At 46.0% G+C, this 106,798-nt stretch overlaps 2 protein-coding genes across 2 annotated transcripts; one reads left to right on the forward strand and one right to left on the reverse strand.

The window, feature by feature from the left end:
* Positions 1–447: 447 nt before the first annotated feature.
* Dmbt1 (deleted in malignant brain tumors 1) lies at positions 448–67,029 on the reverse strand. The gene is given in 23 exon segments (XM_057778726.1): positions 448–614; positions 2,681–2,952; positions 5,254–5,642; positions 8,775–8,959; positions 9,367–9,575; positions 10,676–10,826; positions 11,804–11,833; positions 12,370–12,399; positions 13,208–13,531; positions 14,808–14,980; positions 16,582–16,821; positions 18,164–18,369; positions 19,594–19,703; positions 24,594–24,620; positions 27,563–27,886; positions 37,266–37,589; positions 45,044–45,437; positions 49,472–49,818; positions 55,352–55,678; positions 58,052–58,363; positions 58,473–58,484; positions 62,700–62,726; positions 66,969–67,029. Coding segments are annotated over 23 exon segments (4,641 nt in total).
* A 34,648-nt stretch (positions 67,030–101,677) lies between these two features.
* On the forward strand, positions 101,678–102,864 carry LOC130879901 (glyceraldehyde-3-phosphate dehydrogenase-like). The gene has a single exon (XM_057778727.1). It carries the CDS (start codon positions 101,678–101,680, stop codon positions 102,677–102,679), a length of 1,002 nt encoding a protein of 333 aa, XP_057634710.1. The 3' UTR covers positions 102,680–102,864.
* The last annotated feature ends 3,934 nt before the right edge of the window (positions 102,865–106,798 follow it).

Below are 106,798 nucleotides of genomic sequence, written 5' to 3' on the forward strand. Positions count from 1 at the left end.
CTAATATGAGGGAAGCCAGCACGTGGGTCAACATCAACAGACAATGACCAAGCAGACACTGCCTTGAAAAAGAGTCTTTATTTAGTTTGCCTCATTATGAGGACAGACTGAGAGTGATTGACCCTACATGTTGAGAAAGTTGGCTATAAAATGGGGAAGGGGAACTAGCTAGAGAAATCACTGCTGCTCCAGTGTTTGGCTCCTAGGTGTAGGGGGTTGTTGACAGTGGTCTCGTTCTGCTATGTCCTTCCCAGCCTTCAGCCTGTAGACCCTGGGGGAACATGGCCCCCACCTTTCTCCTCTGCCGTCTCAACATACTTTGCCATACATTCATGCTAAGGGAAAACCTAGCCGCAGCGTATCCGGGTGCAAAGCATCACAGGCTCATGCCTTCCGTCTTTTCTGGGAATCTGGGCATGTGGAATCAATGCCTGAGTGCGCTTTACTTCACATCTTAGTGCTTGGAGGTTGGCCACGGGCACCACGTGTCTTCCTTCCCAGCGTGAAGGCAGCCACAGCTAGGACCACAGCCAGGAAGATTCCGCCAAAGATGGCAGCAGTGGGATGGGCCGCCTGGGAGTTAACTGGCTTCTCCACATCCTTCACTGCCAAGTCTGCGGAAGAAAAGAAAATGTGGTGATGGAGAGGGATAGGGTGCAGACCAGAGATTGGCAGAGAAGACAAGGAACTGGATGGTTCTCATCAGAACTTTTCGGTCAAGATGGATAAGGAAATGAGAGAAGGGGAAACCGAGGCTAGCTTCCATGAAGCAGCTGAGTGTTGGGCTAGAGAGATTTACACACCGTTGTCTTGCCAGCGAGGGGAGTTAGGGAAGGGTCTTTGCAGGACTCAGACCTGGGCTTTGGGAGAACATTCTGGATTGGGTCTGTAGATGAGAGTTGTGGCATTTAAGCCAGGTGTGAAATGGTGACAAGAGCCGCAGGCGAAAGGAATGCAGGACCTGAGCTACTGTGGTGACTGCAGGCATATAGGGAAAACAGGCGTTGGGCACCACCCACCTCTTCACTTTGCCCACTGTCTTTTTCTACAAAGTCCCACCCCAATGGAAGCACCAGCTATGCACAAGGTCTGCTCTGACCACACCTGTTTTTTCATTTTTTTTGTTTGTTTGTTTGTTTTTGTTTTTGCCTCCTGCCATACCATAATAAGCCTTTGGTAAGTACTTAATGAATAAAGAAAGAGTCGACAGTCAGCTTGCTGTAGGGACCAACCTACTATGGGGCAGGAGGACAGGAAGCTATCACAGATGGTTCCCAGAGGGTGATGGTGTTGCCCTGATCTAGGGGTGGGTTTGTGATAAGATAATAAACCCATTTCTGCCACGGTCACCCTCCCTGATGCCAACCTGGGTCAGAAGCCCTAGGACTCCTACCATGGGCATCTCCTAGTCAATGCCCACAGCAAACAACATAGCAGAAATCACACCCTACCACGCGGTCTAGATGGGGAGTAAAATGTCCCACTCAGTGCCAGACCCGCCCCCCCCCACCAGAAGTCAAAATCAGTTCATGCTGCCTGTATTTCCATGCCCCACCCAGCTGGCGAATTCAAAACACCTGTTACCACCCTGATGCGTGAAGAGTCTAGGAATAGAATACAGAAATAAAGGGTCCAAGAATATAGAAATATAAAATTGTAAGCCCAAACACATTTTAGAGAAAAATAACCTTTAGCAAAAGGTTATAGCAAAAATAACAACAAAAGCCTGTTAACCTTTAGCAAACACTTTCTGCCTTCAGAGCAGCCATCCTGGCAGCCACTGTGCACAGAGGTAAACCTTTAACAATTGCCTCCACCTCCCAGCTTCCCAGTTAGGCAGGTCCTGCAGACAAAGGTTAGCTTCTAACGACTGTCTCTAAGGGCAATACTCTGCTTGTATTCCCCTGAGTTTCAAGTGTCCCCTATGTGACTCTATCCTCCGTCCTGCATTCTTTCAGGAACAGTGAAAAGCGGCTGTTTAGACCACAGACTTTCACAAACACTCTAAGTTAACATCCTATAACCAAAAGTTGTAAAACTTAAAATGTACTGTGACTTTAAGCCTGGCCTCAAGGCTGTAAAAGCTCTTTGACCCACACCTGATTGGTTTTACTATAAAAAAGAGGCCCAACACCAGCCCCTGTTGCCACAGTCTTGAAACCACCTGCATTCTGGTTATTGTCCCAGTGGCTGGTAAGCTTTTGAGCCCCGGGGTGATTTTTTTAACATTTTTTCTTTTTCTAAATAAAGTTTGCTTCTGGTTTAATAGACTACAGAGGTCTGTCCCCATTTTTTGTGCTCTTTCAGCGCCAACAATGAAGAATAATATTCCTGTTAATTATGTTAACAGCAAAAAACTGTAGTACATTCATCAAACACCCAGTGATTTACACCAGACAAGGACCAAGGTGATTTAAGGAGCATTGCTTTAGCAAGCCCTCTTAATAGTCTTAGAAGAGATTAGCCTTCTCACCTTATAGATAAGGATTCTGGGAGCTCCAGACCACAACTCTCTTGCCTAGGACCTGTGTAACCGTGAGCCTTGGGGAAAGGCCGCGACCAGGCCTAATTCACTGACTGGTGTGCAGTTTGAGTTGGCCGATAACACAGACAAAAATATCCCAAATCGACCAGAATCAAGGATCCCAGTGGAAGATTGGATCTGAGGGTAACCACTTACCCAGGCTCCTCTTATTTTTGTCAGGGGATTGCAACTGAATGGGTCCCAGGACAACGTCCACCTTTTCTTGGTAGGAGCCGACGTCTCTCTTGGACCTCACCACACAGCCTCTCTGGCACCGGGAAGAGAAATCATAGGCTCTGCACACCACCAGTTTACACTTCAGATACACGGAGGGGAAGCGGTTCAGGAAGTGGAAGGAACTGAATTTGAAGCGGGCGATGCGTGGCGACGGTGAGGAGTAGTGTTGGTAAGTTTCATCTCTCACGCATCTGGAAGTAAGGAAAGGAACCAGTTAGCCTGCTGAGGCTTGGTCTCCCCTTTATGCCCTTCTTCTCTGCAGTCATCCTGCGACCTGGGCTTCCCGCACCACCACACGCTCATTGTGAGGGACGCACATAAGTCCCAGCAGCCCAGCAGACCACCTGGCATGACAAGCTCAGTACACTCGAGTAACCAGGGAAGCTCAAGTATGGAATCCAAGAGCAAGCTAGAGAGGCAGGTCAGGAAAGGAGATGGTCCATTCTTCCCTTTTCTGGTCCCTGGGCTTTGAACAGTGACATTCAGATGTAGGCTGAACATTTTTCATGCTCCCTGACCCTTGTCTCCTAGGGCCCTAGGGCCCCTCTGCTGAGCTCTCTCTCTCCTCTCTCCTCTCTCTCTCTCTCTCTCTCTCTCTCTCTCTCTCTCTCTCTCTCTCTCTCTCACACACACACACACACACACACACACTAAGCCTGGCCTGCCCCTGGGCAACTGCACATCCATGTTGGCCGTTCTCTCTAGAACTGTAACTCCTGTATCCTGCACTTCCTCTTCCCTTGAGCACCTTGTCTCTGCTGGCAAGTGAAGGAATCTGTCAGCCAATCGACTTCAGGAATATCACTGAGAAGAAGATGAGGCTGTCTACAGGGAACAATCCATGTGCGTCTATAATAGCGAAACTTGAGTGATGGGCGAGAGAGAAGCAAGAAAAACTGGCCTGGCCTTTAGAATAGAATGCTTCTTAGGAGGACTGTCCCAGGGCAGCCTGGCTGTCCCGCAAGATTAGTTCCATGTCAATTTACCGTCTTCCTCCTTCCTCCCAGAGCTCCCTTCCTGTTTCTCCTTTCAACTCAATGGCCCTGAAATACCCAGAATCCTTTTCTGTACTGTAGCCCTATTAGCATTCCAAGTGAAAGGGTATTTGGAGGTTTGTGCAGAGGAGGAGCATTGGAAAGAATTGGGTGGGAGCAGGGATGGGAGCAGGGAAACACTGCATAGGCCAGAACTCAGTGGCCCAGGTCCACCAGTTTACTTTTAGGGGCCCCTACATGGATGATGTGGTTGAGGACCAGGGTGCAGCTAGTGAGTCGCTATGCTCCAGGCCCAGTTGTCATCACAAATGGCATTGTCACATATATGGCAGACTGTCACCATAGTAAGGACTACTTGAGTCTTTCATGTTAGTCACCCCACTCCACTCATACACTGCTTGGTTACTACGGAGAGCAAACGGGGTCTGGGTAAGTTTCTTCCTGCGTTTGCTGTGTTTCCAAGGGGACAGTTCCAACATGAACCCATTATACAGATTGTGCGAGTAGATGCCCAGTCTTTGCTTATTGAATTGATATTCATGTTCAAAGAATTCCTAGGATGTGAGGCTGTCTTTGGCATCTCTGGTTGGTGTGAGGTTTAAGACCACTGCCCAGCTACTTACTATCAGCCCTCCTTCCCTTGACACTATGACTTCCCATCAGAGGCAATGGCTCCTCAGGTGTCAAGGGCCATACTAATGACTTCTAAGCCAAGAGGTACCATGCCCACCAGCAGAGATTACACATTGGGGGCCGGACTTGCACACCCAACAAGTCAGACCTCCTCCAAGAGTGCAGAAGCATCACACCTCCCCAAAGAGCCTCATCCAGGGACGCTGGAGCAAAGGAGTCCAGTGCAACCAATCTGGTCTCCACTGAGTCAATCTCAACATGTCCTGATTATAATGGAGAAGTGGCAACATGTCCTGATCTATAATGGAGAAGTGGCATTCCTAGCAGACAGCGAGTGTGAGGGCCTTTGGTGCAGTGACCTTCTAGGTCACCCACTGGCTATGCGGTGCTCTCTGGGTCCATCATCCTTTCTCATTTAACCTTCCCAACATCTAATCCTTGCCACCATCTCCCACTGGCTTGCGATACAGAAACTGATGCAGAGATCTGTGTACTTTAGTTTGGGTCTCTGCTCTCAAATCAATGCGTTTCCCATGTCATGTTCACGTTTTAACCCTAAGGCTAAAGTTTATAAACTCCAGTTTATAGCCATCCAGTTGAGTGACCATTGGTGAGCCAGTCCTTTCTTCCCACATGTTAACAGGATATGGTGCCTAATAACCTGTCCTCTTAATCAAGAATGTGACCCGGGAAACAGCATGAGGGGTCCTCAAAAGGCAAAAAGCCACATGTAGAAAACTATCTAAGCTGGAACCCCTGGCAAGTTCAGCTAGCCAAAAATATGCAGTCCCTGAGTGGTTTTTGGCTACTTGTGTGTGAGTTATAAGGCAAAAATTTGCATCTGTCCCATCCACAAGTCCTTACCCACTCCGGATGAGATCATATGTCAAAGATGAGAAGTCATTAGGGTATGGTGAAGCCACACAGGTGTCCACAAACAAGGCCAAAGAGGAATCAGAATGGAGGATTTCAGCCTGAAGGTACAAGTTCTGGTCCAGATCCACGTAGTATGGGCTGCTGGTCACTGGATACAGGAAGGAGGAGGATGTATAAAAGGAGATGTTCACATCGAAATTGCCATACTGGACTTCTTGGATCTCGACGGTGTTGTTGGTGATGTAGACAGTGTTGACCCAGGTGTTCTGAAGCATCTTGCAGCTCACATGGACGTGGAGATCCTTCTTCCTCTTGATGATGCCATTTGAAACTGCCGCTTTGAGGAAGTTGGAGTAATTGATGGTCTCGTTGTCAGTCTAGTGGAGGGAAGCAGAGCAGCTCAGTCAGTCCCTGATGCTCTGGGTTAGAGCGAGAGAGAAAGGGCTCAGAGGGACTCTCGCAGAATCACACAGAGGTGGCACCTGTCTGCCTTGTGGCTGCCTATACCTAGGATGGATGTCAGCTTAACCAGCCAGACGTCCTCCACACCCTTCATTCTCTAGCACATGGTGGCTCAGGCCATGATAATCTGTACTTGTTGCTCTTCCTTGTGGCAAAATGGGGATGTCTGTGTGGCCCTTGACCTGCAGTGTCTCTGACCAAGCTCAGACTCCGTGGTTCGGGACTCACAGCAGGATGTTCTGAGTCTATTCTCGCTGTCACTGGGGTCTCGGCAATTGGTTTCACACTCATGAGAGGGGCCTGGTATTATCAGAGTAGAGTGCTTTCTATTTTGAGTGATTGGTGGCTTCTTCAGTGTGGTGATGGACACAGTGGACGCTGGGAGCCACGAAAACCATAGTTACAATTGAAGTAGGTCTTGACCCCTGAGGATGAGACTTCCCAGAACCTCAGGTGAGCAACTAAATGATGCCATTCCTGCTTCAACTCATTGTACTATAGAGCTATTTACCACTCAGTAAATAGCTGAGTGATTTTCACTGAGCAGTTACTCATAAGGAAGCCATTGGCTAGTGCCATGTAATGTGTCTACCGTCTCTGAGAGCTGCCATGCCAGGAACCTTACGCCTGGGGCCTGTGAGCATCTTAAGGAAAGGATGGTGCCTAAATGTGTCTCTCTCTGTTCTCTTGGTATAGCAACAGCAGCAATAGCATCTGAAAGGATCTATGAAGCAATTGAAAGGAATGAAGCCAGTGGCCCGGAAGTACTTTAATAGAGGGTGTGGCAAGAAGGCAAAGACCTAATGGCCAAGAGGAAACCCATGAACAATGATTCCTGGAAGCACCATGTTGGTGACTGTCTGGCTCCAAGTAAGGAAAGCACAGGGACACCTTCACCAGGCTGGGACTGCGAGCTCTTCGTAGCCTGGGTGCAGCCCTTCTCCCAGTCCCGTGCCAGGAGCCCTGCATGACATATGGACTGGAAAATTCTACCATGGTGACATGGACAGTGTCAGGAATTTAAAGCAACTGTGCTCTTAACAGTGGGAGAAAAGGCAGGGCGTGGCAGGCCAGAGTAGACATAGACAGACAGACAGACAGACAGACAGACAGACAGACAGAGAAAGCAAGCTTTCCACTATAGTCATGTGAACTGTAAAGGGTGAAACTCCATCCTAACTGATTGGGACCTGCAAGCGCCCCCTTGTGTTTCCAGCACTTCTACAGCTTAAATATGATTTTTTTTCAGCATAGAGAGCTTTCCCCTTCTTGTCTATTGTTGAGAACTCTACTTTGCATGTGTTCCTTCAGAAAACATTACCATGAGATAAGAGCTTTTGGAAAACCTCTTTGACCCTCTGCTCATCTTTTCTAATCTGGTCTCTCCCACCTCAGGCTGACCAGAGCCTAGGGCAGGACCAGTCTGTGTGACAGAGCACATCGGAGCCTGCTCTCCAGACCCAGGTCTGGGGAAGAACCTGCAGAAGGGACTCCATGCTCTTCATGACGTCAGTGGAAGCACATTGTATTTCTCCTCTAAATTCTCTAACCAGATGAAACATTTGTATTCTGGTACCAATGGTGTTATAAACCACAGGGGTCTTTCAAACTCTGTATAACATGAGTATAGCCACAAAGTCCATGTTCACCTCTATGATAGGGCTCCATTCGGAACCTGCCCTGAGCAACAAACACGGAGTGTGACCTTACTTCCTGCTCTGAAGGAGCCATGCTAACTCTAGATTAAAACTCTTGCTTAGGCCTCTGCCTGGGGGAAAGGCAACCAAAGTGACAGAAAGTCCTGGACGTGAGTCAACTACGCTCTCAGAGAGACCTGGGTTCTCGCTGTCCTCGAATGCCTTTTTCTGTGAGAAAGCTCATCTATTCCATGACGCCAGCCAACAGCAGGTGTGGCCAGCTGGCCAAGTCATGAACAGCTCCAGCTACAGAGCACACGGACTCCACAGCTCACGAGCAGGTAGCCTTGGGCATAGGGCTCAGCTTCTCTAAGCTTTTATCTCCTGTGAGTAAGTAGAGGATCACATCCTGGGACTTTTAAATCTCCAGTAGAAGTCTTAGTTCGGTGCCTGGCATACATTAATAGCTGTTGGCACTACTATAAAGTCTTGGGCTCTGTACCAGGACACCAAGGATGGCAAAGACTAATAAAACTATCTCTGCCTCTAAAGCACTCAGTTTGCCAGGTGATGCGACTGTTTCAAAAGAGGAGAAACCGGATTGCAGCACATGCTACCCAGGTTCACTCAAGTCAAAAGAGGCAGGGCTGGCAGTTGAGATGCCTGTAGCTGTCTACGAAGCGCCACCAGTGAGCTGCTGAGATAAACAATCCTCCAGGCTCCACATCTGGAAAAAGGATCAGTAGTCGCCTTGGGTGGGCTGACTCTCAAGCAGCAAGTTTACAGAGCAAAATACAAAATTGGGTCAAAGAAGCCACCGCCTTGGTCTGGTTGATACGCATTCCTCCCCCAAGGAGCTCGTCTCACTCATCAAATTTCTCTCAGAGGGAACTCCTGTGTGTAGTGTCTTACCAAGAGATCTGGGTGACCAGGCCCTCACACACAACCATAAGTGGCCAAGATCCACCAAAGGCCCCGTCTCCCTTCACATGAATCATGTTCTGATTATACCACAGCCATAACTTCTAGATCCCCAGGATTCTAGATGCACTACATATGACATTGTAATAAATCACGCTCAGGGCTGGTGGGATGGCTCAGTGGGTAACGGCACTTGTGGCCACGGCTAACAGGTTTAATTCTATTCCCAGGGTTCACATGGCAGTTGTCTTTTGACCTCCACATGCATGCAAAAGCATGCTAACACTCTCTCTTTCTCTCCTCTCTCTGTCTCTCTCTCTCTCTCTCTCTCTCTCTCTCTCTCTCTCTCTCTCTCTCTCTCTCTCTCTCTCTCTCTCTCTCTCTCTCTCTCTCTCTCTCTCTCTCTCTTACACACACACACACACAGAGAGAGAGTAAATTTTTGAAAAGAAAAAGCATGCTCAATGGAGTGGGTGGTGCTAGGCTTACCTGTTTGGTAGTGCCACAGCCCGTGTAGGGAATTGTGAATATGACCTGCCTCTGTGTTATCTGGGACCGACACTGGTAGCTTGAATTCCAACCAGGAATGACAAGCTCTCCGGCAGAATAGCCCATGGACTGAAGGTAGCTCCTGCTCACACTGGCTCGCATGTGATTTGACAAACAAAGGAGACCTGAAGGACAGAGCAGAGGGTGCCCTGAGTCAGGATTCCAAACCCCATGACCTTCATAAGGGTCTTTTCCAAGGGACACAGCTGGAGATGGCTGACGTACGGAATCTACACGTGAGACAGATGCTCACAACGGAGTCACTTGCTGTTGAGGACACCACCTTATACCTTCTTATTCTTTGCCACCACACTAAGTCCAGTATAGCTCTCAAGGGTGCTAGCCCTTGACCGTCTTCTGTATGTCCAGAGTCCCAAGACTCACTGCACACAGCCTCTCTCAATGGGCAATAGAGGCCACAGTAGGGGTGTTATAACTTTTCTATGTTATAATCCCAGGACAGTGCAGGAGCAGAAGGCTCTCAGGGATGTCCCCAGTCCCAACACACATGTGCTGTGACAAGGGAACTTACTGGTGATGTTATTGGCGAAGTCCGAGTAATACTCGGCCTGGAACCCTCTCCGGGTAATAATGTGGTCACTGATAAAGCGCACTGACATGAAGTTGGATGTGGACGTGAACGAGCCCAGGGCCCCATCACAAATGCGAGCGATGAGAGGAGAGCTGTGGTGGGGGCCGTCGAAGATCTCAATATAGTCGTAGCTGCAGCCCCCCTCAAGCCTGAAGAAACAAAACAAGCAGTTACGTCTCTACTGTCCAGACTTGGATGAGGACTCAGGCCTCACGGAAACACGGACCAAGGTCATTATTTGAAAGAACAGATGACTTCCTTAAACCTAGGGGCAATTCATCCCGCCAAGACCACCGTACCATGTCTTGTCTTCAAAATGCCATCTAAGGTCGCTTGTATGAGGTCTACAGTGCCTCTCCCTGAGAAAGGTCACCAGAGAACACCTTCATTTGTCCCTTCAAAGTGCTCTCAGGTCCCTTCCAGAATAAAACAACTACCAATGGATGCAGCGTGACAGAGATGACTGGTGAAAGAAGGAAACACGAGAGCCTTCCTAATGATCAGGTTTCTCATCTGCTAAGACGAACGCAGTGCACTATACATACTGAAGGGAGCGGGGATGAGGGCCAAATGGGTCTCCATGTAGGAAAAAATAATTGCTGAAAAATCCCAAGCAGTGGGCCCCATCGCTGGGGTGGTAGAGAATACAGGTCCCAGTTTTTTGGCCAGTTGAGCCCCTTGCCTCCCAGATGAAGTGTATGTTACTAGGCTTTTGGAGACTAGGCTCCTCCACTCAAGGACATTTTTGTTTGTCAGTATATGAGTGACGGGAACTTTACATATGTGTTGGTAAGGCGAGCACCCTGGCTCCTGAGGACTTGCAGAAAGGACGGGGTCGATGAGGAAAGGGCTGCCCTGAACAGGTGTGCTTGTATATTGTGCTCCCAAGACTAGCATTGCCCAAGCCGCAAATCTCCCTCCCACTGCAAACATTTCCCAGCATTCCCATGTTCGCCGGTGACCCCCTGATCAGCAAGATGAGCAAAGCAGGCATTCTAACCCTTCTTCTGGCTGAGGCTTAGGAGAATGGCATCCTGTGGCCATGCAGTAAATGCAAAACAGTCACACTGGGACTTTGAGTCAGAATGTTTTCAAATTCCTGTGCGCTTGCTCCCACTCCACCCTCCGTGGCCTACTCTCCATATCAAATTAGAGCCCTCATTTTAAATGTCACCTTCACTATCATTCCCCCGAATTTCAAAGCACCCTGAAGTTTTCTCCCTAACATCTGCTCTGCACCCACACTTACTGCACATCTCTGAAGACCAGAGTCACACGGTAGTTGTTCGGGACCTCAATGTTCCACACACATCTGGCATTGTTAGGATAGTTCGCGGGGTAGAATGGACTGGAAAAGTTCCCGAAGGGTTGGGTCAGGAAACCTCCACAGGTATAGTTGACTGGAAGAAAAGAGTGGAAATGCTGATGACCCCAGAACACAGCACATGGCAGACTGGCAGGAGAAGGAATGTTTGACACAGTATCCAAGGGAGAAACCCACTCATAGTCAGCCTAGCCCTGGCACATTCACTGAAGCCTAGGGGGCTGTTCGTGTGTGTGTGTGTGTGTGTGTGTGTGTGTGTGTGTGTGTGTGAGAGAGAGAGAGAGAGAGAGAGAGAGAGAGAGAGAGAGGTAATATTCATTGGTAGTTGGGTGAGTATACATAACTCAGAAGTGTGTTTTGAGGCAAGGTCTCGCATTGAACCTGGAGTCCACTGGTTAAGCTAGTAAACCCTTGCTTTCACTGATGACAGACAATGGTGGGGAATAGACCACTTGGACCTGTGCAGGTTCATGGACTCTGGATGCAAAGGGATTCTTAGCCCCCATCTCGGGGTTTTTTCCAAGGATGTTTGGATTTGCTGGTGAGGGTCTGGACCTCTCTGATGAATGGAGACATCTAGAGCAAGGATCATGGCTCTACAGCTATGTCTACCTATCCTGATCATGGAGTCCAGGGCTGCAACCTTCTTGCAGAGATAGCATTATGGTTTCGATGGGAAATGCCCACCAACAAGCTCATTACTGAAGACTTGGAGACCAACTCTTGAATTCAGTCCTGTGATTGGATGCTGAGTGCATTGAACAGATTTATAGATTAATCACTTGACCCAGTAATTGGGTCATGGGTCAGGTTGAATACAGCAGGTCACTGGGGTGTGCCCTAGAAAGACGACCTTAGCCCTAGTGTCTCTCCCTCTACATCATATTCTCTCTCTCTCTCTCTCTCTCTCTCTCTCTCTCTCTCTCTCTCTCTCTCATCTATCTTTGCTCCACCTCAGATTTCAAGCAAGGTCAAGAGTGTGCACCCCTCTCTCCAGCCTGTTGGTTAGAGCACTGGGGAGGCTAGTGCTTTAGCTTAATCTAAAATACGTACCATAGTAAGGAATTGTTGTGGTCCACCAAGCTAGAGAGGAAAACAAAACTGGATTAGAGTGAGGAAGTGGGCATCAAGGCTGAAACTCACTGTAGCTGGACATGGAGTGCAGGGACCAGGGAGTCACTGTGGCTGGGAGAAAAGAACACATAGAGAGCCAGGAATGCCCTCAACCACACTTGTGGGTGCCCATCACAGGGATAGCAAGCTGGCCAAGACCCCACTGACAGCTTTAAATCTCTCCTAAATGATGCTGTAAGAAGTCTCAGTCATCCCCAGCTCACAATTCATGGACAAGACAAAGCTCTGCCCGGGACAGATCCTAAGAGCACCAGGAAAGACTGCTTAGTGACACAGATGAAGTACCACAACTTTCTCACTCCACTGGCCAGACAGGAGGGAGGTGTGATCTCCTCAGAAACTTCCTTTCTACTTTACAGAGAACAGAAAGTTCTGGGGCAGCAATAGTGCGGTAGAATCCAACCCATTCTGGAGCTATGGCCTGGTATCTGCCAGCAAAGCAGAGGAAGAGGGACACACGAGACTTAAATGACAGCTGGACTCACCTGGACTGGGAGTGGTTGTTGGCTCAGAGGCTGTGAAAACAAGAAGAAGATGTTGAATGCCCTGATAAGAAGGTGACTCATCCGACCTGAGTGAATGGGCACTGGGCAGGATTTGCACTGGCCTGTGCTCATCCCCTGCCTCAGACTAGGGACTGGTAGCCATCTATAACTCCCAGGAAGATGATCCTTGTGAGGGTCACTTAGTATCCCACTATCTGGTCCTCCACAAGGTGAGAAATGTGTCTGGTAACAGGCTGAACTTTGCAATTCATAGCTGTCCAGTGATTCAGATGCTATGTGGCCTTGTCCAGGTCCAGTCTTTACACAGAACCAGCTAGGCCTGGGGGTTAGTGTTAGCAGGTGGTGGGTGTGGGGTCCAGAGAAATATAAGGAATTGTCATCATGTACACAGATACCCCTCTCTTATCCTAAAAATACCTGAGCATAAACAAACACTCATTCAGAAAGCCTTGTGAATGGGTGTGGACAGAGAACACTTTGAACTGGAGGATGCTCAATGACATAGGATCTTCCTCACTCTCTAGACAGCATCTCCTTCTCTCCCCACTGAACTCAACCATGAGAGAAGAAACAGTGAAGCCAGCGAGTTTCTCCTTGATTCTTCTACCCAGTGATGTGTTAAAATGACTGATGTCCCTTAGGTTTGGGTCACCAGTGACCATTTCCACAGCAAGCCTTATTTAAAGAGGTAAAAATGACTCCCAGTGAAGAATTAAGGCAGCTTCAACAAGTGGGAAAAGCCAATTCATTGAACAGTAAGACCCAAACATAAGGACTTTCCTCCAGGAAAAAGACAGCAGAGGTTCTCCCAACTCACATGAGCAGATGACTCCTGCATCTTCAGAATGTCCGCAGTTATGCACACGCCAACCAGGGTGAGGGCAGCGCCACAGGTGAGACTCATACCCTGAGCAGGACACATCATCTAGAAGTATAGACCCTGAGCCCTGACCAAACTGAGAGCTTCCTGGGGCAGACAGAGCCGGGCCACAGCCAAGCTGTCTGCATACCACAGTGGCATCATTGATGTCCCAGAAATCATCACACACGGTGCCCCAGGAGCCTTCATACAGGATCTCCACTCGGCCCTGACAGCGGTTCGCTCCGTTTACCAGTCTCAGCACCAGCGAAGACTCGTTTACTGAGAAACAAAAAAGGCATTAAGTAAGGAACATGGAAATAGCCTCAGACATTCCCTGTACTCATGGAGAAAGGTTCCCTTGAGCTTCTGATTTCACCACTGGCAGATGATGGTGGGTACCATATCCCTTGGACCAGTGGTGCAGAGTTTCTGCAGCCTGGACATAAAGAGATCTTCGGGCATAATTAATACCTATCCCAGGGTTTATTTGTGGAGCCTATGTGTTTGCTGGCATGGGCTTCCATCTCTCTGGAGAATAGAGAAATTCTAGAGGAAACACTGCTCCTATTTCTACCTGTGCTGGCTGACACAGTCTAGGGTCCGAATCTTCCTGCAGTCCTGTGGTGCTTTGAGTGGAAGAGGAAGTGTAAACTAATGGATACTTATTAAAGACCTGAGGTCCCGCTCATGGTCCAGCCCCATGATAAGATCCTGAGGGCTCTCGCCAAATCCCTTAACTGATTCTGAGATGGATTAGACAGGAGATGAACTTTGGGAACATAGTGGATCACTGGGGATGTCCCAGGAAAGATGTACCCTCTTCCTAATTATTTTCTTTCTCCTATCCTTCCTGAGCTGTGCTCCACCACAGACTTCAAGAAGATCCCAGAATTACTGCTTCTCTCCAACCTCTTGGCTGAAGAGCTTAAAGCTCTGCTTCGATCTCATCTCAGACTTACCGTAGGAAGGACTTGTTGTATCCCACCAATCTAGAGAGGAAAACAAAGCTGGATTAGAAGGAAGGCCTGTGCAACAAAGTTTGGCCAAGCAGAAAACATTACACACAGAAGTGCTGTGACAGAGAAAAGAGCTCTTTCCATGCCCTCATGTGTCCATCAAAAAGAGGGTGAGGTGGCCCTGGACCCACGGCAACTATAACTTTCTCCTGAATGACAACTGCTTCTTAAAGAATCAAGCCATTTATACCTGAGGCATATGATGGGGAGAGCCTCTGCTATCCCATGCCATTTGACACTTGCAAAATGTAGCACTTTCTAGACAAATAGCATAGGAAAAGAATTCCAAAGCAAATGACATTCTCAAAACAGGGAAGCCTAGCAAAGTGGATTAAGGGTTTAGGTATGTCACTAAGACAAGCGAGGGGTGTAGCTTTTAGCTCAACAAAGTCAGGGGTAAGGAGACAAGTCCAGTTCTTATAGTGGACCACTCGGGCTTCACAGGACAGCCCCACCCACACTAGACTCGAGGCACAGGCCTGGAGGGCTTTATATTCACAAACACAGACTCTATCCCTCTCTGAAGACCAGAGCCACACGGTAGTTGTTTGGGACCTCAGCGTTCCACACATATCTGGCATTGTTAAGGTTCCTGGGGTGGAATGGACTGGAAAAGTTCCCGAAGGGTTGGGTCAGGAAACCTTCACAGGTATAGTTGACTGGAAGGAAAGAGTGGAAATGCTGATGACCCCAGAACATAGCACACGGCTGTCTGGCAGGAGAAGAAATGTTTGACACAGTATCCAAGTGAGGAGCCCCAATCACAGTCAGCCTAGCCCTGGCACATGCACTGAAGCCTAGGGGCCTGTTCGTGTGTGTGTGTGTGTGTGTGCGTGTGTCTGTGTGTGTGTGATGTAATATTCATTGGTAGTTGGGTGTGTTTTGAGGCAAGGTCTCCCATTGAAACTGAAGTCCACTGGTTAAGCTAGTAAACCCTTGCTTTCCCTGACTGGCAGACAATGGTGGGGAATAGGCCACTTGGACCTGTGCCCAGGTTCATGGACTCTGGATGCAAAGGGGTTCTTAGCCCCCATCTCGGGGTTTTTTCCAAGGATGTTTGGATTTGCTGGTGAGGGTCTGGACCTCTCTGATGAATGGAGACATCTAGAGCAAGGATCATGGCTCTACAGCTATGTCTACCTATCCTGATCATGGAGTCCAGGGCTGCAACCTTCTTGCAGAGATAGCATTATGGTTTCGATGGGAAATGCCCACCAACAAGCTCATTACTGAAGACTTGGAGACCAACTCTTGAATTCAGTCCTGTGATTGGATGCTGAGTGCATTGAACAGATTTACAGATTAATCACTTGACCCAGTAATTGGGTAATGGGTCAGGTTGAATACAGCAGGTAACTGGAGGTGTGCCCTAGAAAGTCCTTAGCCCTAGTGTCTCTCCCTCTACATCATATTCTCTCTGTCTCTGTCTCTGTCTCTGTCTCTCTCTCCCTCTCTCTCTCTCTCTCTCTTATCTATCTTTGCTCCACCTCAGATTTCAAGCAAGGCCCAGAATGTTCACCCCTCTCTCCAGCCTGTTGGTTAGAGCACTGGGGAGGCTAGTGCTTTAGCTTAATCTAAAATACGTACCATAGTAAGGAGTTGTTGTGGTCCACCAAGCTAGAGAGGAAAACAAAACTGGATTAGAGTGAGGAAGTGGGCATCAAGGCTGAAACTCACTGTAGCTGGACATGGAGTGCAGGGACCAGGGAGTCACTGTGGCTGGGAGAAAAGAACACATAGAGAGCCAGGAATGCCCTCGACCACGCGTGTGGGTGCCCATCACAGGGATAGCAAGTTGGCCCAGACCCCACTAACAGCTTTAAATCTCTCCTAAATCAGTTGTCCCCAGCACACAATTCATGGACAAGACAAAGCTCTCTCCAGGATAGATCCTAAGAGCACCAGGAAAGACTGCTTAGTGACACAGATTAAGTTCTGTCCAACTTCATATGTCCCAGTCTATCCTTCTTCAGACAGAAGACAGATGTGCTAGGTTTCAAAACACGGGCAGTATCCCCCACTTGGTGAGGTTCACAAAGCTCCAAGCCTGCTGTCACCCCACTCCTGACACTCACTTTGAACTATCTGTTGAAAAATCGCCTAAGACCTTTCTATTTTCTTATGATGACACTGAAGCCAGCGTTCCTCCCATCAGCCAGTGCTGGCCGTCAACCATATTTCTGTCAGTCAGAGCCCCAAGACCCGCTGCACACAGTCCCTCTCCATAGGAAGCAAGCAGACGACCCAGGGAGGCCATGTTATTGCTTATGTCACAAACTCAGGAAAGCTGAGGACCAGAAGGCACCACCAAACCCAAATGGACATTCAATCTCACAAGGAAACTCACTGGTGGAAGGGACATAGACAGCGATGTAGTTAGCCTGGAACCCTGTCCTGGTGACACTGACATCAGTGATGAAGACTACAGACATGAAGTTCTGTGTGGAGGTGAAAGTTCCATGGGTTCCATCACAAACGCGAGCAATGAGAGAAGAATTATATTCAGGGCCATCAAAAAGCAGGATGTAGTCAAAGCTGCAGCCTCCTTCCAGCCTAAGAAGACAGAATAGATGGTTAGCTACTCTGTGTCTGGAATGTGATGTGGGGACTCACTGTGCTGAGAACAGTGACAAAATATATCATCTGAAAGAGTAGATGGTTTCCTGAAATCCTAAAGAGAATTCATCTATCTTCCCAAGACTGCCATGCCTGGTCTGCAATCTGCCTTTGGAGGTCAGAAGTAATCTATAATACGTCTTCATTAAAGTCTTTTATACAGACAAAGAATGGTCACCTGACAAAAATATAATTTGTTGCTTCAAGGTATAACCAATTATCTTCAGGATGACACAATCTCTGATAAATAGAAGAATTGGAAAAAATAGCAGGACCTGGATAAATAGCTCAGTGGTTGAATTCATTGTTAAGTTCTCTTGCAAAGGACCAGGGTTTGATTCCCAGCACATACAAAGGAGTTCATAATCACCTATCATTCCATATACAACGGACTAAACACCTTCCTCTGACATCTGTGGACACCAGGCAAGCATGCAGTTCACAGACATACATACAGATAAATCACTCAAACACAGAAAATCATAAATCATATAAAACAAAACACAAAAATCACAATATAAATCATTGGACCTCTCTAACTTTCAAGCTTCTCGTCTACAGTAAGGAACGCTGCATTCTGTGACCACTGAAAATGGGTTGTGGTGTCGCCAAGATGAAGCAGAGGATATTAAGGGTGCCTTTGTACGTAGGCCCTGGTGGGCTTCAGGGGCAGCCTTTATATTGGTCTAGCAGAGACACTGATACAATGCTTATATGATACCAGAGCAGAGACATCCAAGGCTACTACAGACAGCACCCAGAGAGGACCTGGAAACACAGCTCTCTCCGTAAGTATTGGGACCCACACACACACCTCATTGGAAGTGCACTTGCGCCTTCCCCCTGGGGCCTCATGAAACGAGAGAGAGAGCTGTGAGGACATCTTTGCACTCAACAGGTGGCCTCATTAGCAGCACTGTCCCGTTGTATCCCCAAGAATGGCATTACCTAATCCCCGAACTGGCCCTTCCAAAGAGTAACACTTCCAAGTATTTCTACATTCTTTGGTGACATGAGAAAAGTAGGTGTTCTAGTCCCTTCTTCGGACTGGGACTTAGAAGAGTGGCATCCCATGGCCATGCAGCAAATTAAGAACAACACTGGTACTTTAACCAGAGTAGCTTCAACTTCTTGTACTTTTACACCCGTTAAAGCCTCCATGGCTACTCTCATGCCAAGTCAAAAGTGAACCCCCCTTTTTAAAAGCCACCTTGACTATCACTCCCATGAATACACAGGCACCCCACACTCTCTCTGTCTGCTCTGTACCCACACTTACTGCACATCCATGAAGTTTAGAGACACGTAGTTGTTGGTTGGGACCAAAATGTTCCACACACATCTGGCATTATTAGGATAATTCCCAGGATAGAATGGACTAGAAATGGTACCATAGTGCCTGGTCAGGAAACCTCCACAGGTATAGTTTACTGTAAGGAAAGAGTGGAAATGCTGATGAACCCCCAAATCACAGCACACGGCTACCTGGCAAGAGGAGGAATGTTTAACACAATATCCAACAGAGGAACACAACAAGAGGTAACATAAATCTGGCCAACCCTGAAGATATGGAGGACACCCTCCTACGTGTCTTTCTTTGTGGAGGTAGGTGCAGGTTGGTCAGTGGATGGGGGACAGGAATGGTAGTCTTGGGGAAGCTCCATCAAAGCCACTGTGAGGTGTCTCCCTATACTTATATCTCTCTAGTGGGCAGATAATGGTCAGTATGAGATCTCTTGGACCAGTTGTGCAGAATTTCTGTACCCTGCACATAAAGAGATGACCATGAATAATTAACACCTATCCAGGGCTTATTTCAGATATGTACGTATTTGCTGATATGGGCTTCAATTTCTCTGGAGAACAGAGAAATCTGGAGGAAGCATGGTGGATTCTATACCTATTTCTACCTGTTCTGAATCACAGAGTCCAAGGCCCCAGTCTTCTTGCAATGCTAAGATGTTCTGAACGGAATAGGAATTGTCCACCAATGGGCACATGCTAAAGACCTGGAGACCTATTGATGAATCCGACCACATGAGTCCAACCCCAAGCCCCAGGAGGGCTCTTACTAAATCTGGTCATTGATTCAGCGATGGACTAAGTAGGAGATGGATTTGGGGGATAGAGTGGATCACTGGGGAGGCACACGGGAAAGATATGCCCTCTTCCTAATTCCCTTCTTTCTCCTGGGCTTCTGAGTTGTGCTCCACCACAGATGCCAGAATCCCTGTCTCTCTCCAACCTCTTGGTTGAAGGGTTTAAAGCTATTCTTTGGTCTCCCTGACACACACATACACACACACACACTTACACACACACATACACACACACACACACACTTACCATTGGGAGGAGTTTCAGTAAACCAATCTAGAGAGGAAAACAAAGCTGAATTAGAAGGAAGGGCTGAGCATCAAAGTTGGGTCAAGTCGAAAACATGGGACACAGAAGCACTGGGCTGAGAAACAGAAAGTCCTTTCCCTGAGAGCATGTAATGGCTTGGACATGTTCGCTTGTGTCCCTCCAACTGATGGTAGCAAATGATTTCCCCAGGATAATGGAGCTTAGCATAATGGAGTAAGTGCTATAACTTAGCTATGCCACTGGGACAATCAGAGGGTAGCTTTTGGCTCACCAGAAATTACCACGCTACTTTATGGAGAATGCTGGAGGATCTGGGGGAGACAGAATGCTGAGGAGTCCCACCCACACTGTAGCTGTTTCTGAAATGGTGAGCAGAACAGGGACAGTGGGAAACACAAGCACTGAGGGAGAGCGGGACTCACCAGCAATAGTCGAGTATGGCGGTGTCTCAGCTGTGAGAAAAAGAAGCCATGTCAGAGACCTTGAACAGAAGGTGCCTAGCCTGGCCCTGGGTTCATGACACAGAGCAGACCAGACACTGACATGTACTCATCTGCTGCCTCAGAGCGGTGAGAGCTAAGCGGTCAGGAAGAGGCTACCCATGGGGTCATAAGAGCCCACAGTCTGATCACACCAAAGGTGAGATATAGGTCAGGATGTGTTGACAGTGTCTGTCCAGTGAGTCAGGGGTAAGTGGCAGGTCCTGTTATTACACTGGACTCCTCAGGCCTCCCAGGACAGCCCGGCCCATGCTGGACTTGAAGCACAGGACTGCACTGCTTTTTACTCATGAACATAGACTAACCCAGGACCCGAAAGAACTGGGCACAGGCGCACACCATTACCAAAGCCCAATGGGGAACTTGAACTTGGGATGCTTTGATGGGGAGCCAGAGACAGGATTTAAACAAGTGAAACGGTTTGCAAATGATCGTTTTCCCATGAAGTAAAGCTACTCCATAGTCAAAGACCAGCAGTGTCATGACATAGAGACTTTAGCTAAGAACAAAGTACACGCCTCTGACCTACTCCATCGGCGACCTTGGACATAACACATGGCGAGGCTTCATCGTTAGAATAAAAGGACGACATTGTGTCTCAGATTGGCTTCATGACCTCTGATAGAATTTTCTGTCCATCTTCATACATCCTAATCTATCCTTCTTCAGATGGAAGAAAGATGTGCTAGGTCTCAGGACATGAACATGTACCCCACGGGGAAGGATCACAAAGCTGGGATCAAAAGACCCCTGGAGGAAGGAAGTGATTTTCCTTCCCAAAGCGCAGGCTGACAGACTCTAATCTGTTCTGATGTGCCACCAACATCTCTCACTGGAGGACGTCAGAGAGGAAAACAGCACCTGTGATGTCAAGGGTGGAGCATCAGGACTTCCCAGGGAGCTTCTTATGACCCAGAGGGAAGGATATGACAAGGGTGGAGGTTAAGATGACTTTGTCTTCCTCTCCAGGCACCAAGGCCAAACTCAGCTCCCTAGGCTGACCAAAGTAGGGTGTGGAATATGGGGGCCTAGGGCTCTAAGGATCATCAACAGACCCTAGAAACAAGAACACCTTGGAGCCCCTTGCAGATTCCCCTTCAAGAGGATCCCGACTGCAATTCAGGGACTTAATCCATGACATAAATGCTTTGTAAACTTGAAACCTGATTGAGAAATTTCCCCTGGGAGCTTAAGACCCACATCCCCTTCCTTCAGTCTATCTACTGGATCAGAGGTGAGCCTATGGGTTATAGAGACAACAAGGCCAAAGAGATACCCAGTAAAAAATGTTACCTTCTGTGGTCACGCTTGTAGTCTCATAGATAACATCTGCAGAATAAAAAAGAAAGAAATCACTTAGTGTTGACCCTCACTTGAATCTCAGAAGCTGGAGCTGACATCTCCCATGTTGAAGGCCTTCTCTCACTGATACGCTGACATTTCTCCTTGTGAAATCTGATACTGATCTTTCTGTCACTTTGCCGCTGAGATGTCACCATGAGCATCTTTTGTCCCTCACCCTCATTCAACTCCTCTGCATCTACGCCATCCCAAATAGCACCCAGGTCACTAGCAACCCCACCCTAAGCACAAGATACGAAACAGCCAGATGAAATCTGAATTCAAAAAGTTATCTGGCTATTTCTGTAGTTCAAACACAACATCTCACTATAAACATTAGCCATCACTAAAATCTTCCTGAGAAAGTGGACCCAACCAAAAAGAGAGGGGACTTCCAGAGATTATTACAGAATGGCAGAGGAAACCTGCTCACAAAGTGGCTGCTTGGAGGAGCCTGCTTCTTCAACACTATTCTCAGATGGGGTCTGGGTCACCACAGTGACACTATGTTTGTCGTGACCTGTACACAGTTCCAAGGGCCACAGAACAGCTGCCTATTGATGGTTAAACTAGCAAATTCTCTTGGGGACACACAATGGACTGGTTTCCTGGGTGACTTCTTTGTAGATTGAAGGATGTCTTGGTATTTGAATGGGGATCAGCATCATACAACCAATGAGATACCTTGTTTGGGGATTTGCTTGGTTGAACCTTGGAGAATTTGTCATCTGGTGGAGTGTTTATTGCTTGTCATTTAATACCCAATAAAGAGGACATATTGGCTACTCTTTTCTTGGATTTGTTTTTCACATACGAGGAATAGACAGAGCATCTCTTCCCTTTGGTCCAGATGGAGTGAATACACATCTATACGCAAAATACTAATTGACCACACCCTAGGTCAAGACCTCTCCATTTTGTAGGCAGCTGTTGTCAACTTCTTTGGAAGAGCAAAACAAGCTCAAACTCTCTGACCACCAGTCATGGTAGAATGAACGCACATCCATGGGCCCAAGATTAGCAGCTGCCACATCATTACTGCCCTCAGTCTGAAAACGTGATTCTGCCTCCAGGAAAACCTCAGAATGAGACTGAGCTGAGAGCTGTCTCCTCCCATCCGCTCTAGTGCTATGATTAAGGGTGTGCACCACTACTGCCCAGTTTCTATGGCAAGCTAGGGAGGCTACTGAGATTAAAGGTGTGTGTCACCACTGCCTGGTCTGTAAGGATGGCCAGTGTGGCTGCTCTACTCTCTGGTGTTCAGGAAAACTTTGTTTATTAAAATCCAAATGAAACACCACTATACAACTTTCCATTTTCAGCCACAGAATCTTAGACATGCAAATATTGACAAATTATCTAACTATGCCTTAATTTTCCAATTTGCAAAATGGGATTAATGGTACATACCTCAAAATATTATGGTTTCATGATAATAGCACGTATTACCTGTATTAGTTGAGCATAGATTATGGGCAGTATTTTTAATTGTGAAAGATTTGTTTTATTTTTAATTATGTGCACGGACAAGTGCCTGTGGGTGGGTGTGTGCACATCAGTACAGGTGTCCATAGAGGCCAGAAGAGGGTGTCAGAGACACTTGTGTTGGAGTTATAGGTGGTTATAAACTGCCCAATCTGGGTGATTAAATCTATGCTGAGCAGTGGCCTTAAATCCCAGAACTTGGGAGGCAGAGACTGGGGTATCTCTGTGCATTCAAGGCCAGCCTGGTCTACAGAACAAATACAAATTTCAGGACATCCAGAGTTACACAAAAATACTCTATCTCAAAAAGACAAAACAGAAAAAAAACTAAACATACAGTGTGTGCTATAAATGACTGCACCCACTGCATAGTTTCCTCTTTACGTTTCAATGCATTTATTTCATACATGAAAACTATTAGTGTTGGGGTGTATATCAAGTTATCTAGCTTTGATTGTGCTATTTGCAAGAACGGCCCATATTGCACAAAAAAAGAACAGGTGAGTGTTTCCAGCTAGCTTTTCTGACACTAGGCTCAAGCTAATTTCACCCATCAAGTGACTGAAGGGCAGAGAGAAGAAGGAAGGTGAAGGACAGGGATTGGTGGAGTTTGCCCAGCAGCTTGACACCCACACCTCTCATCTCCACTCCATCCCTGATTCTGTGCCCAAAGCTGCACTTGGATCCCACCAGGCAGCATCAGGAGCAGCCGCAGGGCTGACCACCTGTCCTAGCTAGCTCCACTGTCACCCTGCCACAGCTGAGGCACTTGGAGGAGTCTCAACTGCTGGCCTTATCTAAATCACTTCTGCAGAAGGCCATATCTGTGGGAATTTCTCTCGTCAGATAATTGATGGGGGAATGCCAGCACACTGACCTGGGCAGGTGAGTCTGTGCTGTATAATATTGCTAGCTACGCATGAGCTAGGAATCCAGCAAGCAGGGCTCCTCCATCGCCTCTACATCAGTTTCTGCCTTGGGTTCCCACCTTGTCTACACTAGATGATGAACTCTAACCTGTGAGCCAAACAAACCCTTTCCCCTCCTAGTTGCTTATAGCCAGTGTTTTATCACAGCAACAGAAGGCAAACAGGACCTCAACTCAAGCAGAAGACTAAAGCCAGAGACTAAGAGCAAAGAAAAGGCCTTACCATTCACTGTTGGATCTTGGTATGGAAAATCTAAAGAAAGACCAAAAGCAGATTAGAAAAGGATCCACTGTTTAGAAATGGACTCATAAAGGATACAAAATTAACTTCAACTGCACTGTACACTCCTGCTGAGGGTGAGAAAATCTGTAGTTTCAGGTCTGGCTATGTCTACTGCACAAGGTCTTGATCAAAATAATTTTTTCTTGCAAAAAAGGAAATAAAACCAGGTGGGCTGAAGGTTGGGTATATATCATTTCAGGTATAATAAACAAGAGCTGGGCAGAAAGACAAACTCCTGGAATCCCAGAACTATAGAACTGAGGTATAGGATAAGGAGTCTAAGGGTAGGTAGCCTTGCCTTGCCTACACAAGGCAATTTATGAGCTTAAATAAACTAAGTAAATGAAAAATATAAATAGATTCTTCTTGCTTTGTTACATCTTAACAAACAAATGGCCCTATAATAGTGCTAAAATTAAGGCCTTATTAACGTTGGGCCAGGCAGGAGTTTTCCGTAAGTGTGGAGGACGACAAAGCACAGACCCCGGAGCCACTCTGGGTCTCCAAGTCAGAATCCCTTGAGAGAAGGATGTGAATCCCAGGCCATGCAATCAGATAATCTATTATATTCTCACAGACACTGAAATCTGAGGCACAAGCAACATCGAATTGAAGACAGCACCTGTGTTACCACCTGACCCTTTATGCTCCAGCTGGCAGAAGCTTCTGTTGTCATTACATGTCCAGATCACACACAGATGATTTAATGCTTCCTTGTCTCGTTAGATAACATTTAGTGAGGTGGTGTTTATTATGACATAAGGAAACTCTAAACTGATACAGTTCATATTTTCAAAGTCCTTACCAGGTGTTGGAGAGCTTGATTGAGAAGCTGTAAGGGAATAAAGAAAATTCAGATTGTGTTTTTCACCCACAGGAATCCCGGGGAAAACCTAACTGGGGAGCAATAGCGCTGACTCTTATACATTCATTGATCAACCAGGAACACCTGAGGTCAAGTCCACCCTGAACAGAAAGCTCTTACATCTCTGCTGTATAGGCTCCCTAAAGACAAAGTCTAACACTGAGGTTTCATTTTCTTGGTCCGAAGAGAAAAACAGATTTAGTAATATCCCAATCAGTACTCTGTGTCCATGGCTTCCTTCACGGATTACACATGTGTTTCTGGGTTCAGGCATGTGTCTCTCTGTATGTTTGTATCATTGGAAGTTTCTAAGGATTGGTTATATCTCTGTGTATGTTACCTTTGTGTATGTGTGTGTGCCTGTGTGTCTGTGTGTGTGTGCATGTTTCTAAGTATGTTGAGTATAAATCAGGAAGGGTCTTCTAAGGGGGACAATGTCCCTGGCCATCAGAATGAGCAGGTAGAAAAAGCTAGTGAAGGACAGGATAAACAGACTGGCTCTAGAAACCAGAGCAGCAAGAGTGAGCAGACTGTGGCTACAGGTGGCGCTGTTGGAGTTACACGGTAGCAACCACGCTTTGTGCAATGAGTGACCTGCAGGACCCTTTATAATAAGGAGAATAAAGAAAACCAGAAAATGTGCTGAGCACGGTGTCTCAAAGTTGCAATCCTGGTACTGTGTGGCTGAGGCTGGAGAATTTTGTACTTGAAGGCCAGCAGCGAGGGTTATACAGATAGACATGTCTCCAAGAGATAAGCAATGTTGAAAACAGAAAGAATATAAAGGAACAGAAATATACAGAGAAGTTAGCATGAACGGACAGAGACACAAAGACACAGGAGACATAACATGGGACCATGAGTTGCCACCCTGCAGGCTTGTAGTCAGTACCATGGTGAAGCCTCCAGTCCTCCATGTTCGATAGCATTCAGCAGTGGGGTTCGATATGCCCAGTGATGTGTTCACACAATTCATACACAGACTTTGTTAGCCTTGAATGGGCAGAGACCAAGGACAATCACAAAGGTAACATATGTAGGAAAACTCTGATGAAGTGAATAGTAGGTGTCTTGTCAGTGCCATAGTGCTAACAAAAAGAGCCTGACTCCAAAAGTGACCAGGAGAACAGGAACGCTCCAATTCTAGTTGCGGAGATCCACCTGATTTAGATGTGGAATGGTCACCTGTGCAGTAGAAGGACAGGGAGGCACAAAGTGCCCGGAATTTCACCAAGATCACAGGGAGGACAGAGGCAGCATTTTCACTAATCTAGTAGAGGATGGAATGGAAGGGCAGGGGCTTCCAGAAGGAGCCATGAGCTATGCAGTAGTTCATGGAGATTTACCCTATACTCCACTGCCCCAGATGGGACATGGGCTTCTGCAGCTTCCTAAATGCAAGTAAGAAAGTCATCACCTCCTCTGGGACAGAACAGCAAGGCCCTGCAATGTGATGCAGATAGACAGCCAAGGGTACCTTCAGCAATGAGTGATGACTACCTAAGTTCCGCCGTCACAGGACTAGGATTCTGTAGGACTCTAGCAATGCTCGTGGTTCTCTCTCCTCTGCTTCACTACTTCTTTCCATGTGGCTTGGGGACACATGACGTATGATGACCCTGCCACAGCCACACCCTCAACAGTCATTTGTAACTTCCCCTGTGCTCATGATTGGGCTATTGAGCCCGAATCTGGGAGAAGCCTGATATTAGTACAGCAGGAAGAGTTAAAAAGTACTGAAGTTTTCCCAAAAGATTCTCTCTGCAGTGCTTCTGAGAAAGGATGCGGGGAAACACCGGCAGGAAAGATGTGAGTTTGTGCTCCTTCTAGCGCTGTACTGCTTTGCCCTCTGAACACAGCAAAGTCATACAGAAACTGGTTACATCTCTGCAAACCAGGACTAGGTTACACCTTGCTGGAGGATGTGCATGCTGACCCTGTTGCTTTCTCAAGTCTGGGGCCTGATGCTGTCCTTCCGTGAATTATCTGTCTCACATGAATGCTGGAGCCCTGGATAACCGAGAGGATTATGAAAGCCCTGACTCAATACTGTAGAATATTATGTTGAGATGAGTTTCATTTGTTTGTGGTGTGGAAAATTTGCTTTGATGATAGGAAGATGTGTTGTCTTTTTACGTTACATTTGTTTACTTCTGTGAATCTATGTCACATGACCTGTACAAAACACGTGATTAGTTTAATAAAGAGCTGAATGTGGCCAATAACTTGGCAGGAGAGGATCAGTGGGGCAGGCAGGCAGAGAGAATCAAAGCGATGGAAAAATTGAGAGGATAAAGAAGCACAAGAAGAAGGAAAGGAGGATGTAGGCAGCCAGCTACCCAACTACACAGCAAACTACAGAATGCAAAATAAAGAAAGGTCTACAGAAAGAGAGAAAGGAAAATCCCAGAGGAAAAAGACAGATGGGATAATTGACGTTAAGAAAAGCTGGCTCAAGCCGGGCGGTAGTGGCGCACACCTTTAATCCCAGCACTCAGGAGGCAGAGGCAGGCAGATCTCTGGGAGTTCGAGACCAGCCTGGTCTACAAGAGCTAGTTCTGGGAAGGACACCAAAGCTACAAAGAAACCCTGTCTCGAAAAACCAAAAAAAAAGAAAAAAGAAAAGCTGCCTCAGAAAGCCAAGCTAAGGACTGGCATTTATAAGGAAAAATAAGCCACTGTGTGTGATTTATTTGGGAGCTGCGTGGGAGTCCTCTGAAAGAGCAAGGAGCCAAAAGAGAAAAAGAATAAAAACAACACGACCACCAGCTGAGAAGGGCAGTGACCTCGGTATTCACCTGTCTTAGAGGGCTGAGATGCACATGGCCAGAATGGAGTTCCGGGGTTGTTAAAAGAAACCGAATCATATCCCATTAATGGCTGCGAGAACTAAGGATCTCTGGTCATACCTGAGCAGATGACTCCAGCGTCCTCGTGGTGTCCACAGTTGTGGGAGAGCCAGCCTCGGTGGGAGCAGCTTGCCAGATAGTACTCGTGCCCTATGCAGTCCACGTCATCCAGGACAATGGGCCCAGAGCCCTGTCCAAACCAGGCATATCCGGGGGCAGACACAGCCCAGCCACAGCCCAGCTGTCTGCACACCACATTGGCATCATTTATGTCCCAGCCGTCGTCACACACGGTGCCCCAGGAACCCTGGTACAAGATCTCCACGCGACCCTGACAACTGTCTGATCCATTCACCAGCCTCACAAACAAATCAATTTCTGTTCCTGGAAAGACAAGGGGGATTATCCTTCATTGTTCCTGTGCGGATGACGGCGCATGTACATTCCTGGACAGCTCTTTCATGGGGTTTAAGGCAATACAGCACGTGATTCCCTCCCCTGTCGCTTTTTCAGAACCCTGTCTTGGAAAGACCTTACCCCTGTCAGTTGCCCTTGCTCCCACAATGAAGGTTCATTGCTTCTGTTCTAGACAGAAAAGGTCTGTCTGTCACCAGGAAGGCTATGTGCGTGCAGTGTTGACATGGGTTGAATCTATCCTGGATGGTGGGCAGACACCTGCTGCATCTTGTAACTAAGACCTTTGAGTGTCATACACTCTTCAGGGTACCAACACATACTGGTCAATGTGGGGTCTTTCACGGACATAGAGAAATCATAGCCCCACAACTCCTAACGCACAGACCACACACGGGTACATCCAGCCGCACCCTGACCCACACTTCTCTATGACTGACCGAAGGGACAGATTGATGAGCTCCCTGGCAGAAGACAAGTTCATGGATCTTTGGCAAAGTCTCTCACCGGCTGCTTACCCAGACAAGGGTGAGATGTGTTATCAGAACTGTTTTTTTCAGGCCCAATAAAACAGTATTAAGCATGAAAAGAAGCTATTGTTCACCCCGCTGAGCTGGGTCAGGAGACTGCCCATGAGCTCACTTTCAGATTTCAATAATAGCACACTAGAAAGCCCTGAATTTTGTCACTACTGGTCTCTAAGACGACTGATGTGAACTTACCACTAAAGTCAATTTAAGTATCCAACATGTTTAGACAAGACAAAGGTCCGCATGGGTTTTGCTATGTTACAGCACCTCTCTAAAACACGTGATTAGATTAATAAAGAGCTGAATGACCAATAACTTGACAGGAAAAGGATCAGTGGGGCAGGCAGGCAGAGAGAATTAAAGGCATGGAAAAATTTAGAGGATAAGAGGCAAGAGAAGAAGGAAAGGAGGAACTAACGGGACCCTTTGAAGGGACTCAGATTGGATCCCACAATATATCAAGGTCTCTTTTTGCCATGGAAACCTCTCTGGAAGCTTGTCTTATCTTGATCTCCTAACCCAGAGTTTCTTCTGACATAACACTAAATTTAGAGACCGTGGAGAAACCCACTCCATTGCTGTCTGACTCCTCCACACAGACAATTGGGTCACAATAGGGGAAAGCTCCAACAATCAGGACCTTATCCTAGCTTCTCTAATACTACACAAACACACACACACACACATCCACAAACATACATCTCTATAAGTGTGTCAAGAAAGGCATGGCTGACACTGACATTACAACCTACACCAGAGAGAGATTTATACAACTTTAGTTACCTATTGGTAGAGTGCTGGGCGGCACTTCAGTGGTAGTCGGCTCTGGAGTGGTGATCTCTACACGTTCATATATGGATGAGAAATAAATATGAAGTTAAGTCTCCATTGAGAAAAGGTCAGACATGCAAGTACGTTAAAACTACTGATGGGATGTGATTCAGGCTCTCTACTGTGTGGTGCTATGTGACTCGAGATGGGGGAGAAATCTGGATAGTCTTGAGTTCTCCCAATCTAAAAGGCTATGTTTGTAGAAAATGGCGTTAACCTACAGACCCTAACTCTAATGCCTACATTTGACTTGTGTTGAATCTGGGGAATGAATACAAAAATGTTACATACTTAAAAAACTAGTTAATTGTTCTTATCTAATTGCATTGACTGATATGTTCAATATAATATAAACTAGCAAGTGTTGGAATGCCTGTTTGAATTTTTTGTATATAAATGTATTTTTTTAATTCAATGGCTCTGCATGTACCCTAGGCTTTCTGAAATGCAACATCCTCCTTATTCAGGCTCCTGAGTGCTTGAATTGTGTGTTTGTGAGTGTGTGTGTCTGTGTGTATATGTGTATAACCATGCCTGCTGTTTACTTTAGTGGAAATGCTTCTAATATGCCACTTTTAAACAATATACTAGTTTAAAAATACATGTGTAAATTGTTCAAAATGTGCCCCCTCTCTAGGACATGGTCCTGCTGCTTCGAGAGGAGATGTCTGGAGATGAATCCATTGATGTCAAACACCCAGCCTCTATCGAGTCACTGAAAATGAAGGAAGTTGACCTCTTCCCACACAGTAGGTCCTGATACAAACAGCTCTAGAAAAGTCTTTTCCTGCATAACTGTGTCAGAGACTTGTCCAGTCTTCCCTTGCTCTTCAATCTGACTGATACAGTTGCATCATAGAGCCTATCAAACATCGAAGAGTATCTGCTACCTAAGAATGTCCGGTAGGGGCACCAACAAAGAGGACAAAATAAATTCTCCTTGTATACATGTTACAAATAAGAAAAGGGAGAATCTTGAGGGGAAATATGGCTAAGTTAGAATAAAGTCAGTCTCATCCTTGAGATACCCAACATGCCTAAGGAAGAACAATGGCTGATCTGTGCACCATTTAGATTCCCAAGGAATTTTGGGCTGGCCAGAGGCCTTCATGTAAATGGAGACTCTTCTTACTGATGACGTAGAATCAAAAAACCACCTGGAGGAAAGGAAGTGACTTTCCTTACCAAAGCCCAGGCTGACAGGCTCTAAACTGTTCTGATGTGCCACCAACATCTCTCACTAGAGGACGTCAGAGAGGAAAACAGCACCTGTGATGTCAAGGGTGGAGCATCAGGACTTCCCAGGGAGCTTTATGGCCCAGAGGGAAGGATATGACAAGGGTGGAAGTTAAGCTGACTTTTACTTCCTCTCCAGGTACCAAGGCCAAACTCAGCATCCTAGGCGGACCAATATACGTTGTCGAACATGGGGGCCTCAGAGCTCTGAGGATCATCAAGAGACCCCAAGAAACAAGAACACTTTGGAGCTCCTTGCAGAAAACTCTTCAGAAGGATGCCCACACCATACATGGATTTAATCCATGGCATAAATGCCTTGTAAACTTGAAATGTTGTCAAGAAATTTCCTCGGGGAGCTTAAGACTCTCATCCTCTGCCTTCTGCCCAAATACTGGATCAGAGGTGAGCCTGTATGTTCTAGGGACAATAAGGCCACAGAGATACCACATAAAACATGTTACCTTCTGTGGTCACGCTTGTAGTCTCATAGATAACATCTGCAGAATGAGAAAGAAAGAATCACTGGATGTTGGTCTTCATTTGAATCTCAGAAGCTGGAGCTGACATCTCCCATGCTGAAGGCCTTCTCTCACTGATACGCTGTCATTTCTCCTTGCGAAATCTGATACTCATCTTTCTGTCACTTTGCCGCTGAGATGTCACCATGAGCATCTTTTGTCCCTCACCCTCGTTCAACTCCTCTGCATCTACGCCATCCCAAATACCACCCAGGTCACTAGCAACCCCACCCTAAGCACAAGATACGAAACAGCCAGATGAAATCTGAATTCAAAAAGTTATATGGCTATCTCTGTAGTTCAAACACAACATCTCACTATAAACATTAGCCATCACTAAAATATTCCTGAGAAAGTGGCCTCAACCAGAAAGAGAGGGGACTTCTAGAGATTACTGCAGAATGGCAGAGGTAACCTGCTCACAAAGTGGCTGCTTGGAGGAGCCTGCTTCTTCAACACTATTCTCAGGTGGGGTCTGGATCACCACAGCCACCCCATGCTTGTCATGACATGTACACGGTCCCTGGGGCTACAGAACAGCTGCCTATCGATGGTTAAACCAGCAAATTCTCTTGGGGACACACAATGGACTGGTTTCCTGGGTGACTTCTTTGTAGATTGAAGGATGTCTTGGTATTTGAATGGGGATCAGCATCATACAACCAATGAGATCCCTTGTTTGGGGATTTGCTTGGTTGAACCTTGGAGAATTTGTCATCCCTCTGGTGGAGTGTTTATTGCTTGTCATTTAATACCCAATATTGGCCACTCTTTGCTTTGATTTGCTTTGCAAATATAAGGAATAGTCAGAGCATCTCTTCCCTTTGGTCCAGATGGAGCAAATACACATCTATACTCAAAATACTAATTGACCACACCCTAGGTCAAGACCTCTCCATTTTGTAGACAGCTGTTGTCAATTTCTTTGGAAGAGCAAAACAAGCTCAAACTCTCTGACCACCAGTCAAGGTGGAATGAACGCACATCTATGGGCCCAACGATTGGCAGATGCCACATCAATTACTGTTCTCAGGCTAAAAACGTGATTCTGCTTCCAGGAAAACCTCAGAATGAGACTGAGCTGAGAGCTGTCTCCTCCCATCTTCTCTAGTGCTATGATTAAGGGTGTACACCACTACTGCCCAGTTTCTATGGCAAGCTAGGGAGGCTACTGAGATTAAAGGTGTGTGTCACCATTGCCTGGTCTGTAAGGATGGCCAATGTGGCTGCTTTGCTCTCTGGTCTTCAGGAAAACTTTGTTTATTAAAATCCAAATGAAACACCACTACACAACTTTCCATTTTCAGCCACAGAATCTTAGACATGCAAATATTGACAAATTATCTAACTATGTCTTAATTTTCCAATTTGCAAAATGGGATTAATGATACATACCTCAAAATATTAAGGTTTCATGATAATAGCATATATTACCTGTATTAGTTGAGCATAGATTATTGCAGTATTTTAATTATGAAAGATTTGTTTTATTTTTAATTATGTGCACAGGCAAGTGCCTGTGGGTGGGTGTGTGCACATCAGTACAGGTGTTCATAGAGGCCAGAAGAGGGTGTCAGAGACACTTGTGTTGGAGTTATAGGTGGTTATAAGCTGCCTAATCTGGGTGCTTAAATCTATGCTGAGCAGTGGCCTTAAATCCCAGAACTTGGGAGGCAGAGACTTGGGAATCTCTGTGCACTCAAGGCCAGCCTGGTCTACAGAACAAATACAAATTTCAGGACATCCAGAGTTACACAAAAATACCCTATCTCAAAAAGACAAAACAGAAAAAAACTAAACATACAGTGTGTGCTATAAATAACTGCACCCACTGCCTAGTTTCCTCTTTACGTTTCGATGTATTTATTTCATACATGAAAACTATTAGTGTTGGGGTGTATATCAAGTTATCTAGCTTTGATTGTGCTATTTGCAAGAACGGCCCATATTGCACAAAAAAAGAACAGGTGAGTGTTTCCAGCTAGCTTTTCTGACACTAGGCTCAAGCTAATTTCACCCATCAACTGACTGAAGGGCAGAGAGGAGAAGGAAGGTGAAGGACAGGGATTGGTGGAGTTTGCCCAGCAGCTTGACACCCACGCCTCTCATCTCCACTCCATCCCTGATTCTGTACCCAAAGCTGCACTTGGATCCCACCAGGCAGCATCAGGAGCAGCCGCAGAGCTGACCTCCTGTCCTAGCTAGCTCCACTGTCACCCTGCCACAGCTGAGGCACTTGAACGGTCTCAACTGCTGGCCTTATCTAAATCACATCTGCAGAAGGCCATATCTGTGGGAATATCTCTTGTTGGATAATTGATGGGGGAATGCCAGCACACTGACCTGGGCAGGTGAGTCTGTGCTGTATAATATTGCTAGCTACGCATGAGCTAGGAATCCAGCAAGCAGGGCTCCTCCATCGCCTCTACATCAGTTTCTGCCTTGGGTTCCCGCCTTGTCTACACTAGATGATGAACTCTAACCTGCGAGCCAAACAAACCCTTTCCCCTCCTAGTTGCTTATGGCCAGTGTTTTATCACAGCAACAGAAGGCAAACAGGACCTCAACTCAAGCAGAAGACTAAAGCCAGAGACTAAGAGCAAAGAAAAAAGCCTTACCATTCATTGTTGGATCTTGGTATGGATAATCTAAAGAAAAAACAAACCCAGATTAGAAAAGAATGCACTGTTTAAATATGGACTCATAAAGGATACAAAACTAACCTCAAATGCATTTTACACTCCTGTTGAGGTAGGTGAATCTGTAGTTTCAAGCTTGGTTATGTCCAATACCCAAGGTCTTGATCAAAATGATTTATTTTTGCAAAAAGAAAATAAAGCCAGGTGGGCTGAAAGTTAGGTATATATCATTTCAGGTATAATAAACAAGAGCTGGGCAGAAAGACAAACTCCTGGAATCCCAGCAATATGGAACTGAGGTATAGGATCAGGAGTCCAACGGTAGGTAGCCTTGCAAGTCTGAGACTACTATGAGCTAAATGGGCCTCACAAAAACTAAATAGATGAAAACTATATATAGGCTTTTCTTGCTTTGTGAAGTCTTAACAAACAAATGGCCCTATAATGGTGCGAAAATTAAGGCCTTATTAACGTTGGGCCAGGCAGGAGTTTCCCCAGAGTGTGGAGGACGACAAAGCACAGACCCCTGAGCCACTCTGGGTCTCCAAGTCAGAATCCCTTGAGGGAAGGAAGTGAATCCCAGGCCATGCAATCAAATAATCTATTAGATTCTCACAGACACTGAAATCTGAGTCAGGGGCAACATCAGATTGAAGACTGCACCTGTGTTACCACCTGACCCTTTATGCTCCAGCTGGCAGAAGCTTCTGTTGTCATTACATGTCCAGATCACACACAGATGATTTAATGCTTTCTTGTCACGTTAGGTAACATTTAGTGAGGCGGTGTTTATTATGACATAGGGGAAGCTCTAAACTGATACAGTTCATCTTTTCAAAGTACTTACAAGGCGTTGTATAGCTTGATTGAGAAGCTGTAAGGGAATAAAGAAAATTCAGATTGTGTGTTTCATCCACAGGAATCCCGGGGAAAACCTAAGTGGGGAGCAATAGCGCTGACTCTTATGCATTGATCAACCAGGAACACCTGAGGTCAAGTCCACCAACCCCTGAACAGAAAGCCCACATCTCTGCTGTGTGGGATCTCCAAAGACTGTCTAACACTGAGGTTTCATTACCACTGGTCAAAAGAGGAAAACAGCCTTAGTAATATCCCAGTCAGCACTCTGTGTCCACGGCTTCCTTCACAGATTACATATGTGTTTCTGTGTTTAGGCCTGTGTCACTCTGTATGTTTCCATCCATGGAAGTAACTAAGGAAATTTGGTTATATCTCTGTGTATGTCTACCTTTTTGTGTGTGTGTGTGTGTATGTGTGTGTGCATGTTGTGTGTGTGTTTGTCTGGGCATGTTTCTAAGTATGTTGAGTATAAATCAGGAAGGGTCTTCTAAGGGGGACAATGTCCCTGGCCATCAAATAAGCAGGTAGAACAAGCTAGTGAAGGACAGGATAAACAGACTGGCTCTAGAGACCAGAGCAGCAAGAGTGAGCAGACTGTGGCTACAGGTGGCGCTGTTGGAGTTGCACTGTAGCAACCACAGCTTTGTGCAGTGAGGGACCTGCAGGACCCTTTATAATAAGGAGAATAAAGGAAACCAGAAAATGTGCTGAGCACGGTGTCTCAATTTTGCAATCCTGGTCTGTGTGGCTGAGGCTGGAGAATTCAGTACTTGAAGGCTAGCAGCAAGGGTTATACAGATAGACATGTCTCCATGAGATAAGTAATGTTGAAAACAGAAGAACATGTAGGAACTGAAATATACAGAGAAGTCAGCATGAATTGTCAGAGACACAAAGACAAAGGAGATATAACATGGGACCATGAGGTGCCACCCTGCAGGCTTGTAGACTGTACCATGGTGAAGCCTCCAGCCCTCCATGTTCAATAGCATTCAGCAGTGAGGTTCTATATGCCCAGTGGTATGTTCACACAACAATTCATAGGCAGACTTCATCAGCCTTGAATAGGCAAAGACCAAGGATAATCACATAGATAGTAACATATGTAGGAAAACCTGATGAGGTGAGTAGTAGGTGTCCTGTCAGTGCCATAGTGCTAACAGAAAGAACCTCACTCCAAAAGTGACCAGGAGAACAGGGACGCTCCAATTCTAGTTGTGGAGACTCACCCAAGCTAGGTGTGGATTGGACACCTGTGAAGTAGAAGGACAGGGAGACACAAAGTGCCTAGTAGTTCACCAAGATCACAGGGAGGACATACTCAGCATTTTCACAAACCTAGCAGAGGCTGGAATGGAAGGGCAGGGGCTTCCAGAAGGAGCCATGAGCTATGCAGTAGTTCACGGAGTTCTACCCTATACTCCACTGCCCTGGATAGGGCCTGGGCTTCTGCTGCTTCCTTAATGCAAGTAAGAAAGTCACCACCACTTCTGGGACAGAACAGCAAGGCTCTGCATTGTGATGCAGATAGACAGCCAAGGGTACCCTCAGCAATGAGTGATAATCACCTAAAGGTCCGCGCTCACAGGACTAGGATTCTGTAGGACTCTAGCAATGCTCGGGGTTCTCTCTCCCTCAACAGTCATTTGTAACTTCCCCTGTGCTCATGATTGGGCTATTGAGCTTGAATCTGGGAGAAGCCTGATATCAGTACAGCAGGAAGAGTTAAAGGGTACTGAAGTTTTCCCAAAAGGTTCTCTCTGCAGTGCTTCTGAGAAAGGATGCAGGGAAACACTGGCAGGAAAGATGTGAGTTTGTGCTCCTTCTAGCGCTGTACTGCTTTGCCCTCAGAACATGACAAAGTCATACAGAAAGTGGTTGCATCTCTGCAAACAGGACTAGGTTACACCTTGCAGGAGGATGTGCATGCTGACCCTGTTGCTTTCTCAAGTCTGGGGCCTGATGCTGTCCTTCCGTGAATTATCTGTCTCACATGAATGCTGGAGCCCTGGATAACCGAGAGGACTGTGAAAGCCCTGACTCAATGCTGTAGAATATTATGTTGAGATGAGTTTCATTTGTTTGTGGTGTGGAAAATTTGCTTTGATGATGGGAAGATGTGTTGTTTTTTTTTACATTACATTTGTTTACTTCTGTGAATCTATGTCACATTGCCTGTCTAAAACATGATATTAATTTAATAAAGAACTGAATGTGGCCAATAACGTGGCAGGAAAGGATAAGTGGGGCAGGCAGGCAGAGAGAACCAAAGCGATGGAAAAAATGAGAGGATAAAGAAGCAAGGAAAGAAGGAAAGGAGGATATAGGCAGCCAGCTACCCAACTACACAGCAAACTACAGAATGCGAAATAAAGAAAGGTCTACAGAAAGAGAGAAAGGAAAAGCCCAGAGGAAAAAGACAGATGGAATAACTGAAGTTAAGAAAAGCTGGCTCGAACAAGCCAGGCTAAGGACTGGCCTTTATAAGGAAAGTAGGCCACTGTTTATGTGTATTAGGGAGCTGGGTGGGAGGCCTCTGAAAGAGCAAGGAGCCAAAAGAGAAAAAGAATAAAAAACACCACCACCACCAGCTGAGAAGGGCAGTGACCTCAGTATTAACCTGTCTTAGAGGGCTGAGATGCACATGGCCAGAATGGAGTTCCGGGGTTGTTAAAAGGGACGGAATCATATCCCACTAATGGTTTGAGAAATTATGATCTCTGGGTCATACCTGAGCAGATGACTCCAGCGTCCTCCTGGTGTCCACAGTTGTGGGACAGCCAGCCTCGGTGGGAGCAGCTTGCCAGATAGTACTCGTGCCCTGTGCAGGCCACGTCATCCAGGGCAATGGGCCCTGTGCCCTGTCCAAACCGGGCATTTCCAGGGGCAGACACAGCCCAGCCACAGCCCAACTGTCTGCACACCACATTGGCATCATTGGTGTCCCAGCCATCGTCACACACGGTGCCCCAGGAACCCTGGTACGAGATCTCCACGCGACCCTGACACCGGTCTCCTCCATTCACCAGCCTCACAGCGTAATCAAGGCCTGTTCCTGGAAAAACAAGAGGGATTATCCTTCATTGTTCCTGTGTGGATGACGGCGCATGTGCATTCCTGGTCAACTCTTTCATGGGGTTTAAGTCAATACAGCACGTGATTCCCTCCCCTGTTTCTTTTTGGGCACCCTGTCTTGGATAGACCTTACCCCTATCTCTTGCCCCTGCATCCTCACAGAATGCTTGTTGCTTCTGTTCTAGGGGGAATGGTGTTTCTGTTACCAGGAAGATTATATGTGTGCAGGGCTGACATGGGTGGAATCTATCCTGGATGTTGGGCAGACACCTGCTGCATCTTGTAACTAAGGCCTCTGAGTGCCATACACTCCTTGGGATGATGACATGCACTAGAGAATGTGGGCTGTTTCAAGGACAGAGAGAGGGCAATCGCAGCCCCACAACTCCTAACACAGAGACTGCATTCGGGCACATCCAGCCCCACACCTGTCATCAGAAGAGCATAAGGTAGAGGAGGTTTTTCTCCGACAGACAAAAGGGACAGAACGATGAGCTGCCTGGCAGGAGACAAGTTCATGAGTTCTTGGCAAAGGCTCTCACCAGTTGATTACCCAGACAAGGGTGAGATGTGATAACAGAACTGTTTTTTCAGGCCCAATAAAACAGTATTCAACATGAATAGAGGCTATTGCTCACCCAACTGAGCTGAGTCAGGAGACTGTCCCATGGGCTCACCTTAGGTCTACAATAACAGCACACTAGAGAACCCCGAACTTTGTCGCTGCTGGTTACCAGGACCACTGATGTGAACTTACCACTGAAGTCAAGCTTCAAGTACCCAACCAGTCTAGACAAGACAAAGCCGCACGGCTTTTGCACTGATCTGGAATGGACCCCTTTGGTGGGACTCAGAATGGATCCCATAATATAACATCAGTCTCCTTTTGCCACGGAAACCTCTCTGGAAGCTTGTCTTATGATGATCCTCTAACACAGATTCTTCTGACATAACACTAAATTTAGAGACTATGGAAATTAGAAACCCACCCCATGCTGACTGTCTCCTCTACACAGAGAGAGACAAATGGGAAGTTACAGGTGCCTCGGTAATGGAAAGCCCCGTGGATCAGGAGTCAATCCCACCTTCTTTAAGTTTTCACTACACACACACACACACACACACACACACTCCCTTACGTGTCTCAGGAAAGGTAACACCATGAATGACACTAGCATTACCACCTACAGAGAAACATCTGTACCATTTCCTTACCTACTGTTGTTTCAGGAGTGGTGGTCACGTCTGGGGTGGTGAAAGGCTCTGGGGTGGTCGGCTCTGCGGGTTCGGATACAGATTGGAGAGAAAAATGGAAAATATGAAATCAAGTCTCTGTTGAGAAAACCAGAGATGTGCAAGTACAGTTAAATCTGCTGATTTGGGGTCTGAATTGGGTAATGAATGTGACTCCGGCATCCTCCCTGTGACCACAGTCATGGTTGTACCAGCCATCATGCTGACGGCTGGACAGGTAGGGTTCCCATCCTAATCAGTACACAGCTCCAAAGAGAATGTTCTCTGAGGCCTGACACAGTGCGCCCCTCCAGGTTCTGATACAGAATGGTCACAGCCAAGCTGCCAACAGACGACCTCGGCATCCTGGATGTCCCGGCTGTTATTATACGCAGTGCACCAGTAGCCTTTGTACAGGACTTCCACCCAACCTGACACCGGTCACCGCCACTCAGCAGCTTTAGGGGCTAAGCTGCAGGAACTGCTCACTTGGCATGCTGCATCCATGCTGGCACTACCTTGTGCCCCTCGCTCCTCTGACCTCCTGTGTTGTCTATGTCTCTTCCCTACCCTGGACCTGAGCAATGCCCTTCCTCATAGTCTTCCCAGTCTACTGTACCCTACATTCTCCGAAACCGTTCTAGACAAGGCCTCTCTAAGTCACCTCTTCAGTCCTGATTTAACCCCAACAGTCCCAGGGCAGAACTCTAGATTCACATCCCATCAGCTTCCTGGATATCCATGTCTGCCACTACAAACTCTGTCTCCTCCTCCTTTGGGATCCATGATGCCTCTAGGTAACTGAGCAAGTGTTCTGGGAACGCGGACATCAAGTTTGATGTCTCTCTCTCCACCTCTCTAATCAGCTCTCATCCACAAGCCTTGGTTGGTCCTTGACTTTCACGGCAGACTACACACATATCTAAGTCACTGTTCTTCCCTGAGCCCTTCAGCATTGGCCAGGAACAGTGGTGCACAATTTTAAACAGCCAGGAGGCAAAACCAGGTAGATTTCTGCAAGACAATTTCAACATGGTCTACACAAGGAGTTCCAGAGCAGCCAGGGCTACATGGTGAGACCATGTCTCGCAAACACACACAAAGAGTGGTTCAGGGTCCTCTCCATCCTCAACAGGATCAAGGAGGCAATGGCCCTCATCTAACGCAAGTCTCCCTCTGCCACTCTAGCCTTTTCTCCCACTAAGGATGTACGTGACTGGGGAGACACGGGGCAGCATGTTTCTGCTAGGTGTGATGTCCCTAAGTCACTCACAGTGACTGACTGTGAGAGAAACAGACAGCAGATGAGTGCTGTCAGCGCCCTCCCCCCACCCCCCATGGAACAGGTTCAGCATCCTGACAGCAGGATCCTGGGTACGGCTTGGCTGTGGCTACTTTGCAGTTATGAGTACTCTGTGGTATGTGAGTAACAGGTTGGAATGGAAACAAGGTGAGGGGATCAGATGGGTGCAGTTGTTGAGGTCTTCACAGGTGGGGATGGGCAAAGGACAACTGAGCAATACAAGACATTCACAAGGTACTCCTGGGTCTGAATGAAGCCATCTTGCTGCCCTCTGCTGGTCACTCTGTGGATGTCCCGCCCCCCCCTAGAGAACTGCCATCCTCAGTCTGGCCCTCACTGGAGTTTGGTCACAAAGCTTCCCCTGAGTCCCTGCCAGGATATTTCTTCTTCTCTCAAGACATGTACTCAAGGGGAGGGAGTGGCTTTATCATGCCAGGGGCACAGTGGCACAGGCACTGGTCCTCTGTGGCCTCCCCTATAAACTCACACAGAAGTACACAAGCTCTCACCCTGGTTGGACAAATTGGTCTTATCTAGGCAGTCCTGGGTTCAAACCCCACCTTCACATTTACAGCCACGGAATCATAGACACGCAACTATTAACAAATTATCTAACTATGTTTTAGTTTTCCTATCTAAAGAATGGGATCAATGATACCTCAAAATGTTGGGAAGGTTTCATGATAAGAGCACATATTTCCTGTATTAGCTCAGCAATGATTATGTGCAATATTTTTAATTTTTGAAAGTTTTGTTTTATTTTTATTTATGTGCACGGACAAGTGTCTGTGTAGGGTATGTGCACACGGTACACTTGCCCATAGAGGCCAGAAGAGGGTATCAGAGCTACTCTTTGTTGGAGTTCCAGGTGCTTATAAACTCTCTAATGGGTGCTCAGAGCTGAACTCAGGTCTTCAGAGCAGTGTGTGCTCTTATGATGAGTCATCTCTTCAGTCTCCACTTTACATTTCGATGGATTCGTTTAATACATGAAAATGATTTTGGTTCTGATATATAACAAGTTTTGAGCTATGAGATGTTGTTACCCTTTGCAAGAACAGCTCTTATTGTACAAGGAAGAACAGGTGAGTGTTTCCAGCTAGCTTTTCTGACGCTAGGCTCAATCTAATTTCACCCATCAACTGACTGAAGGGCAGAGAGGAGAAGGAAGGTGAAGGACAGGGATTGGTGGAGTTTGCCCAGCAGCTTGACACCCACGCCTCTCATCTCCACTCCATCCCTGATTCTGTACCCAAAGCTGCACTTGGATCCCACCAGGCAGCAGCAGGAGCAGCCACAGGGCTGACCTCCTGTCCTAGCTAGCTCCACTGTCACCCTGCCACTGCTTAGGAACTTGAAGGAGTCTCAACTGCTGGCCTTATCTAAATCATGTGCTACTGCCTATGTCTTTGGGAAATTCTCTTGATTGATAATTGGTAGAGGAATGTCATCCCACTGACCTTATCAGATGAGTCTGTATAGTATAAAATTGCTGGCTAAGTATGAGTTTGGAAGTCAGCAAGCAGGGATCCTGTAAGGCCTCTGCATCAGGTCCTGCCTCGGGCTCCTCTGCCCTGGGCTCATTCCCTGGATGATAGACAAACTTTAAGCTAAATAAACCCTTCCTCCCCCAAGTGGCTTGTGGCCAGTGTTTTATCACTGCAGCAGAAAGCCCACTGGATACCAATCCAATGAGTAGCCAATAATCAGAGACTAAGAGCAAAGGAGAAGGCCTTAGTTGTCACTTCTGGGATCCACTAGCCTGAAGAAAAACCAAACAAACTTTAGAAGAGGGTTCACTGCTTAGAAATGAACTGCTTCAGGTTACAAAGTTACCTTCAACTGCACTGTACACTCTTGCTGGGTATAGGGTAATCTGGGGTGCCGTCATGGCTGTGTGCACCGCCCAAGTACTTGGTCAAAATGATTTTTTTTTACAAAAGGAAATAAAAACAAGTGGACTGTAGATGAAGTATACATCATTTCAGATATGATAAACAAGAGGTGGGCATGGTGGCACACTCCTGGAATCCCAGATCTCCTGAACTAGAAGCAAGGGTATCAGGAGTTCAAGTGGCTTTGTTTTTTTGTTGTTGTTGTTTGTTTGTTAATTAAAACACTCCTTGGCCTATTAGCTTATGCATATTTCCAGCTAGCTCTTACATCTTAAAGTAACCCATTTCTATTAATCTGTGTATCGCCATGTGGTTGTGGACTACTGGTAAGGTTCTGTCTGGCATCTCATGTGTATCTCCTGCAGTGGGTACATGCATTCTCCCTAACTCCACCTACACTCTCACTATATCTCTTCCAGCCTGACTATATTCTGAAGTGGCCTTGTTTATACATCATGTCTGAGACCAGCCTGAGCTACATGGGTGTCAAATGTAAATAACTAAATAAATAGCGTGGACATATTTTTTTTGTTTTTTTTGAAGGCCTAGCAAACCAATGGGCCTATATGCTTGCAAGTCTTAAAGTCTTATTAGTCTTGTGCCAAGCAGATTCCCCAGAGTGAGGAGGACAGGTCATCCTTACACATCATCTGACAAAGCACAGACCCCTAAGCCACTCTGGGTCTCCAAGTCAGAATTCCATGAGGGAAGGATATGAATCCCAGACAATGCAATCACATAATCTATTAAATTCTGACACATACTAAAATTCGAGGCAGGGAAATATCAGATTGAAGACTGCACCTGTGTTACCACATGACCCTTTATGCTCCAGCTGGCAGAAGCTTCTGTTGTCATTACATGTCCAGATCTCACACAGATGATTTAATGCTTCCTTGTCTCGTTAGATAACATTTAGTGAGGCAGTGTTTATTATGACATAAGGAAACTCTAAATTGATACAGTTCATCTTTTCAAAGTACTTACCAGGTGTTGTATAGCTTGATTGAGAAGCTGTAAGGGAATAAAGCAAATTCAGATTGTGTGTTTCACCCACAGGAATCCTGGGGAAAACCTAAGTGGGGCAATAGCACTGACTCTTATGCATTGTTCAACCAGGAACACCTGAGGTCAAGTCCACCAACCCCTCAACAGAAAGCTCTTACCTCTGTGTGTGGGCTCCCCAAAGGCAAAATCTAACACTGAGATTCCATTTTTCTTGGTCAAAAGAACAAAACAGCCTTAGGAATATTCCAATCATCACTTTTTGTCCATGGCTTCCTTCATGGATTACACAGGCAGTGAATCATAAAATGGGGGAACCCCTGCACCTGTACTGAGCAGACAGAAACGTTCTTTCTGCCCTCACCCCAGGAGCATTGAGTTACAGCAAGGACTTACACGGCCTTGATGTTCTATCAGGGGCTGTAACTGGGGATGACTGTAAAAATCCAGGAGACATTTGTGGCTCACACAACAGATTTTATAAATATTGAGTACGGAAGGGTTTGAGTATAAGCAAGGGAGTTCTTAGAACCAACCTCCTATGGTGACCGAGATAATTGCTCAGGAATGGTGAGGATGTAGTTAATGTTGTTCCTAGTCTAACATATGTGTGGGTATGTGTGTGTATGTATATGCATATGTTGTGGAAACAGCGGGGCTGCTCAGGTCTGGAAGAAGGCCTGAGTTTGAGCTACTCACAATTACATCCTCTGTCCTGCTTGTTGAAATACATTCATATGAGCCAGGCACCCTGTTAGGCTCGTGGTTCATATACCAAACTTGGCACTAAGTGGACAAGGTGTGTCCCCTGCCATCCAGACACTTCCAGCATAGTCAGGTCCCTGAAGGCATCAATAGAAAGTCTCGTACAGGGGGCAAGTGTTAGCTGAGATGTGGTGGATAACATAAAGTGTATGTGTGTCTACATCCGTACCTGTCTCTATGGGTCGGTTTCGCTTCCATTGTCAACGTATGTCTATGTGCGGATGTGCATGTGCGGTGTGTATTTATGTGTAGAATGTGTCTTTGTGTCATATCTGTCTGTGATGTGAATATTTGCATGTGAGAATATATGTAGATGTGTTCCTCTGTTTATGGATGTTTCTATCTGTATGTTTCTACCTATGCAAACTAATCTATATAAATTTAGTTATATCTCAGCGTATACTAGTGTCTATGTGCATGTGTGTGTGTCTGCGGGCAGGTGTGTGTGTGTGTGTGTGTGTGTGTGTGTGTGTGTATTTCTAACTCTGTTGAGTATAAATCAGGAAGGGCTTTCTAAAAGGGGACAATGTTCCTGGACTTTAGAAAGAGCAGTTAGGGCACATGGCAGTGGTACACACCTTTAATCCCAGCTTTAAGGAGGCAGAGGAAGATGAATCTCTGTGAGTTCGAGGTGCTATGGTCTACAAGAGCTAGTTCCAGAACAGGCTACAGAGCTACAGACAAATCCCTGTCATGAAAAAAAAACATCACCTGACTGATCTAATCAAGGACTGAATAACCAATAGCTTGGCATGAAAGGATGAGCAGGTCTGGCAGGCAGAGAGAATAAAGGGAGGAGAAATCTGAGAGGAGACAGAGCAAGAGGAGAAGAAGAGGAGTCGGCAGCCAAACACCCAGCTACACAGCCACTCACAGAGTAAGAAGTACTGAAAGGTGTATAGAAATAGGGAAAGTAAAAGCTCTGATGCAAAAGACAGATGGGATAATTTAAGTTAAGAAAAGCTAACTTTAAAAGCCAAGCTAAGGCTAGGTACTTAAATTCAAGAATAAATCTCTGTGTGTGATTTATTTGGGAGCTCAGCGGTTGGCTTGCAAGAGCAAGGAGCCAAAAGAGAAAAAGAGTGAAAACAAACACCACTGGCTGAGAGTGGCAGGGCTCTGGCTATTCACCAGCCTTAGAAAAAAACAATGCCAAAATGGGGAGGGGGAGCTTAAAAGGGACGAAACCATATCCTAGTAATGGCTGTGAGAACTAAGGATCTCTGGTCATACCTGAGCAGATGACTCCAGCGTCCTCGTGGTGTCCACAGTTGTGGGAGAGCCAGCCTTGGTGGGAGCAGCTCCACAGATAGTACTCGTACCCTGTGCAGGCCACGTCATCCAGGACAATGGGCCCAGAGCCCTGTCCAAACCGGGCATTTCCGGGGGCAGACACGGCCCAGCCACAGCCCAGCTGTCTGCACACCACATTGGCATCATTTATGTCCCAGCCGTCATCACACACGGTGCCCCAGGAACCCTGGTAAAAGATCTCCACGCGACCCTGACACCGGTCTCCTCCATTCACCAGCCTCACAACAAAATCTAGCCCTGTTCCTGGAAAGACAAGAGGGATTCTCCTTCATTGTTCCTGTGTGGATGACGGCACATGTGCATTCCTGGTCAACTCTTTCATGGGGTTTAAGGCAATACAGCACGTGATTCCCTCCCCTGTTGCTTTTTGGGCACCCTGTCTTGGAAAGACCTTACCCCTGTCACTTGCCCTTGCAGCCTCACTGAATGCTCGCTGCTTCTGTTCTAGAGAGGAAAGGTCTGTCTGTCACCAGGAGGGCCATGTTTGTGCAGTGTTGACTTGGTTTGAATCTATCCTGGATGATGGGCAGACACCTGCTGCATCTTGTAACTAAGGCTTTTGAGTGTCATACACTCTTCAGGATACCAACATATACTGGTCAATGTGGGGTCTTTAGCGAACATAGAGATATCATAGCCCCACAACTCCTAACGCACAGACCGCACACGAGTACATCCAGCTCCACCCTGACCCACACTTCTCTATGACTGACCGAAGGGACAGATTGATGAGCTCCCTGGCAGGAGACAAGTTCATGGATCTTTGACAAAGGCTCTCACGGGCTGCTTACCCAGACAAGGGTGAGATGTGTTATCAGAACTGTTTTTTCAGGCCCAATAAGACAGTATTAAGCATGAATAGAAGCTATTGTTCACCCTGCTGAGCTGGGTCAGGAGACTGTCTATGAGCTCACCTTCTGATTTCATAACAGCACACCAGAAAGCCCTGAATTTTATCACTACTGGTCTCCAAGACGACTGATGTGAACTTACCACTGAAGTAATGCTTTAAGTACTCAACATGTTAAGACAAGACCAAGGTCCGCATGGGTTTTGCACTGGACTAACAAGACCCTTTGAAGGGACTCAGATTAGATCCTACAATATATCATCGGTCTCCTTTTGCCATGGAAACCTCTCTGGAACTTGTCTTATCTTGATCCTCGAACCCAGAGTTTCTTCTGACATTACATTAACTTCAGAGACCGTGGAGAAACCCACTCCATTGCTGTCTGACTCCTCCACACAGAGACAATGGTTCATGATAGAGGAAAGCTCCAACAATCAGGACCTTATCCTAGCTTCTCTAAGATTTCACAATACTACACACACACACATACACCTCTTTAAGTGTGTCAAGAAAGGCATGGCTGACACTGACATTACAACCTACACCAGAGAGAGATTTATACAACTTTAGTTACCTATTGGTAGAGTGCTGGGCGGCACGTCAGTGGTAGTCGGCTCTGGAGTGGTGATCTCTACACGTTCATATATGGATGAGAAAGGAAAATGGGAAACATGAAGTTAAGTCTCCATTGAGAAAAGGTCAGACATGCAAGTACAGTTAAAACTACTGATGGGATGTGATTCAGGCTCTCTGCTGTGTGGTGCTATGTACCTCGAGATGGGGGAGAAATCTGGATAGTCTTGAGTTCTCCCAATCTAAAAGGCTATGTTTGTAGAAAATGGCATTAACCTACAGACCCTAACTCTAACGCCTACATTTGGCTTGAGTTGAATCTTGGGAATGAATACAAGAATGTTTCACATACTTAAAAAACTAGTTAATTGTTCTTATCTAATTACATTGGCTGTTATGTCCAATATAATATAAACTAGCAAAGTGTTGGAATGCCTGTTTGAATTTTTTGTATATGAATGTATTTTTTTAATTCAGTATCTCCGCATGTACCCTAGGCTTTCTGAAACGCAACATCCTCCTTATTCAGGCTCCTAAGTGCTTGAATTGTGTGTTTTTGAGTGTGTGTGTGTCTGTGTGTGTGTCTGTGTATAACCATGCCTAGCTCATTGCTCTTACTTTCGGGGAAATGCCTCTAATATGCCCCTTTTAAATAATATACTAGTTTAACTAGTTAAACACATGTGTAAATTGTTCAAAATGTGCCCTGGCTCTAGAACATGGTCCTGCTCCTTAGAGAGGAGATATCTGGAGATGAATCCATTGATGTCAAACACTGGAAATGAAGGAAGTTGACCTCTTCCCACACAGTAGGTCCTGATACAAACAGCTCTAGAAAAGTCTCCTCCTGCAGAACTGTGTCAGAGACTTGTCCAGTCTTCCCTTGCCCTTCAATCTGACTGATACAGTTGCATCATAGAGCCTATCAAGCATTGAAGAGTATCTGCGACCTAAGAATGCCCTGTAGGGGTACAGATGAGAAAATGGATTCTCCTTGTATACTTGTTACAAATAAAAACGGTAGAATCTTGGGGGGAAATTTGGCTAAGTTAGAATAAAGAAACACTCATGCTTGGGATACCTAACATGCCTAAGGAAGAACAATGGCTGATCTATGATCCGTTTAGATTCCCAAGAATTGTGGGGCTGGCCAGAGGCCTTCGTGTAAATGGAAACTGTTCTTGCTGATGACCTAGAATCAAAAAACCACCTGGAGGAAAGGAAGTGACTTTCCTTTCCAAAGCCCAGGCTGACAGGCTCTAAACTGTTCTGATGTGCCACCAACATCTCCCACTGGAGGACGTCAGAGAGGAAAACAGCACCTGTGATGTCAAGGGTGGAGCATCAGGACTTCCCAGGGAGCTTTATGGCCCAGAGGGAAGGATATGACAAGGGTGGAGGTTAAGCATGCTTTGTTTTCCTCTCCAGACACCAAGGGCAAACTCAGCTCCCTAGGCTGACCAAGGTACGGTGAACATGGGGGCCTCAGGGCTCTGAGGATCATCAACAGACCCTAGAAACAAGAACACCTTGGTGACCCTTGCATATAACTCTTCAGGAGGATCCCCACATCATACAGGGATTTAATCCATGGTATAAATGACTTGTAAACTTGAAACCTTGCTGAGAAATTTCCCCTGGGAGCTTAAGATCCATATCCTCTGTCTTCTACCCATCTACTGGATCAGAGGTGAGCCTGTATGTTCTAGGGACAATAAGGCCACAGAGATACCACATAAAACATGTTACCTTCTGTGGTCACGCTTGTAGTCTCATAGATAACATCTGCAGAATGAGAAAGAAAGAATCACTGGATGTTGGTCTTCATTTGAATCTCAGAAGCTGGAGCTGACATCTCCCATGCTGAAGGCCTTCTCTCACTGATACGCTGTCATTTCTCCTTGCGAAATCTGATACTGATCTTTCTGTTACTTTGCCGCTGAGATGTCACCATGAGCATCTTTTATCCATTATCCTTGTTCAACTCCTCTTCTTCTACTCCATCCCAAATACCACCCAGGTCACTAGCAGCCCCAAGCGAGGTTCAAGATACAAAACAGCCTTATGAAATCTGAATTCAAAAGTTATTTGTTTATTTCTTCAGTTCAAATGCAATATCTCACTATAAACATTCGCCATCACTAAATTATGCCCGAAAATGTGGCCCCAACCAGAAAGAGAGGGGACTTCTAGAGATTATTGCAGAATGGCAGAGGAAACCTGCTCACAAAGTGGCTGCTTGGAGGAGCCTGCTTCTTCAACACTATTCTCAGGTGAGGTCTGGATCACCATAGCCATCCCATGCTTGTCATGACATGTACACAGTCCCGGGGCCACAGAACAGCTGCCTATCGATGGTTAAACTAGCAAATCCTCTAGGAAACAATGGACTGGTTTCCTGGGTGACTTCTTTGTAGATTGAAGTGTGCCTTGGCATTTGAATGGGATCAGCATCATACAACCAATGAGATACCTTGTTTGAGGATTTGTTTGGTTGAATCTGGGAGAATTTGTCATCCCTCTGGTGGAGTGTTTTTTGCTTGTCATTTAATACCCAATAAAGAGGACATATTGGCTACTCTTTGCTTTGAATTTAGTTTTGACATTTAGGTCGTAAGAATGAGCAGTCACCTCACCTTATAGAGAGAGACACTGCCCTTTAGATCAAGGTTGATCTTGACGCCAATCCTCATAGTGATGGCGTCAGAGAGCTCTGATGAGATAGAGCCTGTCCTTACCACATCCTAGCCTGTGACACTCAGAGCCTCAGTGTCTTTATCTATGAAGAGAGACTGATGTATGCAGCCAGTAAAATCAATTAAGGCATGACTTACAGCAAAGCAAGTAAGAACACCTACACATGTACACATATAAACACATGTTACCTGAGAGTATGCATGCAACAGCTAGAAACAATGTTCAACACTAGCTGAACACAGGATTTTGGCATCCTCCCTGTGGCCACAGTCATGATTGTACCAGCCATCATGCTGACAGCTGGACAGGTAGGGTTCCTGTCCTGAGCAGTACACAGCTCCCAAGAGAATGTTCCCTGAGCCCTGACCAAAATGGGCCCCTCCGGGTGCTGATACTGAATGGCCACAGCCGAGCTGCCGACAGACGACATCTGCATCCTGGGTTTCCCAGCTGTCGTCACACACGGTGCCCCAGTAGCCTTGGTAGAGGACCTCCACCCGGCCCTGACACCGGTCACCGCCATTCACGAGCCTCAGGGGCAAACCTGCATTGATACAGCAGGAGCTGCTCCATGCTGTTCTGCACAGGCACTGCCTTGTGCCCCTTCATCCTTTGACCTCCTGTTTCTAGAAAATTGTAGACAAGAAGCCTTCGAAGTCACCTCTTCAGTCCTGATTTAACCCTGACAGTCCCAGGGCAGAACTGTAGATTCATTTTCCATCAGCTTCCATTATCCATTTCTACCACTGCAAACTCACTCTCCTCCTCCATGGGATCCATGATACCATCCTGTGCCACCCTGGGCCAGTATGCGGGGAATGTGAACATCATGTTTGGTGACTTGTCCCCCTAGAGAGCTGTCAGTCTCAGTTTGTCCCTCTCTGGAGGTTGGTCACAAAACTTCCCCTAAATCCATGCCAGGACATTTCTGCTTCTCTCAATACATGTACTCAAGGGGAGGGAGTGACTTTATCACGCCAGGGGCACAGTGGCAAAGGCACTGGTCCTCTGTGGCCTCCCCTATAAACTCACACAGAAGTCTGCAAGCTCTCACCCTGACTGGGCAAAGACGGTCTTATCTAGGCAGTCCTGAGTTCAAATACCACCTTCACATTTTCAGTTACGGTATCATAAACATGCAAGTATTAACAAATTATCAAACTATGTCTTAGGTTTCCTATCTGAAAAATGAAATCAATAACACTTCAAATTGTTAAGAATGTTTCATAATAGCACATAAAGCTTATATTAGGTGAGCATTGATTATGTGCAATATTTCCCATGCTTGAAACATTTGTTTCATTTTTAATTATGCGCACAGGCAAGTGCCTGTGTGTGGGTGTGTGTACATCAGAACCCAGAAGCCAGAAGAGGGCGTCAGAGCCACTTGTGTTAGAGTTATAGGTGGTTATAAGCTGCCTCGTCTGGGTGCTAAAATCTATGTTGAGCAGTGGCCTTTAATCCCAGAACTTGGGAGAGAGACAATGGAGAATCTCAGTGCATTCAAAGCCAGGCTAGTCTACAGAAAAAAATACAAATTTCAGTTCATCTAGAGTTACACAGAAAAACCCTGTCTCAAAAAGACAAAGAAGAAAAAACTAAACATACATACAGTGTGTGCTATAAATGACAACACCCACTGTCCAGTGTCCTTTTTACCTTTCGATGTATTTATTTCATACATGAAAACTATTAGGGTTGGGGTGTATACCAAGTCATCTAGCTTTGATGGTGCTATTTACCTTTGCAAGAACAGGCCATATTGCACAAAGGAAGAACCGGTGAGTGTTTCCAGCTAGCTTTTCTGACACTAGGCTCAAGCTAATTTCACTCATCAAGTGACTGAAGGGCAGAGAGGAGAAGGAAGGTGAAGGACAGGGATTGGTGGAGTTTGCCCAGCAGCTTGACACCCACGCCTCTCATCTCCACTCCATCCCTGATTCTGTACCCAAAGCTGCACTTGGATCCCACCAGGCAGCATCAGGAGCAGCCGCAGAGCTGACCACCTGTCCTAGCTAGCTCCATTGTCACCCTGCCACGCTGAGGCACTTGAAGGAGTCTCAACTGCTGGGCTTATCTAAATCACATCTGCAGAAGGCCATATCTGTGGGAATTTCTCTTGTTGGATAATTGATGGGGGAATGCCAGCACACTGACCTGGGCAGGTGAGCCTGTGCTGTATAATATTGCTAGCTACGCATGAGCTAGGAATCCAGCAAGCAGGGCTCCTCCATCGCCTCTACATCAGTTTCTGCCTTGGGCTCCAGCCTGTCTACACTAGATGATGAACTCTAACCTGTGAGCCAAACAAACCCTTTCCCTTCCTAGTTGCTTATGGCCAGTGTTTTATCACAGGAACAGAAGGCAAACAGGACCTCAACTCAAGCAGAAGACTAAAGCCAGAGACTAAGAGCAAAGAAAAAAGCCTTACCATTCGTTGTTGGATCTTCGTATGGATAATCTAAAGAAAAACCAAACTCAGATTAGAAAAGAATGCACTGTTTAAATATGGACTCATAAAGGATACAAAACTAACCTCAACTGTATTTTACACTCCTGTTGGGGTAGGGGAATCTGTAGTTTCAAGCTTGGCTATGTCCAATGCCCAAAGTCTTGATCAAAATGATTTTGTTTTACAAAAAGGAAATAAAACCAAGTTGGCTGAAGGTTGGTTATGTATTCTTTCAGGTATAATAAACAAGAGCTGGATAGGACGACAAACTCCTGGAATCCCAGAACTATGGAACTGAGGTATAGGATCAGGAGTCCAAGGGTAGGTAGCCTTGCAAGTCTGAGACTACTATGAGCTAAATGGGCCTCACAAAAATGAAATAGATGAAAACTATATATAGGCTTTGCTTGCTTTATTACATCTTAACAAACAAATAGCCCTATTATCGTGCTAAAATTAAGGCCTTAATAACGTTGGGCCAGGCAGGAGTTTCCCATAAGTGTGGTGGACGACAAAGCACAGACCCCTGAGCCACTCTGGGTCTCCAAGTCAGAATCCCTTGAGGGAAGGATGTGAATCCCAGGCCATGCAATCAGATAATCTATTAGATTCCCACAGACACTGAAATCTGAGTCAGGGGCAACATCAGATTGAAGACTGCACCTGTATTACCACCTGACCCCTTATGCTCCAGCTGGCAGAAGCTTCTGTTGTCATTACATGTCCAGATCACACACAGATGATTTAATGCTTCCTTGTCTCGTTATATAACATTTAGTGAGGCGGTGTTTATTATGACATAGGGGAAGCTCTAAACTGATACAGTCCATCTTTTCAAAGTACTTACAAGTTGTTGTATAGCTTGATTGGGAATCTGTAAGAGAATAAAGCAAATTCAGATTGTGTGCTTCACCCACAGGAATCCCAGCGAAAACCTAACTGGGAAGCAATAGCACTGACTCTTATGCATTGTTCAACCAGGAACACCTGAGGTCAAGTCCACCAACCCCTGAACAGAAAGGTCTTACACCTCTGCTGTGTGGGCTCCTCAAAAACAAAGTCTAACGCTGAGGTTTCATTTTCATTGTTCAAAAGAGGAAAACAGCCTTAGTAATATCCCAATCGGTACTCTGTGTCCTTGGCTTCCTTCACGGATTACACATGTGTTTCTGTGTTCAGGCATGTATCTCTCTGTATGTTTGTATATATCCATCCATGGAAGTTTCTAAGGTAATGTGGTTATATCTCTGTGTATGTCTACCTTTGTGTGTATGTGTTTGTGTGTTCACACATGTTTCTAAGTATGTTGAGTATAAATCAGGAAGAGTCTTCTAAGGGGGACAATGTCCCTGACTTTAGAATGAGCAGGTAGAACAAGCTAGTGAAGGACAGGATAAACAAACTGGCTCTAGAGACCAGAGCAGCAAGAGTGAGCAGACTGTGGCTACAGGTGGCGCTGTTGGAGTTGCACTGTAGCAACCACAGCTTTGTGCAATGAGTGACCTGCAGGACCCTTTATAATAAGGAGAATAAAGGAAACCAGAAAATGTGCTGAGCACGGTGTCTCAAAGTTGCAATCCTGGTACTGTGTGGATGAGGCTTGAGAATTTTGTCTTGAAGGCTAGCAGCGAGGGTTATACAGATAGACATGTCTCCGTGAGATAAGCAATGTTGAAAACAGAAGAACATGGAGGAACTGAAATATACAGAGAAGTCAGCATGAATGGACAGAGACACAAAGACAAAGGAGATATAACATGGGACGATGAGGAGGTGCCACCCTGCAGGCTTGTAGACTGTACCATGGTGAAGCCTCCAGCCCTCCATGTTCAATAGCATTCAGTAGGGGGTTTCTATATGCCCAGTGGTGTTTTCACACAATAATTCATAGGCAGACTTCATCAGCCTTGAATAGGCAAAGACCAAGGATGATCACATGGGTAGTAACATATGTAGGAAATCCTGATGAGGTGAGTAGTAGGTGTCCTGTCAATGCCATAGTGCTAACAGAAAGAACCTCACTCCAAAAGTGACCAGAACAGGGACGCTCCAATTCTAGTTGTGGAGACTCACCCGATTTAGATGTGGAATGGTTACCTGTGCAGTAGAAGGACAGGGAGACACAAAGTTCCCTGAAGTTCACCAAGACCACAGGGAGGACATACTCAGCATTTTCACAAACCTAGCAGAGGCTGGAATGGAAGGGCAGGGGCTTCCAGAAGGAGCCATGAGCTATGCAGTAGTTCATAGAGTTCTACCCTATACTCCACTGCCCTGGATGGGACCTGGGCTTCTGCAGCTTCCTAAATGCAAGTAAGAAAGTCATCACCACTTCTGGGACAGAACAGCCAAGGCTCTGCATTGTGGTACAGATAGACAAGCCAAGGGTACCCTCAGCAATGAGTGATAACCACCTAAAGGTCCGCCCGCACAGGACTAGGATTCTGTAGGACTCTAGCAATGCTCGGGGTTCTCTCTCCCCTGCTTCACTTCTCCCCTACTTCTCTCCATGTGGCTTGGGGACACATGACATACGACGACCCTGCCATACCCGACCCTCAACAGTCATTTGTAACTTCCCCTGTGCTCATGATTGGGCTATTGAGCCTGAATCTGGGAGAAGCCTGATATTAGCACAGTGGGAAGAGAGTAAAGAGTATTGAAGTTTTCCCAAAAGGTTCTCTCTGCAGTGCTTCTGAGGAAGGATGCGGGGAAACACTGGCAGGAAAGATGTGAGTTTGTGCTCCTTCTAGCGCTGTACTGCTTTGCCATCTGAACACAGCAAAGTCATACAGAAAGTGGTTGCATGTCTGCAAAGCAGGACTAGGTTACAACTTGCAGGAGGATGTGCATGCTGACCCTGTTGCTTTCTCAAGTCTGGGGCCTGACGCTGTCCTTCCTTGAATTATCTGTCCCACATGAATGCTGGAGCCCTGGATAACCGAGAGGATTGTGAAGCCCCGACTCAATGCCGTAGAATATTATGTTAAGATGAGTTTCATTTGTTTGTGGTGTGGAAAATTTGCTTTAATGATGGAAAGTTGTATTGCCTTCTTATATTTTATATTTGTTTACCTCTGTGAAGTTATTTTACATTACCTCTCCAAAACACATGATTAGTCTAATAAAGAGCTGAATGTGGCCAATAACTTGGCAGGAGAGGATCAGTGGGGCAGGCAGGCAGAGAGAATCAAAGCGATGGAAAAATTGAGAGGATAAAGAAGCAAGAGAAGAAGGAAAGGAGGATGTAGGCAGCCAGCTACCCAACTACACAGCAAACTACAGAATGCAAAATAAAGAAAGGTCTACAGAAATAGAGAAAGGAAAAGCCCAGAGGAAAAAGACAAATGGAATAATTGAAGTTAAGAAAAGCTGGCTCAGAAAGCCAAGCAAAGGACTGGCATTTATAAGGAAAAATAAGCTACTGTGTGTGATTTATTTGGGAGCTGGGTGGGAGGCCTACTAAAGAGCAAGGAACAAAAAAGAAAAAGAATAAAAACAACACCACCACCAGCTGAGAAGGGCAGTGACCTCGGTATTCACCTGTCTTAGAGGGCTGAGATGCACATGGCCAGAATGGAGTTCTGGGGTTGTTAAAAGGGACCAAACCATATCCCATTAATGATTGTGAGAACTTAAGATCTCTGGGTCATACCTGAGCAGATGACTCCAGCGTCCTCCTGGTGTCCACAGTTGTGTGAGAGCCAGCCTCGGTGGGAGCAGCTCGACAGATAATACTCATGCCCTGTGCAGGCCACGTCATCCAGGACAATGGGCCCTGTGCCCTGTCCAAACCGGGCATTTCCAGGGGCAGACACAGCCCAGCCACAGCCCAGCTGTCTGCACACCACATTGGCATCATTGGTGTCCCAGCCGTCGTCACACACGGTGCCCCAGGTAGCCTGGTACAAGATCTCCACGCGACCCTGACACCGGTCTCCTCCATTCACCAGCCTTACAGCCAAATCAGACTCTGTTGTTCCTGGAAAGACAAAAGGGATTCTCCTTCATTTTTCCTGTGTGGATGACAGAGTATGTGCGTTGCTGGGCAGCTCTGTCATTGGGATTAAGGCAATGCAGCACGTGAGCCCCTCCCTCTGTACTTTGTGGGCTCCCTCTCTTCGAAAGACCTTACCCCTGTCACTTGCCTTGGCACCCTTACCTAAAGCTCACTTCTTCTGTTCTGGATGTGAAAGGTGTATCTGTAATCAGGATGTCTTTGTGTGCACTGCTGACATAGGTTGAATCTCTCCTGGAGATACCTGCTCCAACTTTTAACTAAAGCCTTTGAGTGCCATACACTCTTCAGGATACCAGCCTACTCTGTAGAATGTGGGGTCTTTCAAGGACAGAGAACAATCGCAGCCCTCCAACTCCTAACACACAGACTCCACATGGGTACATCCATCCACACTCTGACCCACACTGCTCTATGACTGACCGAAGGGACAGATTGATGAGCTCCCTGGCAGGAGACAACTTAATGGATCCTTGGCAAAGGCTCTCACCATCTGCTTACCCAGACAAGGGTGAGATGTGTTATCAGAACTGTTTTTTCAAGCCCAATAAAACAGTATTAAGCATGAATAGAAGCTATTGTTCACCCCGCTGAGCTGGGTCAGGAGACTGCCCATGAGCTCACCTTCTGTCTACAGTAACAGCACACTAGAGAACCCTGAACTTTGTCGCTGCTGGTTAACAAGACCCTAATGTGAACCTACCACTAAAGTCAAGCTTCAAGTACCCAACCAGTCTAGACAAGATAAAGGTCCACACAGGGTTTACATTGAACTAACAGGACCCTTGAAGGGAATCAGAATGGATCCCATAATATATCATCAGTCTCCTTTTGCCATGGAAACCTCTTTGGAATCTTGTTTTATCTTGTTCCTCTAACCCAGAGTTTCTTCTGACATAACACTAAATTTAGAGACCATGGAGAAACCCACTCCATTGCTGACTGACTTCTGTACATAGAGACAAATGGGTAATGACAGAGGAAAGCTCTTATAATCAGGACCCGATCCTAGCTTCTCTAAGTTTTAACAATACAAACACACTCACACACACACACACCACCCTATCCCCTTCCTTCTGCCCATCTTCTAGATCAAAGGTGAGTGTGTGTACTCTCAGAACATAAAACATGCTACCTTCTGTGGACACACTTGTAGTTTCACAGATAACATCTTCAGAATGAAAAAGAAAGAAGTCACTGGAGTTTGGTCCTCAGTTGAATCTCAGAAGCTGGAGCTGACATCTCCCATGCTAAAGGTCTTCTCTCGCTGATGCACTGTCCTTTCTCCTTTCTGTTACTTTGCTGCTGAGATGTCACCATGAGCATCTTTTGTCCCTCACCCTCATTCAACTCCTCTGCTTATACTCCATCCCAAATACCACCCAATCAACTAGCAGCCCCACCCGAAGCACAAGATAGGAAACAGTCAGATGAAATCTGAATTCAAAAAGTTATCTGGCTATTTCTGTAGTTCAAACAGAACATCTCACTATAAACACTTGTCATCACTTAAATATTCCTGAGAAACTGGCTCCAACCAAAAAGAGAGGGGACTTCCAGAGATCACTGCAGAATGGCAGAGGAAACCTGCTCACAAAGTGGCTGCTTGGAGGAGCCTGCTTCTTCAACACTATTCTCAGGTGGGGTCTGGATCACCATAGCAACCCCATGCTTGTCATGATCTGTACACAGTCCCTGGGGCCACAGAACAGCTGCCTATCGATGGTTAAACTAGCAAATCCTCTTGGGGACACACAATGGACTGGTTTCCTGGGTGACTTCTTTGTAGGTTGAAGGATGCCTGGTATTTGAATGTGATCAGCATCATACAACCAATGAGATACCTTGTTTGGGATTTGCTTAGTTGAATCTGGGAGAATTGTCATCCCTCTGGTGGAGTGTTTTTTGCTTGTCATTTAATACCCAATAAAGAGGACATACTGGCCACTCTTTGCTTTGAATTTAGACATTTGGACATTTAGGTCGTAAGAACCAGCAGTCGCCTCATCAATTACTGCCCTTATAGAGAGAGAAACTGCCCTTTAGGTTAAGGCTGGTCTTGATGCCAGTCCTCGTAGTGATGGCATCAGAGAGCTCTGATGAGATAGAGCCTGTCCTCACCATTTCCCAGTCTGCGACGCTCAGAGCCTCAGTGTCTTCATCTATGAAGAGAGACTGATGTACGCAGCGTGTAACATCAATTAAGGCATGACTCACAGCAAAGCAAATAAGCAGCTACTTGCTCTGCACATACAAGCATACATGCACACATACACATGTAAGCACGGTGTTGCCCAAGAGAGCACATGCAACAGCTAGAAGCAACGGCAGCACTACCTGAACACACGACTCCGGCGTCTTCCCTGTGGCCACAGTCATGATTGTACCAGCCATCATGCTGACAGCTGGACAGGTAGGGTTCCTGTCCTGAGCAGTACACAGCTCCCAAGAGAATGTTCCCTGAGCCCTGACCAAAATGGGCCCCTCCGGGTGCTGATACTGAATGGCCACAGCCGAGCTGCCGACAGACGACATCTGCATCCTGGGTGTCCCAGCTGTCGTCACACACGGTGCCCCAGTAGCCTTGGTAGAGGACCTCCACCCGGCCCTGACACCGGTCACCGCCATTCACGAGCCTCAGGGGCAAACCTGCATTGATACAGCAGGAGCTGCTCCATGCTGTTCTGCACAGGCACTGCCTTGTGCCCCTTCGTCCTTTGACCTCCAGTGCTGTCCTACGTGGTTCCCCACACTGGACCTGAAATAGTACCTTCTTCATAGTCTTCCCAGTCTGCTGTACCCCACATTTTCTGGAAAATTCCAGCAAGGGACCCCCAAAGTCACCTCTTCAGTCCTGATTTAACCCTGAAAGTTCCAGGGCAGAACTCTAGATTCACATTCCATCAGCTTCCGGTTATCCATTTCTATCACTGCGAACTCAGTCTCCTCCTCAATTGGGATCCAAGATGCCACCCTGTGCCACCCTGGGCCAGTGTTCTGGGAATGCAGACATCAAGTTTGATAACTCCCTCTCCACCTCTCCTCCCAGTTCTCACCAAGGCTCACACCTCCTGAAACCACCCTGCCCTGGGACCTCTCCTTTCAGTTCTGTCTCTGCCTAGTTCTTATCTGTACTTGCAGATCAGAGACACAGCCATACCTTCTGAACGGTGTGCTTCATGCCCATTGCCGCCTTGAGGGCTCGTCTGTATCTCCTGGTTGAACCTTGAGTTTCATTTTAGCAAAGGTAGATTCTGCTAGTTCAAGTTCAATATTCTCTACATAAGGAGTTCCCGTTCAGCTAGGGTTACATGGTGAGACTCTGTCTCATACTCACACACACAGACACACACAGACACACACACTCACACACACACACGGTGGTTCAGGATCCTCTCCATCCTCATCAGGTTTAAGGATGCAATGGCCCTCATCTGACAGAAGTCTCCCCCTACTTCTCCAGCCTGCTCTTCCAACATAAGGATAAGCATGTCGGGGGAGTCTGTAGGCAGCATGCTTCTGCATGGTGTGGTGCCGCTAAGTCACTCACGGTGAAAATCTGGGCTACTTGTGTGAGGAAACAGACAGCAGGTGAGTGCTGGCAGCAGGATCCTGGGTGCGCCTTTGCTGTGGCTACTTTGTGGTTGTGAGTACTCTGTGGTATCAAGTGGTAGCTTCGAATGGATACAAGATGAGGGGGTCAGATGGGTGCTGCTGTTGGAGATCTTCAAAGGGATGGGGTGGGGATGGGGAAAAGACAACTGAGCATTCTAAAGTAATCCCAAGGTGCACTCTGGGTCTGAATGAGCCATCTTGCTGCCCTCTGCTGGTCACTCTGTGGATATCGCCCTAGAGAACTGTCAGCTTCAGTTTGACCCTTACTGGAGGTTGGTCACAAAGCTTCCCGTGAGTCCCTGCCAGAACATTTCTGCTTCTCTCAATACATGTACTCAAGGGGAGGGAGTGGCTTTATGATGCCAGGGGCACAGGGGCACAGGCACTGGTCCTCTGTGGCCTCCCCTATAAACTCACACAGAAGTCCACAAGGTCTCACCCTGAGTGGGCAAAGAATTGGTAGAGGGAGACTTCTGTCAGTTGAATACCATGGCACTTTTGACCCTCATGAGGATGGAGAGGATGTTGAAACACTGTGTGTGTGTGTGTGTGTGTGTGTGTGTGTGTGTGTGTGTGTGTGTGTGTGTGCGAGAGAGAGAGAGAGAGAGAGAGAGAGAGAGAGAGAGAGAGTTGGGGGATCTCACCATATTGATTTGGCAAAACTAGAAATCCTTATGTAGACAATATTGAACTTTGAACTTGCAGGAAACTACTTGGTTCTGTCTCCCAAATACTGGCATTAAAGGTGTGCACCACAATTCCTGGCAAATGCTAATGCACTAGGGCATGGAAGTAACTAAAATATATGTGTACTGTGTCAGGATGAAACTCAAGGACAAACCAGGGAACACAGATGAGCCCGCAGGACAGCAATGGGCATGCCCTGAATGGGAAAAAAAAAAAATTGGTAAACAGCCAACTGGCTCTCACCTCAGTCCGAAAACATGATTCTGCCTCCAGGAAAACCTCACAATGAGACTGAGCTGAGAGCTGTCTCCTCCCATCCTCTCTTGTTCTATGATTAAGGGTGTGCACCACTACTGCCCAGTTTCTATGGCAAGCTAGTGAGGGTGAGGCTACTGAGATTAAAGGTGTGTGTCACCACTGCCTGGTCTGTAAGGATGGCCAGTGTGACTGCTTTGCTCTCTGGTCTTCAGGAAAACTTTATTAAAATCCAAATGAAACACCACTACACAACTTTCCATTTTCAGCCACAGAATCTTAGACAAACAAATATTGACAAATTATCTAACTATATCTTATTTTTCCAATCTGCAAAATGGGATTAATGATACATACCTCAAAATACTAAGGTTTCATGATAATAGCACATATTACCTGTATTAGTTGAGCATTGATTATATGCAATAATTTTAATTGTGAAATATTTGTTTCATTTTTAATTATGTGCACGGGCAAGTGTCTGTGTGTGGGTGTGTGCAGATCAGTACAGGTGTCCATACAGGCCAGAAGAGGGTGTCAGAGCCACTTGTGTTGGAGTTATAAGTGGTTATAAGCTGTCCAATATGGGTGCTTAAAACTATACTGGGCAGTGATGGCACCAGTCTTTAATCTCAGCACTCAAGAGGCAGAGGCTGGAGGACCTCTGTAAGGTTGAAGCCAGCCTGGTTTACAGAGGAACTGCCAAGGTAGTCAGAGCTACACAGAAAAACCCTGTCTCAAAAAACCAAAAAGAAAAAAAAAACTAAAGTACAGTGTGAGCTCTTAATGACTAAGTCATTTCTCAAGTCTTTACTTTAAATTCTGATGTATCCATTTCATACATGAAAACTATTTGGGTTGGTGTACATAACAAGCTGTGTAGCTTTGATAATGTTATTCACCCTTGCAAGAACAGCTCTTATTGTACAAGGAAGAACCGGTGAGTGTTTCCAGCTAGCTTTTCTGACACTAGGCTCAAGCTAATTTCACCCATCAACTGACTGAAGGGCAGAGAGGAGAAGGAAGGTGAAGGACAGGGATTGGTGGAGTTTGCCCAGCAGCTTGACACCCACGCCTCTCATCTCCACTCCATCCCTGATTCTGTACCCAAAGCTGCACTTGGATCCCACCAGACAGCAACAGGGCTGACCTCCTGTCCTAGCTAGCTCCACTGTCACCCTGCCACAGCTGAGGCACTTGAAGGAGTCTCAACTGCTGGGCTTATCTAAATCACATTTGCTTCTGGCCATGTCTGTGGGAATTTCTCTTGATGGATAATTGATGGGGGATTGCTGGGCCACTGACCTCCAAGCATGAGCTAGGAATCCATCAAGCAGGGCTTCACCATGGCCTCTGCATCAGTTCCTCCAGATTCCTGCCTCGGGCTCCTGCCCTGGCTTCACTGGAAGACAGACTGTAATCTGAAAGCCAAATAAACCCTTCTCCCTCCAAGTTGCTTATGGCCAGTGTTTTATCACAGCAACAGAAAGCAAACTGAATCCTAACCTAACCAGTAGCTGAAAAAGTACCCACTATTTAGAAATGGACTCATACAGGTTGCAAAATTAGCCTCGACTGCACCTGTTAGGGACAGGGGAATCTGTGGCTCAGTCTTGGTTACGTCCATTGCCCCAGGTCCTGATCAAATTTTTTTATAAAAGGAAATAAAAGCAAATGGGTTGGAGATGAAGTATACATCATTTCAGATAGGCTTAACAAGAGTTGGGCAGGTCGGCCCATCGTGAATCCCAGAACTCTGGAATTAGAGGTAAGAGGATTAGGCATCCAAGGGTAGATAGCCTTGCTACACAGCAAGTCTGAGGTCAGTGTGACCTACATGGAGCTCAGAGAGAGAGAGAGAGAGAGAGAGAGAGAGAGAGAGAGAGAGAGAGAGAGAGAGAGAGAGAGAGAGAGAGAGAGAGAGAGAGAGAGAGAGAGAGAGAGAGAGAGGAGAGAATTTGTACCTATTTTTCTTGGTTTTTTTGAAGTCTTAGCAAACTAATGGCCCTGTAACCTTGCTAATATTAGTCTTGGGCCAGGCAGGAGATTTCCCAGAGTGTGGAGAAGGGAAGGTTATCGTCACATATCATCTGCCAAAGCACAGACCCTGAGCCACTCTGGGTCTCCAAGTCAGAATCCCTTGAGGGAAGGATGTGAATCCCAGGCCATGCAATCAGATAATCTATTAGATTCCCACAGACACTGAAATCTGAGGCCTGGACAACATCAGATTGAAGCCTGCACCTGTGTTACCACCTGACCCTTTATGCTCCAGCTGGCAGAAGCTTCTGTTGTCATTACATGTCCAGATCACACACAGATGATTTAATGCTTCCTTGTCTCGTTAGATAACATTTAGTGAGGTGGTGTTTATTATGACATAGGGGAAGCTCTAAACTGATACAGTCCATCTTTTCAAAGTACTTACCAGGTGTTGGATAGGCTGTTCAAGAAGCTATAAGAGAATAAAGCCAAATTCAGAATGTGTGCTTCACCCACAGGAATCCTGGGGAAAACCTAAGTGGGAAGCAGTAGCGCTGACTCTTATGCATTCATTGACCAACCAGGAACACCCGAGGTCAGGTTCACCAAGTCCTGAACTGAAAGCTCTTACATCTCTGCTGCGTGGACTCCCCAAAGACAAAGTCTAACGCTGAGGTTCTGTTTTCATTGATCAAAAGAATAAAACAGTCTCAGTACATTCCAATTGGCACTCAGTGTCCACGGCTTCCTTCACGGATTACACAGACTCCATGGGTTCCGTCACACATTACACAGGCACCATGACTTAATTCACAGATTACACAGGCAATGGACCAAAACTATGAGGAAACAAACCTGCACCTGTACTGAGCAGGCGGAAGTTTTCACTCTACCCTCATCCCAGGAGCACTGAGGCACGGTAAGGACTTACAGAGCCTTGATGTTCTGTCAGGGGCTGTAACTGGGGAGGACTGGAAGGATGCAGGGAGAACAAGTGTGGGTCACACAACAATTTATAGAAAGACTTGAGTATGGAAGAGAGTTCTTAGAACCAACCTCCTATGGAGGCTGAGATAACTTCTCGGGACTGGTGAGGATGTAGTTAATGCTGTTCCTGGTTTAGCATTTGTGCATATATGTGAGTTTGTATATGCACATATTATGTAAACAGTAGGGTTTGGCAGGAGGCAACCTCTGTCCTGTTTGTTGAAATGTATTCTTGTGAGCCAGGCACATTTTTAGGCTTTTGGTGCATGTACCAAGCTGGGTACTAAGTGAGTGAGGTGTGTTCCCTGCCGTCTTGAGAATTCTAGCATAAGTAGGCCTCTGAAGACACCAACAGACAGTCTTGTACAGGGGGCAAGGTCTAGCTGAGAGGCAGTGTAAAAATGTAAATGACCACTGGATGACATACAGTGTATGTGTGTGCTTGCGTGTCAATGTCCACATCTGTCTCTATGTATCTGTCTGGGTTTGTATGTGTCCGTGTGCCTATATGTGTCTTTGTCTATGTGTATGTAAAACTTTGTCTCTGTGTCACATCTGTCTGCCATGTGCATATTTGTATGTGAGAATATATGTGTATGTTTTTCTGTGTTGCTGTATGTATCTCTCTGTATATTTCTGTTCATGCAAGTATCTATGTAAGTATGGCTATGTCTGTGTGTGTGTGTGTGTATGTTTGTAAGTATGTTGAGTATAAATCAGAAAGGGTCTTCTAAGGGGGACAATGGCCCTGGCCATCAGAATGAGCAGGTAGAACAAGCTAGTGAAGGACAGGATAAACAGACTGGCTCTAGAGACCAGAGCAGCAAGAGTGAGCAGACTGTGGCTACAGGTGGCGCTGTTGGAGTTGCACTGTAGCAACCACAGCTTTGTGCAGTGAGTGACCTGCAGGACCCTTTATAACAAGGAGAATAAAGGAAACCAGCAGGTAATCTGGGCACTGTGGCCCCCAACTGCAATCCTAGAACTTTAGGACTGAGGCTGGAGAATTAGTACTTGAAAGCCAACAGCCCAGGTATACAGACATCTCTCCATGAGATAAGCAATGTAGAAACCAGCAAGAACATGGAGAGACATGGAGATGTCAGTGTGCAGGGGCAGAGACACAGAGACAGCACGGGACTGGGAGGTGCCAGCCTGCAGGCTTGGAGTCGGGACCGTGGTCCCCCATATTCAGTAGCATTCAGTAGTGTCGTTCTGTGTGCCCAGGGATGTATTAGCACAGCAATGATGAAATTGAAAAAGAACAGCTGTGACAAATTCGGGGGCCCGTTATGTCAGCGACTTAAGAAGCCTCCCCAACCAGCACCACTTCACAATGCCTGGAAGCCCTCGCTCAGATTTCCCCCGCCTTTCCTAGGAAATAGGACACAACTTCAGCCACACTGAGGATGGCTAAGTACAAATAAGGAACCTGCCAGGAATGTGTTCACAGGCGGCTCCCTCATCCTATAAAACATTGGCTAGAAAGGAATGCGAACAAAGGAGGTAAAGTTTAAAAAATTTTTTTGTTTCTTTTTGTTTTTTAGCTAATTTTATATTTAAAAGAATGTAGCAAAAAACCCACCAAGTTCCCACGGCCACTTACTCTCTCCCTGTGCCTAGCTACAGCATCCTGCATCTCACAGTGCATTTGCCACAACTGACAATCCAAGGCAGTGCCCTGCTACCCACTCCTGCCTGGCCTTATTTGGATTAATCCCAAGTCTCCTCTTCTGGGAGATATTCCGAAATCCACACTACCCTAAGGGATACAGCATTAGGGGAATGTCTAGAACAGGACATCCATCATCCTGAGGCTTATTCTACCTGATAGCCCTACCTGGGTGACCTCACTCCTTGAGAACACTTTGTAGAACAGAGGACATCGCCTCATTCGTGAGTGCGTACACTGAGGTCTGCTGCAGGAGAGAGGCTGTGGCACGCTGCTGTCCCAACAATGTTCTTGTGTTCCTGGCTCTGCCACTGAGCAGCAGAGGGGCCACGGCCTCCCTCCTGCCCAATGTGAGCCGTGCACCTGACTTTGTACAGCACTGAGGTCACCCATGCAGCAGATTTGCCCCCCCGCTCCCTGAATGAGGAGGCCATGGCTGAAGCCACCACAGCTGCTATCGCGGTTCCGACAGACCCTACTCTGGGTTCAAACTCTGGCCCAACTGCCAGATGGCCTGTCTCCTGAGCCTTAGTATCCCCCAGATGAACGATGGAGGTGATGATGTCTAACTTTGGGGTGTCACCAGGCTTGAATTGGAGAAGCTCATGTGGAAGAAGGTCAGTTCTCCTCTGTGTTCTAAATGCACAAGCTTGAATAAACATGCAAGAAGGCACACATGCTTGCACACGTGCATAACTGTGTATAAGCATACATGTTAAAATAACAAACTCCCTCAGCCCCATAGTGCTGCTGCATTTGTTTCTTTGTCGACAGGACAAGACAATTGGTTATCTGTCCTCCAGGACTGGTGATTTCAGGTCACTGGGCAGGGACGGAGCAAGACTGTCACCCTGAAAGCTGGCCCTGCCTCCCATTTCACAGTCTCCTAGAAGACAGCCTGTCTAGTCCCAGGCTGCCTCATTGTAGAACCCCTTTGTCAGCAGTGCAAGCCTGAGGATTTGGTGTTGAGAAGGTGTTCTCACGAAAGCCATCCCCCAAATGAGTTTTCATCTTTCAGCAGACTCTCACCCAGCCTGGAGAGGGTGATCATTATGGAATTCATCTGGATATCTAGAAAAAATATGAAATGTAGCCAAAAGAGACACCAAAGTGGGGGAAGTCAGGGTGTGTGAAGAAGGGAAGGAAGGAAGGAAGGAAGGAAGGAAGGAAGGAAGGAAGGAAGGAAGGAAGGAAGGAAGGAAGGAAGGAAGGAGAAAGGGAAGATAGAAGAAAGGAGACAAAGGAGGGAAGGAAGGAAAAAAGAACTACGAGGAGATGAAGAGATAAGATATCCAGGAACGGGAAAGGTAGGGGAGGATAGAGAGATAGAGACAGAGATGGTGAGGCAGAAAAGAGAGAGATGGGCAGAGACAGAGAAAGAGAAAGATAGAGGGGGGGAGAGGAGAGAGAGCAAGCAGGTAGACAGACTTGTCCTCTGTGAGATGACACAGATTCAGCCGTGCCAAGGGCTGGCCAGGTAAGTCTTCCTTGCTCATAATTTGACATTCTGAGAACATGAAACCGTGTTAGAGTGACTGAGGGAAAGAAAGAGACTAGCGCAGTGACAACGTCCTGTCTGTCAGTCACCTGACCCAGCTTTGCTCAGCAAATATTGGTCACAGAGCCAGACAGACAAGAGACAAGGCACTTGCGGAGTGTTGACAGAAGGCTGTCTCTGTCTGTCTTCACAGCACACCACCTGTGTATTTAGCAAGGCTTAAGGCCTCTTTTTAATGCCCATAAGCCTTTCCTAGCTTGTGGACGTCTGAGCGTGGCCAATCATTCCCTTCATTGAACGACGCCCTGAAAACATCGACAGAATGGCCGCCTTTTCTCACAGCCACCATTTGTAGCTCTCAGACAGAAACAGAGCATTCCTTATGCATGCTTGCAAGGATTTACAGTTATTAGCAAATAACCTTCTTGAGACGGACAGTCACACAGCCATGAACAAATTCATCTAACCCACCAGGACCCAACCCACCAGGACCCAACCCACCAGAACCCAGGCTTGCAGAAGCACAATTCATGAATATCAATAATTAAATAAAATACCTGAAGAAAGAACTTGACCCCATAAAAGACATATTTCGAAGATGACCGTGGAGATCCCCATTGTGCAGGTTCCTCTCAATCTCAGTAGAAATTCCTTGACATTTATAAGTTCCTGGGTGGAAGGAGGTGTGCCCTCCTGGGTGGTATACTTCTATTGCTGCTATAAATCGCTATGAAGGAAGTAAGGAACTTTGTTAACTGCCTGGCTAATCTGTGGGAACAAGGTTAGGTGTGTTTGATTGATTGTGGTATGAACAATCTGGCTATTGCCCAATTCAGAGGGCCTGACTTCAGTGATAAAACTTCCTTCTAGGTGAGCATCGAAAACTCCCAACGGCTCCCTGAAAATGGCCTTGATTTTCATCTTGGAGAGTCTGAAAGAAATTATGGGAAGCAGGATGTGGGTTGTTGGGCAAATAAGAGCCATGGTGCCAAGGGGAAGGCATGTGTTTGGGATGGTTTATACTGGCAGGCTGTCCTCCTAGTTGGCTCTTGTGGGCATCACCAAGGCTCAGAGGACTGAGAATGCCCTTGCTTACTAACTAAAAAGTGGAGGGCATAAGGGAGTATCCCACCCAGACCATGTACCCATGCTAACTTTCAACAGATGAGCCACCAACATCGGGGTCTCACCGGTGCCACAGTCCAAGAGCTGAGGAACGCAGGACCTCAAGCTGAACCACCCCCAACCATCTCAGCCAGCTTTGATTTCTTGTCCTCAGCAACCACACTGTATGATGCTCGGGGCTTGACAAAGTATACAACTTGTCCCTTGTTTCTTTCTGTCTTCCACTCAATCCCTTTCCTCGGGTTTGCGACGTAAATGCACCCACACCCTTTGGAATGCCCTACTCTGTATCCCGGGATTCTGATGGACCCCCACACTCTGAGAAGGTTGCTTGTCATCTGTAAAATACTCTCTGTGATGGAAAGGGCTGGTGGAAAGTGGTCAGCTCGGCAGAATTGCCTGTTTTCTGGCTTTCTGAGTAGGGCCTTGTCTCATAAGACACCAGGACAGTTTGGCTCCTTTCCCTGCACTGTTAACCTGTGGTCTCTGTACTTGATTCTAGTGGGCTACTGTGAAGTCACCATTAGGGGTTGAGAGTCTGCCTCTAATTTCATCCAAAGGCAAGTCACATTCCAGGCTTGACTTCTGTGCTTGCCAGGGTCTTCAGACAACGGGGACAGCCGTTAAAGGAAGGTGCTCATAAGGATAGCACCATCACCCATGAGAGACTCTGAAACCAAACTCTCCACAGGACATCCAGATTGTTGGAAGTCCAGCTGCACAAATTACACTTCTCAGAGACTATCGGTACACCAGGAAATTTTAGTCATTGACAATGGAAGTGTATTTTGGCTTTAGAATGAGTCTGCATGAGAGACGAAATTATATCCCAATAGTTTGTTTGGGAGCACAGAATAAGAACAAGGAAACTGAATGGTATCCAAGGGCAACTCTTACCCAGATAAAGGAGACTGTCATGGACCTCCTCAGGCAGTTTCTGCACAAAGAACTGTTCTGGGCACCTCTAAGGGTGTCACAACTGCCCCTCCGGATCATGGGCATGTGGTCCCAGGTAAGTTGGAGATGTGGGAGAATTGACTAGATCACCTCCAAGCCAGAACACACATGAGCACGACCACAGCTTGTTCAGCCTATCTAAGGATTCTTGCTGAATTCCAGATGGGTCAGAGAGTGGCAGTCATTGGCCTTTGGGCAGAGGTAAGAGGTGGACCCATTTCCTCCCTCAGAAGGCTGATGGCTTCAAGCAGCTGATGTTGGGGCAGTGCCATGCAGAAAGGATGCCCAGCCGGAGGGTCTCCTTGCCTTCAGTTGTCACCTGGATCTGCAAGGGAGAGATGAACATGAAACAAAGGTGTTACCAGTGCCCAAGCTGTCTAAAAAGACAGGAGCTACTGAGAGGGCAGGATGTGATCAAGTGAACCCCCAAGTCAGATCTGCCTTAGAGTCTAACACTTTGCTGCACAATTCTTGGAGGGTGGGGATTGTATGCACCAGGAGGCAAACAGCAAGGCAATGCTCAGTTGAAATTGATCAAGTCTGGTAGACTAGGCTACCCCAAAAGGTAGATTGGTCTTAGGCATTCAAAGAAGGAAGACCACTTCCCTCCGAATGAACCGCCCTACCCTGAGCACTTCTTCACTGAAGCCCTGGCTCTGGACTGCATACATCTGCTCAGAGCCTGTAGAACAAACCCAAGGCTGTCACACAGGGCCCGGTGATGTGTTACAACAGGCCGTACATGGGTTAGAACCTTACTCAACACAGAGAATATCTACACTGAAGAGAACATAGGGAACCTTGTCACTGTGCCAGATGGCTTCATCTTGGGACACAGGAACAAAGGAAGAGTAGCCCTGAACTTTATAGATCAGGTAGTCAGTGGCCCCAGGAAACTCCAGAGATGACGGTTATGTTGGGGAAATAGGCACACAGGAAACACGGGAGCCCTGAATGGCCCCCAGCTGGACTTTGAGTCACTGACACCAACCAAAGGTACCACCTGTATGACAGGGGACTCAGGAGAAAGGGGGGAATTTGGAGAGCAAGTGTTCCCTGGGCCATGTCCCTTCCTTCAACACTTCTTCCTCCTACAAGTCCATCTAGCCTGAAGCTTCAAGGACAGTCAAAAGACCATAGACCCCAAACCTCCCCCCCCAGACCTGCTTTCAAGTCGTTTGCAACCTGTAGCTGGTAGAGTGCTCATCTAGCATATATGAAGCCTTGGGTTCCACCCCAGAACAGCATAAACCAGATGTAGAGGTGCAGGCTGGAATCCCAGCATTTGAGGCAGGAGGATCATAAATAAACCCAGGTCATCCTTGACTACATAGCAAGTTCAAAGACATCTTGGGTTAATGAAAACCTTGTCCGGAAGAAAGGTGGGAAGGAGACAGGGAGGGAGGGAAAAAAGGAGGGGGGGAGGGAGGGGGGAGGGAGGGAGGGAGGGAGGGAGGGAGGGAGGAAGGAAGGAAGGAAGGAAGGAAGGAAGGAAGGAAGGAAGGAAGGAAGGAAAAAAACAAGAGGTCCATAATCTGTTGCCCACTTTGCCAAGGAGTTCACTATATTCCAAATGAGCTCAGTTGTATCCCTACGGACCCAGCAGCACCACCAGGCCTCTCCACTCCAGATTACTGGTTCATACAGAGTTTAAAGCAATGGCTCAGGACCTCGGATTTGCTTGACAACTACTACCATATCCCCTGTCAGCTTTTGTCAGGGGGCTTGGCAAGTGGCCTTGAAAAATACAGCAAACACTGTCACTCCAAGGAACTTGGAACAAAAGGGAAGCTTAAATGTGCATGGGGCAGTGACAGGTACACAGCACTAAGCCAAAGCAAAGAAAAGAAAAGTGCCATTGGTGTCACCAAGCTAAAGGGTAGCAGGGCCATAATGGGATTCTTATGTGTGGCCAGCGAAGGGGCAAACCACAATGGATGGCCTGCTCTGAGTTCGCTCACACTCAAGTGAGTTCCGTGAGTGAGAATACCACTTTGGTTTTATTTCCTTCTTCCTCATTAAAGTTCCAGGCCAGAGGGCTACCGTGTGTGTGTGTGTGTGTGTGTGTGTGTGTGTGTGTGTGTGTGTGTGTTGTGTTGTGTGTGGGGGGCCATGTAGTAACTAACCCACAGTGGACAACACAAGCCTGTCTTGGTGGGTGTAGTTAGGCAAGCACGAATTTTCCACTGCCTTGGAGGCCACCTTGCTGGTGATTCTGCTAACACAGTGTCCATCTCCAGAAGAAGTAAGCAGGGTCAGAGCAGAGCAGGAGGAAGCAGTCCTTCATGGGATGCTCTCCACCAAGGTGCATCCCCAGGTGGACAGCCTGAATGCTGCCAAGAGGCCCTGGTTGAAAGAATCGTTGATGCAGCTCTGTCTTGTGTCCCACAGGCCAGGGACCAAGGCCTCACCCAACCAGAAGAGACCACTAAGAGATTCTGATCTGGTTCCACACAGAAAGCTGATGCCTCCCTCGGGGGCTCTTGCACAACAGGCAGCCCGCCTCACTCTGCTCATACCTCCTTCATCTCACACCAGGCTGCTGCAGCCTAAGTTCCCATGCACCCGTTCCAGGTCCTGCTCGGAAATTCCACCCCCAACTCTGTGCATGACCTCAAAAGGCAGCTGGGGAAGTCTTGCAAACTCTGTCACCTTCCTGTATCCTGCACCTTGTGGAACAGTTCCACATGACCTGGACAGGCAAGATTTGGGGTGCAATAGTACAACCATCTTACAGATTTAAAAAATGAGGTTCAAAGAGGGCAAGTGATCTTCCCAATCTGGTGATCAAGAAGTGAGCACAATGGGGCAGGCTCAGTCCCTGGGCCATGACTCTCTGACTGAGGTCCTGACTGTCCCAGTGATGCACACTGTCCTTCCTTGGTTGATGTGGTATTTTGGTCATCTGTTGCCATCATGCTTACTCCAAAAAAATCTGATGCCATTTTCAAAACCTCAAACAATGATGTGGTTGAGATCATGTTAACAGAAAGATAATGGCAGCAAGGGTATGAAAGCAAGAGAAACAGAGCCCAGACCTGAGATAAACCGTAAGCCTTCCCCATAAGCAAGCCCACGTGACCACCCACCCCCACCCTTCCCACCACCTGCTAGAAAGACTTAGCCACTGAAGGTCATTAGGTTTGTGGCAATGCACTTCCTAACAGTCAAAGAAAAATGGAAACAAGATATGGGTCCAGTCTGGAGATACAGCAGAGCTGATAGAATGTTTGTCTGACCTGCAGAAGCTCAAGGAAGCTCAGGGTTTGAGCCACTACCTCTACCCTGAGGGAGAGGGGTTTGCATACCTACAACTCTGCTCAGAAGTAGAGGGTCTGAAGTTTAAGGTCATCCTCAGCTTCATAGCAAGTTCAAGGCCAGCCTAGAATACAAGAGACCCTGTCTCAAATGGGTGCGTGTGTGAGAGAGAGCTCATGTGTACGTGTGTGCATGTGAGTGTGCGCATATGTGTATTTCCATAAGATTTAACCCCTCTCTTGGTTCTCAGATGCCTTACTTTCCTATTCCCAGGATTGAAGTTTCTTCCCAGAACTTATAACCTACCTAATGGACATTTCTTATTTCCCAAAGAGGAAATGAAGGTCGCAAGGTTGCGTGCCATTCCCAGGCCCCCAGTTAAAGTCTCACCACCCCACCTGCTTCCTCCTTGCAGGCTGCTGTTGCTTTATTGATTAATCCCTGCCAGACAGAACAAAGCCGGTAGGCATGAGGAGATACGCCAGTGGCCCTCTGATTTTTCCACTCTTGCTTCCTGCAGTGACATAACAGACAGAGACTGCCTCTTCCTGGTCCTTCTAGAAGCTGCCTTTGCAGACAAGAGAGATTTACAGTGTAGGATCATTCGAGTTGGTGTCGTTCCTCAAAGATGCTAGACACATCAGCTGACAGAAGGATGAGACTGCTCAGAACTTACCCCAAATTCAGACGCTGCTGAGCTGTTCTGGGCGGTTCTAAGAGTCCTCACAGGTCTGCTGGGCTTCAAGGCTTGCAGATTCTGAGTCCCTGGGCTTAATTAATATGAGGGAGACTGCAGAAAGCATGATCTTTGGGCTGCAAGGCGCTCAGCAATCAGAGTTTGCCCACAAGATTTGTCTTTTGAATGTGCTCAGTTTATTCACACAGATGATCCTTACAATACGGTGCTAATACAAAGGCTAAACTGACATCTCCCCAAGCAGGGAAGAGCTGCTGGGGCGGAAACACTGCTGCAGGGCGCTACTGAGGAACCTTCTCCCTTGAGGATGCTTCAGAAGCTTGCAGAATCAATCCACATCCTCCATGGAGTCCTTCAGGTGTGGCAGGCTGGAAGGATGGCACTGACGGAGGTCCAGGAGGTCTTTGAGAGCATAGACCCATGGTTAGCACTAGCAGGTAGACCTGTGTGGGTCCAGCAACAGTGTCAAGAGATCAGTGATCCCTGGGTCCAGGGCCATACAGAGAGTCTCAAATCTTGAGGATGGGCATCAACTCAGAGGCTAGAGAAACCGTGTCTGGAACACGGCAGTGCGGTCCTATAGACAATTTTTCTATCAGTTATTTGGGCTACGAGGCTCATCATTTGGGGCTGGTTCACTGGCACATTAACACCACCTTGGGGTGAGCTCATTAGCATATCAAAGCCTGTGCTGGTCTAGGCTCTATATCTAAACTATCCAGTGACCTGAAGAGGCTTGCTTTTGAGGCCCAGATCTTACCAGAGCTTCCTGCTGGCAAGCTCAGGCATTATATCATGTCAAGTCACATATAATGGTTTCTGGTGGTTACAGTTTATGTGAGATAAGTCATGTGTCTTCACTTCAGTAAACAAGGTTGGTTTCTCCCAACTCCACAGGAAGTGTTTGATCATACATAGGCAAGAGATATAGGAAGTACATCAGGATGTATGCATCCACCAATTAGATGAAGGTGGGAAGTACCATAGCCTTGTGGGTTCTGCCTTTATGAGCACCTGACTAACTGTTCTACTGGGGACCATTCTCCGAGAATCCCGAATATGGATGCACCTGGCCAGCATCCATCTTCCTGGCCAGTACTAAATAAAGCTTGCTTTAATTGGACAATCGTGGATTTGGTCTTTCTCCTTGCAGTTTTCAGATTTAACAACATCCCTGGCTATGTCCAGTCTACTTCTTTCTCGCTCTGCTGTGGACTCTTCCAGATGCAGCTGGATTTTTCTGTCTCTCTTACTCATAAAACAAAATCAAAAACAAACAAAAAGAACACTTTCCCCTAATGGAGTAATTATTTCAGAAGGTTTTTTTTTTTCTGTGCCCATTACATACAAAATGAGAGTTGGTCTGTCTTAGGAGGCATAGATTTACAGTAATTCATCGAGGACAGATGCTGTCAATGGACTGTTCCAGGAATCTGTACAATTTCCAGAAAGACCGACATTCCCATCTGAAGACACTTACAATCCAGTCAGGGGGAGGGGTCAAGACCAAACAAAAGCCTGGCTGCAGCACTGGACTGTAACGGACAACAGGGATATTTCAAGAGCCCTGCGTCAGAACTGGCACTGGAGATGAGTTCTCTAGACTTCGGGGAGCTCGGATGCTGAGAAACAGGGGTCACTCAAGTCAAAGGTCTCATGAGCTTCTACCTAGGGAACAGATAAGTGGTCGATCCTAGTCAAAGGTTTATGAACCAGATTTAGAAACCAGACATCCTACACACTTGGATTATAAATTCTATTCTTCTGTACTATATCATTAGTTTTAGAACTAGGAAGCCATTATTTTAAAGTGTAATTTGCACAGATACTTTTATCTAACAGCTGAAAATAAGAGCACAGACCGCTCTACTGCATTGGCAGGTGTGTGAGCTCTGCAGAAGCCAGCACTCTGGGCTTGAGGGGTGGAGTGAGGTTCACAGAGAAGTTGGGGGAATTAATGGGGCCTCAGGGGATGCTCTCAAAGTGACAGCTGACATTTCTGGAACATCTATTTTTCCATCTTTTATTAAAACACAAACCACTTTATTGTTTTTTTAGTTTAATTTGGTGTGCGTGTGCGTGTATATGTGAGGGGATTTAATCAAGGACAACTTATATCTCCAACCATTTTTTTTTAACTTTTTGTTTTGAGGTAAGAACTCACTATGTTTTCTAGGATGGTCTTGAACTCGTGAACATTGTGTCTCAGCCCCAGTTTATCTGGGACCAAAGGCCTGTGCCACGAAACCATGCATCACAGACTACATTACAGAACAGCAGTGTACTCGCAGAGAAGCAATATAAAGAAAAGTGTGGTGTAACGTGGCTAGGGGCCATCCTCCTGCCTGGCTTTCCAGTGGCCCCACTGCTGGTGCGAGGCTTAGCAGGGAAACACACTTGCTCCCAAGCCTGAAGATCTAAGTTCGATCCCCAGAACCCCAAAACCCACATGGTGGAAAAAGAGACTCAAGTCCCACAAGTTATCCTCTGAGCCTCCACACATGAAGCTACACACACACAAACACACACACACACACACACTCATGCACACAATAAATAATATAGAATTTTAAAAGGAATTTGTGTTTTGATGATACCATGGATAGCACTGTATTTACTCGATGTATTAATTATACTAGCAAAGTTCTTAAGGACAAATACAATTTTCTGAGATTTTTATTTTTTATTTAGTGTGTATCTGTGTGTGCATGAGCGCATGCGTGTGCATGGATGTCCACACACAACCTCACAGACCTGACAATTTTTTAATGTACTTACTAAACAGTATATGAGTAGTTTATCATTATACAAGGTACCTACCTACTCCCAAAGATTCTTGGGTCATGAGCCTTCCCTGGGCAGGTTCTTCTTTACATAACAGGATTGCTCCTGAAACATCATGTTTGTGTGAGGGAACTTAGGCCAGCAAAGAAAACCTTCTGGGCCTCCTTCATTCACTGAGAAATCTACTCCTAGTTATCCAGCCTTGGGTGGGTGGTAGTCTTGCTTCTTAAGCATCAACTTACTCACTGTTTCAACCATTCTTCCCATTTGGGGCCAAGCATATGGATATTAAGAAGGCATGTTAGTTGACCTTGAAGCCAGAAAGCAGGGGATTTTCCCTCAACAAGTTCCCAAAAGCCCTTTGTTTCTCTGCTTGGACTCTGCCATGCATGTCGTTAGAGGGTTCCTTGAGTTGCAGGACCCTCAAAATGGCAAGAATCGCAGGGGACAGCCTGGTTCTTCTTCTCCGTCCTATAGATGAGAGGATAGTGCCACAGAAGTCACATGCACAAGTTTAAATGGGTGCATTCAGTCCTTCTCCACTTCCTATTCCATCTCCTTGCTTCTGAACCATGCTAGGCGCTGATGGCCATTTCAAGAAGGAAGTCCACTATGGGTGCCCAGTTTCTTCTTTGAGTCAGGCTCATGGGAAGCACTGTGATGGGAAGGCAGGGTGTAGTGAGGTGAGGTCACCATGGAGAAGGGCGTCTCACTTGGCTTCTGAGTGGTACAAAAGGTTTTCACAGGTCCCTATGTTCCAGAAGGATAACTGAGCAAACTATCTTCTCCCCAGCCACTCCCTAGAAACCCTGGCATATGTGACCGGTTATCTTATTTCTCTTTGTGTGGCAGTGACCATAGCTGAGTGTGTAGAAGACTGGGGAGAGCTTCCTCTTCCTGTTGCCAATGTTGATTGCTCAAACCTTCCCCTTCGTCCTTAGCCCCAGCTTGTTATTTCAAGAGGTGGGGTCTGCACTGTGTTGGCCCCCTATAAAGTCCGCTTTCCCTCGTCTGCACTGTGTTGGCCCCCTATAAAGTCCGCTTTCCCTCTTAGTTTTGAGCATGCTCCTATGGAGCCGAGGAAACAGGTTTCCCCATCTTCCTTTCACCTGATTTTCTTCCAGAACCTTCTTTATCGCTCTCTCTCCTAATCAATCTATGTTTGGCTGTCCCCTCTCTGAAGGCTGCTTGGTATGACAGAGGAGCCTGGGGCATCTTGGCCCGACGCCTGCCTGTCCCTGGCACCTACCTGCCTGTCTTTATCGTAATGACTTTCCTCTTGGCATCTGGCAGATATCTTTGTCTGTGGTACCTCTCTCACGGCCATCCTGTGCCACTGCCACTCTCCTTCTTCTTCCCTCTAAGACAGCCAGACACGGCAGCTGTCCGTCAGCACGGAGCTTTGTTCATGGAAGTGCATGTAGACACTCCAGTGGGGCACTCGGCCAGGGTCACCACAGATGCCTTCATCCCAGAACGTGCATCTCTGGGCAAGGAGGGACTCGTGGAGAAGCCAGCTCAGCCATCCCTCAGTCTTCTGCTTAAGATATCTCTTTGAGCCACACCAGATGGTGAAACCTGTTTGGAGACATTTAAACATGAGCTGCTGTGTCTGGCTTACTTCACTTAGCACACTGACCTCCAGGTCCATCTGTTATGTGACAAGTGCCAGGACCATCCTCTATTTTAAGGCTGAATTATGATTCATTACATATCTTTCGGGTATAAATATGTGTGTATTGCATGTGTGTATATCATATATATGTGCATGCACATATATGTGTATATATCCATCAATGATCAACCTAGCCTGTTTGAATGCTTTGGCTATTGTGAACAATAAGTTTTCAATGAGCACAGGAGAGCCAGTGTCTTTAATCAGGGGTATCTTCATCTCCTTCAAGTCTAAATTTGATGTGTGGGGGTGGGTGGGTGGAGGGATGTGTAGGGGGGGTGATCATTCTGTGTTAATTCCTTTAGGGATCTATACCTGTCTTCCATCATAGTTAAGTCAGCCTACGTTCCTCCAAGTGAACCAGAGTCCCTTTTCTCCTGCTAACATTTGTAATCCTCTCCCCTACCCTACCTCTGCCAGATGGGGGCAGTGAAGGAAGCATACAATTTCACTTACACGTGGACTACAAGAAGGGAGGCAAGGAGGTTAAAATATACTGGGATGAGAATGAAATCGCAGGTGCCCAGGTGAGTGACAATAAGAAGAGCTTTGTTAAAAGTACAAAGATAGCAGACATGAACAATGAACAAAGTTGGCTAACTAACAAACAGCATAAAGACGAAAAGGAATAGCAGAATTGTGTTGGGGGTTTTGTTTAAAAATGTCTGTGACAGTAAAAACTCCCTCTCTCTCTCTCTCTCTCCCTCCACCTCTCTCTCTTCCTTTCCCCCCTCTCTCTCTCACACACACATACATAGTAACCATGTATGATGGGTAGTTTCACCTGCTTCATCATAAAAAGCATTTTATCCTCTCTATGCATCCCATAATGTCATGGTGGAGCCCTCAAATATACACAATAAAAGTTATTTAACAAGAAAAAAGTACGACAAGGTTCCGTAACTCTTACTCATCCTTTTTCATGGGAGTCAAAACACAAAATGTACAAGAAGAAGGTTGTTAATCACTGACCCCAAGGGGGAAAGGAAACGACTGTCTCCGTTTGTCCCCACACTGCAGGGATGGGAGCTACAGGATAGCCTTCCTCTGTCTGCCTGGAGAGGACAGAAAGGACCTGATACCACCTCTCCTGGCTTGTCCCCTTGCCCAGCAGAGCACATCTGTGCAAACAAAGGAGATTTCCCGTGCAGAGCCTGTCCTCAAGCCTCATTTGGACTTCGGTTGTGAAAAGTAGTATCTCTCAGGTTGATGCGACTTCCCCTGGATTTTCCTCCCGACACAGAATGTGGTTCCTGTGTCTTTTTCTTGTTTTAACCGCCCCCCCCCCCCCCAGCCCGTGTGTGATGTTATGGTTCAAATCTAAAGTCTCCAATAGGCTCATGTTTTCAATCCCTGGTTGCAGGACAGGTGCTGTTTGGGGAAACTCAGAAACCTTATGGAGGAAGAGTCAGACCAAGAGAGATGAGACTCTAAGGAGAAGCCTTTGCCAGTTGCAGATCTAGTCACTCTCTGCTGCCTGGCCTGCCACCATGCCCCATGACAGGCTCCTGCTGTCACAAGTGAAGCTGTCCTGCAGCATGCCTAATTAAATCTCTCCTCCTTCAAGGTGCTTCTTTTGTGGACTTCGTCCCAGTTACAAAGAGGACATTTCAGGCTCACTCTGTCTTGTCATGTGGTTACAGGGAGCCCACCAGAGATGCCCACTCAGATACAGTCAAAGCCAGTTGAAAGTCCTTATTCCAGCTGACTGGGACTACACTCAGATATTTGAGACCCAAGTATAGCTTCCAGTGTTTATGATAGAGTCTAAAAACTGAATAATCTTAGATCTCATAGAAAAGGTTGAATTAACTATTGTTTAGATTCAGAAGAATTAAGGGGGCTAGACAGACGATTCAGCTGCTAAGAGCTTATGTGGCTCTTCCAGAGAACCTGGGTTCAGGCCCCAGCACCCACATAGGACAGCTCACAACCACCTGGAACTCTGGCTCCAGGGGAAACTGACATCTTCTGGCCTCTGCAGACACCTACACACATGTACACACACATACACATGTAAAAATAAATAAATAAAAATTATTTTTAAAAAGTAAGAATTAAAATAGTGATGTATAATTTCTACCTTTTACTGCTGTGGGATAGCCCTTCTGTACACTGTGACTATATGTTGCTCTCATTGGTTGATAATAAAAGCTGCTTTGGTCTATAGCAAGGCAGAATATAGCTAGGCAGAAAAGTCAAACTGAATACAGTGATGAAGAAAAGCAGAATCGAGAGAGATGTGAACAGCCACCCAAGAAACAAGATGTCAGCAGATGGTTAAAAGCCATGGCTACATGGCAATACTTAGAATAATAGAAATGGGTTAACTTAAATGTAAGAGCTAGTTAGTAGTAAGCCTGAACTATAGGCCAAAACAGTTCTGTAATTAATATTAATATTCTGTGTGATTATTTGGGACCCTGCAGTCAGAACACAAAGCTCTGCCTCCATTTACAATTTACTTGGGCAGAGAAGATAAATAAATGCTAATAAACATTATCATCTTAGTGAAGGTAGGATAAAAAGATATATAAACAAAGCCAGATGTGATGGTATACTCCTGTCTCCCAGCACACCGGAAATTGTGGCATGATGACCAAGGGTTTGAGGGCAGCACAAGCTATATAATGAGGTCAATGCCTGTCTGAGCTATGTAGCAAAATCCTGTACCAAAAACAAAACAAAAATGAAAAAAAAAAGAAATTGCGGTCAGAGGTGGTGGTACAGAGCCTTAATCACAGCACTTGGGAGGTTGAGGCAAGAAGATTGCTGAGCTCAAGATCAGTGAAAGTGGGAGCCAGAAGAGGCAGAGTGGCATAGCAAGACTATGGACAAAAAAGAAAGGAAGAAAGGAAGGGTGGAAAGAGGAGGGATGGAGAGAGGGAGAGAACCATAAAAGAAATCATGATGATGTGAAGTTTAATCTTGGTGTCTGATTGATTTGCTAAGTTTTGAATAGAAAGGAAGGTGCATAAGGACACTGAGATGGATACTGGGGACTAGGGAATTTATTAGAAGCATTATTAATACTATGAACAGCAGACAGAAGGGTGACAGCATGGGGGAAATCAAGGAAAGTTCAGGCCTCGCCACCAGAAACAGACAGTGTGCAGTGTATGTGAAGAGAATCAGAGCTCACATGGCAGAGAGTCTCTTTTCATTCCTTTTTTCAGGATAAAAAAGTTCACAAAAGCCTGTAGCCAGGTTCTCTTATCCTAGGGCAGGCAGCAAGGAAAGGAGGGGTAGCAGGATGTGGTACTGTCAGGTGAGATGTCACAGCACCAGAAAGTCTATTTGCTAGGAATTTACTGTCAGTATCTGTGAGAGGAGGCCTGAGAAGAGCCTGGAGTCTAATATCACATTCTTACATGAAAATCTGAATAACACATAAATGCAAACAAATTGGGCAGGAGCAGAAAACAAAATGTTTAGAATAAGTCCAAATAGAGAAGAAATCACACTAAATGTAAATGGTCTAACTTCACTTTTCAGTAGGAGCAGAATTTCTACTGTGTTTTCTCAATCAACCTATGCCCTGTCTATAAAAGTCATACCTAACCCTGGTGGTGGTAGTGCATGCCTTTAATTCCAGCACTCAGGAGGCAGAGGCAGGTGGATCTTTGTGAGTTTGAGGCCAGCCTGGTCTACAAGAGCTAGTTCCAGGATAGGCTCGAAAGCTACAGAGAAACCCTGTCTTGGTGGGAAAAAAGTCATACCTAAAACAAAATGGCCTTGAAACATTGGTGGCAGGGGAAGAGATGTCATTCAAATATCAAATAAAGGCTTGCATGATGATGTCAAATTTTAGCAAAATATATAATTTATACTAAAAATAGTAACAAGGATAAAGAGAAATGATGCAGTCTTTAAGGAAAATATTTCACCAATATCTGATTACATTTACCAACATAATCTTGAAGCATATCAGACAAAAATTTATATGAGTGGAGGAGATATTAAAACCATAACTATCAACCACCATATAAGATTTTAGTTCAAACAGTGTAGATTAAATAGGTACAAAATTTACAGGAATATGGAAGAGTTAAAGGATATTAAAGAGAGCCAGCTACCAGATCATGACTGAAATCTAACTTCTGGAAGGAGTTCAGCAAACACTCTCCTACTGTGATTTCGACACTAAATGTCAACATTCTTTCTTCTTATCACTTCTCTGAGAATCACTCACCTATAACCAACCAGGTGGAGTCTGCTACTGGGAAATGATTCAATAGCTGGGAGTGGGGGGTACAGACAAATTTACAATAATTGCCAAAGGATAAGAGTGTCATAAAAATACAAAAACAGTCAGTCCTTGAAATGGCAGGAGTTTTAGGAAACAAAAAGGTCACTGATGTTCCCCCCAAATCATGCCCCAGGACTTATAGCTTGTGATTGATGCACGGACCACTCTATCTGGGGTAAGGTCCTGTGAAGAATTTTTATGGGAACTTGAAGAATCAGACATTCAAAACAGCGTTGAAGTTCACAAGAGAATCTCTACCTTGCCTGTATAGGCATTCGGATAATGTGCTTCTCCACTGCTCTTCCATCAAAGCTCTGGCCAAGAACTCTGACCATCCTGACTATGCTCACACATACATCAGCCTTCCCCTGTACAAAGACCTCAGAAAAAGTCTTTCCCTCTCCTCAAATGTCCTGATTTGTTCAACAATATTTTGATGGGTATTTCAATAGCAATATATACTTTATTTTAATGAAAAGGTACTGCAGGTGGTGGTCCAGATCCACTGACTCTCTTGAGAAGAGATCACAACACCCTGAGGTGCCAGAGCCCAACCTCTGAGAAGCAGGATGCTAGCTAGGGTCTCACCATCCTTACTCACTTTATAGAACTTTGGACATGCGGAGCTTTGCTTTCGTATAAAATAGTTCAAATGCATATTCAACCTACATTTAAACTGCCTGCTCCATGTCGGGTTCTGGGTCAGATATTAGGAGTGAAAAAGTAGCTGGGCGGTGGTGGAGCCCACTATAATCCCAGCACTTGGGACGCAGAGACAGGCAGATCTCTGATTTTGAGGCCAGGTCTACAGAGGTCCAGGACAGCCAGGGATACACAAAGAAACCTTATCTCAAAAAAAAAAAAAAAAAGAAAAAAGAAAAAAAAGAAAAGAAACAAAAAAAGGTAGTCTAAAATAATAAAATAAGGTCCATAGAGCTTATGGTGCAATGGTGGAAAACTGAATGAGAAGGCAATTACATGGCAAAGCAATGCAATAAGGGAGCCAAACAGGTGCTAAAGGCACCAAGGAGAGGCCCTCGCTGGAGGAAGTAGCACAAAGTATGGATATTAAGTCATAAAAGTAATCATGAGAAAAAAGCAGGCAATATGGGAGTCAAGGGCAGAAGGGAAGGGGGTAGGAAAGAGGGCTTCCGAGCAGAACTGGCGCACACTTCACATCATGGGGATGTGAAGATAAGAGCAAGCACCACTGTGAAAACTAAGAACACAGCACAAGGTAGAAGCTGGGAGGAAGCGAGGAGTTGGAAAAGGGACAGTAGGGTCAAATAAGGGTCAAACAGCAGCCTTGTACACAAACAGCAGCCTTGTACACACACAGCCGCCTTGTGCACACACAGCAACCTTGTGCACAGACAGGAGCCTTGTGCACAGACAGGAGCCTTGTGCACAGACAGCAGCCTTGTGCACACACAGCCGCCTTGTGCACAGACAGGAGCCTTGTGCACACACAGCAGCCTTGTGCACGACAGCAGCCTTGTGCACACACAGCAGCCTTGTGCACACACAGCAGCCTTGTGCACACACAGCAGCCTGTACCTGGATGGCAGCCTTGTGCACAGACAGCAGCCTTGTACACGGACAGAAGCCTGTACCTGGACGGCAGCCTTGTGCACACACAGCAGCCTTGTACACGAACAGCATCCTTGTACAGAGACAGCAGCCTTGTACACAGACAGCAGCCTTGTGCACACACAGCAGCCTTGTACACACACAGCAGCCTTGTGCACAGACAGCATCCTTGTGCACACACAGCATCCTTGTGCACACACAGCAGCCTTGTATACATAGCTGAACAAGTAGACACATGCCTGGCTCAACATGAGACTATAATTAACAGCAACACAAATTCTTCTTCATCTGAAGGACTGGAAGAGCCATTTTGCTTTGTCTTCTTTGGGATTTGAATCAATTTTGGCCTTTTGCAGTTTCCAGCTGCCATCAGACTCACCTTCCAGGACCTTCGATGCCCACAGTCAACAAGACAGATTCCTAAATTTGACATTCAAGGTCTTCCACCAGCTGCATTTAACCTACCTGCCTGTCCACGAATTTCTGTCCCAGTCAAGCCGTGCCCCAGTAGCAGGACTGACACTCTCCAACTCTTGGCAGCAGCCCACCTACCCTTCCAGAACACAGCTTCCCAGAGCAAACCTAGTAACACAGCACTGGCGAGAGGGAAAAATGTGCCTTCTTGCCTTGAAATGCAAAGTAAAACCACAGCAGGATGCTACTGACCCATGGGAACCATCATTCTAGGGTCTCGCTGTTGGCTTTGTTCATTTTCTCATGTTAGCTCTTATCTCTTGGGATGAACTGTTAGCTCCTGAGATGGGGAGTGTGCTCACAAAGGATCACTATATATTTTATAAAGAATCAATACACACACACACACATACACACACGTACATAGTGGGCCAGAAGCTGAGTTCTTCTCTATCACTGTTGCAAGGGAGACCCAAGTAGCTAAAGCCCACACCAAACAGAACATCTTGATTCAACAGAACACAGGAGAAGAGATGAGAGTTCACTTCCTCCCTCTGAAGGTAGACAGTCTCATAGCTGTCCATCCACTGCCAAGATCATCTCCCCACCCACGACTTTTATCAGTGAACTATGTCAGCCACAAAAATTCTAGATCACTGAAGAACCATTTACCTCTGAAATTGGCCGTGTAAGTGCCCAGGGATTTTCCCCTTGGCTCTATGAACTTTGACATTATTTGAATCTATGACAGTCATGTAAAACACACTTATAAACACAATGAACAACTTTTTAAATTTTTTTAAACAACCAGGAAGCCCATAAAAATGACAGACGACACCCCAGCTGGATTTTCTGTCCTTTTCTCTCTTCCTGAACACTTAGGCAGGTGCCAGGGAGACAGGCTGAGCTGGGCACCAACAGCATTCAGAACCTTTTCATTCAAAACTCTCAGTGTGCAGATGCAGAACGTGTGCTAAGACAGAGACAGACAGGTGGTGCAGGCTGCAGACACCAGTCAAGACGCACGCCTTTAATCCCAGCACTCGGGAGGCAGAGGCAGGCGGATCTCTGTGAGTTCGAGGCCAGCCTGGTCTACAAGAGCTAGTTCCAGGACAGGCTCCAAAGCCACGGAGAAACCCTGTCTCGAAAAACCAAAAAAAAAAAAAAAAAGACACAGACATGGAAGTTCTTCATCCTGCCCTCAAAAACAAAACAAAAAAAACCTCCTTTCTTAGAAAAAGAAAATGCAGGCAGAGGGTGAAGTTTTGATTTGGGGGTGTGTGCCACTTCTAGGCAGGAGTCCATTCTCATTGTTGTGCATCAAGTGGAGAGGAGTGAAAGCAACACAGGGCGGATACCCCGAAGGAACAGATGCTGCACGTTCCAGGAAGATCTTTTCCATCCAGTCCAGGGTTCCCAGGGAGGGAAGCTGCAGAGGTACATACAAAAGCCATCTCGTCCCCACAGTTCAGGTGACCTGTAGGGCCATTGGAAAAATGACTGAGGTCAGCGGGCTGCATATTCAGTACAGGTTTTTCTAGCTCATGGATCTTCATGCACGATGCATGGTTCCATGTTAGTATTCTATTACTGATTTCTTGAGTTGGGGAAATCTGAACATAGACATAGCCCAACAGATATATGGACTTTAGGGCACCATGAATGCATAAGATGAAGTGTGTGTGTGTGTGTGTGTGTGTGTGTGTGTGTGTGTGTGTGTGTTGTAAGTATAGAGCTGGGATTGTCTCCTCTTTCCAGTTTAACCATGCACCAGGCATCATGAGCAAGGCCCACATGCAGCCGCAGCTTGGGGAATCTATTCATGCTCTTCAGTTTGTCACCTACAGAATGGCATTTGACACCCCTGGGGAGAAACAAATACCAATAAGAAATAACAAACTGGAAAAACAGGCTGTAACCACAGAGAGAGGACCAAGAGGTGAGTGATCACCTGCCTGGCAGAGCACCCCACTCTTTAGGCCCTCCATACTGGGGCAAAACCATGGGTCCCTCCCCCACCTGCCTCAGCTTCTCTAGCCAGTCAGTAGGCAAGCTTCCTGCAGGTAGGCTGCTCCAGCACCCCCACCCCATCAATTAGACCCTGTAAGCTACAAGTCCCACTCTGTCCCCAAACCCTCCTATTCCCCCTCCACAACCTCAGAGGAACTCCGGAACACAGGCTGTGACTGCACAATGTGGACAAAGAGGACGAACCAAGAGAGCAGACCAAAGGAGTGGACCAAGAGAGACCTCAGTGGCTCCCTGAGACACAGACAGCGACAGTACAGAGCAGACCAAGAACAGTTGCCAAAGACACAGACAGCCACTGCAAGGGTTGGACCAAGAGGCAAAGACACAGCCGGCACCAATTGGAGGAAGAGGTGGGCAGATGCCAATGCAAGAATCCATTCAACAACTTAAGAAGCAACGCGGTAACACCAGAACCCACAGGTCATACGACAAGAAGACTTGATCATCCTAACCCAGAAGAAGCAGAAGAAAACTATTTTAAACATAACTTTATGAGGATGATGAAGACCTCTACAGAGGAAATGAAAAATTCCCTTAAAGAAATGGAGGAGAAGACCGAAAAAAAAAATGGAAGAAATCAATAAATCTCTAAAAGAAACACAAGGAAAAAAAGAAAGAAAAAAAAAAAAACAACTAAACAGGTGAAGCACACAGCTCAAACAGTTCCAGACTCACAGGCTGAAACAGAGGCAAGAAAGAAAACACAGAAGATTCTGGAGATGGAAAATCTGGGTAAACGAAGAACAGGAACTACAGAGGCAAGCACAAGCAACAGAAATTCAGGTATTGAAGATACTATAAAGGAAATAGATTCATCAGTCACAGAAAACATTAAATCCAACAAATTCCTAGCACAAAATATACAGGAAATCTGAGACACCATGAAAAGACCAAACCTAAGAATAACAGGGATAGAAAAAGGAGGCATCACCATCCCTGACATCAAGCACTATTATAGAGGTACAGTAATGAAAACAACTTAGTATTGGCATAAAAACAGATAGGCTGATCAATGGAATCGAATCAAAGACCTGGATATTAACCCACACACATATGAACACCTAATTTTGGCAAAGAAGCTAAAATTATACAATGGAAAAAAAAAGAAAGTATCTTCAACAAATGGGGCTGGCATAACTGGATGTCAGCATATAGAAGATTGCAAATAGATCCATTTCTTTTCCCATTCACAAAACTCAAGTCCAAATGGATTAAAGACCTCAATATAAATCTGGCCACACCGAACCTGATAGAAGAGAAAGTGGGGAGTAAGCTTCAATGCATGGGCACAGGAGACCACTTCCTAAATATAACACCAATAGCACAGACACTGAGAGCAACAATTAATAAACGGGACCCTCTGAAACTGAGAAGCTTCTGTAAGGCAAAGAACACAGTCAATAAGACACAAAGGCAGCTTACTAAATGGGAAAAGATCTTCACCAACCCCACATCAGACAGAGAACTTATCTCCAAAATACATAAAGAGCTCAAGAAATTAGACATCAAAATTCCAAATAATCCAATTTAAAAATGGGGTACAGATCTAAACAGAGAATTCTCAACAGATGGATCTCAAATGGCCAAAAGACACTTAAGGAAATGTTCAACATCCTCAGTCAACAGGGAAATGCAAATCCAAATGACTCTGAGATTCCATCTTACACCTGTCAGAATGGCTAAGAGCAAAAACACCAATGAGAGCTTATGCTGGAGAAGATGTGGAGTAAGGGAAACACTCTCCATTGCCGGTGAGAATGCAAACTTGTACAACCACTCTGGAAATTAGTGTGACTATTTCTCAGAAAACTGGGAACCAACCTACCTCTGGACCCAGCAATACCGCTCCTGGGCCTGTACCCAAAGGATGCTCAATCATACTACAAGGATATTTGTTCAACTATGCCATAGAAGCATTATTTGTCATAGCCAGAACCTGGAAACAACCTAGATGCCCCTCAACTGAAGAATGGATAAAGAAAATGTGGTACATTTACACAATGGAGTACTTCTGAATGGAAAAAACAATAAAACAAAACAACAACAACAAAAAAAAACATCCTGAGTGAGGTAACCCAGGCCCAGAAAGATGAGCATGATATGTACTCACTCATAAGTGGATACTAGCTGTAAAGCAAAAGATAACTAGCCTATAGTCCACGACCCTAGAGAAACTAAGTAACAAGGAAACCCTAGGAAAATATATTAGATACCCCTGGGAAGGGGAAGTAAACAAGATCTTCTAATAAATTGGGAGTATGTGGTGGGGAAAGAAGAGAGGGGAGAAGGGGAGAAGGAAAGAAGGGGAGGGGGAGGAGAACTTGAGGGAATGGGAGAATCGAGATGGAGGAAGGACAGAGAAGAGAGCAAGGCAAGAGATATCTTGATTGAGGGAGCCATTATGTGGCTAGCAAGAAACATGGCACTAGAGAAATTTCCAGGAATCCACAAGGATGACCCCAGTTAAGACCCTAAACAATAGTGGAGGGGTACCCTAACTGACCTTGTCCCATAGTCAGATTGTTGACTATCCTAAATGTCACTATAGACCCTTCATCCAGCAACTGATGGAAACAGAGGCAGAGACCCGCAGCAGAGCACTGGGCTGAGCTCCCAAAGTCCAGCTGAAGAGTGGGGGAAGTGAGAATATGAACAAAGAGGTCAAGACCATGGTGGGGACACCCACTAAAACACTTTACCTGAGCCAATGAGAGCTCATTAACTTCAGCTGGACAGGGAAAGAACAAGCTTGGGTCCAAACTAGTCCCTCTGAATGTCAGTGACAGTTGCATGGCTGGCATGGACTGCGGGGCCACTGGCAGTGGCACCAGGATTATTCTTACTGCTTGTACTGGCTTTTTGGAAATCTATTCTCTTTGGATAGATACCTTGCTCGGCCTAGATAGAGTAGGGAGGGCCTTGGACCTTCCCCCAAGCAATGTGCCTTCCCCTCTCTGAGTAGTGGATGGGGGTGGGAGGAGGTGGAGGGAGTGGGAGGAGCGGAGGGAGTGAGAATTGGGATTGGTATGTAAAATGAAAAATGATAGTTTGGGGGCTGGAGAGATGACTCAGAGGTAAAGAGCACTGGCTGCTCTTCCAGAGGTCCTGAGTTCACCACATGGTGGCTTGCAACCATCTGTAATAAGATCTGGTGTCCTCCTCTTCTGGAATGCAGGATGCATACAGGAAGAACTGTATACATAATAAATAAAAATCTTTTTCAAAAAGTTTTTAAAAAAGAAAAAAAGATAGCTTGTTTTCCTTGTTTAAAATATAAAATAAAATAAAACATATAAAAAATGAATTTTCTTGGACTCCATGCCTGGTGTTGAGCGCCCTAGCTGTGTTATCGCATGTATCGTTGCCATAGTTGAGATGGTAAGAACAGATGTTATCACAGCCTCTTCACAAGGGAAGAAACAGACACTGAGGGAAGTAAAGCAACATCCGAGCCTATGGCATGGCTCAGATTCAAACCTAGTAGTTAACTATGCTTCCCAGGCTCAGAGGCCCATGCCATGTCTCCTGGGAACCCAGGAGCCCTAAGGTTACAAAGAACCTAGCTACCCCCTTTTACCATCAAACCGGAAAGGCCCACAAGTGTGTCTCTGGTGATCTAACAGTAAATAGGGAAATCTAGACTGGTTCCCACGATCTCTCTATGTCAGCAGCACAGAAACATGGTGTGTGCTTACATCAGAGGACCGTTGTATGTCATAATAACAGTTGAGCAGAGAGACACCGTGGTCTCTGTTGACACCTCTCAGATCCAGCTTCTTATTGTGGTCTGTTCAAAGATGAGAACCCAAGATCTCCATTGCCTGTCAAAATGGCTTTACCAAAGTTTATAATTAAAGTCTACTCACCTATAATCTAGGCTAAGCCTAATACAGAACAATAGACCCCAGGCAACTGTAGGCAGGAGACTGGCCACGGGGATGATTCCAGCGCTTTGTGCTAGCCTCTCTGGAAAGAATTGGGATGTACCTTGTGTAGCTAATATATTCCTAAACATTAAGTGAAACCATGGGGGTTGTTGAGAAGGTTTTTCTTCTTTATTTTTGCTTTTCTTTCAGTTTTGCTTTTCCTTAGTTGGTTGATTTGGTTTTTTGACACAGCATTTTAACACATTCTGTATTCCAAATTGAAGCTGAACTCATAGCAATCCTCCTGTCTAAGCCTCCCAAGTGCTGAGATTACAGATACCCATTGTCAACAGTTTTACAGTGCTGGGGCTCATTTTTTTTGTTTGTTTGTTTGTTTTTGTTTTTTGTTTTTTGGGTTTTTTTTTGAGGCAGGTTTTCTCTATGTAACAGTTCTGGCTATCCTGGAACTTACTTTGTAGACCATGCTGCCTCAAACTCACAGAGATCCGCCTGCCTCTCCCTCCCAAGTGCTGGGATTAAAGGCGTGCGCCACCACTGCCCAGCTAGGGACTCATGTATTCTTGACAGCTGCTTCAGCACTGCTACACCAGGATCCAAATCACTGCTTCAAATGTGTCTAAAGGGCCAGATTGAAAACTTGTAATAATGACAGAGATCTCAGCTGTCATTTCCAACTAATAAGAACTGAGCTTGGGTATAGAAGGTGTTATGGCTTCCACAAAATTCTATAAAGTACATTGTATTGACCCATTTGACAGATGAGGTAGAGTTGGGGAAACTATTCAGTGGCACATAGTAAAGGGTCCAAGCCAGGGCCTAACCTTGATTCTCATTGTCCCCTGCTGACAGAAGTTTCTGTCCCGCCTGGTACAGCAGCTGTTCAGTCCCAAAGAAATACACAGAGGCTTATATTAATTATAAATTGTTTAGCCTATTAGCTCAGGATTATTATTAACTAGCTCTTACAACTTAAATTAACCTATAATTCTTATCTATGTTTAGCCATGTGGTTTGGTGCCTTTTCTCAGTAAGGCATTCTCATCTTGCTTCTTCTACATCTGGCTGGTAACTGACTCTCTGCCTTTCCTCTTCCCCAGAATTCTCCTAATCTGGTTGCCCTGCCTATATTCCTGCCTGGTTACTTGCCAATAAGCATTTTATTAAACCAATACAAGTGACAAATCTTTACAGTGTACAAAAGCATTGACCCACAGCAGTCCCCAACCCTTATTACATCTGTCACCTACTGTGATGAGAGCCTTTGACTGTAAGACCAATGCAGTCCCTAGTTTATCACATTTAAGTGCTTATTCTTATAAGAAGCATATTGAGAATACTGATGAAAAAATATACTTTAATTCTAGATTAGCAATTGGAGCATATGCATTGTGGGTCCGTGTCTAGAAAGGACTGAGCATAGCATCACATGTGACTCATGCAAGGGCCTAGGGGTCCAGACTCTACTCCCCCAGAGCTATCGAGCACTAGCTGCTGAGTTAATTTCTTTTGCATTGAAATGATCATGAATACTTGTCTCATTTGTCAACCTACATGGGAACAACTCCAATTCATGTCTTTTCATTCATTTACTTGTTTTATGTATTTTAAGATTTAATCTATTGTTGTTGCTGTTTGTTGGGGAATATTATTTTAAGGTGTGTTGTTTATGTTTATGTTGAATTTGTTTAAACTCTGTGAAGCTGTGATTCTTTGCCTGTCTAAAACATCTGATGGTCTAATAAAGAGCTAAATGGCCAATAGCAAGGCCGGAGCAAGGATAGGCAGGGTTAGCAAACAGAGAGGATAAATAGAAGGAGAAATGAGGAAGAAAGATGGAGCAACGAAAGAACAAGGAAAAGAGGATGCTAGGGGCCAAATACCCAACCACCCATGGAGTAAGAGTGAAAGTCAGATATTCAGAAGTAAGGAAAGGAAAACGTCTAGAGACAAAAGGTAGCCAAGATAATTTAAGAAAAGCAGGCAAGAAACAAGCCAGGCTAAGGTCAAGCATTCCTAACTAAGAATAAGCCTCTGTGTGTATGATTTATTTGGGAACTGAGTGGTGGGCTCCCCAAAAAGCCAAAAGAGTAAAACCTCAGTTAAAACTATGGTTTGAAACTACAGTTGCTGTTGGTAGAAGTAGAAGTAGTAGTAGTGTGTGTGTATGTGAGTGTGTGTATGCACGTGTGTGTGCATGCGTGTGTGTGTGCATGTGCAGATGTATGCATGCCACCATATGCACATGGCGGACAACTTTGGAAACTCAGTTCTCTCCTTCTACAACGTGGACTCAGGGATGGCCCGTGGGTCATCGGTCTTACATGGCAAAGACTTTACCTGGTGAGCCTCTTGCTGGCCTTCTAATGCCCATCCCCACACTGCAGTTAATCATTCACAAGGTCCCTTGCAATTTGAATGGTGCCAGTAAAGTACAATACAAAACTAACTATTCAGAAAGATTAGCTTTGGTCAGATTATGTTATAAAATAACCGCACTGCTGGCCCAGAGGTTATCAAGCACTAGGGTTATGTAGAAATATCCTGTACAAGACCCGCTTTCCTGTGACAATGAGTCTTGATTCCAAAAGATTTCTAGGCAAAGTCCACCACCCTCCACTTTTTCCATCAGCTCCTAAATGCTAGGTATTATCATGCAGTAAGCGGAACGTTGCATAAAACAAGGTATGATGTGCTCAACATGAGCCGAGATAAACCGTAATTTACCAAAATCAATGCATGACTGAGATTCCATAAAATACTTACCATCATTATTTCTAATAGTTAATAGATAGGAACTTTATCCAGACTGATATATACTCTGGAGAGACCTAATTAGAAATTAACCGTAAGAATCAGTTGGTTTAGCCTATGCACAGAAAGGCCTGAACTTTGTTTCATTAACTAAGCTCACAAAACTCTAATAGCTAATATTTGGGGGGAAACTGTTGCCTAATAAGGAAAAAAGTTATTCTGTCCTGAGATCTTGTATGACATCAGAATCAAGGAGTGTGAGATGGGTTTAAGATCCATTAGACACAGGGGTGCACACCTTTAATCCTAGCCCTTGGGAATCAGAGGCAGAAGGATCTCTGTGAGTTGAGTTCTAGGCCAGCCTGGTCTACACAGTGAGTTGCAGGACAGCCAGGGCTATCTAGTGAGACCCTCTCTCAATAAATAATAAAGAAATAAAGAATCGGGCTGGAGAGATGGCTCAGCGGTTAAGAGCATTGCCTGCTCTTCCAAAGGTCCTGAGTTCAATTCCCAGCAACCACATGGTGGCTCACAACCATCTGTAATGAGGTCTGGTGCCCTCTTCTGGCCTGTAGGCATACACACAGACAGAACATTGTATACATAATAAATAAATATAAAAGAAAGAAAGAAAGAAAGAAAGAAAGAAAGAAAGAAAGAAAGAAAGAAAGAAAGAAAGAAAGAAAGAATCCTAATGTGGGAGCTGGAGAGATGGCCCAGAGGTTAAGAGTACTGGCTCCTCTTCTCAAAGTCCTGGATTCAATTCTCAGCACACACACATGGGATTTCATAAACTGTGGTCTGTAACCAGAGTTTCAGGGCATCCAGCATGCTCCTCTGGCCTCCATGGAGATCAGGCACACATATGGTACACCAACACACATGCAAGCAGAAAATACTCATACACTAAAATGAAATAAAATGAACCGTAATGTGTATTGCCATCACTGTGCTGTGAGTTCAGACAGCACTATGCAGAAGAGACAGAGCTGACCTTTCCCTGGCCCACAGCCAACAATGCCCAGGCTCCGCCCACTCTCTGCTGCCGGGAACAATAAACTAACTGACCCAGCCCTGCCTCCTACTTTCTTTTTGGAGCCAAGGGCTAAAGTGTAGTGATAAAAAAAAAAAAAAAAAAAAAAAAAGCAGTATCCTTTGCAGAAGGCTAATATATCTATTAGTTCAAAGCAAGGGATAAGAGTGTAGAGCTCACAAAAGGCAGAGCCATTCACTAAACCCCTCCTCAGTCCAGAACTTCCTGGCCTATTGAACTCTACTCTCCTCTTTGACTATCGAAACAGTATCCCACTGCGTAGCTCAGGCCTTGGGCTCACAATCCTCCTGCCTCAGCCTCAGTGTGGGGTTATAGACTTGTATCCCCACAATTGGTCACAATCATCTTATTCCTCCTTCTAGTCACTCACCAATTCACACTTCCCTCACGTCTCCTGAAGGGCACGCGCACACGCAAAAGAGAGAGCAAATTCTCAAAGTACATCTGCTAAGTAGACATGGGTTTCCAGGGGAGCAGGGCATTCATCTGGATGGACGAGTGGGAGAAATCACAGCATTAGCCCATCCTGTTCCAATTCCCTGGATAAATGTATTATTTCACAGTCCTCGAGGGAAGTGGTACAAAAGGATCTTAGGAGCTAAGACCTAGGTGTCTGCGGAGCTCAGTCCTTCTTCAGAGCCTAGGAGAAACCGCCTGTTTGCTTCTCCAACTTCTAGAGGCCGTTTGGTTTCTTTGGCTCTGGCTTCTTCCTGCATGGCCTTCAATGCTCATGACTTCGACTCCTGCTTCTGTGGCCACTTTTCTTCTGCCTTCTGACCCTCCTGCCTCCTCTTACAGGGGACTTGGGATACACCTATCAGATAATCCAGAGTGATCTCCGAATTTCAATATCCTTAATCCAGTCATACATGCAAAGCCACCTTTGCTATAGTAAAGAACACATCCACAGATCCTGAGAGTAAGGATAAGCATGGGTGTTACCCCTTCCCCACAAACAAATGCTAAGAATCCAGAAAACATGGCTGGGAGGAGAGTCCCTGCTCGTGGATGTGACAAGTGTTGACATTCTGGTAATAACCTAAAGAAACGGTCCCTGAAAGTCTAATCTTACAGTGCTGACATTCTGGAAGAGGACCTTGTCAGCCTCATCACATGAGACAGGCCAAGAGAGGTCACATTTTTAGAATCTAACCTGAGACCTTAGTTCCTTCTTCTATCGACAAATCATTAGTCTATAATCCAGGCTGGAACTTAGGCCAGTTCTCCTCGGCCTCCCAAGTGTTTGTGATTATGCTCAGATTCCGTGCACTGTAAGCATATTAATGCTTATTTCATGGGCTTGCTCAAAGACTAAGGTATCTTCACAGGGGGACTAATGACTAGGAGAGGAAGGATGGGGACTTTGGAAATTCCACAAATGACATCAGCTCTCATTTCCCATTCCGCTCCCCAAGGCTGAAAGGGCACAGTAAACAAGAAATTACCAACGGAAAATCCAGCGTCTGAAGAGACCACAAAAACACTACGAGATGCCATTCTCCTTCCCAGAAATTGTAAGGGCCGCAACCAGTGGCTAAGGTCTCCTGCCAAGTTAGTTGGCTATTTCCATTCAGAAGGACAAGCTCACAGCCTGGTCAAGCCAAAGGAAGAGCTCAGCTCCAGTCAGGAAGCCGATTGATTCCAAGTAGCCTAGCACCGAGTTTGACTTCTCTGTAAACACTGGGCTGGGTTCATGAGAGAATAAGTCTGGCAAGAATTGTTGATCTCAAACCCAGAAGTAGCTGGCAGACGGGGATCATCCTACTTGGCTCCCAAATGTGCAGGACCGGAGGCCTGGCATTTGACGCTGAATGTCTGTGTCTGTACGCTGAAGGCTAGTCCTCAACGTGATGCAATCTGGAATCGGGGCTTGTGATGGTTGATACTGTCAACTTGATGGGGTGATCTAGAACCACCATAGAGACAAATCGGGGGCATGTCTGTGAGGGATCTTCTAGATTACATAAAGAGAAAACCCCACGCTAAGGGCAGGTAGCACCATCCCACAGGCTGAGGGCCCAGTCTGGATAAAAGGAGAAATCGAGCTGAGTCCCAGCATTCAACTCTCTCTGCTTCCTGACTACAGACGCAATGTGACCAGCTGCTTCAAGTTCCTGCTGTCTCCAGGGTTTCCTACCATGAGGGACTGAACCCTACAACCGTGAGCCAAAGTACCACCCGCCACACTTCTCAAAGTGTTTTTGCCACAAAGTGTGCCACAGCATCAAGGAGAGGGTGCAATGTAGATGTATCGGAAGGTGATTAGGGCAGGAAGACTATAGGATTAAGACCTACTAGGGCAGTGGTTCTCAGCTTGTGGGAGGCGACCCTTTTGTGGTCAAATGGCTCTTTCACAGGGATTACATATCAGAGATCCTGCATATCAAATATTTATGTTACAAGTCATAACAGTAATAAAATTACAGTTATGAAGTAGCAAAAAAAATAACTTTGTGGTTGGGGTCACCACAACATGAGGAACTGTATTAAAGGGTCACAGCATTAGGAAAGTTGAGAACCACTGTTCTGGAGGGACCCCAGACAGACTTCTTGCTCCTGTGAACACATAGAGAAAAAGATGGCCTCCTATGAACCAGGAAGAGGGTCCTTGCCAGGCACAAAATCTGCCAGTGCCTTGACCTTGGGCACAACTGGGTGGCTGAAAGTGGGGCGGGGAAGGAAATAGAGTGAACTTCCTCCTCACATAACTGGATTTTTCTAGTAGTGAGATGTGACTGATGGAACCAGGCTTAGATGTTAGTGCATTTCCTGGAGGCTTGGGCTGGACCGTTCTCCAGCTTGCGTAAGCAGCAGGATCAGTTACAAACACAGGTGTCTCCCATCTGGGAGCTGATTGCCCTCTAGCATAACTGAAGTGATGGAGCAGAGTCCCTGGCAAGTCTGCGTTGATTCTTTTAACAAAGCCATGGCTTGGCCCTTCTTAAACTTCAGATTGAATCCCCCCCCATAGCTCCTGCATTTTATTGATTCTGGTATCCCACTGCCTTCCAAGTCAGCAAAAGTGGCTTAGGATAAATATTCATTTCAAAAAGGAGCACTTGAGGACATCGCAGCAGAGGCTGTCGTGGGACCCAAGGGAGCAGACTCAGGGCTGGTGTGGGTCAGAAGGCTATTTGGAGCAGTGGAGTCAGCTAGGAGCCATGTCTGCATGAACCCAGATTCCCTTTTAGTTGCAAGAAACAGAATCTTAACTGGAAGCACTCAAGCATAAAGGACTCATCCATCCAGGGTATCCCATAGCCCCCAGTGGGCAGGATGGAGCCAGCCTTCAGGAGAGGATGGGAACTGTGGACTGTTCCCCTCAGGACTCTGTCCATCCCTCACCTCTGCTGCTTCAAACTCGGCAGCTCTCTGAGAGAGCGCTTTTTGGTTGGTTTCTTCTGCTGTTCAGAAGAAATTCTCGGTCCCTAGCTGATGTTGATATTTTTGGAACACCTATAAAAGGTGTTATATCAGTTCAAGAAGTAGGCCATCATAAGGCTGAAGAAATGGCTTGGAGGTTAAGAGCACCGGTTGCATTTCCAGAGGTCCTGAGTTCAATTCCCAGAAACTACATGGTGGCTCACAGCCACCTATAATGGGATCTGAAGACATACATGCAGACAGCGCACTCACACATTTAAAAAAAAGGGGGGGGGGAGTAGGTCACTGAAGGTGTATCTTTAAATATTACACTTGGTCCCTTCCATGTTCTCTACTTCCTGTCTACTACAAAGTGAAGAAGCCTGCTTCCTCCTCTCCACACTCCCAGCAGGGTGCTCTGCCTCACCACAGGCCCAGAACCTACCTTGTGTGAGCTCCACTCTGTCCTCCCCTGAGTCATTTGTATTGGGCATCCATCACTGGGATGGGAAGACTAACAGAAAAGTCACCATGCTAACCCCCACCCTTCCTTCTATGATTCTCTCTCCTGGGCTCCGGCAATTCCAACCCTGAGTAGCAGGAAGGACTCCAGATGTCTAAGGAAGGTGACTGCTTGCTCAGCTTTCCGGAAGTAAGGGCTTCACATCACAGGCTGAGGAAGTGGATATTAGGATTCAGGCATTATGCTGGCCCAGTCACCTGAGAATGAACCCAAGCCATGTTAGATGGGGTGGAGTCAACAGGCAGGGCTGTGGAGTTGGTCCTAGCCATGCCTGCTTAGCATTAAAAAAAAAGGCACTCCTGGTCATAAAATGATTATAGATATGCAATTAAGACAGATTCAGACAAAAATAAACCTCTGAACAGGTCACACTGTGCTTAAAAAAATGTACATAGGCTTGGGAGAGAGAGGAAAAAGAATATAGACAAGAATACAATCATAGATTAAAGGAGTAAAGATAATAAAATAAATATTTAAAAAGTAATTGAGTTAAAAAAATAAGCCACATAAATATGGACTATACACAGAGAGTCTGCATTATGCCTATTATTGTAAATATTTTGACTATGAATGAGCTAACTACAGAGAGATATTTCATATCTAAGCTAACCTAACATATATATTTTAAAGGTATCTTAATTTCAGAATTTGAGTCTTAAGATATGTTACTTTGGAAAAGAGATTCTGCTTTTGTTTCCACAGAAAATGAGAACCTGTGGATTCCTTTCAGATAAATGTGGTTTGCTGGAACAAGGCCCAGGTCTCCGTGAACCCTAAAAATACTTCACCCAACAAACAACAGGAAGCAGTTTAGAAAAAACTATGCCCAAATTCCCAAAATGATTGTTTATAAATGTTTGTTTTCATTTAAAGGAAGTTGCTTATAAGTGGCTAATGATCACAGTCAATCTCTTTTTAAATAACTAGATAATAAGGGGGATATAATATAGAGATGAATACTTTGCATCAGTTTGGATCTTGGTCAACTGATACAAATTTAAGGTCAATTTTGTTACACTGTGTATATGTATTTCTGCTCTTGTTTAGGGTACTATGTTTGTGCAGCTCATTTTAAAATGTAATGTATGGTTAAGAAATATAGATTAATAGATATTCATAATAGTGAAACTTTAAGTCATGTTAGTTAGGTTTTCTAGTTGTACAGAGATATATTTCAGATGGATAGGTATTCTTCAAACCTTTCAAAGACCTACAGAATATGGCATTTACAATGCTTTAAGAACTTAGGCTTGGGGCTGGAGAGATGGCTCAGCGGTTAAGAGCATTGCCTGCTCTTCCAAAGGTCCTGAGTTCAATTCCCGGCAACCACATGGTGGCTCACAACCATCTGTAATGAGGTCTGGTGCCCTCTTCTGGCCTTCAGGCATACATGCAGAAAGAATATTGTATACATAATAAATAAATAAATATTTAAAAAAAAAAAAAAGAACTTAGGCTTTTCTCAACAATGATACACATCTGCTTCTGGAAGCACCAATTACTTTAGAGAGATTGATGGGCATTGAAGAAACTCATTATGGAATTTGCCTTTAATGTAACAAGGGTAGTCATTTGGGCAAGAAGCTGCTCTTGCCCAAACTGCTTGAGGGTATGCTGTATGAACTGGACATGCAGGACCCACAGAAAAGTGACTGCTGAACTTTTCAATAGACAGGATGGTCCTTCAGGATTCCTGCTTCAGTGAAGAAACAGCCAGACATTCTGCAGGACACAGAAGAAAGCAACTGATGAGCTTTGCCAGTACAAGGCAGAACAGATTTTCAAATTTCCTGCTTCACTGAAAAGTCTGCCAGATATAATGGGCCTGAAGGCTGAAGCTAGATTCCCTAATGTTACAAAAGAACTTTGGGTGACTGTCCAGGCAGCAAGATGTCTCTGTCAATTCTAGAGTTTTGGAAGTTGCTCATAATTCACTTCCTGTTTACTTAGGTAATATTATATCCTTCTAGAGTCTTTGACAGAGTTGAAGACTAACTAGTTATAATTATAGTTTTCTTTCGTTATAATAAAAATAAATTAAATATAAAGCTTTAGATTCACAAAGATAGGATAGAAGATAGAGTATTTTCCTTAATTTGTCAAATGTAAATGGACTAAATATTGTAACTATAATTCTTTCTTGATACCTGTTTTGTTATATGTAATGTTACTATGTTAAAGTTAAAACCTTCCTTTTTATTTAGACAGAAAAGTAAAGATGATGTGGGATTCCCCTCTGAAAGCTGTGAATATGTTTTATTACCACTGGTTAATAAAGAAGCTACGGCAGGGTAGAATATAGCCAGGTAGGAAATCGAAACAGGGATATAGAGAGAAAATAGGCAGAGTCAAGGAGACACCATGTAGCTGCTGAAGGAGAAAGACGCCAGGCCAGAAACTTACTGGTAAGCCACAGCCTCAAGGCAATACATAAATTAAAAGAAATGGGTTAATTTAAGATATAAGAGCTAATTAGAAAGATGCCTAAGCTGTTGGCCAAACAGTGTTGTAATTAATATAGTTTCTGTGTAATTATTCAGGTCTGAGTGGCTGGGAAATGAACAAGCAGTCTCCCTCTACATCATGCCTATTTGCATGTCTATCTGCAGACACAACCTAGGGTAGAGAAGGGTGACTCAGGAATCCATGCTGGAGGGGATCCCCAGACCTCATAACCCTGTGAACAAAGGTTCAGACCTGAGCATCTCAGCGTCACCAAGGAGATAAAACCTTGCTAATTTTCCATATAGGTGAAAGTTTGGAGGAATTTCTTAACTCAGTGATGATAAATACAGAGGGATGTGACACCACTCTTGGAAATGGACCTCAGAAAGGTTCTCTTATCATATGCAATGCCCCCCTGCCACTCAGGTCCTAAAATATGCCCAATGTTCAAGCTTCCTAAAGCCAGGGGCAGCAGGTATTCTTTTAGAGTGAGTCAGATATGAGGCATTTTTTATGGACTTTTCTTTTTTCCTTTCATTTTCCTTCCTCCCCCCCTCCTTGGTTTTTCGACACAGGGTTTCTCTGTGTAGCCCTGCCTGGCTGTTCTAGAACTCACTCTGTAGACCAGGTTGGCCTCAAACTCCTTGAACTTAAAGACCCATCCACGTCTGCCTCCCGAGGGCTGGGGAAAAGGCAAATTTCTCGTGAGCTTTTCTTTCTTCCCGTACTGTCCATGGCCTGCTGCATGCTTGTGTTGGTCAGATTTTCATCTCGGTGACAAGATGCCTGACAGAAACAGGTTAAGAGGGAGAAAGGCTGCTCTTGCTCAGCATCTCAGAGACTTGGTTCTGCGGTGCTTTAGTACACTGACTATACCTAAAGCCAGGCTAAATATGACAGCTATGGGTGCGGGCAGCACAGGAGGGAGCTTGCCTCAAGATAGCCATACACAGACAGAAGGTGCCAGAGACAAGAGATGCCCTTCAAAGTTGTTCCCATTGACTCATTTCCTCCAACTGCGGACTCTCTTCCATACCATCAAATTATGTCTCCATCGATGGATTCATCCATCCCCTAAGTCAGAGCTCCTCATGATCCAGTCACCTCTCGATGATTAGATCCACCAGCTGGAGACCAAAACCATAGCAAAACACTTCGTATCTAACATATCATATTGCTCCATGCTATTGAGGTCCTTACTATCATGGGGCTTATGTTGTAGCAAGAGAGACTAGGAATAACCAAGCAAGTGGGTGAGGCTGGCAAGTGCAGGAGGAGAGCACGGCTGAAGCAGAGGAGGTGGAAGTGGGCTCTGGTCCCCTGCCTGAGGTCTGACTGTGCCGTCCTCCACAGCGGGGCTGCAGGATGTCGTGACTGCTGTTGCCACCAGATTCATATGCTCACTCTCTCTCTGTTCCTCCCTCCAGGTTTGTATCTCTTTCTCAGGGGACAGACACCTCCCTGAGGTTCCATGAAGTTAGCTCACCACCTAGTGGACAGACATACACCACCATCTGCACAGTTTTTCTTTAATGTTTCCCTTCTTTCTAGCAAAGTAAGGAATAGTTTGTGTCCTAGACCTCGGGGGCCATATGCCTCCTTCACTGAACAGTTTAAGGGTCTAGAGAGGAACAGAACAAGAGGATGAGTTCAGGTATAGAGAAAGACATGGACTTTGAGGGACGGACTCATGATGATGCAGGCTGGGAAGTTCCATGATGAAACACACAAGCTGGATTCCTTAGCAAAGCAGGTACGAAAGCTCCTGTCCAAAGCTGAAGTCCAGAGACGGGGAACACTGATATCTAAGGACTGAAGATATATGTCTTTATTCAGAGAGAGAGGGGAAGACAGGGAACTTCCTCTGTCTATTTGTCCTGTTGACTCTTGGTGAGCTGAACGATGCTCACTTATTGTTTTAGGAGCAATCATTTATATTTAGTCCACTAATTCAAAAGCTAAGCTCTTCCAGAAACTTCCTTGCACATAATCAAAAATAAGATTTTTACCAGCTGTCTGGGTTCTCCTTAGCCCAGTCTGGTAAACACAAAAGGTTAAGCTATCACATCTGCCATGATGAAAAAGCACTGGGGCTATAAAATGAGCCAGTGAGTAGAGGGGGACACTGTGTGAGCAGGACCAGACTAGCAGATTTTCTGACCCAAGCATCCCCTAAAAGATCTTGGTGGGATACAGGAAGAAAAGTGAATGTGCTGTTCAGGCAGATGTCTCTGAGTAGATTGTGGCAATGAGGCAAGAAAAGTAACCTGCAAGGCCAGTAGAGAGGGCAGGTGGCTGTGTGAAGGAGATTGCAGTCGTTGTCACGATAGGTCACTGTCCCCCTCACACCTCAGGAAAGGTGTGTGTGTGCCCCTAGTATAGAAAAACATGGCTCTCTGCTCCTCGCTGTTCTAGAGACAGCCGCTCCTTTTCGTGCAGTGCCTGCCTCGTTCCAGAGACACGATGGTGAAGATCGGAGTGAACGGGTTTGGCCGCATTGGACGCCTGGTTACCAGGGCTGCCTTCACTTCTGGCAAAGTGGAGGTTGTTGCCATCAATGACCCTTTCATCGACCTCAACTACATGGTCTACATGTTCCAGTATGACTCCACCCATGGCAAGTTCAAAGGCACAGTTAAGGCTGAGAATGGGAAGCTTGTCATCAACGGGAAGGCCATCACCATCTTCCAGGAACGAGATCCCGCCAACATCAAATGGGGGGATGCTGGCGCCGAGTATGTTGTGGAGTCGACAGGTGTCTTCACCACCATGGAGAAGGCTGGGGCCCACTTGAAGGGTGGGGCCAAAAGGGTCATCATCTCCACCCCTTCTGCCGATGCCCCCATGTTTGTGATGGGTGTGAACCATGACAAGTATGACAATTCCCTCAAGATTGTCAGCAACGCTTCCTGCACTACCAACTGCTTGGCCCCCTTGGCCAAGGTCATCCATGACAACTTTGGCATCGTGGAAGGACTCATGACCACAGTCCATGCCATCACGGCCACCCAGAAGACTGTGGATGGCCCCTCTGGGAAGCTGTGGCGAGACGGCCGTGGCGCTGCCCAGAACATCATCCCTGCATCCACTGGCGCTGCCAAGGCTGTGGGCAAAGTCATCCCAGAGCTGAACGGGAAGCTCACGGGCATGGCCTTCCGTGTTCCTACCCCCAATGTGTCCGTCGTCGATCTGACATGCCGCCTGGAGAAAGCTGCCAACTATGACGACATCAAGAAGGTGGTGAAGCAGGCATCCGAGGGCCCACTAAAGGGCATCCTGGGCTACACTGAGGACCAGGTTGTCTCCTGTGACTTTAACAGTGACTCCCACTCTTCCACCTTCGATGCTGGGGCTGGCATTGCTCTCAATGATAACTTTGTAAAGCTCATTTCCTGGTACGACAATGAATTTGGCTACAGCAACAGAGTGGTGGACCTCATGGCCTACATGGCCTCCAAGGAGTAAGAAGCCCACCCTGGACCACCCATCCCAGCAAGGACACAGCAAGAGAGAGGCCCTCGGCTGCTGAGCAGTCCCTGTCCTAACTCAACCCTTGACACTGAGCATCTCCCTCACAGTTTCCATCCCAGACCCCCAGAATAGCAGGAGGGGCTTAGGGAGCCCTACTCTCTTGAATACCATCAATAAAGTTCATTACACCACCCCCCCAAAAAAAAAAAAAAACATGATGAAGGTGGCCCACCTAAAACAGGCACAGGGCGCACTGTGTCCTTCTTCTCAGTTCCCTGGGACTCATTAGTCCAGAACAAATTATCTGTCACAGGGACATGTGTTTCTGTCATAGGACAAGTATGTGGCCAGAAGTGTTTACAGAGTAGCAGTGACACTTAGAGCCACATGGGAGCCACATGGGAGCCATCTGCCATGCTTCCAGCAATTGGTGGCTTTTGATTTCAGGTTCATTTTACAAGCATAAGCTTGCTGGGGTCTCCTTCTCTAACGAGCCCCACTATGCTCATCTTTGCCCGGGACATGTCTTAGATCTGCAGTATGGCTGGCTACAGGTTGTGGCAGAGAGTCAGGGTGGAGTCTCTGGGTCAGTCGGGCACCTCCCTTGGCATTGGTTACTACCTCTTATTGTTTAGTTTTATAAAAAAAATAGTGAACTGTATCTTTAAGACCAGTTTAGGTTCACAGTCAAGCTTAATATAAAGGGCAGAAAATGCCCATATATGCCTGACCTTCTGTCTTTCCCACTGCCGATAGCCACCACCAGCTACATCAGCCTCTCACTCTTACTCAAAGTCCACAGTGTCCTGTAGGGGTCACTTCCAATGTTGTCTTTTTTTCCTTTGTTTGTTTGTTTGTTTTTGAGATGGGCTCTCTTGGAACTCACTCTATAGATCAGACTGGCCTCCAACTCACTGAGATCTGCCTGCCTCCACCTCCTGAGCGCTGGGATTAAAGATGTGTGTCACTACACCTGGCACAGTGTATGTGAGTTGCATTATGTGAGTGTACATGCCTGCACATGTAGACACCAGGGGTCAGCATCAGTTTTCTTCGGGCACCACCACCCCCTTTATTTTAAGACAGGGTCTCTCGCTGACCTTGAAGCTTGTTTAGACTAGACTAGCTGGTCTGCAAGGCCTTAGGACTCACTTGTATCTGTCCCCTGCCCCCAGCTCTGGGGTTACAGACATACAACCAACTCAAGTCCTCATGCTTGCTCACAAGCTCTTTACCCACTGAGTCATCTCCCCAGGCCTTAGTGCTGTTCCTCCAGTGGATTTTGTCACCTGTACGCTTCATGATGTATCTCCCCATTACAATATCCTCCAAAGGAGTCACACAGCCCAGAAGCCCCACTACATTCTTGGCCATCAGTCCTGGCCCCACTTCTAGCTTCCAGGATCTTACTTTTCTGGGATGCCCTTTATTGGAATCATCAAGATGTGGCTTCTTCCAATCAGATTCTCCCAGCAGCATGCATTTAAGCTTCCTCTGTCTTTGTTTGTTTGTTTGTTTGTTTGTTTGTTTGTTTTTAACATGACTTGACATTGTAGTCTGTCTTAGCACTGAACAGAATTACACTGTATGGCTACACTACAGTTTGTTTATTTGTTAACTATTGAAGAACAGTTTTGTTTCTTCTAATTTTGTGCAAATAGGCATAAAGTATGAGTTTTCTGCTCAAAATTGGTTTTTAATACTGCTTCCCAAGGCTAGCCTCAAAGTTGCTTACATTAAAGCTGGCCTTGAACTCCTGGTCCTCCCGTTGTCACTGGTGTTGGGATTACAGATGTGCAACATAAAGAATTAAAAAAAAAAACAGCACTTTAGAGGCAAAGGCAGCTGTGGTCCACAGAGAGAGAGTTCCAGGACAGACAGGGCTACACAGAAAAGCCCCCCCCCCCTCTCAATCTAGATAGATAGATAGATGATAGATAGATAGATAGATAGATAGATAGATAGATAGATAGATAGATAGATAGACAGACACATCTATTTATACATACATATGTATACACACACGCATACTTTATGGGTTATTGCTTAGAGTACTATTTTAAGGGCTAAGAGTGGGCTTAGCAGTTGAGAGCACTTGTTACTCTTGTAGAGGACCTAGCTTCAGTTTCCAGCATCATAACAATGTTACAACTGCAGTTCCAGAGGTTCTGACGCCCTCTTCTGGCCTCCACAGGCACTGCATGCATGTGGTGCAGACATACATATAGACAAAACATCTATACACATAAAATAAAAATAATTTCTAAGACACTATTTTAAGTACTTTTATTGATGAGAAAACTATATTTGATGAATGTTTACTTCCTCCCAGCCTCCAACAATATCAATAGGGACAGGTCTATATGCCTCTTGACCATTAAGTCAGCCAGGACTGCAGGGCCCAGACTACCGCATGCAAACTTGGCAACTGCATTGGGAGCCAGTTTATAGGTCCTGAGGTACACGAGCTAGCTCCTCCCACTCTGGATTCTGTAGCTGTGTACCCTTGAGCAAAGGAAGGTGCCTCTCTGAATTTCTGCTCACCCCACTCTCAAAAAAACATCCACACATTGCCCGTGTGTGGTATCATGGGAAGTCAGTGGAGTGTATGCAGCATAGCAGTGCTCTAGTGCCTCTCCCAAAAGCAGGGCATGACCTGACCAAGCCCCACCCTGGTCCTTGATGCAGGGACTGGTGTCTTGAAACCTCTGTTCACTTTGATCCACTTTCTTCTTTAGCTGTGATAAAGCACTGACCCAAAGCAACATGGGTGAGGAAAGACATTATGTGGCTTACACTCCCAGGCCAAGGTCCCTCAGGACGTCAGGGCAGAAACTTAGATAGAAACTTGAAGCAGAAACCACGCAAGAGCACTGCTTGCTTGCTCAATCACAAGCTCAGGCGTAGCTGGCTTTGTTAGAAAACTCACGGCCATCTGCCTACATCAGTCAACAAGGCAATTCCCCCACAGACAGGCCCACGGGCCAATCCCCCCCACTCCCACCCCCCCACCCCTGCAGACATGACCACAGACCAATCTGATTGGGCAATCTCTCAATTGAGATTCCCTTTTCAAATGACTCTAGACAGCTAAAACTAACCACACCACCATCTTTCTCAATTAACTTTTATACCAAACAATGACTGAATCATGAGGGAAGAGCAAGAATTAACAGGGCAGAAGTGGTTGGAGACTGGGGAGTCTGGAAAGTGGAGCAGGGGAAGAAGATGGAGCTGTGTACACTGTCTTGATTTCCTCTTCCAACCGCCCAGAACGCCTTTCCCGAGCCATCAGCCAGAGGGCTAAGCTTTCGGGGCCTGAGCTTTGACCTGGGGTTCTTTCAGAGTTGGGGTTCCCCTCAGACTTCATGTCCTGGTCCAATGAGGAAGAGAATGTGATCGATACTGCAAGATAGACAGACTATCACAATATCAAGGAACCTGAGCAGCTACACGAGAAAAGGTGTACCCGCCTGCTCCCTCTTCCTCCCCACAACACCCATGATGCTTGCACAGGAAGCAGTGCCTGTGGAACACAATGAAAACTCAGTCACACACCTACCGCTAAGCCTGGGTCAGGCCAGCTTTTCTTTAATGCTACTGAGATGCCATTGTAGAAAGTAAGTCTTCAGTGACAATTGTCCCTGGGTATCAACCAAGGGGATCATAGGGTGAAGGAGAAGGTTCCAGAGACCAACAACATGGGTTTCCAATGTGTTGGTTGCCTTTCCTCTTCATGAGCAATTTCAGGCTGGTCACTGAACTGCTCTGAGCCTCAACGCTCTCATTTGTGAAATGGCGATCCTAGCATTACCTATCTCTTGATATGAGGAGGCTGTAACCACCTTCAGTACACTGTCTGCGTGACTGGTGGTGAAAGCAATGACGGCGAACAAGGAAAGGGACCAGTGAGGCCTTAGCGTGCATGCCTAGCTTACCTCTCCTAGTATATAAAAGCTGTCACCACACAAAAACTGAATCCTACTTCATTTCAACGGAAAGAAAACTGCTTGTGTTAGCGTTTGCTGCATTTGATCTTTGCTGGCTCCTGGCAGGGGCCCCACACTGAGGCAACTGCTTTGCAAAGTTCTAAATAAACCAGGAAGGCCCCTC

This window comes from Chionomys nivalis, chromosome 8 (assembly GCF_950005125.1).
Source record: "Chionomys nivalis chromosome 8, mChiNiv1.1, whole genome shotgun sequence".
NCBI lineage: Eukaryota > Metazoa > Chordata > Mammalia > Rodentia > Cricetidae > Chionomys > Chionomys nivalis.

Excerpts from the sequence above, each read along its gene's own strand:
- LOC130879901 (XM_057778727.1), top strand. The coding sequence starts at position 101,678 with ATGGTGAAGATCGGAGTGAACGGGTTTGGCCGCATTGGACGCCTGGTT.